At 36.7% G+C, this 144,179-nt stretch overlaps 3 protein-coding genes and 1 non-coding gene across 15 annotated transcripts in view; all 4 read left to right on the forward strand.

The window, feature by feature from the left end:
• The first annotated feature begins 23,400 nt into the window (after nucleotides 1-23,400).
• PLIN2 (perilipin 2) lies at nucleotides 23,401-94,164 on the forward strand. Of its 9 annotated transcripts, XM_056805321.1 has the most exons (14): nucleotides 23,418-23,526; nucleotides 28,030-28,063; nucleotides 29,645-29,839; nucleotides 36,337-36,437; nucleotides 40,082-40,237; nucleotides 49,406-49,544; nucleotides 63,609-63,660; nucleotides 64,079-64,274; nucleotides 66,332-66,414; nucleotides 72,403-72,688; nucleotides 73,363-73,544; nucleotides 79,199-79,333; nucleotides 79,919-80,209; nucleotides 93,171-94,164. In XM_056805321.1, exons 7-14 carry the CDS (start codon nucleotides 63,631-63,633, stop codon nucleotides 93,303-93,305), a joined length of 1,338 nt encoding a protein of 445 aa, XP_056661299.1. In that variant the 5' UTR covers nucleotides 23,418-23,526; nucleotides 28,030-28,063; nucleotides 29,645-29,839; nucleotides 36,337-36,437; nucleotides 40,082-40,237; nucleotides 49,406-49,544; nucleotides 63,609-63,630; the 3' UTR covers nucleotides 93,306-94,164. The 9 variants fall into 9 exon arrangements, with proteins under 9 accessions (XP_056661298.1, XP_056661299.1, XP_056661297.1 ...); XM_056805319.1 differs by lacking the exon at nucleotides 49,406-49,544; XM_056805320.1 differs by lacking the exons at nucleotides 28,030-28,063; nucleotides 49,406-49,544 and having other exon boundaries at nucleotides 23,401-23,526.
• Nucleotides 94,165-98,633: 4,469 nt separating this feature from the next.
• On the forward strand, nucleotides 98,634-135,707 carry HAUS6 (HAUS augmin like complex subunit 6). 3 transcript variants are annotated; one of them, XM_056805326.1, is made up of 18 exons: nucleotides 98,634-99,151; nucleotides 101,642-101,737; nucleotides 103,134-103,212; nucleotides 105,152-105,284; nucleotides 108,994-109,144; nucleotides 109,787-109,849; nucleotides 109,970-110,018; nucleotides 110,950-111,123; nucleotides 111,921-112,114; nucleotides 113,438-113,564; nucleotides 114,421-114,523; nucleotides 118,745-118,850; nucleotides 123,705-123,771; nucleotides 125,294-125,467; nucleotides 129,616-129,751; nucleotides 130,708-131,676; nucleotides 132,776-132,845; nucleotides 134,708-135,707. In XM_056805326.1, the coding sequence occupies exons 1-17, from the start codon at nucleotides 99,018-99,020 to the stop codon at nucleotides 132,805-132,807; spliced, it is 2,787 nt and encodes a 928-aa protein (XP_056661304.1). In that variant the 5' UTR covers nucleotides 98,634-99,017; the 3' UTR covers nucleotides 132,808-132,845; nucleotides 134,708-135,707. The 3 variants fall into 3 exon arrangements, with proteins under 3 accessions (XP_056661304.1, XP_056661303.1, XP_056661305.1); XM_056805327.1 differs by lacking the exon at nucleotides 132,776-132,845 and adding an exon at nucleotides 100,487-100,576 and having other exon boundaries at nucleotides 99,015-99,151; XM_056805325.1 differs by lacking the exon at nucleotides 132,776-132,845.
• Nucleotides 123,493-123,623, forward strand: LOC130455681 (small Cajal body-specific RNA 8). The gene has a single exon (XR_008913784.1). It is a non-coding gene; the product is annotated as a small Cajal body-specific RNA 8 (non-coding RNA).
• A 5,524-nt stretch (nucleotides 135,708-141,231) lies between the features above and the next one.
• The window catches only part of SAXO1 (stabilizer of axonemal microtubules 1), a 110,307-nt gene continuing 107,359 nt past the window's right edge, over nucleotides 141,232-144,179 (forward strand). Inside the window, exon 1 of one of the 2 annotated variants that reach the window (XM_007499614.3) lies at nucleotides 141,232-141,725. In XM_007499614.3, coding sequence (XP_007499676.1) covers nucleotides 141,679-141,725 — 47 coding nt within the window. In that variant the 5' untranslated portion in view covers nucleotides 141,232-141,678. The remainder of the gene's footprint in view (nucleotides 141,726-144,179) is intronic. The other variant, XM_007499615.3, reaches the window with a different exon arrangement.

The following is a 144,179-nucleotide window of genomic DNA, read 5'->3' on the forward strand; positions in this document are numbered from 1 at the left end:
AGAAGAAGAAGAAGAAGAAGAAGAAGGAGAAGAAGGAGAAGAAGGAGAAGAAGGAGAAGAAGAAGAAGAAGAAGAAGAAGAAGAAGAAGGAGAAGGAGAAGAAGAAGAAGAAGAAGAAGAAGAAGAAGAAGAAGAAGAAGAAGAAGAAGAAGAAGAAGAAGAAGAAGAAGAAGAAGAAGAAGAAGAAGAAGAAGAAGAAGAAGAAGAAGAAGAAGAAGAAGAAGAAGAAGAAGAAGAAGAAGAAGAAGAAGAAGAAGAAGAAGAAGAAAGAAAGAAAGAAAGAAATTAGAAATAGGTAGGAAAACAAATTGAACATGCAAATTTCAGCAACAACAGCAATAACAAACATCTCATTCAAACTGAATTCCACTCTCAATATGCACATGGGGATTTGGTTAAAATCTGCTAGAGTCCTTTCTGCCCTTCATACTCAGTGTTTAAGGAGTGCAATACATCATGCACAGTACACTACTTTCAAAAAGTACAGACTATTGTAGATAAAGAACCAACCATTACACAACCTGCCTTGAGGAGAGCCTATAGCACTTGGGATTTAACTATTATGTTGAGCTTACTACTGTTGCCTTTAGTTTTGGGAAGTGATCATTTGGAACTCCCTGATTATTTGTTATCCTAAGTGTGAGCATGACATCCTGGTTTATTTTGCAGGTCTTGAAGAATATTTACTGTTCTATTTGAACTCTAATCTAATATTTTTGGAAATTCTATGGACCTTAGAAATGCTTTACAAATACCTTGGAATGTGTACATGGTGACTCCTGAGATACTATGGGAATGGAAATCAACTGGCCCTGTACCTACTGATCCTGCACCTAAATCTACTCCTTTGTCAACCTTGAATATGGCTCCTTATGTTTCAACATCAATTACCTAATGGTTCTGTAGCTACAATAATCATATCTCTGAACAGATGTTGAATATGTAATGGGTTTAGGAAAAGGAAGAATGTACCATGGTGTGCAGTTTTTTATTTGTTCTATAGAAGAAGTATCATAGCTGTCAGGAAAGGGACTTTACTGACTAGAACTTGTACAGATGATGATGGACACCCTTTATTTCAATCTCTTCTTGATTGTCACTATTATTATTTCTTAAAATATGTTGCTGCTGGAATCCAGATTAATGCTGGCACCTTAGAATATCAAAGAGGATTTTTATTTTTGGTCTTCCCTGTATGCAATATTTTCCTTCTTTTTTTGGAACTTTAACAACACTTTTGTGCTTTTTGTCAATAAGGTAATATTGTTTGATGTGTGATGTTGTCTGTCACTTGCTGTCTCATGGCCCTTTGTCTCTCTGAAAATATAGATATATCATTTAATGTTTATTGTTACTTTTATGAATATTAACAAATTATCTTCCCAAAGGCATCTCCAGTACCTACTGATGTCCCTGCTCTTGTGACTGATTTTGTGAACTACAAACTTAAACAGAAAAGTTATGATAACCTATTGGGTCCAGAAGAGAACTTCTTTGCAGGTGTAATCTCACTAGATCCTCTACATTCAGCCATGCACTCTGTTGGAGATCAATATGAATTCTTCTGTAACAACGTGACTCAGAGAAGTATTTTAATCATACCACACATGAGATTTTTGAACAAGGGATCACCTGGGATCATATAGTGGGATTTTTTCTATTCCAATGCTGCATTTGGTCCTTGCTGTATTGGTTCTACAACAAGTTCACAGATCCAGCTAGTTAAGAACTGGATGATGACTTACATAGAGACTAAGTTGATGGACTGGATCTACCAAAATGGTGGATGGGGCAGATTTATCAATGTGGAAGAAGGAAGACATCTGAAAGAATTAAATGCTGCAAGATCATGTTGACTGTGGGACTATATACTGTTAATGAAACTTATTAATGTATTAACATAAGTGTGCCTGTTGACATTATCATGTTACATGTTGTGTCCTTTTTTAGACTGTAAGTGATCCAGCAGAAAACTGGTAGCAGTTTTCTCTGGATCAGAGGAGGGATAATGTAGGGGGAAAAGACCCCTAGTCCCTTATAGTTGATTGGATTTTAGTGACAATGATGGGTTTAAGATAATCAGTATTGTGATTCTAAAGTGATTAGTATAAATTCCATTATAATCTTAATACAATCAGTAAAATTCATAATTTTATAAGGATTTCTAACTAAAGCATAAAAACTGCTTCCAACAGGATATCTAACTCCTCCCTAAGATTGTACTTCCCTTTATCATAAGATGCTGACTCTCCAGATCTCATGTCCAAATATGGCATAAACATCATGCCCCCTTTCCTGTTTGGAAATAGTCATCTCTTCCCCCAGATCATATGAGAGAGAGGTAATGGTCACTTGACTAAGTCATTAGTCAAAGGACTCATATGGGCTTTCTGAAATGAACTAACCAATCAGCTTTGTAATTGGGTAACTATTTCTAAAATAAGGTCTATATGATGCTATGTCTTGTGATCTTGTATGGAAGTATTCATTTTGTTATAAAAAGCAGGTCTCAACCTCTGGTCATTGTCTCTTGCCAGGGTCCAACAATGTAATACATGCAAGAGAACACTTTTATTGGAGGACTTGGCCCTCTTCCAATAAAATCTAACTTTCTACCTTGACTTGGAGAAATTTGGCTTTTTGACTTTATTTACCTAAGTTGTCTATATGGAGTCTGTGGGTTTCTATTTCACAATAAGACCTGTGCTTTGGGAAAATCTCTTTGGGATCTGTATAGAGGATAGATTGCAGAAGGAAAAGACTTGAGGCAGGAAGACCAATTTTGAGGCTATTATAAAATATTAAGCTAGTATAATATTAGCAAGGTTAACATCACATAATATTAATAATATACTGATCTAGACAAGAGATGATAAGGGCTTAAACTAGGGTTGTAGCCATGTGAGTAGAGAAATTGACAAATTCATCTGAGAGATGCTATTAGTGTAGAATTAACAAACTTTGGCAATTGAATGAATGTGATCACAAGAAGGAGGATGAAGGAGAGTGAGTGGGTCAAGGAAGTTTATCCCCTCTCCCTCCTGGGGAGCTTTACCTGTCTGTCAAACATTCCTGAGATAACACAGTTGTGCCAGTTTTGCATACCTCTATGTACTGTGCATCAATAAAGGTCAAAGTTTGGGGCTTCTGAGTGGGAGAATCAAGAGAAAATCTGGGGAGAATGGAGAAGAGGACAGAGAAGGCAGGTGAGGGAAGTAAAGAGGAAAGACACTGGCGGACTAGGCACCAAGCATGGTCAGGTTACTTATAGGAACATTTGTCTACCCTTCCTATAAACTTTATAAAATATATATCTGGGTGGAAACATTATTTAATTCTTACAGTGAGGAGTCAAGAATGTTTCTGAGAATGCAAACCTAGATGATTAGAAGGATGGTAGTGCTGTGGGAAAGACAATGAAACTCAGAAATTCCCACTTAAGAGAGCTGCCCAGAGCATTTAGAGATTATATTTCCAAGGCCATATCTATATGTCAGAGGTGGGACTTGAACTTGGGTTTTCTTTACTTGAAGGCCAGTGTGGAAGAGGCATGAAGGAAGAGGGAATTTCAAGCATGCAAGACAGAAAGCTGTGGACATCATCTGTCAATCAAGGTGAAGATTCCAAATGGAATGTTCCCAGGAAAGGCAGTTGGAGCCTGGCCAGAGGAGATGAATTGAGAGACATATTCTCTGGGGTTTCAGACCAAGGGAGAGACTGTTTTTTTTTTTTTTTCTGATCTAGGCAGAGAGAGATCTCTGTGGCTTCAGACAGAGTCTGGACTTGGATTACTCAAGCAAAGATTATCTGACTGGTTTAAAGAAGAAGAAAAACACTTGACCTCCACATCCCTTTGACTGTCCCTGCGTCATAGTTGTGACAGGACTGACATTTCCCAAAATCCTTCTGACCCTCTTTATAGACTAGGGACAACCTTATCCCTCTCACCTCAATTTCCATCCTGTCCTATCTTTCCCAATAAACCTCCTTACCTGAGAAAGAAAACAAGAGTATCTTCTCTAAATCTCACAGTTCACCTTTGAGTTATATAGAAAGGTGACTGACTAAGACCGGGGAAGGGGAAAGGGAGGCAGGAGGGCTTGGGTGGAAAACTGGGAGGTGAAGGGTGGAGGATAGGAAATAATTTGATCTATTAGCCATCAGTAGTGATCAATAGGCAACCCCAGAGTACCCCTCTACTAGCATCTCTCAATCCCTCAAGAATACCTATCTCTATTACAACAAGGCACCCTCCGGTTTCCCTAGCAGCTCTCTAGTCACAAGCCAGAGTATATACTGCAACCAGAAGAAATAGTTCCACAGATTATCTATTTTAATACAATTGGCACCTCAAAGTTTGACTGAATCCCACAATCCTTTTGAAAGGCATAGTAAAGGAAGAAAGAAACAATGCTTAAGCAAACTGTTTTTGGAGTTCTGGTCATTGCTGTCATCGCATGTTTCTGGGTCTATTGCATATTGTACAGCAGAATGACCCATATGATAATGGAATCTATTGATTATATTGGCAATGTAACAAGTTCCGTTTTGCAGTTGCCATTCCAAACAGACCCTGTACTCTGGAAGGTCATGGCTCAAGTGTATGTGATCTTTATGGATGTCCTTCAAACCAACTTAAGATCTTTAGATTTGTGGTTCCCCTTAAGGCAGAAAAGATAATGGCTATAGATAACAACCTGGAAAGCATGATTAAGGCTGTGTTTGAGCAATTGATTAAGGGAAAAGGACTAGATCTGGCTGTGGGCAAGGACAATGGGCAAACAGAGAATGTACCTAAGGAAAATGAAGATGCAAATGAGAATAAGCCTGATGGTGAATCTGAGAAAATCTGTCCATTGAAAGAAGTCACCAAGTTATCATCAATGGCTGGTGTGCTACACTCCAAAGTCCATAGACAATTCTCCCCACAGGAACTTGAATCCATAAAGAGACGTTTCCCAAAATTTGTAGAAAATCCTTTCAAATCTCAAAAGGAGTTGAAACGTGCTTTCAGGATCTTTGATCCTGATTTTGAAGATATTGAGTTCCTACTATCAGAACTGTTCATCCCCCATGAACAGAGACAATTTTTGGAGAAGACTAGATCTGATAGCAATTTAACTAGCTGACCAACTGTGGAAGAAAGGGTAGATATGGACTTTGCTTACCCTACTTGCATGCCCTACCTGAGAAGATGCAGGAAGTACTTACTTCAGGCCACAAAACTATGCTGTTCAAAACCTAATGCATGGTCTTGCAGAATAAAGGGGAACATCCTGCCACATACATAGACCTTCTGTCAGAGATGGCAGATTCAATCTTGGGTCTAGAAGCTGACAGTGAAGAGTCTGCTAGCCATGTCCATAGACAATTTCTAAGGGGTTGCACACCTAATTTGAAAACTTTTTTCAAACACTATTTCCCCAAGTATGATTCAGTTACTCTGATTGAATTGCATGAGGCAGCATCTTATTTACAGGAGAATGAGTCAGAACAAAGTAAACTAGTTCAGAATCTGAAAGAAAAGTTGGAAATGACAGAGAATAACCTTAAACAAAAGGAGATTGATGAAATCAAAAGATTGAACACGGTGAAGACATACACAGCATCTAGTTACAAGAGACCTAGTTACAAGGAAAAACCAGTGCAGAGTGAAACTAGGAAATGTTTCTTTTGCCACAAAAAAAGGCCACTTGATTAAAAATTGTTTTTTAAAGAAGAAACATGAGATTAACAATAAGAATACACAAAATTCACAAACTAGGTACAAGAAGTCCACTTGTTGTTCACATTGCAAATTAAAGTTCTCACAGCAAGCTCTGAACTTGAATGAAATGCAACAGGCCATAAAAACTGGAGCAAAACCTAAATACTCAAATATGGTTAGGAAAGAATTATGAATCCAGGCCCATGAGATATATAGTGTGACTAATGGAGACAGAAGAAATAGTGAGAATAAGGCTGCAGTTAAAAGTAGTAGACAAAAGTTGGGAAATGGTGAAAATTCAGTACAAGAAAGTGAATCTGTGAATGATAGTACATGCAATAAAGCAAGAGAATGGCAGAGACAGATTAAAGAGAGAGAAATAGAAATAAAAGAAATTATTTCAGTAATTACAAATGAGATAAGAGACTCTGATAAGGGATGCACAGTAACTACAAAGGAAAAGAGTTTGAATGAAATAAAATCTTTCTTAGAGAACTTTTTCCAGTGTAGAGTGGATAATGGGATTAAATTATGCAAAAGAAAAAGAATGGAAAAGTCACATGAACTCAAGCAAAAGTTTGTGACAGATACAGAGACACATAATTTCAATTCCCTAAATGTTACTGTTGCTAAAGAAGAAAATATAAAGGCTTTGAAACCATTCCCAGATGACCTCCCACCAAACTCAGTTATTTCTGTAAATAGCTTTATGGCACAGGTACCCATAATAAATACATCTAATTTGAATCCAGAAGCTGAAACTTTCCATCCAGCAATGAGTGATATAGATGAGGAAAAATTAACTGTAAATGGAGCTGGCATTACTTTTGAAAACACTAGTCCTAATCAAAGTAGTGGAGGAGATATGACAGTTAAATTTGAATATGGGGATGTAATGGCAGGCTTAGTAACAACCAAGGATTCAGTTGGTGCCAACGTTCTAAGTGGCAGAGGGGTATCTAGCCAAAGAAACAGTTGTGATTTAGATTCATGTTCCACTGTAGTAGAGAATACAATCTCAAGTGTAGATTTCATAGGGAATGAATCAAATCAAAATTAATTAACTGGGTTACATATGCAACTGGCAGAGAGTAGCAAAGACATGGACACTGATTCAGTGGTTATGAACACCTTAGCTTCAAATCCAGAAACATATGTTTGTTCTGTGGGACAGACTGAAGGCACACATCCTACTAATGATACAGGGGGAAATGCAGAAGCACAAACCTTATTCCCAGAAGAAAATAATGAATTAGAGGGAAAGATTCCTATCTCTACATAGTCTAATGAGAATGAAGATAAACATAAACCTCAGACTAGTGGTAGAGTAGGATCTATGATTATTAACAGTATAGTAGATCTGCAAGAAGAAGCTAACCCCATACCAGCAAATTTACCAATTCAAAATGAAATTCTAAAGCTTAATAATGACAAACTACCTGAAACTGATTTTGAGAAACACAGAAGCTGGTGACATAGGCTTAGATCAAGTTGCAAAGCCAGATTTACCAACATCTGACAAAAGTTTACATAGCATTGAGCAAAATCCAAAGAACACAGTGATTGGATTTAGTGATTCTGATTCAGACTCAGAATCAGAAGGAAGGAGGCATGATAATAATGAATGAAGATGATTTAGAACAAATGCCTTGTCAATTTTATAAGCTTTATGAAGAGGTAGATGAAGAAGGGGATATGTGGGACACAAATGAGAAGATAGAATACCTGGAACCAGTGCAAACAAAATCTTACCAAGACTATGATGAGGAGTTATTCTTTGGGCACAGAAGTTGCATACCATTAAAAGAAATTTATGCAAGCTTAGGGGTTGATAATGAAGATGATTTTAGAGAGAAGTTGAATTACACAGCTTATACAGATACAGATTTTGAATGGGAAGGAGAATATCAAGGACATTTTAAGAGTGTTGCATTGGGAGGCAGACCACTCAGCTACATGCCTTTCCAGTGTATTCAAATTGATTTTATCAACTGTAATGATTAAAATTTAGGGGAGATGGGGAGACTGAGGCAGGTAGAAATTAGTTTCTCTCTGCAAGGAGTATTATATTTTTTAGAGGTTTATTAAAGGTTAAAGATTAAGAATATACAAGTAAGAAACATGTGCCTAGGCCAGAGGCCTAGACCTCACCTACATTATGGAAAGAGCCGTGTCTGCTCCAAAACGGCAGTCCAAAAGCCAAGAGCCCTCAAAAGCCTTTGAATCAACTTAAATATCTTCTCGATCTCGGCCCAGGTGAGATTACAAGGCATTCTGGGGAAGTGGAGCAAAGGCTCATGGGGATTGTAGTCCTGTATTCGAGTCTATTTTTTACATTCCCCCCCCCCTTTGATCGTTTGCAAAAAATTAATTTTTTTCCAAAGGATCATGAAAACATAATCAATTTAAAGATTACAATAATTGAGGATAAGAGAAAGAAAAGAATAAAACCAATAATTACTGGACGCATTGACAGAAAGCCAGTTAGGGGGCAGTCCCCTTTGGCATGAAAGTATGCATGCAAATAAATGTTCATTAACCACACCCAAAGTTCATTTTGTGCAGTTCGTGGTCTGGAGGCTTCTTCATGATGGCTTCTCCAACAGTTCAGTTTCTGAATTCAGGGAAGTAGCATCTTCTTTACCTAAAATTCTTCTCAAAAGGAATTTAAACTTTGCACAACATGCCTAAAGACAAGGGATACAAATATGCATTGGTGATTGTGGATAGACTGACTAGATGGGTTGAAGCATGTCCGTCCAAGAAAAGTGACCCTGCTACGGTAGTGAGATTTTTATTAAAGGAGATTATGCCAAGACATGGCATTCCAGATACCATAGATTCGGTCAAGGGGTCCCACTTCACTTCCCAGGTTCTACAAGAAATCTACAAGAACTTGGGGATTAAGTGTAATTATCATTTCAGTTTATTGGCCCCAAAGTTCTGGGCAGGTCGAGTGTATGAACAAAGAATTGAAAACACAATTAGGTAAACTCTGTTCAGAAATACACTTAAAATGGACAGATGTTTTGCCTCTTGCTTTGTTCAACATTAGAACCAGGCCTAGGACTGATCTGTATGTACCACCATTTGAAATGCTATATTGTCAGCCTCTTTGGCATGGTAGGACAGTAAAGCCACCTTACTTGTCCATATTAAGAGGGGAATGTGTTCTTCATGAATACTTGAAACAGATACAACGTAGGATTGCAGAACTAAGGAAACTGGGTTTGCTTGTGCAAAGAATACCATTAGACTTTTCATTGCATAAGATAAAACCAGGTGATAAAGTATATGTCAAGAACTTTAATAGAGAATCTCCTACAGAACCAAGATGGGTTGGGCCAACTACAGTCGTAATGACAACCCAAACATCTATAAAGGTAGATCATAGAGATCCATGGTTCCATGCTTCACATGTGAAATTGCATCACACCCATAATACTGAGTAGCCCTAGGAAAATAATTGATAAGCAATAACAGTCCCTACTGAAAACATAGGAAAGCACATGAGAGTACTTGCCACCAGAATACAGACAAGAGAGTTGAAATGATAAAAGGATAGCACCCCTCAAGTAAATAGTACAGTTCTAGTAAGATATGCAGCCAACAACACAGAAAAAAGAAATATGCCTTTAAAGAGTAGCAGCCACAATAAAAATATATTTTTATACATAGTCTCTGCCAGCCAGCCACACATTAACTGAACAGAAACAATGTTATTGTAAATGTATACATTATATTTAAATTCTATCTCTAAGAAATAAGCACAGTAACAATATAAGAAACAATTACAGTAACCATATAATGAATCTCCTTGTAAAAAAGTCACACAGAAAAAGATTAGAAACAATGTCAAATCATTATTCTTAACAAAATCTTGAGAACCTATGCATAATGCTCACACCCATTAAAAACACATGTACAGCTTACTTGCATTCACGAAGATGTACATATGCAAATCCTTTGCATGAAAAGAACATATGTAATCCTTACTTGCAAACATATATAGTAGTCTCTCGGTGATCGAGAATGACTATTGTCTTTGTGCAGTTTCATCTACGGTGTACCCTCATGTGGCTTTGGCGTCCAAAGGCTGAGGCGCGGAGTCTGTGGCACATGGGGCCTGGGACACCAGTTGTTACAGGAGGTGTGGCTGTGGCCTGGTGTCCGCATTCATGCGCAGCAGCAAGACGTCGACGTCACTCATCTTCAAAGGTGGTGGCGGCATGGTGAATGTGGGTTCGCCAGCTGCTTCTGTCAGAGGCAGAGAGTTCTAGTTGCTTTGGTGTAATGCCAGCCCACTTCCAGTTGGACTTTAGCTGATCCTTGAATCTTTTCTTTGGTCGGCCTTGTTTCCTGAGTCCAGCTGACAGTTCACCATAGAATACCTGTCTTGGTATTCGCTGTGGGTCCATGCGGATGACGTGTCCAGACCATCCTAACTGGGTTTTGAGGACCATGACTTCGATGCTGGTGGAGTTGGCTCTGTCGAGGACTTCCTGGTTGGTGATTCGGTCCTGCCATCGGATCCTCATGATTGACCAGAGGGAGTGTTGGTGGAATTGCTCCAGCTGCTTCATGTGCTTCCGGTACAGTGTCTGTCTCACAACCGTACAGGAGCTAGCTGAGGTCCACTGAGTTGTACACTTTGAGCTTCGTCACAGTGCTTACACCTCTGTGTTGGAGGACTTTGCAGCGCAGCCGCCCGAGTGCCTGGCTGGCCTTTTGGATCCTGGCATTAATCTTGTGGTCTAGGGACCCGTCATTGGCAATGGTGCTGCCCAGGTACTTGAAAGTGTTGACGTTAGAAAGCTGCGTGCTGTCGATTGTAATGCACGGCTGGTTAGTTGGCCTCCAACATAAAGATTGATAAATTTTGACAAACATTCATGAAGATTCAATTTACTTCCATGCACATGTAAATTTCACTCTCACATGCATGCACATATAAAAACCTGACTTGTATACATGTTCATGTGTTCCTGGTTCCTGATTATTCCAGTGGATCCTGATTTGAAGAACACGTCTTCAATCAAGACTGGAAAATGGAGAGTGGCATGCTGACCAGAGAGGAAGACAGAATTCTACAAGCAGCATGAAAGGACATGGAAGGACTTTGAACTTTGAAATTTTGGAACTTTTGATCATGAAGATATGTAAGAATGCATCATGCATGTTAACATCACATATATGCATGCACACTCTACATAGAATTACATTTTAGGAAGATATGTCATGGAATGGGTAAGTATACAACATGCATAGTTGCATGACAAAAAGACACTGATAAAAATTTCTGTGGAAAATTCAAACAGACTGAGAAATTTCTTTTCTGCATGAGTTTGCACAGAACTCTAGAAGGATGTATATATGTAAATTTGTATAGGTCCTATGTGTACACATGTACATACTAATTGACTAACAAGCTAACTTTTTTAGAGTACTTTATTAATATTCTAACTACTAATAATAGTGACTGCCTAGTGAATTTGTTCAAGTCTTAAGGAAGTAGAGAGAGACAGTTCTTAACTATAGAAGTTAGATTGCGTTATGATTGTAAGTTAGCATTTGTTAGTATTGGAAGATTTTACTTAGAGAAGTTATCGATTTTAGGAAATAGGACAATTGCTAGTGAAATTGTTGGAATGATTTGAAAAATTGTTACAGGATTTGTGATATAAAACTATGTTCATGTAAATCCCTCACCTAAACCATTTTCCTATAACCCATTCTTAGCTTAGCATCTAGATAGATAGAATAGCTAAGATAAGTTAGGATTTTGTTATTTGGGGGGAGGGGTAAGAGAATATTTAAGATAGCACAGAGTTAGGAATAGATAGATAGAGTTGTATTAAAGATAAGTATCATTAAAAATGCAAAGTGCATTTTTTTAAAGAAGAAAAGGGGGGAATGTGGAAGAGACATGAAGGAAGAGAGAATTTCAAGCATGCAAGACAGAAAGCTGTGGACATCATCTGTCAATCAAGGTGAAGATTCCAAATGGAATGTTCCCAGGAAAGGCAGTTGGAGCCTGGCCAGAGGAGATGAATTGAGAGACATATTCTCTGGGGTTTCAGACCAAGGGAGAGACTGTTTTTTTTTTTTTTCTGATCTAGGCAGAGAGAGATCTCTGTGGCTTCAGACAGAGTCTGGACTTGGATTACTCAAGCAAAGATTATCTGACTGGTTTAAAGAAGAAGAAAAACACTTGACCTCCACATCCCTTTGACTGTCCCTGCGTCATAGTTGTGACAGGACTGACATTTCCCAAAATCCTTCTGACCCTCTTTATAGACTAGGGACAACCTTATCCCTCTCACCTCAATTTCCATCCTGTCCTATCTTTCCCAATAAACCTCCTTACCTGAGAAAGAAAACAAGAGTATCTTCTCTAAATCTCACAGTTCACCTTTGAGTTATATAGAAAGGTGACTGACTAAGACCGGGGAAGGGGAAAGGGAGGCAGGAGGGCTTGAGTGGAAAACTGGGAGATGAAGGGTGGAGGATAGGAAATAATTTGATCTATTAGCCATCAGTAGTGATCAATAGGCAACCCCAGAGTACCCCTCTACTAGCATCTCTCAATCCCTCAAGAATACCTATCTCCATTACAACAAGGCACCCTCAGGGTTTCCCTAGTATATAGCTCTCTAGTAACAGTCAGGGTATACCATTTACTGCAACTAGAAATAACTCCAGCAAATTATCTCTCTAATACACCAGCTTTCTATTCAATATACCACACTGCCTCTCAGTGAAACAGGCATGATGAAATATGCATAATCACGACAACCCTGTAAATAAAAAGAGCAACAACCCAAAATAAATAAATACAACTGTGTATTGTTCATACAACTAAGGAATTTTGGTTTCAATCTAAAGTCAGTATTCAATACTAATTAGAAAGAAGTATAAACAGAAAAAACCAGAATGTTTTGGATTTAACATATGCTCTCTTAGTGGGAGGAAGTGAAAGAGGGCAGACAAATATCAGCATCATCTCTAAAAGAAGAAAACTTAGCATTAGCCCATCACAGACATTGCCTCGAGATGTTCTTTAGGGGTGTGAGGGCTTTGAGAAAGCCAGTGCTGAAGAGTCCTGGTTGCTGTTCATATACCAATTATTTTGGCTACTTTATCTCTTCTATGTGCCCATTATCTCCTCATATCCTGCAGAAGAACTTTGTCCAAACTTCATAGGTTCACACTCCTCACTCTAGATTTTCACCTTTTCCCTCTTTCAGGGTGAAGAAAGTATAGATTATCTTTTCCCCAGATAAAACATAGCCTTATCAATCTCAGAGACTCACATAGACATTATGGTGTTTTTTTTTTTTAATTTCTGCCAGTGGAAATTTATGTCTATTGCCTAACATAAATTGATAGATAATCTGTTGTTGTTCAGTCATTTCCAGTCATATCCAACCCCATTTGGGGTTTTTCTTGGTAAAGGAGTGAAAGTGTCTGCCTAAGGCAAACGTAAGAAAATCAGACCACTAGTTGGCCTGACCTACTTATAAGTGAAACAGATCATACACATGAGCGCCTTGCACAACATCCTCTGTCATGTGTTAAAATTTAACTAAAGTCGTATTGAAGTGGTTTGCCATTTCCTTCTTCAGCTCATTTTATGAATCCGGACCTGAGGCAAACAGAGTCAAGTGACTTACCAAGGATCATTCAGGTAGTAAGTATCCAAGGCTTGATTTGAACTCAGGAAAATGAGTCTTCCTGACTCCAGTGCTATATTCCCTGTGTCACCTAACTATCCAGATAGATATCTAGATAGATATTTTTTTAGCATTAGAAACAAATTCTCTTTAACTATTCTTAAGTCTGTGGCAGGGTTGTATTAAGTTGTTATAGATCTCAATTCCTAACTGTTAGACCTATCACTCAACACCACAGGAGCTAAAGGCACACTTTAGCTTCCATAAGGGGGATTTGTCTTTTCCCAAGTTCCACTTCCAACAACCTCTGTTTGGCCCTGAGACATACTCTGAAAGGTGAAGTCAGATGAGCATGCCACTTGGGTAAGATTTTTATTGCTATTATGAGAAGGGTAAATGCCCTTTGGTAACTTCAGGGGTCAAAGTGTCTGCCTAAGGCAAACAAAAAGAAAAATCAGCCCACTAGTTGACCTGACCTACTTATTGTAAAACCAGATTATACACATCAGTACCTTGGGCAATCTTCCTTGTCATGTGTTAAAAGTCAGCTTAGATCATTTTAATCTTACACAACTCTCCATTATATGTAGAAACAAGTTTATTAATGTGTTTGAATCATTTCCCACTTAAATTTGATATTCACTTCAAAAGTAGCCAAAGTCTGTGGGTCTTATGATATCCCACATGAATAACTTAGTAACTCATCTTTGGCAGTGAATCTTCCATTTTGATCAAGTTGAAGGCTGTGATTATACCCTCAGCTTACATGCCACAGTCCTTAGTCATCACAGAAATTAAATCCAATGTTATACTCATGATCTTTCAATAGTTTAGTATGTCAGTAGACTGGTAATCATTCAACTGTGAGCACCTTGAGAGCAAGGATTCTCTTTTGCCTTTTCTTGTATCTCCAGTGCTTAGTATAGTACGTGGCACAAGGTTGACACTTAACAAATATTTATCAAGTGATGACCTGATCTCATCAGTATTTGCACTCCCTCCACTGGTATAGATGGCAACCCCTTCATGCCTTCTCTTCCAGTACTAATTGTGCTGATATAGTTCCATAAACCCTCCGAAAAGAATCTGCCAAGTATGGTGGAAGGCTTCCTGGGTTATTATATTTCATGAATACTGGTGTGAAAATGTCTGTTCACTTGTTTGTCCCTTACTCTTGCTACATGACTGCTCCCATATCTTTTTTCAAAAAATCTTTACCTCTGTCTTAGAATCAATATTGATTCAAAGACAGAAAAATAGTAAACTAGGCAATTGGGGTTAAGTGACTTGCCCAGGATCACACAGCAAGGAAATATCTGAGATCATATTTGAAACCAGGTCCTCTTGACCCCAGCCCTAGCACTCTATCCAATGTGCTACCTAGTTGTCCTTACCTCTATATCTTTTTCTCATAATACAGTTAAAAGCTCATAAGCATTATTAGAATTTTAAGAGCTAAAAAATATACATTTCAGTCATATAAGAGCATTTCTCAATTTTTTTGAGCCTATGGTACAACTTCAAACTTGTAGTATACATAGCCATCTACTAGCCATCCTGTTTATCTCTCTATGTACTCTTATACTTAATGTCATGTGCATTCCTACCCACACATGTGCCATGCCCTCACACCACCATCACTACCTCCAAAATGGACCTCCCTTCTGTCTCTCCACACTCTTTTCATATACAGTGTCCAAAAGGTCTTAGTAAGTTTTAAGCTATTAAAATTTCAAAACTTTTAAGTTAAAGACTAAGACTTTTGGTATACCACCCTGTATTTAGATTCTATTCCCGTGGTCAAAAATTAAGCAATTGGAATGAGAAAATAAAAAATGCTATTATCTATTTAACAAAGAAGAAAAAAGGAAACAAAATAGATGGACTTGGTTATACAAAAAAAAAAAGAGGGGTATACAAGAAAAACATTGTATTCAAAATAAGGAAAAGAATTGAATTAGGAAAAAATCTTTGTAATGGTTATATCTGAAAATTATATTAAAGCAAAAAAAGAGCTATCCATATAAAAATATTTAAAGGTACTTTATTTGTAATAGTGAAAAACTGAAAACAATCTATTTACCCATTGATTATGGAATGGCTAAACAAATTTCAGTAGAAAAAAGAAAAAGAATATAATTGTGCCATGAAAAATAAAAAATATATAGAATTAAAAAGATTTAGATTTTTAAATTTTAGAAAAATGTAGAATTTATAAAGATTCAGAATAATGAAAACAGGATCAGAGAATTCACAATGACTATGATTACATGAAATGAATAGAACTGCCTGCTACAAAATCTACTAAATACAGAGAGGGGAAGAGATGAGTTAGAAATACAAAAAAAATAGGATGTTATTTTATTAAAACTAGTTTGTGTTCTTTTCCACTAATTAAATTTTTTTAAATTTCAAAATTTATGTATTTATATGAGATTTTATTCCTTTAGTCTATTTGATTGTACAAAATGGGCATGTCTTCAATGCCCATAATGGTTGACTTCTGGCAGAAGTCATTGGCCATAATATTTCATGTAAGGGAGCTACCTATCATTCATTGGAGAAAGCCCCAGTATTTCAGAATATCACAAAACTGTTTCTTGGATAAAGTGAATGTCTTATAAGGTGTATACTGGGGGATGTAGGTAGAATCCTTTAAAAGAACCAGAATAAGAAAGAAAAAGGGCTATAAATTAATCTGAAGTGAGGTCCTCAGTCTGAGAAGGCTGTTAGCATCTTACTAACCCTAGATCCAGCAAGGCAAATGATAAAACTTGAGCTCACATATCTCTGTCGTGGCAACTGAGAAAGCTGAGAAAAAATGGGGAAAGACTAACCCTTCCTTCATCCCAACTGCCCTGGAAGAAGAGGTAGTTTTCTAGCTTCCCAAGCAATTGTTGCTTCCCCACATGTTCCTGTAGGAGATTATATTCATTGTGATTATGATTTGTGTATGTGGGAAAATAACGCATTATTTGTTGTGCTATGTGAATTATCTCACTTCTTTGTCTTAATTAAATATCTTTATATTTGATTTGTGGCACCTACATTATTTGTGAATAAAAAGCATGAATTGGAAAGGGAATTTAAATTATACTCCCATATTTAGTAATATTTAAAATATCCTGGTAGATTCAACATAACTAATGTTTCCAGGTTTGAAGGAGAACCTTGGTTACATAAGGAAACTCAGAATTACAAGATGTAACATTAATTTACCTACACCAAAATGCCTAGGAAACAATGTTATGGAAATTAATTTAAGTAATAATTAGAAAGACTCTAGAGAACAGCCCCAGTACTGGTAAAGAGTTCTGGGTAATAGGATATCACTAATAATCAAAGGTCACTTAATACCTTGCAATAACCATGACATTATATTTCATTAAAGTTCTAGATATTCCCTGATATCCATCTGGACAATGAAACATAAAACCTGTGGCCTACGGTCAGAATAGCCTTAAAATCTGGAGAGACTTTTATAAGGACAGGGAAAGTCTATCCTCATCTTGGAAGTTTTAGATCCCTTCAGTGGCTGTCTAGGGAATCCACAGCAAAACTATTAAGACAAGAGAACATAGTGAAAAGAGTATTGTCTTTCTGTCAGGGAAGCTTTATTCAAATCAAGGTTCTGCTACTATGTGTATGAATTTGGTTAAAACATGTCACTTTTCTAGGTTTCAGTTTCCTTGTCTACAAAATGAAGAGGCTGGATTAGATAAATTCTAGGGTTTCTTCTAGTTTTACTTCTATGTTCTTCATCAAACCATAAGGAATAGCAAGGCCTTATAGGCTAGGTAGTATGCCAAATCCTTTCTCCACCGAAGAAGCCCTCTCTTCTAGACCCACAAATTTATTTTGGACTGGGTTCAGTCCTAGGAGAACCTGTCTTCCTATGAGAGGGTGGGGTCCCTTTACTCACAGTCATCAATCAGCTCCCTAAACCTTTAGGCTAGTGACCTGGGGACAAATTATTGAAAATTTAGTTTTACGTTCAAATCTAGAGTTTCCTCAAAGAAGTAAAAAGGTTGTACCCAATGTACAAGATGAATCAAGTATAGGACAATTATTTATTTTTTACACACAAAAGGAATGTTAAACAAAGAATACTCACAAGTATGCACTTGATAAAATACTCAAATCGTTTTGTGGTTTCATCAGTTCAAGAGTTCTCACCAAGGAAACAAATCCCCCATCCATGGCTGCCTATTTTGTGGAGCAATTCCTCTTAAAAGTTCACCATAGGGGGTCCACCCAACATGTCACAGTCCTTCCTTATCTTCTCCCAAAATTAGTAGGATACTCTAGCTGTCCACCTGTCATCCTTCATTCACCAGCCCATCTTTTCTTCTATCATACATTTCCCTGATGATCTTCTCTAAATAGGCTGAAAAACTTTCTCAATTTCTCTTGAAACTGTAAGAGTAACAGTGGAGGGACTCTGGATATCTGGCATTTCTCTTGCTAAGTGACCAGTCCATCTCCTCTTCCAATCATACAATTCTTTCCTGTCATAAAATGGCATTCTTTACTATAGTTCTTCTTTAAAGTTCTTTGTTAGCTTTATGTTGCAACTTACTCATTTTCCCCTACAAATATTTTCCCTCTTATATTGACACCAAAATTGACACCAAAATAACAGATTCAAGTAATAGAGGAAGAAGGAATTATCAGGTTTTGTGAAAGGTAACTATTCCTTCTTTTTCACATTCACTTAACTTCATGGTTTACCTTGCCTCCCTCCCACTTAGAAGATTCCACTTTAGTGGATGACTAGTTTTTTTTTTCCCTCTACTCTTAAAGAACCAAAGTAATTGGATTCTAAAGATGTCATTTGCAACTTATCATAAAAAAAAATTTTAAGTCTATTTGAATCAGTAGGTGAGAACCTCCAGTATATGCCTTTGGTCTTAAGTTGTCTTCTAAATTCAAGTTTGCAAATTTCTCAGATCTTAGAAGCTAAAGTTCCACAAAGGACCTTTCACATGTAAAGGTCATTAAGTAGATGTTTAAATAGCTTCCACCATTGGGCAAGGACCCTGACTGTCATAAGTTGGCCTTGAAGACTTGAGACCAAAAGAATCTGCTAGAGTTTCTCACCTCTCAGCTTAATGTGGACTCATTTTGAAAGAAAGAAAGAAAGAAAGAAAGAAAGAAAGAAAGAAAGAAAGAAAGAAAGAAAGAAAGAAAGAAAGAAAGAAAGAAAGAAAGAAAGAAAGAAAGAAAGAAAGAAAGAAAGAAAGAAAGAAAGAAAGAAAGAAAGAAAGAAAGAAAGAAAGAAAGAAAGAAAGAAAGAAAGAAAGAAAGAAAGATCTTGTTTAGTTATAAAGGACATAGAGTCTAGTTTACTTAGACTGATTCTCTGAGAGGAAAATTCTCTGAAGGAGAAAAATAAACTGAAGTCAGTTCTCAAATAGGAATCTTCTAGGTAATAATCAAGGTAACCCATGAAATTAAGTGAATATGAAAAAGAAGGAATAGTTACCTTCCATAAAGTCTGATGATTTCTTCTTTTTCCACCATCTCTATATGTGGATCTTCCTCGGGCCATGGGAAGAATCAGTAGAAATAGAAGGTCAGGGCCAAGGACCTGTCAGTGATATGAGAATAAGTTTTGTCCACTAGGCAACTAAGTAATCAGTGGACAAAATCCTGGGCTTTGAATCAGGAATCAAGAAGACTCATCATCACAAGTTCAAACCTGACCTTAGACACTCATTAGTTATATGACTCTTGGCAACCTTTAACCCTATTTACTTCAATTCTTCATTTGTAAAATGAACTGAAGTAGAAAATGACAAACCATTTCAGTATCCTTGCCAAGAAAATCCCAAATGAGGTCATTAAGAAAACTGAACAACAGGTGTAAGAGAATTCAATCACAAGACACAAGCCTAAGTCTGAGAAGGTTGAATTAGAATCTGCTTCTGGAATACCAGGTTAATAATTAAGGTATACACAGAGTACAAGATCAAAGACCAAAGATTATTGGGTTTTAGAATCTCTGGCAAAATACTTCTTTTATTTAAAAGGCCTATCCAGTGCTGCTGACCTATTAAACTGGTTGCCATCTGATCATTCCACCAACTGAGTCTCAACTATTATTTTCTGGTAACTGCAGACTGGGGGGTCAGAGCTATACTTGTAGTGGGGCGTTCAAAAATCCTGAAGATATTTTCCTTCTGAAACCAAGACATGATCATTGAAGACTGGAGATATTTGAATTCGAAATGATACAATGGAATGGAATTTTATAAATTACTTCTAAAAAATATTTTAAAAACTATAGGTAACCCAAAGTATAATCAAAAGATGCATGATGAGTGTAGACTATAGTATATTATCAACAATGAATTAGGTAGAGGAAATTACAAAACATCATGAAAACATATGTATGCAGAAAAGAAGATGGTCATATAGTAATAACAAGGGTTGGAGGCAGAATAATATGGGCATCAATCAAAGTCAATCAAATTCAATCAACATTTATTAAGTGTTTCCTATGTGCCAGGTACTGTGCTTAGAACTGGGATATATTCTGTAATGACAGCTTTTCATAATTTACCTAAGAGAAATTAGAAAATATTTACCAATTATAACACTTAGTACCTTTTGTATGCAGTATTGTTTTTTTCTTATGCCATAGTTATATAATGTACATTATTACTCCACTGGATTGTATGCTTCTCTAAGACAAGACAATATCTTATTTATCTCTGTATCTCTCCCACCAACTAGCATAACCTTACACATAGCAGGTGTTTAATGAATTGCTATTGAATTGAATTGTAAATCACCTGTTCATGAGTCTGTTATAGTGACAGATGATGTCACTGCATTATTTTATAACAGATAAACATAATTAAACTGGACAAAAGTTGAGTGAATCTAGAAGGATAATGTAATATGCAATCAATGGAAATGGAAAACATTAGCTGAAATTTTTTAAAGTGTCCTTCTTTTAAGTGTATGCTGGAAACAATGAAAATTCTCATTCTCCACAATTTTGTGATGAGACATCTCTGGAGAACTAAATTATCTGGTAAGTAACCTAGGTTTACAATCACTAGGGGGGAAAAAAGAACAATGTTTTAGTTATTCAGGATTCAGGATTAGAAGTTCAAGAAAACTCTTTAACTTTTCCTCTTGCCTTCTTTTCCTCTTTCTACCCTCCTATGTATGTCCTCTGTTGGTTTCCCACATCTTTTCTATATATATACTCTCTCCCTTAATGCTTTTAATCTATTCCCATAGCTATAGAAATGTTATTATATTTCTACATTGGTGACTCCCAAACTTATATGTACACTTCCAAATTTCTCCTAGACCTCCAATTATCATTGGCAGTTGCCTGTGGGATATCTCACTTTGAACATTCTATTAACATTTCTAACTCAACGTATCCCAAGGTAAACTTAAGATCTTTCTCCCTAAACTGCCCATGCTCCCAACTTCACTTCTTCACTATTTCTGTATATAGAACCCAAGGGAAAGGAAGGAAGGAAGAAGGAAGGAAGGAAGAAGGAAGGAAGGAAGGAAGGAAGGAAGGAAGGAAGGAAGGAAGGAAGGAAGGAAGGAAGGAAGGAAGGAAGGAAGGAAGGAAGGAAGGAAGGAAGGAAGGAAGGAAGGAAGGAAGGAAGGAAGGAAGGAAGGAAAGAAGGGAGGGAGGGAGGAAGGAAGGAAGGAAGGAAGGAAGGAAGGAAGGAAGGAAGGAAGGAAGGAAGGAAGGAAGGAAGGAAGGAAGGAAGGAAGGAAGGAAGGAAGGAAAGAAGGGAGGGAGGGAGGGAGGAAGGAAGGAAGGAAGGAAGGAAGGAAGGAAGGAAGGAAGGAAGGAAGGAAGGAAGGAAGGAAGGAAGGAAGGAAGAAAGGAAGGAAGAAAGGAAGGAAGGAAGGAAGGAAGGAAGGAAAGAAGGGAGGGAGGGAGGGAGGGAGGAAGGAAGGAAGGAAGGAAGGAAGGAAGGAAGGAAGGAAGGAAGGAAGGAAGGAAGGAAGGAAGGAAGGAAGGAAGGAAGGAAGGAAGGAAGGGAGGGAGGGAGGGAGGGAGGAAGGAAGGAAGGAAGGAAGGAAGGAAGGAAGGAAGGAAGGAAGGAAGGAAGGAAGGAAGGAAGGAAGGAAGGAAGGAAGGAAGGAAGGAAGGAAGGAAGGAAGGAAGGAAGGAAGGAAGGAAGGAAGGAAGGAAGGAAGGAAGGAAGAAGAGATTTATTAGCACCTGCTATATGAGAAACTATACTAAGTGCTTTATAAATGTATCAGGGGAATCACTCCTCTACCTACACACCTTTACTTATATATAAATATATAGATATATAGATATGCAATACACACATATGTGCTTATGTGTATTGTTATAAGGAAAAGATGAGTTAGGTTTGCAGAACACAGTGGCATGAGACTAGCTGAAGAAAGAATTCTGGAATCTTGGATTTGATCCTGGAGGGTGTGGCTGCCAAATCCTGGGAGTTTGACCCAGTTCTGTGTTATTTCTGTGTTGCTGGTTGTGTGTCCTGTGTCCTGAAGAAGATCTGAGGAAGCTGTCTCTGTCCTGTGTCACCTGAAGCTGGTTGTAAGCTGAGGTCCAAGTCCATCTGGACTCAGGATCTTCCCCTGGATCCTTACCTGATCTGGTATTTTCCAGTATCTCCCTTAACACCAAGAAGATTAGAGTAGAATAAGGTGTACAGGGACTGGGTTTACAGTTTAGCATATCAGGGAGATAGTGTAGGAACTTAATTCTAAGAAGATCCTTCCTGGGAAGGCATTAGATTTTGGGTTACTTTAGTTAGAATATCAGTGATGGGATTTTCCCTTACCTTTTCAACCTTTCCCTTATTTAATAAAATACATTCCCATTTACTGTGGTTTGTTGTCTGCATGTATTGGTCTCAGTTCAGGTTCCGCCTGGACAGGATTTCTGTTGGCCTTCCCAAACCGCAGTTATCAATCTGATATTGGCCCAAATCTATCCATCAGATCCCATTCCCAATACCACCCAATTACAGTGTGCATTACACGTATATACTTCGGTGTTGACAAATTAATCTTCTCAATACAATACTTTGATCACTATAAAACTCTGTTCATTGTTATTAATCAATACCTTATGATTCCAGTACTCAAAAACCTACAGTAGTTTCTCATTCTAAAGAGTACTAACTCCTGCCTGTACTGATCAAGAACCTCCACAATACAGTTTTCACTGACTTCTCTAGGTTCATTGCATCTACACCCTTTATGTGTTATATCCAAACTGTTTCACTTACACTCTAACCTTTACTTCCCTACTCTACCTCCATGTCTTTACGTATTCTGTTCCCTGAATGTGGACCAGATTCTTCCCTATCTCTATGATTCCTTCTTATTCCAAAAAATAAGGTTTGCCTGTTTTTTAACTCTTAACTTCTCTTTTAGATTTTGTATATTGATTCTAAGGCAGAAGAGTGGTAAGGGTTAGGCAATGGAGATTAAGTGATTTGTCTCAGGAAATATCTGAGGTCAGATTTGAACCCAGGGCCTACTGTCTCTAGACCTGTCTCTAAATACACTGAATTGCCTAGCTGTCCTGCAAAATGAGGATTTTGATATCCTTACCTTTCTTCAAGGTCCATCCTACCTACCCTTGACTCTTTCACTCTCAAGGATTAAGTTCAAAGTTTAGCTGAATTTCTTTGCAGCATTGGTCCTACCAAATTCACATTCAAAGGAGGCATTACTACCAGATGAGTCCTTTTATTGGATTAATGTCATAAAATTTATTCCTAAAGATCTATCCTTGCTCCTTAAGGCATTGATGTTAGACTAGCAGCAATATCTGATGAAGATTCCAATGCCCAGATTTGTGTACTTTGTGTTACTAACCTAGATTGAAGGCTCCACTCCATGTCCTTAGAACTGAATGGATTAAATAAGCAAAGGAGGCCCCATTTCTCTGGAACACATGACACTGGGAAAAGGCCACACCCTTTTCCCCTATTGCGTAATTCTCTCACCAGACACATTCATGACACCATAGTGCAACTGAAGACAATAAGGCAAAGTTGCCAAAGCTAAAAGGCCTTTTTAATCACCCTGAAGTTAGTCAAAAAGCCTGCCCTTTACAACAAGAGTTATCCAACTGGAAGCAGTTACCAATGCCCATACATGGGCAAGGTAAAGTACCTTACCAAGATATTTCTTTTATAAATCATCTTAATTCTCTCATAAATAGGCTCCCAGGCTCTTCATATGCAGAGGCATAATCTCAGGTGGTTTGGGAATGCACTAGATTCCTATTATACTCTATTATTTAATAAGCATCCTTGGTTTATAAGATTATCTAATTTGCATTTTCAGTGCTCAAAGGATGAGATATCCAGGACAAGTAAACATAAATGGATAATGGGGGAGGGGGGAAGAGAAGATTTAATAGGAATAAGCCCTGGATGGCATAGATGTTTTTAAAAAAACAGCCATAATAAATAAGGCTTTAAGCTTTGTAAGTTACAAACATCTAATTTGACTCTTTTCTGTAAGTTAACATGAGATTTGGGGGTCAGAGAAAGCAAGTATAATATTATGGAGCAATTCTTGGGGTAGAGAATGACATGGTAGAGATATCCAATGAGAAAGAAAGGGTTAAAAAGAATTAAGGGAAGTTCTAAGGATACAATGGAGCTACTTGATTAAAACTAGTTTAGAATGGTTTGGATGAATCATCTTAACCTTCTTTAACAAATACTATGGCTGATTGGATTAATATTTTGGCAACTCATGGCTTGTTAAGATAGATAGTATCAGCTTTACCATGGCAAACTCATATGGTTTAAAAAGAAGCAGAGCCAGGTTCAGAAGAGTTAAAATACATGCAGGAGACCAGAATGAAAAGGGGATACTTAAAGTCAAAGGAAGAGGAAAGTACACATAGAAAGAAAAAGTGAGGTTTTTCTCCCTGGCTTATCTATATAAGACCTTCAAACAGAAGATCTTTGGCTCAAACTTGGGTCAGAAAACTTACCTGTTTGAATATTGATTGCTTAAAACACTGAATAGAAGGTTAAATTAGACTTTGCCTTTAAGTCAATCACTGGAACCCCTAGCCAAACAAACAATCAAAAAAAACCACTGGAAATACTTGTCCCATAGCCAAGGAAATGATACACATGGACCACTTGTTAAGTGAAAATTTTCCATTCATAGCTGGGTCAACTAGATAGCAAAGGCTGAATAGAACAACACTAGATTTAGACTTTAAATACCAGCTCTTCTACTTATTTTGTGACCTCAGGTGAGTAACTTAATTTCTCTGGGTCTCACTTAGTTTCCACACCTATGAAATGAGGTTAGACTAGATGAGTTCTAAGGGTCCTTCTAGCTCTAAATCTTTACTCTGATAATTTGGTTACTCAATTACCTTTTTTGTTGTTTTTTCTTCCACCAGAGCATATTCTGACCCATCTCAAACTGTGCTATTCTTGTCTATGACTTTATAAAACTTTTGAAAAGAATCTATCCTACATACTAACTTTCCTCTGGTTCCTTGAGTATTTCCTAAATGTCAGTGCTGTATGTTAGCTATCCATCTATTATCCCTTGATCTCACTACAGGAGTGTCCTAACTCTTTCTGGTCATACATTTTCTTGATGATGCCTTTTTAAAATAATTAATTAATTTTAATAACACATTTCCACATAAGTTTTCAGAACTTATATTATCCACATTGTCTCCCTCCTTTCTTCTCTCCCTACCTCCAGAACTGACAAGCAATTCAATTTGTATTATACATTATTAAGTTATGTCTTTTATAATAATTTTAAGATTTGCCATTGGTGAGAAAGTATTTCAACTTCATCATTCATCTTTCTATTATCCTTTAGGTCACCTGTAATTTTAATTTGCTTTAGGATCTAAAAAAACAAAATCTATAATAAGAATTAAATATCTGGGGGAACTTCCAACCCAGTCCAGTCCTGGAAAGGACTCACCATAACAGTCAGAGTCACATGTCTAATGGCCTGACAGCTTGGTGTGATGGCACCATGGAGGTCAGATGGCATTATGTATGAAAGCCTTTGACCAGTGGAAGGATATGGGGGAAGGAGCTTAGGTTTGAAAAGCCAGCATGGGAGGCTCAGTTGCTCTTTTTGTCCCATCTTTCTGACTGGTCTGACTCTTTCTCTGTCCTGTAGGCTCTTATTTTATCTCTTATCTTTGGCAACCTGTGGCAGAGGGTACAACTCAGGGCTGGGATCCAGGGTGGATTTTACCGTAAGATAGAAATAATTGGAAACCTTATTTCTATCTTTCTTTCTTTTTACCAATAAATACTTATAAAGTTAGTATAAAGCTTCCAAGATTAATTTTTATTTATAACACTATGATTCTATTAGGATAGGGCCAAGGACTGGACCTGTGATTTCATTGGTTCAGGGAGTTTACAGATGTAGAATTTTCCTGTTTCCTATACAAGTTAGTAATATCTCTGCAACTTGCATGCATATTTTTAGACAACTGCTTAGAGGGGAAAAAGGTCAAATGTCTTATTCAAGTCAAACAGTCAGAATTTATCAGCAGCAAGACTTGAACCCAGGTCTTCCTGGTTCTAAGACCAGCTCTCCATCTACCATGCAATTCTGCTTCTTATGATTATTTATTGTAATCAACCTCATTGGCTTATTAAATTATTCTAAATTGTGTTCTAGTAGTTGGCAAGATATTTGAGATCAAGGACTATTTGATTTTCTTTATATTCTCAGTGATTAGCATAGTACTGAACACATAATGGGCACTTAATAAATGCTTATTAATTGACTGACATGGAACTCAGTTTCATAGTCACGTTCTTATTTTCTTTATAAACAGAACCTTTTACTCTGGAAGATTTTTTAAACTTTTTTTAGGTAACATACACAATTTGGGCTTTTTCCATTTCATAATACTATGATATTTTGTAACCATAATAATCAATTGCAGAGCCCTGATGACTGGAGAATTTCCACGTAGAAGACTGTACATACTTTCTGGACAGGGAAGGATGGTGGTTGTGAGCCAAGAGAAAGAAAGTGGCACTGTAGTAGAATAGGGACATTGTAAGACACAGGGAAGGAATACACAGCGCACTGTTTGGAGTAAAGCAGTAGGAACTAGTTCATATTCACACCTACTTTCTTCCTGGAATGTCTTGGCTGCACAGTGACTGATTGTTGGCATTTGGTTAAGCTCCATAAAGCCTTAGACTTCATCTACACTGTTTTGAATTCTTACTCAGCTTCCTTATGTGTGCAAGAATAGGAACAAAGGTAGGGCTGGTGTGGCTGCCTGCTGTTTCATTTGTCACTTGGAAAAAATAGCAATGACTGGCCCAGGACTAGGCAAAGAAGGTACTAGATATAGAAGGGACTGTAAAAATTAAATTTAGTCTCTAACATATAGAAATATTATATTTTATGAGGTTTATTAAGAATCATTAGAAATCAAGGAATAAAGAAAATACAAAATAAGAAAATCACGTGCCTAGGGCTGATTAGCCCATTCAAAGCTTACTTACTACATCTTGCAAATGGACAAGCAGAGAGAGCGAGAGAGTAGAAGAGGGCAAGGTAGGCATTACTGCCAGTTTAAATACTAATTGTGATCTCGCCTAGGTGGAGACTCAGTTGAGATTATAGGGAATTCTGGGAAATACCAAAGACTTCTGGGGATTGAAGTCTAGGGTTCAAATCTCCATTTTACATTCTCCCCCTGAGGCCCAAGGAAGACTAGTCTCTCCGCTGGGTCTTGTAAACATACCAACTTTGAAATTACAACAATTTGAGGATAAGAGGAAAAAAGAACAAAACCAATAATTGATAGGCACATTGACAAAAAAAAAACAGCTAGGGGGCAGTCCCCTTTGGCATGAAAGTATACATAGTTGTGGGAGGGGAGGAGAAGAGAAGTGAGTGGGTCTCGGCTCTGCTGCCTCTGGGTGGCTAGCGAGAGTCACCTCCAGCAACCTGACAGGTGCCTTGGGGATGTTGACCGCTGAGCAAGGGGCTCTTCTGCCTAGTTTATATGGCTCATTGTTGTTCGTTGTCATTTGGCGCCTGGTGGTTCAGGCAGGCTGAGGTGTGGCCCCCTCCCTCCAGAAGAAGAAGGAAGGAGGCGAGGGCATCATGAGCTGCTCTGGCCACTACAGCCAGGCCGGGGCAGCAGCCGCTGTGCAGCTGTGGGTGCCCTGAGCTGCCTGACCACCACTGCCGAGGCCCAGCTCACTGGAGTCCTAGATGATTTCTTGTGTGACATAGAAAATATTGATAGCTTCAACACCTACAAGATCTTTCCTAAAATACAGAAATTGCTAGAACAGGATCAAAAAAGGAGCACAGACTTAACCTGAATAGTGCCAAAAGAGCACACAGGTCAAAAAAGAAGAAACCAATCCAGGTAGGATTGATGCACTTCTAAGCCAATACTAAGGACTTGAACCTAATGTGAGACTCAAGGTTGCGACATTTGACATATGTTAAGACGTAGGCCTTCCTTGTATCTGCATTCTTCGTGAAAATACTTAGACAAGTACCAAAGGTTGGCTATCATCCTGGCTCCCTCTATCCCTGAGAATGAAGGTAAAAGCAGACTGGGGAATGGCACTTCCCTATCAAAATAAAAATCTGGTCCTTTTTTCTCTCCTATAGTATGGCAACTTCCTGTAGCCTTGGCTGCAAATGGGTAAGTGAAATATTACTGCACTCTGACCTACAGACTTGTGAGATTAGAAATTACTTTAATTGGACCCTAATATAAGGGCCTGTTAGAAATTTATTCTTGCTTACTCAAAATTTTGTATACGTAGATTTTCAATATTTTGATACTGATTTTGAATTCTTCTTTAAAATAAATATACATATATAATATAAAAAGGTTTAATTTTTCTTCCATTATTTTTTCTTTTGTTTTTTTTTAATTGACTCACACACTCCCATGACTAAACCTTGCATCCTGATCTGAACTGGATGTTTTTCAACACCTTCTTCAGGGGGGATTGTATTTTCATAAAATCCAAGATTTAAAATTTTTGTTTGAGAAAGATCTTCAGAGAAGAAGCTTGTTAACTCCTAAATCCAGAGAATGAACTGTTTGCAGAAAGATACCTAAACCCTTACACTACAGAAAGATCCAGAATGAACCTTGGGGTGCAGTTGATTGAACTGAAGGTTGATTCAATATTTATTTTGAATGTACACGCTTATGCCAAAAGGGAACTGGCTGTCTCTCTTCTATTTCCCCCTTATCTCTAACTATTGTAGTTTTCCTCTTAGAGTGTAAACTTTTGTATACACCTGCAGTTAGAAGTTTTTGGGGTACATGATATCTATGTTTAGTGGTCAATTGGGGAGACTAGTCTCCCAATCATCATCAGGGGGGGTTGTGATTTTTAGATTTTCTCCATCTTTCTTGGTCTAGCACCCAGGAATGTGCACACCCACACTAAATGGGTATGTGCTAGCAAATGACAAATCAGAAACAACTGACTGCCCCCCTGGGCTTTCCTAAGCCAAGCTTGAGCCATCATTGGCACATGTGAGATGCAGGAAGTGAGGGAGAGAACTGCCTTTGGAGTTCTTGTGACTTCCTGTGGAGAGGGCTAGATGCGAGTTCAATCCTGGAGCTCAAGCTTGGAGGAGCCCCGCAGACAGCTTTCCTTCAGATCAGTCACATGAGTGATAAGGACTGACTCCCTTCTTTCCCTTGACTCTCCAAGGCCTTAAATTCCCGCCTGGTTCAGCCTGAGCCAGAGCGGTTTTGAGTTAACGCCTTTCCCTCTCTCCCTCTCTCTCTCTCTCTCTCTCTCTCTCTCTCTCTCTCTCTCTCTCTCTCTCTCTCTCTCTCTCTCTCTCTCTCTCTCTCTCTCTCTCTTTAATTTCTTCCTCCTGTTGTAAGTAAATTACCATAAAACTCCATTCTGACTTGAGTGTTTTTCATTTAGGATTTTATAAATAAAATCCTTGGCTACCAAATAATTATTACATTCAGTCTCAACCCTAAATTTAACCTTTACAGGTGTAAACCTCAAAATTTCTTAGACTTATAAATGTTGGAAATTTCCCAACCTTAAAGATTCTCTAATCCAACCCCTTCGCTTTATAGGTGAGATAACTCAGACCCAGAGAAGTAAAATGACATTTACTAAATCACACATCTAGTAAGTAGTAGAGTGAAGACTTCATCCCAGATATTCTGGATCTATACTACCTCATAAGCATCTTGAATGCTGAGACTATGATTTATTAATTCTTTTGTCTTCCTCAGTGCTCAAAGAAGATAACAAGGATCCCACAGATGAAAAATATGAAAGCTTCATTTCTAATATAACTTCAAGCTAATTCATCGGGGTCCTGTAGGCACAAAAGAAAGAGTATGGAAATTGAGATTGGGCTATCCAAAGCAGGGAAGTATTGAGGATGCAGCATGAAATGCTGAAAATAAAGCTGAACTTGGTGTCAGGTGAGATGAAATCAAATCCTACTTCTTATAATTGATAGTTGTGTGATCCTCAACAGATCACTTACCCTCCCTAAGTTTCCTCATTTGTTAAATGGGAACAATAGTACCAATACAGTTTATCTTAAAGGGTTATTATGAAGATCAATTGAAATCATGGAAATTTGTCACTTAAAGGTGATATAAAATGTGAGTTACTATTATTTTGTGAAGGCTCTGACACTTGGGTTAGCCCTAGAAAGAAGCATAGAATTTGTAAGAAAATCCAAGACCCTTCTCAACCTGCTTTTCCAGTTTTATTGCTCACTGTCCCACTTCATATACACTCTTTTCTGGCCAGCAGATTGTTTCCTGGTCTTGTTCTTCTCCTTCCTTCCTCTATACAATCTCAAGAACCTTCTTTTATACCTCTAAAGCTATCCTTCCTCATGTCCAGATGTTAAAATCCTTTCTTCAAAGCCCAGGTCACCTATTCATCTGTGATATCTTCCCAAACCCTGCCTCTCCTCTATGCTTCCAGCAAATATATATCTATTTTAGGGTACTTTGCCCTGATCTCTCCTTGGCCTCCAAGGAATGTGAATCCATTACATTATACACTGAGTCATATTTATTTGTATCCATTTCTTCACCTCTCCATAGACAGTTAATAATCTTGAAGGGATTTTGTCAGTTTTCCTCTTTATCTTCTCAATGTCAAGTATAGTGCCTTGAACATAGTTGGTGGTTAGTAAATGTTTATTGAATAACTTATTTGTTGAATGATGGAGAGGAAAGATTTCCAAAAACACCTAGCTACTTTTTGTGGAACTGTACAAACAAACTTCTAACCTGTTTGTCCAGAGCCTTTATAATGGGAGCAGAGGATTCTGTTTGATAGGCCTTTAAAGAGGTTGTAACTAGCCCAAGGTCACAGCTATTGAATAATAAAGATTTAAACTTCAGTCCTTTAACTCCAGAAACAGTGATAACAGTGCTCTCTCCACTGCATGTGTATGTGTGCATGCATACATGTGTATGTTATGGCATCAGGTTTTTGAGCACATACACATATGCTCACACTATTTTATAAAATTAGGTTAACTAGACTGGAAGCTTCTTATGGCCAGTTACTCTAAATCTTTTTCTTTTCTATTCCCCACAGTACCTCTTATGATGCAAAATGATTAATAAGTCACAGAGATCTAGAAAACTCTGTATAGTCTTAAACCAAGCAATATCATTGCTAGACCTATATCCCAAGAAATCGGGGGGAAAAGAAAAGAACTTATATGTTTTAAAATATTTATATAGTAGCTCTCTTTGTGGTGGCAAAGAACTGGAAATTAATTGTCCCTCAATTAGAGAATGACTAAACAAATTGTAGTATGTGATTGTGATGGAATACTACTGCATCATGAGAAATAATGAGTAGGTTAATTTGTAAAAAATTTGGAAAGAACCACAATGAGATAAAGAAGTGAAATGAGTAAAACCAAGAGAACATTATATAAAACTATAGATTTAATATTTGAAGAATAACTTCTGAATGTTCACAACCAGAAAATGAATGAAGAAGTGGAAACATGAAAGTCAAAATCTATATATACACAACTGTTTGCTGGATGATGCCCTCTATGGTATGGCAAGAGAAGGGAAAGGCTGAGATGCCTCAAAACAAATATTATTAAAAAAATAAAAATAAAAAAGATGAATAGTATGTATGTTTTTGTTCCACTTCTATGTTTCTATTCTAGATGTTCAAATTTTTACCCAGAAGTTCGACAACTTTGTTTCATGAAACTCTCAAGCACTCCTTAATCACCCTAAACAGAAATTAGTAGGTTTGTCCTAGACTGAACAATAAATCTACAAGTACCCAATGATCTCAGCCTAGATAGGAGTAGTAGATATAATCTAATATTAAGTAACCTTTTCTCCCATTGTAACTAGTCCTCTCCCAGGTAGTTCTTTCCCTAGTTTCTATGTAAGCCAATCAGTTGTCCCTCTTTTCCTTTATTCCCCAAAGTGTATATAAGACCCCAAATTCTTCAGTTCCTTGGAAGTTCACATGATGGATATTCCCATTTGTGGTGCATTTTCCCTGAGATATTATTCCCAGAGTCTCACTCTGACTGGGTATGGTATTGTTGTTACACGTGCACACGACTATGTGATGGCCATAATAACTCTGTCTCCCTTGTCCTGATTAAAGACTTGCTCTTTTTAACTACTTTAGTGGTTCTGTGTTTTTCAAGGTTGATTAGTCCAAAGAAAGAAAACTAGTTCTCTAATTGAATTTGAAATTTTGGAATATTACTCTTTCCAAAGTTTCCAGCAGTCCCTAAATTGTCAAATCCAATGACCTTTTCTCGGTCCTCATTCTCCTTGACCTCTCTGCAGCTTTTGAAACTGTTGATAATTCTCTCCTCAATATTGGATTCTACTGTCTCCTGGTTTTCCTCCTACATATCTCATCACTTTTGTCTCCTTTGTTGAATCATCTTTCTGATGAAGCTCTCTAATTGTAGGTGTCCCTTATCCTTTTGTCCTGGGTCTGCTTCTCTTCTCCCTCTATACTATTCACTTGATCTCCTCAACTTCCATGAATTTAATTACCATCTCTATGCTGTATGCACATATCTATGTGCCCTAATTTCTCTGCTGACCTTCAATCTTGTATTTCCAATTTTATTTCAGACATAGCAAACTGGGTGCCCAGTAGATATGTTAAATTTAATGTATCCAAAAATAGAACTCATCTTTCCTTCTAAAGCCCCCTCCCCCTTTTTCTATTTCTTTAAAGAGAATGCCATCTTCCTAGGTCTTCAGGCTTGCAACCTGGAAGTCATCCTGTATTCCTTGCTCTCTCACACACCCTAAACCCTATCCCAGTAATGGTGAACCTTTTAGAGAAAGAGTACTGGATCCTGCCCCTATCCTACCCCTGCCCCCGATGGGGCATGCTAAAAAATATTGTCAGGTGAGGTGGAGAGGGGGAGAGGGGCAGCTCTGCCTGAGTCCCTCTGCCTTTCTAGTAACAAACTGGGAGGGGGGATGGAGGAAGGGTGGATAAGTGCCCACAAAGAGTGCTTTGTGTGCCATCTTTGGCACCCATGCCATAGGTTTGCCATCACTGCACTATCTAATCTGTTGCCAAAGCCTGGTGATGTCACATTTATAGCATCTCTCAAATATATCCAGTGTTGTCCTCTGATATTGCCACCATACTAATGCAAGTACTCATCACCTCATACCTGAATTATTTCACTAGGATTCCCAATTTCAAGTCTCTTCATTTTCTAATCCATCTTTCATTTAGACAGTAAAGTGATTTTCCTAAAACATGGGTCCTATCCATGTCACCCTGCTGCCCAATGCTTCGGCATTCAAAGCCTTTTGTAACCTATCTTTCCAAACTCCTTTTACTTTATTCTCCCACTCCCATCCCCACATTCTTTAATTCAATGACTCTGGTCCTACAGTTCCCCAAAAAAGACATTCCATTTCTCTGCTCCAGAACGTCCAGCCCATTGGCTTTAAAGAGAGAAGGTAAGTTATACAAAGTCCACAGTGGATGCATTTGCACACCAGTTTGGACTGAGACACAGGGCCTATCAGCATCAATAGGACTTTTATTATAGAAAAAAAGGAACAAAATTGGGGATTAACATCAAGAAAACTTTTAACAAAGGAAGACAGGGTAAAATAAATTGAGGAGCTGGTGTATAGGGGAGATTCTAGTGTAAGTGATTTTCAATATTTCACTCCTGACTCTAACGTAGGAGGATCCAGAGTTTGTCTAAAGTGAGATTTCTGATAATTCTAACCTTGGTTGGATTACAGCATGTTCATCATTAGGTTATCTTTTTTGGATAGTGGCCTTTCACAGGCCCCTTGAAAAGAGATTTTAATCTTGGTAAGGCAAGAAATCTCTCATCCTCTTGGTTCCAGGCATTTTCTCTGGCTATCCTCCATGCCTGGAATGCTCTTCCCCCTCTGCTTTGACTACTGACCTCCAAGACTTTCTTTAAATCCCAATTAAAATCCCTCTTTTTACTGGAAGTCTTCCACAACCTGTTGTGATTTGAGTACCTTACCTCTGTTCATTATTTCCTACTCATCCTGTACATAGCTTGCTTTGTATATATTTTTGTAAGCTCTTTGAAGTCAGAGACTATATCATCAGAATTTAGCATAGTGCTTAGCATATATTAGATGCTTAAGAAATATTGATTGATTGATCAAATAGGACTTTATTAGTCTAAATTAGCACTAAATTGAGCACTTGCCTAGTGGCCTCTGGGACACATTGGACCTTTCCTACATTTCAGAGATCAGGAGATAACAGTAACCTGCTGCAGCCTCAAGAGAGTCTGCCTAATGGTCTCCTAGGAATTTGTCCAGCCTGTTTTATAGAGATAGTCTGACCCTAAAGATAGGGAGGGGTCTTTAAAGAAAAATATTTCCATTTCCCTTTAAGTTTAAATCTGATAGAATGTCTCAGTCTGTGGACCAAATTGCCCCATAACTGCTTAATAGTATAGCTTATTAATAATAACAACAACAACTTATACTGAATGGAGTGGAAAAGTCCATTTAAAGATGTTGGCACAGATAAGACTTAAGTCTGATAAGGGCCTTACAGTTGTATTTTACATTTTTCAGATTTTTTTTTTTTAGGATATTTTCACAAAGAGTAGTAAAGACAATCTAGTCAACCATGCTGTTCAGGTTAGTTCTTGAAAGTGAGATAGTGACCAGCATTTTCCCTGGCTTTTCCTTATGCCTAGGACTCTCCTTATCTCCACCTTCTGGCCTTCCTAGCTCTCTTCAGGTCTCAGCTAAATTCCCATTTATGTAAGAAGCCTTGCCCAGTTCTGCCTTAATCTTAGTACTTTCCCTCTGAAATCATCTCCACCTTATTCTGTATATGTCTTATTTGTCCATAGCCTTCTCTATATTCTCTCCTCCATTAGACTGTGATGAACTCCTGGAGAAGAAGGACTCTTTTTTGCTTCTTTTTTAACCCCAGAGTTTACTATAGTTAACATAGTGCCTGGCACATAGCAGGCACTTAGTAACTGCTAGCTGTTGATTTGATAATTATATATATATATATATATATATATATATATATATATATATATATATATATAGTAACAAGTTGACAATGTGAAATAATGTAAAATATCATGTACGCTGGCTCTGTTGCTAATTATCTGTGAGACCCTGTACAAATTTCACCTCCCTGGATCTCTATTCCCTCACCTGTAAACTAAAGGGTTAAAGGTCAGCTAGGTGGCTTAGTGGTTAGAGAGCCAGGCCTACAGATGAAAGGTCCTGAGTTCAAATGTGACCTCAGATACTTTTTAGCTATGTGACTGAGCAAGTCACTTAACCCCAAATTGCCTAGCCCTTATTATTCTTCTGCCTTTAAATCAATATTGATTCTGAGATGGAAAGTAAGGTTTTAAAAAAGATAAAAGAATTGAATTGAAAGATCTCTAATGTCCTGTTAAGACTAAATTCTGTGATTATGGAGCAGAATTGTGTCAGTCTGCATCATCAAGTGAAGTCTGAATTCAGATTCCACTTGTGGAACTCAATAGTCAGGTGACCTTGGGCTGCTTATTTAACTTCTCTGAGTTTTAGGTTGCATTCTTAAATTAGGTTACTAGGAATCATCCTACATGTCATGAAGTTACCTTACCTATGAGTGCTTATCTGGCATGTTTCCATTCCTGATTTTTATCTTACACAGGAAACATAAAATGTTATGCAATTTGTATTCTAAGGAAGAGAAGCCTGGAACTCATTGAAATGGTAAGAAGGTCTGGTGATCGGCCAAATGGAATAACTAATGAGAAAGAAGTTGTTGAGAACATGGTCAGTGTATCCATGGAAATAGGAATGTTCTTCATATCCACACAGCCCAGAGCAGTGCCAGTGAAGGGAAAAGATAGGATCAGAGCTTTAGATGGTAACTTTCAAGGGTATTTGAGGTATTGTAAGACTGCCCTTGCAAAAAGAACCCAAAATTTAAATAAGCCCCTTCCTGGAACTGCAGCTAGGTCTGGTTCTTGGTAGCATATTGCCCTTCAAAGTATACCAGGAATAACTTCATGTTGGCCATGAAGTTGAAAGGTAGAACACACTTGTGAATATATGCCCTATACTTTTCAATGCTTTGTTTTTCAATCCTGTTTTTATATTATAAACCTAATTAAAACAACAACAAAAAATACAACCAAATAAACAACGAGGAGTGAAGCCCTAAGTCAAAGCAAAATATGATCTATTTATGTTTTGGTAAAATACAAAAAAATGAACTTTAGTCAAACAAATGATTTTTCTTGCTTTGTATACCATATCTGTTACATCTAGATACTAATAAGGGTTTGTTTCAATATAGTTTTACTCAATGTACATGTTCTAAGTCTTCTGAGTTGGCTTTGTGTCATATCTTAATGGAAGATTTTCCATATTTTATATTCTCTGTATTTCCCCCCTTTTTATAGCATATCTAAATCAGAGTATAGTGGAAAGGACATTTGATTAATTTTTAGAGGACCTGGACTCAAATACCATTTCTGCTGCATATTACCTGTAATTTCCTTGGGTAAGTTGCTTCATTCCTCTGTTTTAATTGTTATGGGGTTTGGATGCGTACCCCTGGTTTGGGAAAGATATCTTTTGCAAGAATGCAAGACTCCAAAACTTAGCTTAAAAACAAAAAGAGAAATTTATTAATTTAGAAAGTAATGTTGAAAATGGCCAGAAGGGTAGCAAGGTAGGACAGCAAGATGGGAAGCAATTCCTGGGAGGACAGCATGAATGGAAAGGCTGTTCCTCCATGGGGACAAGCATGGATGGAAAGGCTGTCTCCATAGACGACATCAATTCTGGGGTTTTTATACTCTTTAGATACTATGTCCTGGTGTAGACATGACCTAGAGTATTAGTCCCTCAGGCATTTGGTGGAGTGAGGTGGTCATCTGACTGGGGTCTGCCTGGAGGCATAAAGATTCATCTCTTTGTCCATCCTAAATCTAGAGGACAATCAAGGAGGATAAACATCTCAGGACCCTGGGGGGGGGGGGGTCATTGGGTATTTCTAGGTTTAGTCACAAGGATGCAAGGGAGCAAGGGAGTTTCCCTGATAATAGTTCACCTGGGTTTCTGGGAGTACAGTGCCCATGTCATCTCCCCCCTCTCCTAGTATGTAAGGGAAAAGGGACGATGGTCTCAGAGTCTTCTGTAACTTCTTCAGAGCTGAGAATGAGCATAGAGTTGTCCCTGCCTAATGTTAGGAGAGAGAGGTATTGACTGTAGGTCATGTCCAGAGTATCAGGCTGGGATGGTTGCATCAGGTTATGGTGGCATCTGGCATCTGGGTGATTCCCATGAGTTCTTTTACCCTAGAAGCAACTAGAGAGATGACAAGGTTACAAATACAAGGTCCACATATGCCACAGGGGAGTAGCCAAAATTGGAGTGGTTGCTAATCTCCTTAAAGCCTCAGGTCTTGAATATACCTCAGAGACACTGAGACCTTGGGCTAGGGGCCTGGGGTTCTCTCTGCTTTGGGGGTACTTCATACAGACCCAACAGTTAGAGGGACCCACTTTGGCTACTGCTTCCCCAAGCTGAATCAGAGAATTATATGTCCATCTGGCTGCGTATGCATGACTTAAATCATAGAAGAAGACCCAAAATTTAAGGAAAGAAATAGTTATGGTTAGGTAGTTAAGAGCTAAAGTAAAGGGGTTAAGATAGCAGAGAAGGAAAATCTGTGGGCACAGGGTCTTAGGGACATGTCCTCAGTGAATGCCTGGGTCCTAGGTAGCTGGGAATCTGCTTGGAGATGTGAAGGATGTCCAGTGACTGCTTCCCCTGATGGGCACACAGGTCACAAGGGGAGAGTCAGCCCCTAAGATAGAAGTGTAGAAACCAGGACTAGAGCAAACACTAGATCACCAGATAGAAACAGAGAATAATACAATACAGTACAATACCAATTGGCATTACACATTTGCATTTGGGTATCTTAGCCAACAGACTTCTTAAGAAATCATCTTCTAACAGGAATAGATCCCTTTAGGAAATCGAATTCCTGAGTTGTTTGCAGAGTTGGTATGTGATGTTTCTATTAAAGAATATCCTTTTGCAAAGTACACATTAACTATAACATCTATAAACACTTGAGAAACAATATTTTACAGATGAATTTCTTTACTCCAGATTCTGGGGAAAATTCAAGAGAGCTTTGAGCTATTCCAAGCTCAAGATCCAAACTTCGATTAAGGCTTCAAAAACAAGCCATCAATTAATAAACTTCACCCACTTCTCAAAGTATGTTCCCTAACAGTTTGAGAATGTTCAATTATTAACCTAATGGGTTGTTTGGGGAAATGGAAACTTTAATTTTCCAATTTGTATTATGTACTGATTATGGGAATTCATGTGTCACGAAGGAAGAAGGCCCAGAAAGGGAAAACATCTCCAAGTCACAAGGGACACAGTGAGTGGCTTTATATACCAAGCAAGGCTGTCACTGCCATTATTGTTTCACTCAATTATTAGCAGCCTAGATGGTCAGTTAAGTCCAGTCCAAGGTGAACCTTGGGCTGCCTTCTCTAATTATCCTAGGACTTTCTCTCTCCTTTGTGTACTTTGTCATCATTAGATCCCAGAAGCCTTATTTTTACTTACAGGACAAGTCTCACCCATTACAGCTCAGAGAAATTCTGCTTATCAGCAGACCAGAAACAAATTTCCATACCCTCAAACAAGCTTTTCTGACCATTTGCCCTTTCTAAGGATTCCATAAAGCCTATGAGTCTACATTATAGCAATTATTCTTACATATTTTGGCAATAATTAATTTATCACAATTTAGTCATAAAACCTGAACAGGAATGTTGAATTCATTAGCTCTATAGTAATATACAAATCTGGGCTAGATAGGTCATCTGAAGGAACTAAGACAAGATCAGTCAGGAATCTCTCTAAGGAATTTTCAAAGAAATTCCAGAATTATTTGTGATTTTCCACATACATCAATTCTAGAAATTATCCCCAAGTTAAAGATCCAATTATGAGAGCAGAACATTTATCTGGTCTCTTTCACCTTCTCTTACTCCCTCTCTCTCTCTCTCTCTCTCTCTCTCTCTCTCTCTCTCTCTCTCTCTCTCTCTCTCTCTCTCTTCCTTCAAAACCCTCTGCTTAAAAAGCAGAACACAACTTCCATTCTTCCTTCACAAATCTGCATACTCAGGCTTTATGGACTTTAGATCAAAGTCCCTCTTTCTTCTAAATTCAAACCCAACATACCTTCTCCACCTTCTCTGACTTGCTTTTATTATCATAAGTCAAACAACCATTCCCTTGGTATCACTTCAATTGCTAATTGGTAACCCAAAAGAATTCTGATTTAAAGGATCACTGTAATACTGTATCTTTAGCATAGTAGTCATCAGTTATAAATTTCAGTTCATAGTCCAAATTGGTAAACTGAGGTAACCACTGAGTATTGAACAAAATCTATGGTAGAGTCAGTTTTACAATGAGCCTTTGTTTACATCCAAGCAATATTTAAAATACATGTTTCAGCAGCAACTCACATAACATTTCAAAAAATTTTCATGAAGCATTTAGTATTATAGGACCTATTTTAAATTTAGAGATTTGAAACCTTTTAAGGCCCATAAACCTTAAAGCAAGCCTTTTGACAAGCAGGCTGATTATCTATTTTCAAGACAAAGAAATTAAATGTAATAATAAAGTTAGTCCAACTTTAATACACTGGGATGAAAACCATTGAGATGAAAACCATTTGATAATTTTAAACAAAAACCCATTTTTGGTAAGTTTAAACACTGCTAAAACCTATTTTACAAAACTGATCCATGGCTTTTCTATACAAACTGAAATTTCACTGTCTGACAAAATTAAAATTAGGATGTTTTTTTTAAACCCATATAAATACATGATCACAATTTTGAAATAAAATACCAATAAATACCTCTAATAGACTTAATAGATTTAAGCATTACTTCCTTCTGGCTAGTAGACAGGGAAAGGAGATTTATCAGGTCTTCTTATCTCTCCCTGTTTACCTCAAAACAGAAGATAATTAATAGGTTGTTCTACAAGTTGAAAAAAAACTTAATTTTAAAAGTGTATGACATATAAAAATCCCCAAAATAGGGGTGTCTCACAAGTTGTCTCTCTGTTCATAATCAACTCCCTTCCTCTCTGCAGAAGAGGAGGAAGACAGATCCAATCAGTGAAATGAAAGCTTCCCGGTTTCCTTTTCCCTATCTCAGCCTGGATTTCTCGGAGGGCCCTTGCCTTAAAATCCAAGTAAAGAGTAGAGTTTGGAGAACTGGGATCCTGGTGAGGGAATAAATCTAAAAGGTAAGGAGCTTCTGCTCATACAATATGTCCAATTGCCACCTGGTATTAGAATTTAGCATAACAAAAAGCCAATTTCCTTATCATTTTTTTTGGATGTTGCTCAGCTATTTAACATGAGAGAAAACAAACAAACAAACAAAAAATCCAACTGAATTTTCTCTCAGGCTGCTTAGGCTTGATCTCTTCCCAACAGGAGAGGACTGCAAGCATGCTTCTCCCTTTGTCTTAATTGGGTTGGCTAGTCCCTATCTGGCTTGACCTCAGGCTTAAAAAAAATGGTATTACAATTTTAGGGTGCCATGGATAGGCCATGCATAGGCCATGCCTCTTGCTTACCAAGGATGTAACATGGCCATTCAACATTACAAAAAGAAATTGGTTGCTTTTTCTTTAAGCTGCTTAGGGCTAATTTTTTCCAATTTTAAGTATACACCCCAAAGGAGCATCTCGGGGTTCTCTCTGTCTCTGTCCCATTTAGATGTGGGATGGCCAATTCTACACCGAAGGGTCAACAACTGTGCATCCACAGACGTTGCCCATCCACGAGCACACAGTGTAATACTGAGGCAAGACTTCCCACACACCAGAACGTCTTCCGGTATAGAAGGGGAAGCTGACAGATAGACCCCAAACTCCAGAGGCCAGACTGATCTGGGGCTGATGGGAGAGAGAGTACAAAAGAGTTCCCACAAAGATATCACCCAAAAGATGGGGGTTACAGGAGTCAAAGAAAAGTCTCCTTCCTACCTGAGAAGCTGTGTCCTCATGGATGATCTGGGGTACAGGAGTAGCTTTCAGGAGATCCCCACATTGGGCACCAAAATGTTATGGGGTTTGGATGCATACCCCTGGGTTTGGGAAGGGTACCTTTTGCAAGAATGCAAGACTCCAAAACTTAACTTAAAAACAAAAAGAGAAATTGATTAATTTAGAAAGTAATGTTGAGAATGGCCAGGAGGATAGCAAGGTGGGACAGCAAGATGGGAAGCAGTTCCTGGGAGGACAGCATGAATGGAAAGGCTGTTCCTCCATGGGGACAGCATGGATGGAAAGGCTGTCCCCATAGACGACATCAGTTCTGGGGTTTTTATACTCTTTAGATGCTATGTCCTGATGTGGACATGACCTAGAGTATTAGTCCCTCAGGCATTTGGTGGGGTGAGGTGGTCATCTGACTGGGGTCTGCCTGGAGGCATAAAGATTCATCTCTTTGTCCATCCTAAATCTAGAGGACAATCAAGGAGGATAAACATCTCAGGGCCCTTGGAGGGGGGGGTCAGGGGGTCATTGGGTGTTTCTAGGTTTAGTCACAAGGATGCAAGGGAGCAAGAGAATTTCCCTGACAATAGTTCACCTGGGTTTCTGGGGGTACAGTGCCCATGTCACTTTCATCTGTAAAGTGAAGAGGCTGGACTTAGATAATCTCTAAATTTTCTTCAGGAAAACCAAATCCTAAAACCCTATGAATATTCTGTGGCATTAGCATCCTATAATATGCTTATCCTTTCTGTAATTGTTGCTTGTCTATAGGTACTGGCACCTTGGCACAATATTACTGCTTATGACTGCCTAAAAACAATCAGTTATCACACTGTGGAGATTTCTAACAACACTAAATAATAGTTCCCATTAAAAAAAAATATTAATAGCTAGTGACTTAATTGTGTATTTTATTATTTATAGTTACACTAAATGTGATGGAAACCCTTGGTATCTATTCATTACTCAATTTACTGTTGAAATCTATATATAATACTTTTTGCATTTGATTATTGTATTAGTTAACTTTTCTTGAAGTTGATTGAAGTTTAATTCTGCCTACATAAAATTATATTAAATCTGTGGTGGTTGATAATGTTGAAATAGCATTTTGAAGGAATAGCTAGGTAGCCCAATGGACAGAATACTAAGCTTGGAGTTGGGTTCAAATTTGGCCTCAGACACTTCCAGCTATATAATCCTGGGCAAGCCAATTAGTCCCAATTGTGCCTAACCCTTATTGATCTTCTTAGAATCAATACTTAATTGTTGATTCTAAGATACAAGGTAATGGTTAAAAAATGGTATTGTAATTCCAATCAGGATGAAATTCCCATCAAATTAACATCTAACTAGCAACTGCTTTAAATTATTCAGGATTAGCATTTATAATAAGTACAGATTTATGAAGATAGAGGATATAATGAATTATTCTCATGTGAGGCTTGTATTCTTTAAAACAAGTAAACTTCTGATAATTTTGTTTTATTCTCTAATTTTTTCACATATGTAAACTGTGCTTACCTAATTAGATTAGAGTTCCTCTAAGACAAGAACTTCTTTGTAACATAGATTTGAGTTGAGAATGAAGAATCCAAAGAATACTTAAAATCATAGATAATTAGAGCTAAAAGGCAGCACATCTAGTTCAACCCTAAACTTTTACAGTTGAGGATATAAAATGACTTATCTGAGGTCAGGATACTTCCTGAATTGAATAGAGAATGTTTTTCAATTGATCATGGGCACTTACCCTTGGGGGTTGGCTATAATTTATACAAGAGATCTGTGGAGTAAGGAAATATTCAGGAAGTTGGTTATCTAGGACTAGTGATTACTAAATAGAAAGGGAAATTTGAAAGCAAAGGAATTCACATGGTATAATGGGGAAGGGGTGAGAAACCTAGAAAAATGAAGGTCTCAGAGGTAGATAGAGAAAAAGGTCACTACTCTGGTTGCTAGCACCTTAAGGTTTCCTTTCACCTACTTCCTGATGTGGTGCCACAAAAGGGCAAGGAACTCTCCCCCCCCCCCCACTCTGGTGACTAAGAGTAATGAAATCAATGGAAGGTTCACTAATGTAGAAAGAAGTGGGCATCAATGATGAGTATAAGAGTATATTATCCAAGTTTTATCATAACCTGTTAGGAATTTAATTGCTGTGGGGCTAAGAAGAAGGACAAATAGATGTACATCCAAGATGATAAACCAGAAGCTTGTCGCTAGTCTCTTTCACGATTATCCTCTACATAAGGTATATGCATGGAGCATGAACAGTCCATAAAATCAAATGCTCATATGAAAATTATGTTCATGAACTTAAATTCATTCATCACATGATAATCTATTGTCATTTCACCTCTCCCTCTACTTTGCATTCTCTAATCCTGTTCTTCATCCTCACAGTGACCTGAAATCCCTTCTCCTTTCATTATAATTTCCAATCAATTCTCCTCTCAGTTCTTTCCAAGGTCATTATCACCCCTGCATTGGCTACATTCTTTTCTCTTCCCATCTTGGCCCCTTAGTAAGCCAATTCAATTCTATTCTATCCTCTTCTCTGAAGTCCCTTGCGCCTTTATCCTGTCCATCTTGCCCTGAAAAACCTCAGCCTTGTTACTTTCATCATCCACTACCTTCATTCTCACTCATATGCTTCTAAATGAAGCTAGAGAAAAATCATAATACTATGTTGATTGGTACAAATAAAAAAAATTAATCTCAGAGAGACTTTCAAAGTGACAAGCTCTTTTTTTATATCCCCCTACTAAATTATTATCCTATTCTCATCACAATGGTTTTTCTTTTTAAAAATCTAATTAATTAATTAATTGATTTAGAATAATTTTTCATGATTACATGATTCATATTTTTTCCCTGCCCTTCTCCCAGCCCTTTCTCGGAGGCAACAAGCAATTCCATCATTGTTCAAAATCTATTTCCATCTTAGTAATATTTGCAGAAGAGTGATCATTTAAAGTCAAAATCCCCAATAATATCCCCATTGAACCATGTGATCTATCATATGGTTTTTCTTTTGCATTTCTACTGCCACAATTCTTTCTCTGGATGTGGATAGTGTTCTTTCTCCTAAATTCCTCTGGATTATCCTGGGTCATTGCATTACTGCTAGTAGAAAAGTCTATTACGTTATTGATTGTACCACAATGTATCAATCTCTGTGTACAGTGTTCTCCTGGTTCTGCTCCTTTCACTCTGCATCAGTACCTGGAGGTCATTCCAGTTCACATGGAATTCCTCCAGTTCATTATTTCTTTCAGCACAATAGTATTCCATCACCATCAGATACCACAATGTGTTCAGCCATTCCCCAATCAATGGACACCCCCTCATTTTCCTGTTTTTTGCCACCACAAAGAACACTGCTATAAATATTTTCATGCATATTTTTTCCCTATTATCTCTTTGGGGTACAAACCCAGCAGTAGTATGGCTGGATCAAAGGGCAGGCAGTCTTTTAAAGCCTTTGGGCACAGTTCCAAATTGCCTTCCAGAATGTTTGGATCAATTCACAACTCCACCAGCAATGCATTCATGTCTCAATTTTGCTATCTCTCCTACATTTATGACTTTCCTTTGCTGTCATATTGGCCAATCTGCTAGGTGTAAGGTGGTACCTCAGAGTTGTTTTGATTTGCATTTCTCTAATTATGAGAGATTTAGAACACTTTTTCATGTGCTTATTGATAGTTTTGATTTCTTTATCTGAAAACTGCCTATTCATGTCCCTTGCCCATTTATCAACTGGAGAATGGCTTGATTTTTTTGTCACAGTGTTTTTTCTAAATCTTTTCATTCCTCCCCACGTCTATCATGATCTGAGGCCCTCATCCTGTCAGCAGTGTACTTTCCCTCATATTTCACTAAAGAAGTTGAGGCCATTTGCCAAAAGTTACCTCTCTTTTTTTCCCTCTCATCTCACCGCTCAGAGATGAATTCCACTACTATCTCCTTCTTCATGCTTGTCTTAAATGAAAAGATGGCTCCTCTCCTTGCCATGGTAAACCTTTCTGCACAGGCAATCCCATTCCATTCCTTCTTTTCTAGAAGATTAGTTCCTCCATCATCTCTACTCTCTCATTTCAATCCTTTCCTGCTTATTTTTCTTTCCTCCTGCTTACATGCCCTCCTATGTTTCCCCCATCTTCAAAAAATGTTCACTTAAATCCAGACATTCTCAATATCCATTCCCTTCTTTATCTAGGTTTTCATGACGCTGCTCCCTTGATTCTTCCCACTTCTGTGACTAAATTGCTTTCTTTATAGAGATGATTCTTGGATTTGTAGCCTGAGCCTCTTTCCTTACTTCTGAGCTCACATATCCATTTGTCTTCTGGACATCTAGAATTGGATGTCTTATAGACATCTGGAACTTGATACCTGGTTCAGATCACTTTCTATACCAGTTCATCTTTAACTCATGTGTCAAAGTGATCTTTCTAAACCATAGATCTATATATAATACCTCCCTTTTCAATAAATTCTAGTGATTACCTAACACCTCCAGGATTAAATATAAAATCCTGTTTGGTTTTCAAAGATACTCATAACCTGACCCACTTTGACCTTTCCAATTTTCCTATATCTCATACCCTGCTCCCCCTGTCTTCCGCATGTTCTTCCATCGAATAACATCTGCTGTTCCTCAAACAAGACACTCCTTACTTCCAACTGTGGACATTTTCACTGGCCTAGAATTCTCTCCTTCTCTGCCTCCTGGCTTCTTTGGTTTTTTTTTTATGTCCCCCTTAATATCCCACCCTTTACCAGAAGCCTTTCCTGACCCCTCTTGATTCTAGTGCCTTCCCTCTTTTACTTCCAATTTATCCTGTTTGTACATAGCTGTTCACATGTTTTTTGCTCTACCAAATCATAAACATTTCTTTGTGTCCCTAGCTCTTAGCCCAGTGTTTGGTATATAAGTAGCAGGTTAATAAATGCCTTCTGATTCATTAATCTATCCTGTTAATAAATGCATGACCCAAATTATTTTTTTGGAAACCAGAAATAACATATCTAGAAATGAATAAAACTAGATCTGACTAGCTTTTCACTCTGCAAATCTGAATATGATGACAGTTCTACTATATGGGGAAAAGGACATTTTCCTTACCACATCCTTGTTTATTGATCCCTGTAAGGAGTGCTATTATTAGAATTTAATTAAGAATTCTCCTTATAGTTCTTCTGAATTTAATACTTTTCATAATGTAGCCCCCAAACCTGAAAACTAACTGAAGGAGGGTTATTTTTTTTTCCGTAACTACAATATGCAAATAGGCAGGGAAACTTGAGACGGCAGAATAAGAATAAGGAACAAAGAGTAGTTCTGTTAAACTGGAGGATGAGAGTAGAAATAGGTTGGGGGAGGAGGAATCCGAAAACCAGAATTAAAGGTTAATAAATTTTCTAGGAGAAACATAATGTGATCAGAGCAGTACAATAGAAAGTTTACTTATTTGGTCCACTGAGAAGAGTTGAGAAAACTTGTTTCTCCCCTCCTTTAAAAAGGTGGCAAGGGGGCAGCTGGGTAGCTCAGTGGATTGAGAACCAGGCCTAGAGACGGGAGGTCCTAGGTTCAAATCCGGCCTCAGCCACTTCCTAGCTGTGTGACCCTGGGCAAGTCACTTGACCCCCATTGCCTAGCCCTTACCACTCTTCTGCCTTGGAGCCAATACACAGTATTGACTCCAAAATGGAAGGTAAGGGTTTAAAAAAAAAAAGGTGGCAAACTAGGATAAGTGACATTAGACTAGACATACCCCTGAATCTAAATTATGATCTTATTGAAACACCAGAGGATGTGGCTATCAATTCAGAGGGTGCAGTGATCACTTAAAAACCCTGTAATCTCTATCCACTTTGATTTAATCAGCCAACCCTCTGCTGTAACAATTACCTGGTTCTTTAATCTAGGGCCTTTACAATCCTAGAAATCCATACCATGTCTTAATCTATCTCTCCCACACTTTGTCTCTTTAAGAACTGTGGTGCAAAACTCAGTCCTTTTCAGACTCAGAGAAGTCACTCCTCTGAGCTGAGAGAGTGAATGCTTGTCACTGTGAACTATAAATTTCAAGATGCCACGTCAGTTGTCAAAGTCCTATTATATTATACTGCAGTGAAAAAATACCTATGGTGGCAGGCATAGTGGTACTGATTATATGTAGTGGGTGGTTTGGCTGAAAATCTCTTTCCTCTCTTTTCTATTCTTTATTACAAAGGGTGGCTTATTGAATAGGGGAAGGAAAGGGGTATATTTGGAGTTGAAGGAACTATAAAAACAAAAGGTTATCAATAAAAATAGGTTTTAGGTTTTGTGTGTATGTGTACATGTATGCCTGCATATGTTCATATGTGCATGTGCTTTAAAGAATGAGTTAGCTATATAATGAATTGGAGAAGCAAAAGGAAAAAAGAAGAGATTAGGGTCTAAATTAGTTTTTACTTAAAATCATTAACCATCATCAAATACATATTCAGTAAACAAAGAACAAAAAAGATAGTTTATAAATATGTGAATTCCTGTTATATACAATTTTGAGTATATCTTGAATTTAATATGTTAGTAACAAAATTGCCATTTGTTTCATCTTCTGGTTTTCTTTTTGGTTTCGTCTTTGTTTCTTTGTTGCTCTTTTCTTTCTGTTTCTATTTTGCATCTCTAACACTACCCATTAACTCAACCACACACCCATAAAAACCCTCCTTTGTTACAAATGATATAGTCATGCAAAACCAATCCACACATTTCTATACCGTCTCACATACTAGACTTTCATGAAATTCTCTACCCTCTAGCTAAACTGGATTACTTACCAGTGTCTGCCAATTAACTTATCCTCTCTCACTTCTGTGTCTTTGTACATGAATTCTACCATGCCTGTAATAAACTATTCCTATAAGAATCCCATCTTTCCTTTTGAAATCTTCCCCCTATTTCAAGGCCGAGTTCCATCTGCTCCATGATTTTGTTCTTCAGTAATTTCAATTGTGTCTAATTCTTCATGATCCCATTTGGAGTTTTCTTGGCAAAGACAACAGAGTGGTTTGCCTTTTCCTTCTCTAGCTCATTTTATAGATGAGGAAACTGAGGCAAACAGGAATAAGTGACTGGCCCAGGGTCATACAGGTGATAAATATCTGAAGCCAGTTTCGAACCCAGGAAGAAGAGTCTTCCTGAATTCAGGCCTGGTACTTTTATCCTCACCACCTAGCTGCTCCTTCCATGGTACCTTCGCTGATCTTTCCAACACAAGTAATCCCTCCCTTCTTGAAATTCTTAGGAAAATGTTTGATAATTCATTGTTTCCTAACCACTAGATTACAATCTTCTTGAGGGCAGCAAATGTATTGTTTTGCCCTTGCATTTCAAGCACTAACACAGTGTCTCATACATGGAACATGAATGATCAGGAAAACCCAGGGTTTGCTGTCCTGAGAACCAGAGTTTACTTCAATCTCTATGGGAAGTTCCCCAATCTACTATGTGCTAGTGCAACAAATTAACCTTTTGAGGGGTGTGGGGAGAGGGGAGAGAAGTCCTCACTGGAAGTCCAAAGGAAGGAATGTACTACCAAAGGGAGAAAGATACAAAAAAAAAGTCATGTCTTTAGTTCTTATTGACCATAAAGGTTCTTCCAAGAAAAGCATATTAAACTAGGATGTCTCTACCCCACCCCCACCCCATAGTAGATAATCTATAATTATCTTTGAGGCAATTCCCTAGTCCTTGGGAACCAATAAATGTATGTGCCCCTCAACAATGGACCAGAGTACATGTCCAGTTTCACAGATGTCCCAGTCTAGCAAATTAGTGCTTCCTTCCATCATCCATGTTATATACATGGAGTTTTATGCTAAACTAACTTTTATTGAATCGAACTGAATTTATAAAATCATAAACTTTAGCGCTACAAGGTTCTTCTGGCTAAATCTAATGATGCTAATCCAACTTCCTCATTTCAAAGCTGAGGATTAATGTCTTGCTCAAGCAAATGGCAAAATTGAGATTCAAATCCAGGACTTCCAAGTCCCATATCCAATGACCTAATCACTATATCATGTGACTAATTTGGTTGATTATCTTTACCTCATAGGTTTTTCTAGGGTAGACTGTGACCCATGGCCTACTAGTCAGAGGCAGGCCCATATCACTCAGTGCAAAGGCTATTATGTAAAAGTAAACAAAAGGGTCTGCCTAAGGCTTGTCCTCTCCTACAAGTCCAACAGGTTGCCTTTTGACCTAGAATCTTTGCAGTGGGTACTTCTCTAGATTTTGGGCCCTGTCAGTAAGTCAACCTTACTAACGTTTCAACCACCATTATAAAAATGTTTTACATGACTTTATATGTGTAATGACTATCATACTGCTTGCTCTCTCAATAGGTGGGGGAAAGGACAGAGGAAGAGAGAGAATTGGAATGCAAAATTTAAAAATAAATGAAAAAAAATTATATATAAGCCATGAGTTCAAAGTTTATTAAGTATAAGCAAACTGAAACTAGGCTTGTTTGCTCACATCAAGGTAATATTTCTTCTTTTTTAAATAGTTCTTATTTTTTTTAAATCCATGGGAATCCACTATTTTAAGCTGTTGTTCAGTTATTTTCCATACTCACACTCTGGGAACACATGGTAGGTAACAAGAGCCTCAGAATCAAAGCTGTGAGTCTTGGCTATAGCATTAATTCTTTGTTAAGATAGGTGAGTTTTATCAAATCAGTCAGCTTTAGCATTCCCACCCAAGGACTGAGGTGGGGCTAGAATGATCTTTCAGCTCTGACCTTCCATGGTTCTGCTCTCTAGATACTTAATGCACTAAACTTCTAAACTTCTGGTTAATGATTCCTTCCAGAGAATAAAGGAAAATAAGTGTAAATGAGCTGTGGGTAATTTATGAGTTACTACAACTGTACCTCTTTAGTTCTATACAAATGTTTCCAATTTTTAGGTGATATTTGTTCTTCATCACTGATACTAATTTTCCCATATATTCCTCTGTAACAAGAATTGCAAACATGAGGCAAAATCATGCAAAAAATTATTATTTATTGGTTATTTGTATATTATAACTGGGATAAATTCATTTGGGGTTGAGTACAGCACAGCTGAGAAGAATCCTAGGTGGTTTAGAGAGAGTATAAGTATGTATAATGTTGCCAAAAAGGAGCAGCTTGTTCCCTCAGAGACTGAGGCTGGGGAAAGGAGAGTCTAGAAGGAAGAAAAACAAAGTTCACTGCCCCCATGTACATATCCATACTGTGGAGTAAAGCTCTATTTGTCCCATACTAGTTATGTCTCTGATTTGCCAATGATGCAGTAGGGGGAAAAAAAAAACAAAACAAAAACACTGGATGGAATCAGAGGACCTGGAGTAAAATCTTGGTTGTTACTCACTATCTGTAGGACCTAAGTTCCTTATCTCTCTGAGCCTCAGATTCTTTTTCTATAAAACAAGGAAGTTGGGCAAGATAACCTCCAATTCTAAATTCTAATTTTAAATCTGTGGTCCTAATTATCCTGGTTTAGTCTTAATCATTGTTATCTATGTATATTTGGCTTCTAGTACCTTATTTGTCCTATTTCTCCTTTATAGAATACTTTCTCCTCAACTCTTAATTCTTTTCTATTATTACCTTCAAGACCCTTTGCTCAAGATTCACTTTCTTTATCATGTTAACCTTAAAGTCTAGCCTTAAGCTACTAATGTCTGGCCTTACCTCATCATGGCATCAAATGATCATGGGATCTCAGAGGTCATGCTGGTGAAATGCATGTTCTGATAGGTCCTATCCCAACTGTAATGACTTCAAGTATGAGACTGGCAATTTTATATCTGTAGCTAAAATGAGAGAGAGAGGGGCTCAACACTGGAGGTTTGGCTACCAGGTGACGAATGTTATGGATCACAGCTACCCTAGGAGAGTGCTACTAAGGTGTGTTAATAAGGCCTGGAATCTATAGCTGTATATCCACACCCATGATATTATGTATCTTCACCATACTGATATGTTGTGTTTACTTATTCACTTTATTACTTCCTTACTTATAACTTGTACTAAATACAAGTGCTGTAATTAAGAACATGTCGTCTTTCTCTAACTTCCATAGGGACAAACTCCTGGGGACTTAGGACCATGTCTTCTATAGCTTTTGTTTCTTCTTATGATCTAATATATTTCTGTCTATGTAGTAGGCAATCAACAAATGCATGCTTGTTTGCTAAATGAATACTAGACACTTAATTAGTGAAGTGCTTCTGAACTGATAGCAACAGATAAAGGCAGAATTGTATAATAAAATAATAATATTGATAACTTTTATTAAGCACATGTTATGTGTCAGGCACTGTTAAACATTTTACAAATATTATCTCATTTCATCCTCATGATAATCCTAGAAAGTAGGTACTATTATTATCCCCATTTACAGTTAAGGAAACTGACGCAAACAGAGGTTAAGCGACTTGCCTTGGGTACTCTGTGGCCAAATTTGAATTTAGGTTTTGGGCTCAAGTCCTGATTTTGATGCATATCAGCTACATAACTTTTGACAAATGATTTCCCTTCTTTACATCTCAATATTCTTCTCTTTAAAATTAAGAAAATAATACTTGGACTTGATTCTGGAGGAATATAATATTTGTTTGGGGAAAGAACAGGTGACTACAGATAAAATAAGGTGATCTTTATGCTAATTTAAATTATGCCTTATCTGTTTCAGATAAAGAGGAAGGGAAGGCAATTTGCAAAGGTCATAGATTTAGAACCAGAAGGACCTTAGAGGACAATGATTCTATCTCTCTTATATAGATGAATAAAATGAGGCTCAGAAAAGTCAAATGATTTGCCTAGAATCACATAGCTACTAAGTGTCAGAAAGTAGGATTTGAACCCAGATCCTTTTTACTCTGAGCTGTGAACTCAGCTACTCTTCCATGTTGCCTTGAAGGAGAATGACCTTTCAAATGTAATGGAATTTGAAGAAGCAGAAAGAAGTTGCCTAGAAATGGTTCCCAGTACAGTAATAGCAAACAAATTTAAGAGAAAGTAGAGCAGAGCAGAGGTTAGCACTGGTGCTTGCCCTTGCTTGTTGGACTAGGCATTGGTGACTGTGTGTAGGAAAATCACTATGGAGAGGACACCACCACCCTTCATATGCAATCTCTAGGGATGTGATGGTGAACTTATGACACATGTGTCAGCACTGACACATGTAGCCATTTTCAATGACACCAGCCATATATGGGTTTCCGTGTGACTCAGGGCCCAGGAGTCACCTGGGGAGCCACCTGCCTAGCCTGGTCTGGGGGAGGGGAAAGGGTGAGGGTGAGTTGCTCCACAGGCTGGATGCAGGGGAGAGTGGAAGGTGTAGAGCCAGCTGTCTGGGGAGGAGAGGGGAAGGGCTCCAGCCCACGTGCACAGAGGAGTGTCTGTAACCCATTACTAGACACTTTTAGCACCCTGAAAAATATAGCAATGGCTTTACTTTCAATTTTTCCCTCTATGTACTTTTGTGAGACCTTATTCTCAGTGTTAAATATCAAAAACAACAAAAGAGACAGATTGACTGACAAAATTAGTAGCGCTTGCTTGGGCTTGAAGTGTACAAAATACCCAACCTTCAGTTGAAGATTTAGCCAATGAAATTCAGCAACAAAAAAGTCACTAATAGGCAGGTTAGTTAAAGGATTCCCCCTCCCCCTCACTTATCTTAGTTCACAGCACCCCACACAAGTTAAATGATATCAGGATTCACAAAAGAAATTGACTGACAGATGAATGAAGAAGTCACTAAGCAAGTAAGTTTAATAATTAGTTTTTGGTTTATTAAATACAGCAATATATTACAATTCTATATTTTTGTTATTTAAACTATAAATATCACAAAATTATGGAAGTTTTTTTTTTTCCTCAAAGTGACACACCACCCTAGTTATGCTTGGTTTTTTGGCGAATTTTGACACACCAAGCTCAAAAGATTGCCCATCACTGCTCTAGGGAAAAATAATTACCCAAACATTTTGGCTTATGTGTTGGTGAAAGGGAGGAATGAAGCTGTTCAAGTATGCCTGCTGGGTTCAGGTCAAAGTCCAGTGGTTGGAAATACTTTGCAGAACACCCAGTCTTTATTCTGTCCTAGCCTGAAACCCTGGTAGTATTTTCTTGGAGGACTCTGTATTTCAAAGAATTCCTTTTGTCCTTGGCTGATTGAGTCCTACCACATTAAGGTTGATAATGCCGACCTCCTTACTGTTCTATGCACAAGATACTCCATCTCCTGATTCCCTACTCCATCTCCTGATTCCCTCTGCCCCACATCTGGCATTCTCTCCTTCCTCATCTCTTCTCCTGGCTTCTCTGGCTTCCTTGAAGTTCCATATTCTACAGCAGGGGGTCCCTAAACTTTTTTACACAGGGGGCCAATTCACTGTCCCTCAGGCTGTTGGAGGGCTGGACTATAAAAAACTATGAACAAATCTGTATGCTGCTGTTGTCTGGGATAGTGGAGGCTGCAGCCCTGGCTGGGATAGGCCTGTCACACCTTGTACAGATCCATCACCGCCACCACCCACCACTATTCTGGGCAGCAGTATACACATTGCAGAATCCCCTCCCCCAGATCACTACTCACCATGCTGACATCTTTCATTGTGCAGCCACATAATCCTTTGCATGGTGCCTCATTCTCAGTTACTCTCAGAACAAGACACCATATGCAAAGGATTATGTCACCGAAGTAGTACTGTACATGAGTGATGCCATGCTTTGTAGTGCCACCACCTACAGTGCTCTTCTCACTGACCATCAATGAAAGAGGTGCCCCTTCTGGAAATGCGGTGGGGGCTGGATAAATGGCCTCAAGGAGGCTGCATGTGGCCTGTGGGCCATAGTTTGGGGACCCCTGTTCTATAGGAGGCCCTTCCCAATCCCTTTTAATTCAAATGTCTTTCTTCTATGGATTTTTCCTATGTATCTTGTATATAGCCTATTTGTACATAGTGGCTTACATTTTGTCTTCCCTCTTTGGTTGTAAGCTTCTTCAGAACAGAGACTTTTTTTTAATTTTTTTAAAACTTTCTTTGTGTATCCTACTACTTAGCATAGTTCCTGATTCATAGTAGACACTAAATAAATGCACTTAATAATGATTACTAAATGACTAATCAACACAAGGAAGCAAATATTATTAATGGTTTAAAGAACGTTTTCTAGGTCATTTGAAGTGAGAATCACTTTGTTTAATTATTTGGGGTGTGTGGCTCAATTAACTCATTTTAATAGTTAAATACAAAAATAAATTTAAGTCACCATCAAACTTTTTAGTCTTTATTCTTTGAGTAATTCTATTTCTGAAAATGTCCAATTGACCCCAAGGAAAGGTTTATTATTATTTATTATTATTAAAATATTTTCAGAGAGCATGTTGAAAACTCCTATAAAACCTTCAGATCCATAGAGCCCAGAAATGTTCAAATGAGAATAAACTTACTTTGCTATTGGCCTTCATAAAGTCATGCCTTCTCAGCAGAAGCAGAAGGTCAGGGGATAATTGTGACCTACTTGGATCATTTAGGTGTCAGTAAGTTATGGAACACATAAGTTTACATATAGTCTGGGAATAGGTAGAGACAATCATCTGGTCTTCTGACTCATGACTCATGATAAGAAATCATCTTGGACTAATAGTTCCAAAGAAATGGATAATCCATCTTCAAATTTGAACCCTCAAATCAATGTGAAAAAAATTGAATTATTTCTTTGACTGAATGAAATTTATATAGAATTATAATTGTGGAACTTGAAAGTTGTTTTACTTCTTTTCAAGTTAACAAGCATTTGTTGAGTGCCTTTGAATCTTAAAGGCCTTCTTAACCTCCCCCTCTTATTTTCCAGCCTCATTATACATTACTCCCATTTTTGCACTCTATGGTTCTACCGAACTGTTCTCTGTTACTCACACACAATAACCCATCTCTAGTCTCCATGTCTTATTTGCAATTCCCTCATGACTGCAATGCATATCTTTATCTGTTCCACCTCATAATTCTTTACTTCCTTCAAGATACTGCTCAAGATGCACCTTCTACAGCGAGGGTCCCCAAACTATGGCCAGTGGGGCACATGTGCCCCCCCAAGACCATTTATCCAGCCCCCACCCCACTTCCAGAAGCGGCACCTCTTTCATTGGTGATCAGTGAGAGGAGCACTGTATGTGGTGGTGCCCCAAAGCGTGGCATCACTCATGTACAGTACTACTTCCGGTGACATAATCCTTTTCATGTGGCGTCTTGTTCTGAGAGTAACTGAATGAGAATGAGGCACCATGCAAAGGATTATGTGGCTGCACAATGAAAGACGTCAGCATGGTGAGTGGTGGTCTGGGGGAGGGGATTCTTCAATGTGTATACTGCTGCCTGGTATGGTGGTGGGTGGCAGCTGTGATGGATCTGTGCAAGGTGTGACAGGCCCATTCCAGCCAGTGCTGCAGCCTCCACTATCCCAGACAACAGCAGTATACAGATTTGTTCATAGTTTTTTATAGTCCAGCCCTCCAATGGTTTGAGGGAGAGTGAACTGGCCCCCTGTGTAAAAAGTTTGGGGACCCCTGGTCTACAGGAAACTTTTCCTGATTCCTTCCAATTGCTAATGCCTCCTCTTTCAATTTATCTGAAATGCTTTCCCTTTGCCTTGCAAACTACTGACCTCCATGGCTTCCTTTAACTAAAATCCCAACTTTGATGGGAACCCTTCCCAAATTGCTTTTAATTCCAGTGCTTTCTCTTTTAATTATTTTCTATTTATTCCTTTCTTGCCTTATTTTGTATATATTTGTTTGGCTGTTAAGTCTCCCATTAGATTGTAAGCTCCTTGTGGGTAGAATTGTCCTTTGCCTCTTTTTTGTACCTCCAGGACCTGTTATGTTAGCACAGTGCCTGAAACATAGTAGGTACTTAATAAATGTTAATTGAACTGAAAATTATATCTAGTTTGTATTTATTCTATGTGTACTTGTTATTTCTTCTCAAATAAGGTAAGCTTCTTGGAAGTATGGACTGTTTCATTGTTTTGTACTTCTTCCTCAGCACTTTTGCAGTACCTAATGAGTGGTAGGAACTTAATAATTGCTCGATTGTTTATACTAATTTGGCATTCAATTAGATGCTTCCTTGTTTTATCAGTTACCTTTTTATATGAATGTATCACCCTCTTACCTAAGAAAGTACAATGAAGCTGGGATGGATGCTTGCTGCTTGAGACAGAAATCCTCAAGTGTTCTCATGCAATGAGGAGGAACTGAAAGATAAGAAGTGAGTAAACCCCTAAGAGGTGTTTTTCAAAGGTCTGGCAAACATATGCTGTTGCAAGCAATAAGAGAGATCACAACCAAAATGGTGTGAGGAAGCAAGAGGGCTTGCTAAGAATCCTTGCTTCCACCTTTGAATGCAGGCAGCCTCAGTAGGAGTAGGGAATAGTGGGATGGGAGGGGAGGTCATCTGAGGATGAGGCAGGAAAGTGGTTATCTGAGGCACAACCAAGAGAAGAGGAGGGAAGAATGGCTATCTCTGCTACTGAAGCTGCTGCTGTGACTATGAATTTAGGGAGGAAAGAATGGCAAGATAAAAAGGGAAAAGACTATAGCTGAACAGAAAACCATTGCAGAAAGTTGCCTGTTTACTAAAAAATGACTGGAGAAACTGCTACATTCTGTTCCTTATTTTAAAAAAAAAGTTAGTTTGTTTTCTGTATTGGCTCGGTGTTCTCAGAATCCAAGTATCCTTGGGAAGATTTAAAAAGGCCTCAGTAGGAGACTGATCACCCTGAGACAGAAATGAGGGAGATTCTTTTTCAGATCTTTGAGATTTATCACCAGCTGGGAGTTCTGGATGAACCAAAGAGAGTTTTATTGATACATGTTATTATTATAGTCCCTCAAAGTAGAGAAAAGATTAAATGAATTCAGATCAAATAGAAACTTTGGCACAGCCTGAGCCAACTATGTTCTTGGGGGGAGGACAATTAGAAAGTAGAAAACCTGACTCCTTTCCCTTAAGGGCAGCAACCTTGGGCAACTCTTCTCCCCATTGTTCTCTAGTTCAAGGAAAGAGTCCCATCCCCCAAAGGTTGGCTATGGGTACTTGATTAAATGACAGTCCTGCCAATTGGGATGCCAGAAGGGAAGTATTTTGAAAGTGTGGCTCTGCCCACACTCTGGAAGGGGCAAGAGTATGGGGGAAGATAGCCTTCTCTTTTGCCAAATGCCTCCAAGCCACCATCACCAAGGTGAGATTAGATTCAACAAAGGTTTATTAAGTGACTATCTTTTGGTAAAGCTTTGGTTTTGAAGACCTGGAGAGTATAGGTCTGGCCAATACTCACTTACTCTTAAATGTGCATAAATAATTATGCTATAAAATAGAATAAAAGTAAAAGAGAGATTCAGACAAAGTATTTTCACTTGGGAAAGGGAGAAGGGGATAAAGTCTTCATAAGAGGTTGGGAAAAATTGAAAAAAAAAGATTTCAACAGATGGGGATGAGGAAGGAGTGTGTTCTAGGCATAGAGGAAAACCTGAACATTCTGTGGAAGTGAGAAGGTAAAGGACAAGTTCAGGTAGTCCAGTTTGACTGGCATGGAGAATTTATGAAAGAGAATAGATTAAAATGAGGCTATAAATCTCACTGCAGTTGACATTTTTGAGTGTGTGATCATGAATTCACTGAAGTCTAAAAATGTTCTCGTTCTCACATGTATAACTTAACCAATTAATATGGAAGTCTAGGAAGTGGGAAAGGCTGTTTGTTTTGGAACAGTGTGGAAAACACAACTGTCATAATCCTGATTTAGGAGTCATATAGATGTTACAAGTAAATTATTTCAAGAGTCTGGTTTTGGGTAAGAATATCAATTTATTGATTAGGCTAGCATTATGACCATAAAGTGATACATCACTTGCCCCCTCAAATGACCAAAGATCCTAAAACTCTGTCAAACAAATCTATAAACAGTGTTTTAGGAGCTCATAATTCATCTTGAACATTCTAAAAAAATCTCTAAATGGCTAACTGGGAGGTAGTCCATCAGAATCTCACCCTTCTCTGTACCCATAGATCATGTAGTCAGCAAAAGAATCTTTATTTCACTTCTCTCACCAAATTTTTATAAAAGAAAGACATTTACTGGAATCCTTAGGAACAAAGAAAATATAAAAAAAGAGTCTTTGACCCAGAACCTGAAAATGCAAAAATTCTCCCTAATCCAAGATCCTTATGTTGGGATAAATGTAGTATATGGAAAATAAATTCTCACAATGTCATAGAACCAAGTGTTTGCTTGGGACAAATTATTTCAGTTATATAAGGGATAAACAAATGATAAAAGCAATCATTTTATAGATGTGAAAACTGAGTAACAGAATATTAAGCGACTTATTAAAATTTATTGATTTAGTGGTTACATAGAGGAAGAAGGACTCACCTAGGGGAGAGCAGAAACCAGTAGTAAAGCTAAAAAAGGTTATAGAAGCAATAAAGAATCAGCAAACAGGTATAAAATACAGAGAACAATTGTACTCTATTCTGTCCCTTATTTCCTCAAAGACCAAATTTCATTTCAAGGCTTTTTCTGTATATCACCATTATGCTGTGATAATAACTTATGCAAAGAAAATTGCATTGGTACTTATATTGCAGGAATATTGCTTTATGAACCATCACTGTTTCACCAAAGGGACTTTAGTTATCAAAGGAGAAGGGTAGAACAGGACTCTGGAATGTTGTGCTGCTTAGGAAAGGCTTGGTACACTAAAAAGAGTACTGAATTTGGAGGTGAAAAACTAATTTTCAATCCTACTTTCTCCTTTTGTCATAAAGTCATGTGCTTATCTCACAGAGCCATTATAAGGAAATTGCTTTGTGAAACTTTAAAGCACTATATGAATGAATTACCTTGTCCTTTCCTCTGAAGTAGAATTCCATTCAACTCAAATCCACCACTGTTAATTTGGTTGTCCTACTATTTGCCTTATGGCCCCTAGAAACAATATTAATACGTGACTGGAGGGAAAAAATCCTCCAAGACTAAAGTGTAAAGAAGCAAACACAAAAGGAAGAAGTTTGTTGAAATGGAAAGAGTGCTAGCTATAGCATGAGAGGATCTAGATTCATATCCTAGCTTTCCTTTTTTATGTGACTAAGGACATCACTTTACTTCTGTGGGTTTGAGTTTCTTCATCAGTTAAATGTACAGTACATATCCAGTAAACTGTACCAGATGAACTCTAATGTCTCTTTCAGCTCCAAACTTCAGAATCATATAATATAAATTTGTGGTACCTTTCCATCATGGGTTCCCTGGAAAATTCATTCTCACATACAAAATAACCAGAAGTATCCTATTAGCAGCAAGCTTATGGTTTATACCTCCAAACGGGTTAGCTTTCTTATCACAACACATAAAAGGAAAATAAAGTTGAGGTGTCCAATTTTCTATAAATATAAACATTGTGTTAATAAGGATCACCTTATTTAAATTCCTTTTGAAATCTCATGGTGAAATGAAAGGAACTCTTGGGTTCTTAAAGGCTATAAAGAAGCACAAACTCTAGAATATCTTCCTGGTCTATAACAGATGGTTTATCTGAAGTCTAGCTTCATGGGTAAGAGAAGTTCAACACCAGAAAGTTGGCTACCAAAGTCTATTTTGGTAAAGCACAGCAACTCATGTTGTGGAAAGGCCTTGATTTTGTAAGTTCAGGGAGTTATTCACACTTAGGAAGGAACAGATAATGAGATAAATTTTTAAAAATATAAAATCAGATTTATGGAAATAAACTGAATTAAAAGGGTTTCATCCTGAAGTCTAGCAACTAGATATTTTATTTTTCTAGTGTGTTTTGTAGTGTTTTTTAGAGAACATGACTCATACAGAGAGGAAATAATTCAGATCTTACAAATGAAAAGAGAGAAGTATTTTGTAGGTGAAAGGGCAAGCATTAATTGCTGAAAGGCAAAAAAAAAAAGGAGTTTAGAAACCAATAGTTATTCATTAATAATGAAGCATTTTCAAACGTACTTGTCAACTTTTCCTTGGATCTGAACTCAAATTCCCAATGAACTCAGTCTCCATTCTCACAATTTTGTCTTCCTCTATTACTCAATGTTAAAAAACAAAAGCAAACAAAAAATCTCTGACTCTAATATATCTCTCACACCCTTTCCACCATCTAATGCTCATTAAAACTACTTTTCTCTTCCAACTACAAGCTTCCTGAGAGGATAAACATTACCAAAAGAGGATAAAAACTTGCATTTAAAAAAAATACTCCAGTAATTCTCTCCAACCATTTTATATTCTAGCCAAACTGTTCTCTCACACATCATGCATTCTCCTTTCTCTATATTCACAGATCTTTCTCTGTGCTCAAAACAAATATCCACTTTGTGTCTATTGAAATCCTCTTCTTTCAAGGGTGAGCTTAGGTGTCAACTTCTGTTTTTAAAATTAATCCTTTTCCTGTTTTCCAGCTAAAGTAATTTTCCCCTCCTCAGATTTTCTTGGCACTTTGTTTCTCTCATCATCATGTTCTGTTATTTCATACTTATTACTGCACTGTGACATTAACAGTAAGTTTCTTGGTGGCAAGAACTTTATTGTTTTTCAGTTTTGGATGCCCAGGGTATGCTGTAGTGTCTTGACTAGCTAAATTTTAAAGCTTTCATTTTTTTTTTCAGATGAAACTTGAATTTTGTTAAATTGAATTAAGTATATCACTTTCATTCTGGGGGGTAATTTCAGTGTAGAGTTTGCCTGATTCAATTTAACAAACATTTGTCAGCCAGAGTTAAAGGATAAACCAGATGGTATCTAAATAGATATTTTGGGGTTGGAGTTCTTTATACACCTATATGCTTAATGTGATTCAGTATCAATAATGTCTTGGAAATCTATTAAATTTCAGAGCTGCCAAATCAGTACTTCATTTACCAACAGGAGGAAGGGAACATCTTTTGTTTTCATTTCTAAAAATCTAATCTAAATAAGGGGCTCTCTATTTTCACTATCATATTAATGCTGTTTGTAATTAACTCTTATCTACCTTTTGAAAAACAACAGGAATCCATCATTTGAATTATTGTTTCAAAAAACGATCACTGGTCTCCGTTTGAGGTCAACTTGTCCAACTCACTTGTTTTACAAATGAGAAAACTGAGACCCAGAGAGGTTTGATGTGACTTGTCTAACTCATGCTTCCATTCTTTACGGCGCTTCTTTTACTGCTTTAGTAATTAGGATTCCTTCAGTAGTAAGCACTAACTAATAAGGGTCTCCTCGCCAGACTGCAGTAACCGCCTCAAACTGGGACACAGGAAAGAATAACGAAGACTGGGAAGGAGTGTCCGAGACTTTGTCCAGTGACGTAAGCGTCCAGCCTTGGGCATCACGTACTGGGGAGGCGGCCCCGGGGAAGTCTCGCGAATGCAGCGGGGGAGGGGCGTGGAAGACGCCAGCGTGGGTGGGATTTCTGTACTTATATTTAGCCCGGACTGAGGGTCACAGTCTACTTTTAAGGAGCGCGTCACGTTGTCTGTGACACTAAGGTGCCCGTGACTCCCGCTTTGCCAGGTGCAACCCGTCCGCTGCCCCTTCCTAACTGTAGGTGAGTGCTGGGTAGAGCGTCCTGGTCTAGTGGCCGGCGTCAGGTTCAAGGACAGTTAGCCTGTCCGTCTCCGCGGCGCCTTTGGGAACTGGAGGTTCCAGTCGCTGCATTCAAAGTCACGCGGGGCTGCCCGGAGCCAGTTCGTGAAAGTGACGGATTGGGGAGCCGGGGTTAAGGGGCGGGAGGTTGGGGTAGGATTTCTCGGAAACAGTGAGAGTGGGTTAAGTTCTCGATACCCCGGGAAGGTTGCTGTATATCTCCCGTTTGGTGGTGGTGGTGGTGGTGGCGGTGGCGGTGGTGGCGGTGGCGGCGACTTCGGGGCTGGAAACGTGTGTCGGAGGTGTTGGATTCCGGAGTGATTGGGTTGATAGGTTTTGCCACTTTTGCAAATCTAGTTTAAGTGGCTATCATTCAACAAGTGTTCAGTACCTACTATGTGCCCAGCATTGTACTTGGAGCTGAGGATACCAGTATAAAGGAAGAAGCAATCTTTACTGGCAATGAGTTACATACTAAAGGGGGTAAGGATTACATATTAAATATGTGTCTGTAATACATGAAAGGTGTTTATTGATGATATCTATATTATATTTCAATATATAGGCACATTTAATATATACGCTACGTTGATCCGTCTTATATGTAGACATATCAATGATCCTGTATACATTTATAAACACATATACACCCTTTATTGAACCTTTGTATATATATGTGTGTGTGTGTGCATATATGTGTGAGCACATGTCATAAATACAAATATAAAGTAGCTAGATACAATTTATTTTGGGAAAGCACCCACATTTCTGTAATGGAGGAAAAAATGCAAAATCTAGGAAATTGAGACCCCTCCTTTTTTGTAGTTTGGGATCTTAAGTGGGGACAGGACAAGACAAACTGGTTTTTCCCGCTCTTGGCTGCCTTTAAAAGGATTTCAGTGACCAGTGTTGGGAAACTAGGGTTGCTCTTGGCTGTCCTTGCTACCTGAATTTCTGCTTTCTGTCTTAAGGGTATTTGGTTTTGCAAAGTGCTTTAGTAAAATTGCCTGTCTTTTTCATTTTTTCCTGAGGGCTTGGGAGTGGCCATCTCTAGCAATTGATATTCCTCCTTTTCTCAGTCTAAGTGAATGTTGGAACAAAAACTTTTCTGAATTCTCTCATAGATATAACTTAAATTACCCTAAATAGGTACTTTGACCACTCCTTATTACTCACAAGCTTTTTCCTAGAAAGTTAGTTTAACTAGATCTTAAGATTCTGTATCCTACGAATTGAACCCTTCATTAAACTCCAAGTAAGAGAGGTAGAGGTGTTCTGGGTACTGGGATACAAGCCATTCTGAGCATCCGTCCTTTACAGAAAGAAGACATATTTAGTTCAGTTTTTTACTATTAATTTTTTTCACTGTATAAGTAATTTATATGCTTAGATATTGGAGAAGGGAAGGCATGCTAATGAAATGGTATAATATTTTGTTATACATTTCTAGAGAATGTGAATAAACATGGGGAAAATAATACAGATTGAGGATAGTAAACTTAGTATCACTTGTTTTTAAAAATGGGTAGAGGGTGCAGCTGGGTGGCTCAGCTTGAGAGTCAGGCCCAGAGATGGGAGGTCTTGGGTTCAAATATAACCTCAGACACTTCTGGGCAAGTCACTTAACCCCCATTGCCTAGCCCTTAACCATTCTTCTGCCTTAAGAACCAATACTCAATATTGTTTCTAAGACGGAAGGTAAGGGTTTAAAAAAAATGGGTAGAGTATTTAAGTAGTGAAGGTTACATCTGAGCTTAATCTTGAGAAGAGACCTAGAGTTCTAAAATGAGTACTTCTTGTTTTTGCAAGTTCTAAAGATGACACTAAAATAATTTCTATTGCAGCTTGAGCAGAGACCTAAGTGTTCTAAAACTAGTGTTTCTTGTTTGCAGGTTCTGAAGATAAGAAACTAAAATGGCTTCTGTTGTAATTGATCAACAACAGGTATTTCTAAAAAATTCAATTCTATAATCAGATTTGCATTCCCTTCCCATTTCTTCCTCTTACCCCCAAATAGAGAAAGCAAGAAAATCAAAACCTCTGTTACAAATATGTATGTATTATACTCAAACAAAACATTCTCCCATTGGCCATGCCTCCAAAAAAAAAAAATCTTAATCTGCACTAAGTTCACCAGCTCTGAATGAGAAAGTGGATAACAATTATTTCATCACAAATCCTGTGAAATTATGGTTGGTCATTGTGTTGATCAGTGTGTTCCCAAAGCCTTTCATAGTTATTTGTTCTTATAGTACTGTGCAACAAGTATATTTTTCACTAGGGTTTCTACCCCCTTCTTCTTTTCCCCCTCTTAACATTTTTTTCCTCTAGGAAAACTTACCTTTTTTTTTTTATTGAACAGAATGTGGTAACTAGAGTAGCCAGCCTTCCCTTGGTGAGTTCTACTTATGACTTGGTGTCATCTGTTTACATCAGCACAAAAGATCATCATCCGTATCTCAAATCAGTGTGTGAGATAGCAGAGAAGGGAATGAAGACTATCACTGCTGTGGCAGTGACCAGTGCTTTGCCTATCATCCAGAAATTAGAACCTCAAAGTAAGTCTTTGTATACTTAAGACTATTGATGTCAGTGATCTAAGGAGGGAAGGGGGAAAGAATTATACTAAATTCAACTTGGACAATACCAATTAACCTGAAGGATCTGAATATATTATAGATAGCCAAAGTTGCTTTTATATTCCTAAATTATTCTTATTCTCAGCCCTCACATAAAATACTACATTGACTTGAAGAAACATGTTCTCCTGGAAAGAGCTTTGAACTTAAGTAGGAGATCCAGGTTAAATAAAGGCTTTGATATATACTAGCTGAATGGCAATTCTTTAGTTGTTTTAACTATTTTTTAGGGTTAATACTAATAACACCTACCTCTATGGGGTAGTTGAGAAGAAAATGCTTTAAAAACTTTCAAGCACTGAAAAATATGATATGTTTGGGGAGGGGAGAGATGGTAAAGATATGTGTATATATACCCTTGAAGGTTTTGTTTATTTTTTTGTTTTTATTACTAATTTTCTTCTTTTTGGCTATTCTAACCATTTAATTTGTGCCCCCCCCCCAACTACTTAAAGCTTACTTTTATACACCCTTCCATGAATTCACAATATACTCATACATTTTTTGTTGGCCTTTCTCCCCCTTCCCCCAACATACATACACATACCACTCTTGTCATGCCTTAACACTGGTTGTTTCCCATGCTTGGGAAGTTCTCTCTCCCAACCTCAACTCTTAGAATCCTTGGCTTTCTTTGAGAGTCAGCTCCAGTACCACCTTTCTTGTTCTGTCCCCTGAAAGGTCCCTTCTATCTATTCTGTATTTTCTGCATTATATGTTTTATAACACACATATATACAGTAGGGCCCTATATAAAAGGGGGATATCTAGGTTTTAAGACATATCATAGATGGCTAAAAGCTTAGATATAAGTGAACACTTGCTGCCTCCATATGTGCTCTTCTCTCTCCCAGCTCCAAACTGTCTCCTTGGTGCTCAGTGACCCTTCCACCCACCCCACTAGGGTTAAAAAAAACAAACCACCTTTAAAAAAAGTGAAAGGGAAGGCAGAAGAGACCCCTTTTAAAGGGGATAGACTGCTGTTGAGGCTGCTTCAGGAAGTCCTTCATGGCTTCCTGGTTGACAGAATAATTGAAACTATAGAAAGCAAAACTTCCAGTAAAGGCACTCTACATGAATAACTTAAGACAATATTATGTGTGCATCTGAACTGTGTATGTGTGTTTATATATACATACATGTATGTGTGTGATATACACGTGTGTGTTTGTGAGTTATGTTTCACATTTCCTCCATTAAAATAGAAGCTCTTGGAGGGCAGGGAACCTAGATTTGTTTTTGTTTCTGTGGGTGTTTATTTGTTTTTGTTTTTTGAATCTCAAGAACTTAATACGTTGCCTGACCAATAGTACTTAATAGACACATTTTTAAATTTGTTAAACTAATAATTGGTGTTAAGGCTGGTACAAATACAGTATAAAATGGGCTTATGAAAATGGATTTGAGACTAAGTATAAGATTCCTTGAACAAGACACTTTACCCAAACCCTGGTTTAACTTTATGATAAACATTTGTGGTATAGTTGATCTTGTAAGGCAAGATATTTAATGAAGCCTAATGTTAAACTTTAGTGGGGGCAGCCAAGTGGATTGAAAACCAGGTCTAGAATCCAGAAGTCCTGTGTTCAAATCTGGTCTCAGACACTTCCTAACTGTGTGACTCTGGGCAAGTCAGTTAACCTCTATTGCCTAGCCTTTACTATTCTTCTGTCTTGGAAGAATACACAGTATTGATTCTAAGACAGAAGGCAAGGCTCTAAAAATACCCCCAAACTTTAGTATAATCTACCTATCTACTTTTTCCTTTTCTCTTGGTAACTAAACCATCCTTATTTCCTGGCAGATAGATACAACCCTTTTGTAAACTTGGGTGTTTGTTGGGGGATGGTAAATGGGCAAAAAATTATAAAAATAAATTCTAGCAAGTTTTTGGATGAAAGTTCAAAGGTGACTTAATTGGTTTCCCCTTCTCATCTAAGTTTGCATCTTAACACTCTTTACTAACTTCAATCTAGTTGCTGTTGCGAACAACTATGCTTGTCTAGGATTGGATAGAATTGAAGAAAGACTGCCCATTTTGAATCAACCAACAGATAAGGTGAGCTCCTCTAGGACAAGGGGATGGTGTTTCTACATCCTATTTGTCAAGTCTTTTTTTTAGGATTGCTGGGATGGAGAGAGGCAGAAGAAGAGATTTGTTCTTCCTCAGACGGCCAGAACTCTTATATCTTGAGACTTATCTTCTCACTCACAATACAAAAGTAAAAGCTTCCCCTTTATAAGTATACATATTTACACAGTGTTCCAAGTCTGAAAGTGTATTGTCCTAATAACTTTGAGCATTAACAATAGAATGGGATAGGATTTCAGGGTAAAAAAAAAAAAGCTCAAACGCACATAGTTAGATTATAGGCCATTTCTCAGAAGTTTCCACAGCATGCCAGAACATAAGGCTTCCCTTCCTGAGTTAGTTGCCAAATGAAGTATAATGTTATCATCTTCACATGAAGGTCACTTCCTAGAATATAGAATTCAGCGGTAAATGAGAAGCCTGAGAATAGGAGGAGGAGAGGTCACAAAATTTGTGATGGGGACATTTGTGCTTTCTCTGCACAGATTGCTCAAGTTCTCACTAAATGCTCTTTTATTATTTTGGATCTACTGGCATAGCTCTTTGGCTTCCTACTTTTTCATAGTTTAAAAGTGATGTATTAGAAAGGACCAGTACAGTTCTGTGAAAAAGTAAACTCCCAGGAAAGATGATAGAAAATAAAAAAACACTCTCTGTAAGATGGAGGTGCCTGTACTTACTACCTCTGTTTTCTCAACATCACTTATCTTTTAGCCCTTGGAATATAGTTTCTAGAAGCCTACCATTGTATTAATCCAGCCTTTATAAAGTCTCTTACTAGCATTTAGTTCAATGATTTTGGAGTTAGATCTTTTTTCCTTTTTCATCTTCCTTGATCTCAATGGTAAGACATTTAGGACTGCCCTCTTAGTCTTTTCCCATGACATTCTTAAATGAATTCCTTCTGTCTACCTTGCTAGTGTCTCATCTCTTTTATTTTAAACCCTTACCTTCCATCTTAGAATCAATCCTGTATATTGGTTCCAAGGCAGAAGAGTGATAAGGGCTAAGCAATAGGGATTAAGTGACTTGCCCATGGTCACACAGCTGGGAAGTGTCTGAGGTCAGATTTGAACCCAGGACCTCCCATCTCTGAGTCTGACTCTCAATCCACTGAGCCACCCAGCTGTCCCTGTCTCATTTATTTCTAAATCCACAAATGTGGGTTCTATGGGTTGCCCCTTGACTTTTTCTTTACTCTGTATTCTCCCTCAAGTGGTCTCATCTATTCCATGACTTTAGTTATCACCTCTATACAGATGTCTCCAAATTCTATGTGTCTGTATGTTCATAGTGTTGACTGCCTGTTCAAAAAAAACTATCAGTCTTGAATTTCTAGGAAAGTGCAAAATGGAATTGGCTTTTCTTCCCCAGCTTTTTCTGTTGATAGCAACATCCTTTTCTCATTTGCTCAGATTTTTAATCTTCAGTTATTATCTCTGTATTACATGCCTTATCTCAGTTCTCCCTCATTTTGTATATTAGTTGCTGATCTCCTCAATTCTCTGCAATATTTTTGTATTCATTCTCAAAGTGGTCTCCTTGCAAAGACTGCCATCTCTAGACTTCTGTATAGCCTCCTAACCAAATATTCCTACCTATAATCTATTCCCCTTTTGAAATCCTCCTCAACATTTTTGTTCTAAAGTATTTTTTTCTAATTTATCAATATTATCTTATTCTTCATCTGTTCAACTTCTGGGCAAAATAACTAAAAAAACTTTTATTTTTGGCATTCAAGAGTTGCTACAATGTGACTCCAAATAACTGTCCAGCCATCTCATACTACTCTAAATAGGTCTTTAACATTTTTTTTAGCTTATTTATTTGTTATATTAAAGGTCCAAGGTGTCTCCCTTTACTTCTCTCCCAGAACTAGAAAAGGTATAACTTGAACAACAAAAATACATGTATATATAAAACTATCATGAATGTTTTTATTTATCAGTATTCTTTCTGGAGGTAGACATTCACAGTTAATCTTGAAACGTTATTTCTGTTACTGTATTATAATTTTATTTTGGTTCTGCTTGTTCCACTCTTCAAAATTTCATGTAGTTGGGGTTTTTTATGCTTTCCATGTTTTTTTTTTTAATTAACCTGCCTGTCATTTCTTACCTTGAAGTAGTAAATTGATGGGCATCCCCCCAATTTCCACTTATTAGGTGTTTGAGTGATCTTTGTCACCATCAGACCCTAGGACTATTTGAAACTTGAAATACATTATTCATGGAACACCCCCCCACCCCATCCTTGTAAATAAAGTGTTATGCAATGTCTAGATCAGGTTTGTTTTTTCCCCTGTGAACCTATATCGTACTTTTAATTTTAAATTATGCAGTTTAAGACTATTTAGTAGCAAAAGTTATTAATCATGAATCTAGTTTCTAGTGACTTTTCTTACTCTTATTTTCAGTTTGGCCCTTTAATTCACTTAACACGAATTAGGGTTTTTATTTTGAGACTAAACTGTTGAAATCTTTCTATTAGATTTCACCTGTTTCCAGATAAGTTTCTAATTTAAGAAGGACTCATTTTAGAGTTGTTGACCTTGATCCAACTACTAATAGATTTGTTTGGAGAGTCACTGCTTGGGCCCAGCTTAACCAGTCTGTTTTTCTCAACCTAATTATTGTAATTAACCCTGAAGTCAAAGATATCTAAGCTAGTTAAATTATTCTCCTCCCAGCTGGAAAAATCACTAGCTTTCTTCCATAGCCTTTAAGGTGATTAATGGATTTGAAGGTGTCTTAAATGAATTTTTTTTTAAAGCTCATCTGCTCTTGACCTTTTGAATGACTAAATGTCTTAAACAAAACTTTTTCTTTCCTTGAAGATCTCTTTGCTAATAGCATTTTTAAAATGATCATAATAGAATAGAACAAAATGAACTTTTGTCTAAATTTTTTTCTGTTATGAAAAAACAACTTTTAGCCTTTCCTCTGGGATAACAAGCACTCTGTAGATTTTTACATGAGTATTAGTTTTTTGAAACAACTCAAAGAAACAAGAAAAATGAAGAAATAAAGTGAAATATAAGTATATGTCTGTCTGCAATTCCAACTTCATCAGTTCTTTCTCAGGAGGCATATGACATTTCACATCATGAGTCCATGGTCCAGTGTCCTGGATTTTGTATACTTCTGCATCTTATACAGGCCTCCTCAAAGTATATTAAAGAAGGCAAGGTTCCATAGAAACTGATAAAATGGATCTAGGCCTATATTTATATTTTTGTCTCTGTCTCCTAACTTAGTGATTGATTTCTACACTTCAATTCTTCTGAATAGAGGTACTTTTACCCAACTTGTCATACAAGAATGTTGTATCATTGACCAAATTGTTTGGCAATATCTCTTATCTCCTTGGATGAGCTGGGACCTGACACTCTTAATAGATACAAAGGCAAATTCTCCATTATATGGTGATATGAAGACATGATATATAATAGTACCTCTAAGGTTTGTGAGTAAGGAAGGCTTGCACTCAAGTGTAGCCTCTGCAACATACTAGCTGTGTGACACTAAAAAGTTCATTGAGCCTTAGCCAGCTGCCTGAGGTAATGAAAGTGTAAGTTGGAGAATGCACTGGAAGAAAGGGTTCCTTCATAGGGTGTCTATAGAATTTGGTCTTGACCAGAAAATAATTCATAAACTTTAAAAGTATTATGGAAATGTTTGGCACTAGTCTCTTTTGTTTGTTTTTGAACTTCACTTGGCTGAGGAGTTTCCATAACCTAAATTATTAGAATATTTGTACCAATGCAGAACAAAACTCCTCTGTATTATAAATGGTTTGAACTTTTTGTGGCCAACCTCCTGGGGATGAGCCTTTCTCTACTTATTTAGAAGATCTAGTATTCTTGTTTGCCTCCTGGCATGGAAAGGACATGATCTCCAAAGTTCAAGCAGTGGCATAAGTTTGGACTCCCCCAAGCTCAATCAGCTTCATTCAAGTCCAGGCTTGATGAAAGCCTTCATGCCTACAACAATGAGACAAGTTAAATGGGAAAAGGCTCATCCCCAGGAGATAGACCATAAAAATCCTAAACCATATTTCTTCTCTTAAGTTCAAAAATCTTCCTTTGCATTGCAAGATCTGTTTTTAGTATCCTGTCAAGTAGTGCTACCAGTCAATACTTGTAACTGTTTCCTTTTTTGTTGAATTTTTAGCTACTAACATGGAGGGTAAAAGGATTTTCTTAAATTGAATTAAGAAATTAAATTTCTTAAATTAATCCTTCCTTAGGCAAGGGAGAATGAGAGTCCATCCTTTGGAACTATGATTATAAATAAAGTAGTGTGTGGGCTAGTACATGGGCTTAAGGGAAGTAGGAAGCTTCTTTTTGTGTGTGTATCATTCATGAGGAAGCAAAAGGGAAAATTTATTAAGTGCCTATTTATGTGTAAGACATTGTGCTAAGTGCTTTACAAATATCTCACTTGTTCTTCAAAAAAACTTTTGGTAGGGTAGGTGCTAATATTAACCTCATTCTCTAGTTGAGGAAGCTGAGACAGATATGTTAAATGACTTTGCCCAGGGTCATATAGCTATTATGAGTCTGTGGCTGGATTTGAAGTTGGATATTCCTGATTCAGGGCTCACATTATCCATTGTACCATTTAGCTGCCTCTTTTAGGCAATTCTCAAAGCTTACAGATACTTTCTCTGAATGGGTTTTGATATATAAAATAAAATACAAAGGATTACAAAAGAAGCCACATATTACCAAAATTTTTTTCTCAGATGTTTATTTTTAGTTCCAAATCTGGTATGGGTGAGGCTGCCCTCCACAGGGTCAGGGATCCTTGACTGGTGATGGGGCAGCATCAACATAACAATCTATGATTATCCTACATACTATGTTTCTATAGATTCTAATAACAAACGCGAAGCTTAGAAGATGCATGTGTTCTCGTCACAGGCAGCATGGCTAGGGGTCAGTTCCCCATTAACCTGTGAGGCTCAGGCATGTGGTTAAGCCAAGAGTGATTATTCGTTACACTAATCAAATACACAATTAATCAGAGTTCTGAGGATACGATAAACACAACACTGTTGCCAAGTCTACGTTAATAAACATAACCCAGATTTAAGTAATTTTCCAATATCAGGCTTTCATTTTTGAATGTTTCACTAAGGTTTCCAAGACAGATTGCCTAGGCTTCAGTTAGCAAAACAAATCAGTGAAGTATAATGTATACAGTCTTTGCCTGAAAGGCAATTAATATACCTGTTGTCTATGGCCTATACATGGGGGTGGGGGAATCCAAGCACAGTTTTGTACCTGAGAAAGTGAGTACATAGGAATTTCTTGGGTTTAATTTTGTAAGTAGGATCTCTTGGTAATATTCTGAGGGGATAAAGTGGGACATCTGTATTAACCCTGCAAGCATTGTGTTCTCATCTATTTTTCTGGGGCTAGGGAGAAAATAATAATCATAGCAATTTCAATAATAAGGGATGTTAGTGAGAGAAGTCACAGAGGGAATCTGAGTGGATGTTTCCATTCTTCCTGGGGGCCACTTTGCAATCCCTGGTTTCCACCTGTGACCAAGTCAAACATCGTGGGTTTGATGGCTCCCAGCACAAATTTGTTGACTCATTCCTCCCCTGCTTATTGAAAAGGCAAGAAATACAATACCATTATGCATATAAAGTCAGATAAGAATAAGACATCAGAAAATATTTTTTAAAAAACTGATGGACCCTCATGTAAGAATTGAGGCTAAAGAGCTAGTAAATTGTTTTGTAGTCTCGGTATATAGGTCTGTCACCCACAGGGATTGTCCTGTGTTAGATCTCACTTTGCAGTCTCCATGAATCTCCCTGAAATTTGTCTGGTGACAGTTCACTATCATGTCTCTCATCATGCTCTCCAGTCTACCAGCCCTTCTCATACTTGAAGAAGAATCATCTTCAACATGAAGTCAAATAACTCTCCTTTTTTCCTAGGTTGTTGCCAATGCTAAGGGTGCAGTATTTGGTGCAAAAGATGCTGTGACAACAACCATGACCAGTGCCAAGGATTCTGTGGCAAACACTATTAACGGGGTTGTGGACAAAACAAAAGGCGCAGTTAACGGCAGTGTGGAGATGACCAAGTCTGTAGTGAATGGAAGCATCAACACTGTCTTGGGAAGTCGGATGGTACAGATGGTGAGCAGCGGAGTTGAAAATGCACTTAGCAAGTCAGAGCTGCTCGTGGATCAGTATCTTCCACTCACTGAAGAAGAACTAGGTAAAAGCAACTCTCATATTTACTCTCATATGTAGAGAAACTTCTTTTAAAAGTTTCAGATGATTTAAAAACTCCTAATTGTACAAATAAAGATAGAGCTGATTTTTTTTTTTGAGGTGGGGAATGAGGGTAGAATAGGAATGGACTATGATTTCTATGAGTTAGAAAATAATCTAAATGGATTATTGGTGTAGCAAGACAACTTGATGGCACAGTAAATAGAGCACTGGAGTCAGGAAGACTTGACCCAGAGTCCAAATTTGACCTCAGACATTTCCCAATTATGTGACTTGGTCATATTGTGTGACCTTGGACAAAGTACTCTATTTTGCCTCAGTTTCCTCAACTGTAAAAGGGGATGATAACAACACCTCTCTTGAAAGACTGTTGTCAGAATCAAATGAGATAATATTTATAAAGCATTTAGCATACAGAGCATGGCACACAGTATAAATGCTAGCTATTATTATTGTATTATAGAGTCAGAAGACTTGGGTTCAATTTCAAGGCCTGAGTTTAATAAATGTGATGTCATTTCTGTTTGTTTTTTTTTTTGTTCCTAAAATGAAGGCATTTGACTACATCTCAGTCCTGTGATGTTAAGAGTATACACAGTTCCTGCAAAGTGACAGTGAAACTAATTCAACCTCCTTACCCCCATGTCTTAATTTCAGAAAAAGAAGCAAAGAAAGTTGAAGGGTTTGATGTGGTTCAGAAACCAAGTTACTATGTTCGTTTGGGATCTTTGTCTACCAAACTCCGCTCACGAGCCTACCAGCAGGCCCTAAGCAGGGTTAATGAAGCCAGACAGAAAGGCCAAGAGACCATTTCTCAGCTGCATTCAACTATGAATCTGGTAAAAACCTCCTTTAATAAGTTTCTTAGCAGTGATGAATACAATGAGTTGGTTGGGTGAGGTAGGATGGAAGTACAAGGATAACTTCATTTTTATCCTGTTGCCTCTAGGATCAAATACAAAATTTTTCTGGTATTTAAAGCACTTGCTTCAACTTACCATAGCTTTTATTACCTAGTTCACTCCCATTTATGCACTGTGGTCAGCTGAGTTTAGCAAATTGATTGTTCCTCATTCACTTCCCTCTGCATGGGTGGTCTACCTCCCCCAACTCCTCTGTCCATTGTATATCCATAGGACTTTATCCATTGTGCCACCTAGCTAGCTGCCTTTCTTTATTACCTTAGAATCTCTACCTCTCAAAAAACCCAGCTTGAATACTGGTACCTGTAATAGAATGTTAATCTGTGTGACTATTTCTTGTTGCTGTACTGAATACTGAATTCCTTCAGATCTTGAACTTGTTTAGTTTGATCTGAATTATTTTCAAATAGGTAAACTCTGTGTCTCTAATTCAATCAGGGAAACTGAGTCATGCTTAGGGAAATAATGTTTGCAAAATGTTTTCAAATTGAGTGTGCATCCCCTTAGAAATTGCCTACGTACATGGCTAGCCATTTCTTTATTACTCTTAGAATCTCTACCTCTCAAAAAACCCAGCTTGAATACTGGTACCTACCTGATGCTTTTTCTAATATTTAATTCCTTTCCCTTTTCCTTCATATTAACTTTATTATGTAAACTTCTTAAAGGCAGGAATTGTGCTTTTTTTGTGTTTCTTACTGAAAGGCTTTTTGGGCTAACTCAACATAGGTTCTACGGAAAAACTTGTTGATTATTGGGAAGGCCTGGTTGCACTTAAATCAGACTGTCTGGAAAAATTGGAGATGGATATATACCACTACCTAGTTATTTTATGTTCTATTAGACAAGAAAACTCCAGGTTAAATTTCAAAATTAATATAAGTGAGCTTTGGGCAATTGAGTTCATTTTTTTTTATGATAAATTAGCTTGAACATTTTTTTTTTTAATTTTTGAGTCCCTAATTTTTTTTCCTTTCTCCTCTCTAAGATGGTAAGCTATTTGATACAAGTCATTTTCATTTATTTCTTAGTAAGCTATAAACTCTGCTTCTATTCCCAGAATAAGTCACAATAGCCTATTATTTAATCCATAATTCAGTTAAACCATTAACAGGCCTAATTTCCCTTGAATCTCTGACAATTAGGGACCATGTAGTCTGGATGACAGAAAAGATTTCCTTTTCTAACCCCTTACTTAAAAGTCCTTCAAGATGGACTCCTGGCAAAATTTATCCAAAGTGTTTTTTTTGTTTTTGTTTTAAATGTGCCGAAAGGGAGGTGGGAAGTTGCCATTCTTCCAAAGTACTCAATTTATTTGCATTTTTAAAAGAATGATAATTAAAGTAATTTTGTCTAGGGAAAATGCTTGGGGCTATACATGCAGGGGAAAAAAACTTCTAAAACTGTTGCTTTTTTTTTTTACCCTTACCTTCTATTGGCTCCAAGGCTTAAGTGGTAAGGGCTAGGCAATGGAGGTCAAGTGACTTGCCCAAGGTCACACAGCTAGGAAGTGTCTTGAGGCCAGATTTGAGCCTTGAACCACCCATCTCTAGGCTTGGCTCTCAATCCACTAAGCTACCCAGCTGCCCCTGTTGCTTTTTTTTTTTTTTTTCAAAACTTTATTGGTACCTTTTCCTACTTTACTGCTATCTTCTCCCCATCAAATGCTATCTACAAAGTAAACCTCTTGAGCAAAAATATGCACAGTAATGATCACATCTGATGATGAGGCAGACATTTTGTCCTTTGAGCATCCTACTTCTCTGATGGAATTGAGAAAGCATTTATGTTTCATTATCTCTTCTGGGACCTTAATTCATTTTTTTCCCTAGTTACTCAAGAGTTTAACTTCATTTAAGTGAACATTTAATTTATATTGTTACAGGGCATTACATAGTTGTTCTTGGTCCTATTTATATCACTAACAATTTATACAAACTTACATATCTTTGAATTCCTCATTGGTGGTAATATCTTATTACACAATAGTTCGTTAAATTCAGTCACTTCCCCATTAATGGGCATCTACTTTGTTTTTGATTCTTTGCTACCACTGGGTGATAAGATTTTGTTATATATTGGATCTTTGTTTTGGTTTTCAGTTTTTTGGGGTTATGCCAAGTAACAAGATCACTGGATCAAAAAGGAATAATCTATTTTCTTATATAATTAATTCCAGAATAATTGGGTCATTTCATAGATTTATTCACACTACCTCAGTGTTTTTGTCCTCCCGTAGCTCCTCCAGTATTGTATTTTCCCAGTTTTCTCTTCTTTGTGAATTTATATGGTATAAAGCAAAAATCTAGTCATCTAAATTTGCATTTGTTCTTACTGTTACTAATGTGTGGCATCTGCAAATGGTTAATATTTTAACTATCCTTTAAAAATTTCCAATATCTTTTGACCACTTTAGCTATCAGGGAATGTCTCTTGGTATTATTTTAACTAATCAGATTTTTTGGTGTAATTGATATTTTTTATACCTCTTGAGGTGACAACTTGCCCTTGATCCACACCAAATGGAACAGATAGCTATAATCCACTTTATGAAAAGTTCTTTGATATGGACTAGATAAACATACATTTTTTGTTTGAGTTAATGTTAAACAAATATATTGGTAAGGAATGGCTTAGATGGTATTCTCCCTAAAATATATAAATTGTTACCACAACAAGCTTAAATTAACTGGAATAGAGAACATTATGAATTCAGAAGAATCTATTTTTTTGGTAAAGATTTTATTTTACCAATTATATATAATGACAAATTTCCACATAAGTTGTCTGAAGTTATATGATCCAAGTTATCTCCCTTCCCTCCCCATTCCCCAGAGCTGGTAAGCAATTTTATCTGGATTATATGTGTGTTAAATAGTGTAAAACATTTTCATATTGTTTATTTTTGTAAGAGAATATTCATAAAACCAAATCTCCCAAATAAATTAAAGTGAAAAGCATTCTTTGTCATAAGTCCCTCAGAATTGTCCTGGATCACTGTATTGCTGAGAGTAGCCAACTCTTTCACAGTTGATCATTCCATAATATTGCTATTAATGTGTACAATGTTCTCCTTGTTTTGCTTATTTCACTCTGTATCAATTCATGTAGATCTTTCCAGCTCATTCTGAAATCCTACTGTTTATCATTTCTTATAGCATAATAGTAATCCATCATAGTCATATCCTACAATTTGTGTAACCATTCTGAATTGATGGACAGCCTCCCAATTTCCAATTCTTTGCCACCACCAAAACAAACAAACAAACAAAAAACCACCAACTACTATGAATATTTTTATAATGGTAGGTTCTTTGGTTCTTTTCCCTTTTTTTGGTTCTCTTTGGGATACAGAACTAGTAGTGGTATTATTAGGTCAAAGAGTATGCACAGTTTTATAGCCCTTGGAGCATAATTCCAAATTGTCCTCCAGAATGATTTGGATCAGTTCACAGCTCCACCAACAATGCATTAATGTCCCAATTTTGCCACATCCCCTCAAACATTTATCACTTTACTCTCATATTGGCCAATTTGATAAGTGTGAGGTGGTAGGTCAGAGTTGTTTTCATTTGAATTTCTCTAAGAGTGATTTAGAACATTTTTTCATATGATTATTGATAGCTTTGATTTCATCTGAAAGCTGCTTGTTCATATCTTTTGACCATTTGTCAATTGGGGAATATAGTCTGAAGAATATTAACCATGTTCATATGAAAACTATTTTAGATAAATGTGTAACCCTTTAAAGCTTACTTCAATGTCCAGCTTTTTAATTTCTATGTTTTCATCCCTTTTTTGTGCCTCTTATTTATTTGTATAAATAGTTGTAGTAAAATTAATATGATTATTAACCCCACCACTGAATTATATATTGGTAAACTATTTTTGAATACAGCAAAAGACACAGATAGGAGGAAGCTATCTATATACTATATAAGTCTTGGGTATAAATTTTATTTTTAAAGTTCATAGACGTGTTCATTAAACCCAAAGATCCCAGCTTTTGGTACAAGAACTCACTATTTGACAAAAACTACTGGGTAGATTGGAAAACAGTATGGGAAAAATTAAATTTAGATCACCATCTTATATTCTATACCAAGATAAATTCAAAATGAGTATATGACTTAAGTATAAAAGAGTGAAGTCATAAATTAGGTGCACATAGAATAGTATACCTGCCAGATCTGTGGGAAAGGAAGGAATTTAAGACCAAGCAAGAGATAGAGAACATTACAAAATGTATGACTTTGATTATATCAAATTAAAAAGTTTTTGTACAGACAAAACCAATGCAACCAAAATGAGAAGGAAAGCAGCAAACTGGGAGAACATTTTTTATAATAAAACTCTGACAAAGATTTAGTTTCCTAAATATATAAGGAACAAAGTCAAATTTGCCAAAAAAAAATCAAGCCATTCCCCAATTGACAAATGGTCAAAGGACATGAATATAGGCAGTTTTCACATGATGAAATCAAAACTATCGATAAGCACGTGAAAACGTGTTCTAAATCCCTCCTGATTATAGAAATGCAAATTAAAACAATGCGGGTACCACCTCACACCTAGCAGATTGGCTACTATGGCAGTAAAGGAAAGTGATAAATGTTGGAGGAAATGTGGCAAAATTGGGACACTTAACACTGCTGACAGAGTTATGAATTGGTCCAACCATTCTGGAGGGCAATTTGGAGTTATGTGCAAAGGGCTTTAAAAGACTGTCTACCCTTTGATCCAGCCATAGCACTGCTGGGTTTATAAGAGATAATAAGAAAAAGGTCTTGTGCAAGAATATTCATAGCTGCGCTCTTTGTGGTGGCAAAAAATTGAAAAATGAGGGGATGCCCTTCAATTGCTGAATGGCTGAACAAATTGTGGTATCTGTTGGTGATGGAATACTATTGTGCTAAAAGGAATAATCAAGTGGAGGAATTCCATGGAGACTGGAACAACCTCCAGGAAGTGATGCAGAGCGAGAGGAGCAGAGCCAGGAGAACATTGTACACAGAGACCGATACACTGTGGTACAATTGAATGTAACAGATGTCTCTATTAGTAGCAACGCAATGACCCAGGACAATCCAGAGGAACTTGGGAGAAAGAAGGCTATCCACATCCAGAGAAAGAACAGTGGGAGCAGATGAAAAATATATGATTGATCACATAGTTTCATAGGGATACGATTGGGGTTTTGGTGTTGAAGGATCACTAACTCTACCGCACAACCTGGAAATAGGTTTTGAACAATGATACATGTATAACCCAGTGGAATTACTTGTCAGCCTTGGCAGGTGGGGGAGGTAAAGGTTGAGGGAATCATGTAACCATGGAAAAATATTCTAAAGAAAAAAAGCTTCAGGGTCTCTGGTCATGGGGGGCGGGGGGCATTGACCTTTGTCACTTTAAGAGTTCTGATGCTGTCCTAATCTTAAAATGATATTTCTTACCCACAAATGAATGAAGTTCATGGGCATAATGCATGACCTCTTGGTTTTTGGATTCCTGATTTCACATTAGGCCTGTTTCTGTTCTAATATGTCTGTTTACATTCTTATACAATATAGATCGAGTTTGCCAGGAAGAATGTTAATAGTGCCAACCAAAAACTGCAGGATGCCCAGGATAAGCTGTATGTCTCATGGCTAGAATGGAAAAGGAGTATAGGCCATGATGACAGTGATGAATCTCACTGTACTGAGGTAAATGGCAATTTAACTTCTAAAGCCGCCTCTGGAGTTTTGTGTACTTTTTTTTTTTTAATTTAACCCTTACCTTCCGTCTTAGCATCAATACTGTTTATTGGTTCCAGGGCAGAAGAGCTGTAAGGGCCAGGCAATGGGGGTTAAGTGACTTGCCCAAGATTACATAGTGTTTGAGACCAAATTTGAACCGAGGACCTCACATCTCCGGGCTTGCCTCTCAACCCACTGAGCCACCTAGCTGCCCCCTTGTGTACTCTAATACTAAAAGGTTCATGCAATGTTGTTGAGTAATACCAACTGATACTTTGGAATTTTTCTCTCACTTTTGATCTTTTGTACTTTTAAGAAAATAATTCCATAGACCCAACAGCTAATTTCCTACATATTTCCATTCCAGTCCATGGATTTTTCCTCCCATTGTTAAAAAGGAACTCCAGGTTTTTTTCTTATAATATGTATTCATATGTTTTCCTTATAATATATATTCTGTCATTCCCATTACTCCAAAAAACAAGGGAGTTCATAGCAGATTAATTTTACTTATATTTCTTTTTCTCTCTCTTCTTCTCCCTGTACCCAAAGGATATTGAATCCCGGACTCTCGCTATAGCTCGAAACCTGACACAACAACTCCAGACTACCTGCCTTACTCTTATGTCCAGTGTCCAGGGGCTACCCCAGAATATTCAAGACCAAACTCACCATGTTGGGTCAATGGCTGGTGAAGTCTACTCAGTATTTCGAAATGCTGCTTCCTTTAAGGAAGTGTCAGATGGTCTCCTCAGTTCCAGCAAGGGGCAGCTGCAAAAAATGAAGGAGTCTTTAGATGATGTGATGGATTATCTTATTAACAACACTCCTCTCAACTGGCTGGTAGGTCCTTTTTATCCTCAGCTGGCTGAATCTCGGATTGCTGGGCACCAAAATGAAAGGCGAGAGATATCCAGCTATGAGGACAAACAGCTTGAACGTAGCACAGCTTAACCTTTTACGTGGCATTATAGTCTTCAGCCAGCTAGACACCAAGACTCTTCTAAGTTAAAAGTATCATGCTGCAAATAATTCAAAATTGGGAAGGTGTAGAGTTAATGAACACTATCCTTTCTCAATTCCAAAGGAATCTCAGCCTTAAACTTGCTGAAGGATGAGAGAATGGATTTTAATTTTAAAGGGTTTAGGCAGCTCACAGTAGGGAATTTCCATTGCTCATCTGGCTGGCTGTCAAGTTCTGTCTTTGATATGTAAAAATGGGAGGCTTGGATATCAGAACTTGGCTACAACTTACTAAACTTGAGAGTTTGCTGGGGCCAAAAAGAAGTAGTCCTGCTGTCTGCTCTGGCTAAGCAACCGAATTAAATAAACCTTCAAAAAAGCTATTGCCATTACTAGTATATTTGCTGGGGCCCTTTTTAGGGTGGGGTTTCTTACTATTTCTTCCTTCCCTTTTTCCAGTTATGTGACATCCTTGACAATTTTATTTTGATCTTAACATTTTTTTGTTCTATATATTATTGAAAATTAATAATAAAAAAAGTTTCTAGTATATATATCCTCAGATTCATGCTGTTTGTTCTAGGTGCTTCTGGTTCTGGCCCTCTAATAAAGCTTATCAAATTTTGTTTTTGTGCATAAACCTGTTAAAACATCAAGTGGGCTGGCTAAACTATGGGAAAGCTGCATATTAAAAAACTACTTAAATGCTTTTAAAGGTTGGAAACATTTCAGATGTAGCTTATGATTTCAAATGTAGCTAGAGATTGCTATTTCTACTTTGACTTCTACATAGAGAACTGCTCAGTATTAGGATGGACTCTTTGTGGTTGATGAATTATTCTTACTGAGACTTTGGGCAGAGAATGGCAAAACTGACATCTCATTGGACTGTGCAAGAGTTTTGATCCTAAAAAGAAAGGGAAGGGCACTTAGTACTCAGAGGAATTCAGGAAATTAATAATTAGTTCTCTAGTGCTTAATCTCATTCAAGGTGGGAGTTAGTCACTTAAGCCTTCATTACCAAAATGAAAGTCCCCTAAAGCATTTCTACTTCATCATTCTCTATTTTCAATTTCCTATTCATATTTGATAATTATTCATTATTACCAATTCGTTATCCTCATAGAGACAAAAACAACAGCATTAATAGTGAACACTAGTACAAAGCAGGGTTTCCTTTGTCTCCTATTCCCAGTAATCATCCAATATTTGTTTTTTCTTGGTTCAGCTGCCAAATGTGTCAAAACTGGGAAAGCTCTGATGGTTATTTTATGGCTGATGAACAGGGCAAATGTTTTGACATTCAGAACCTCAAAGTGTAAATAATAGTCCCCCTCCTCCCTTTTCTTGGTAAAAATCTCAGACAAAGCACAGGAAGAGATTTCTGAGTTGGAAAGTTGGATTTTACACAAAACCTAAATTTGTCATTTGTCAAACTTAATACCTTTATATGATTTCTTCTCTAGGGCCCTAGAATCACAGAACTAGAACAAATATAATTCTTCATGTAATAACTACCACCAATTTGAGCCCTTGGCAGCACTTTGAACAGGGATAATTTAACACATTAATTTGATGTTAACTAGTCACTAAATGGAAGACTATATCACCTATTTGTTTTGCTTATTTTATAAAGTTGATTTAATCCATAGCTACATACAAGGCAGAGCCCTCTCATGGATAGTCATGCAATCATAAACAATCATGGACTTAGAGCTAACCAGAACAGGAACCTTAAAGGTCATCATTCTCCCCCATTCCTAACCCTTTTATTTCCTAAGAAAATAAAGGAAACTGAGACTCAAAAGACAAGTCAGTTCCCCAGGGGCTCACAGCTGGTAAATGAAAAGTAGGATTTTAACCCAGGTATCACTGGCTCTTAAGGCTAACATTGCATCCACCCCATTAGATGTATTGAATGTGAGACCCAGATTGCAACCAGAGATTAAAGAAGAAAATAAAAATACATTTGAACATAGATAATGTTAATATGTGGTTTTCTAAGTCAATATATGACTCAGGGATCCCTTAAGTATGGTTCTGTGAACTTTAGTCTTGACACCATGATGATATATTCATGTTGCCTCTCAGAGTAGTGCTGAGCTTGGTTGAAGTTGGGGACATCTGGGTACAAATCTTATCTCCAGATAGCTGGGCTCTGATCCTGACAGCAAGTGACTTCTGCTGAGCCTCTTTGCCCCTATAATAAACAGGGACTAAAAGGTTATTCTTCATAGGTTTGTTATATCCAAGGTCATTTTAGCTAGCATAAGAGTTAAAGCAAAATTCTAAGACAGACCTTTGGGAGCAAAATAGAACATGAATTGCTGTGCCTGCCTATTGGGGAAGGATTGTCCCCTACCTTTAAACACCTTACATTCTACAGAGAGAGACAGATGTCAACCTGAAGAAATACAGAATTACCTACGTGGTCTTTAATGGCGGTAGAAAGATTGATCTGGGAACCTGTATAGAACCTCAGTCCTGGGACTTCTGCTGAACCACACAATGCAGTGTGCTTATAGATTTTGGAGAAGGGGAGGGTCTATCCCTGTCACTAAATGGGTCCTGCACTAGCCACCATCAAAGCTGACTGGAAGAGACCTAGATGCAAAAGCCAAATGCTTAGGTTTCTGGGAGTAGCCTATATTCAAAAGGAGAAGCAAAGAAAGCAAAAATGGTACTTAAAGACTTGATTATATCTGTTAATCCTATCTAAAGGAGAGGGGCTTGAGGGTTTATAGTTCTGTCTAGAACAAGGGCCAACAAAGAGGTTTCTTGAAAACAAGTTGACAAGGGTCAATCTGGAGTCTCATAAAACCAGGTTTTCAACGTAAAGAGCAAAGTAACATACCTATGATGGTGATTAGTGGCACTAACTGGTGGAATTGGGAAAGGCCTTTTGTAGGCAGTGTCCCTGGAGCCAAACCTTGAAGGAAAAGGAGTGTCTTTCCCATCCTTCACACAGCAGAAGTAAGAACACATTCCAAGCTCAGAGGGATAATCCCAGGGGAAAAAAAGGAGGCTGGAGGTGGAGCAGTATAGCTAATGAAAGCAAATGAAGTGGATGTTCTATGCCTCTATAGATAGACTTTCTACAAGCTCAGAATTTGGCTTTGATGATTATGGTACTTGAGACAAAGGAAAACATTTAATTCCTCCTCTTTTAAAGAAAACATGCAGGTCTAATTTTTTTCCCTTACTAGCTAGCCCATTAGAGATGAAGACACATTGGAGAAGGGGTTCTTAACCTTTTTGTTTCATATACCTTTGGTAGTCAGAAACCCTGTCCCTTGTCAGACGTTTTAGTAATGTATACAAAAGAAACCATTTATATAATTTTTGATTGAAAAAAAATTTTAAATTAATTTAGAATATTTTTCCATGGTTATATGATTCATGTTCTTTCCCCTTGACCACCCCAACCCCCAATAGCTGACACACAATTCCACTGGGTTTTTCATGTGTCATTGATCAAGACCTATTTCCATATTATTGATACTGCACCAAGGTGATCGTTTAGCATCTACATCCCCAATCATATTCCCATCGACCCATTGCGATCAAGCAGTTGTTTTTCTTCTGTGTTTCTGCTCCCACAGTTCTTCCTCTAAATGTGAATAGCAGGAAACTATATTGAAAAAGATGTAATTTTTTTTTCCTCTTTCAAGTTCTTAAACCTCAGGTTAACCTCTGAACTGGAGCATACTCAAGATGGTAGAGCACTTAAAACTATGTCATGAGTAGTGGCTGAATGAACTTTGGGATAGCTGCCTTGGGCTATTACTCAGTTACTTAAAGGATTTGTCTTGTGGAAGCAGGATTGGTTTTGTATCTATAGAGGCTTGGTCATCTAGGTTGGTGAAGTTGATAGAACAAGGAGCCTGAACTCATCTTGAGTTCAAATATGGCCTCAGACACTTGGCAAGTCACTTAACCATGTTTCTTCATCTGTAAAATGAGTTGGAGAAGGAAATGGCAAACCATTCCAATATCTTTGCCAAGAAAACCCCAAAAGGATTCAGGAAGAATTGGACACTACTGAACCACAATTATACAGAGGCTAGAATTGAGAGCCTGTGGGCAGAAAACAGGAAAAGACATTTTTAACTTTTTTTTCCAGGAACTTATTGTGACAGCTGTCTCATGAGTTGTTGAGTTCCTTGTCACTGAAGGTGCTCGTAGCCAGAGGCAACCTACTTCTAGGATTTTATGGATTTTTTTACTTTAGGTTCAACACTTCTAGATGACTTCATTGTAACTTTTCTAAAGAAAATTGCCTAATGGCACAATTTATCTCAAAGATAATGCCTACTATACAATACATCTTCATGGTTGTTACTCATCACTTTATTGTTTGAAACATCTTAGCTAATTTTTGTTTTTGTTTTCTTATAACTGCAGAACATGCTTTATATAAGCAGCAGACAAGGCTTTGAACAGGGCAAGAAGAATCAGAAATTAAGTTTGGTTGTGTACTTGTCCCCAAAGTATATTAGAACTAGAATCCAGGCTTTCTTGACTACTTGGGATTCTTTTCATAAATTAGTACAAGTTTTTTTGGTTTTTCTTTTTAAATACAGAGGTTAATATAGCAAACTCTGCTCTAATTTAAAGAACTTGGAACATGTAGGTGAATGCATAATGATTAAATTCAAATATCTGCTTTCTTAGGGAAGATTTTTTCCAAGGTCAGGACCTCATTAAGTTGTTCAAATCCCCCAATAAAGATAAGTACCGAATGCAAATACTTCATATTGTTAAAATGAATCGAATGCTTTAGCTACTAGGGAATCAAAGAGTCACCATTTTAAAATAAAACTTGAAAGAGCTAGGTTTTATTTCACATATTTTAGAAGCCAACTATTTCTTCATGCCTTTGGTGAGCCAGGATAAAAGCTTACTTCTCTTAAAATGAAAAAAAAAGCATTTGAGGTATGATGAAGATTTCCAAATTCTGTGCCCTAGACCATGGGAGGTACTTCTGCCTAAAACCTACTGGGTATATCAGAAGTCTCAATACAGTCTTAAAAAGTTAAGGCTTTTGGATATCTGGTATTTAGGACATATGTCACTAGCTAAATCTTAATTCACAAAGACAACTCAATAAGGCTGCTGTGGATTTCCTTATCCTAAGAACTGCTTTCTTATGGCCTGTTAGAATGTTAACTTCAGAACATTTCTAAATTGCTGAATGAATGGAACTTCTGGATGGTATTAAAGTTGATGTTTTTAAAGATGTTTGGTGAGTGTCTACCAAATAAAGTGATTTTAATTGTACCATAATTTATGTAAACTGCCCAGATTTTCTCAATCTGACGATAAGGCCCAGTCACAGCATAAGAGAAGAGACCTCTCTTTTTCCTGTCATTATATTCCTATCAATAATTGTGCCAAACTATTTGAATAAAGTTTTAAAAAGAAGAGGGGCTTGGGACTGATGTTCTCATTTTTAAATTGTGAGCAGATGACCATGATACATGAACACTAAACACAGATGTAGGAAGTCATGATGGCTTTCACAAACAAAATAATTATTACTTAATGGCATGAATCTATATCAATATGCTTTTTTACAGATGAGGAAATGGGGATAAACAATTGAATAACTTGACCAGGGTCACACAGCTAGTAAATATCTGAGATTAGTTTTAAACCAAGGTCTCTGACTTGAGGCATGGCATTCTATCCATTGTGCCACCCAGCAGCCTTGAAAATCTAATAGTTTTAAAGTCTTTTGAGTGGCAGCTAAATGGTGCAATGGATAGAAAATTAATTTAAAGTCAGGAAATACTGGATTCAAATCCAGTCTCAGACACTTCCTAGCTGTGTGACATTGACTCTTAACGTCTCTCAGCCTCATTCTAAAAAATATAAAAATATATTTATTTCTAGGATTATAGGGAGAAAAAAATTTGTAAAGCACTTTTCAAACCTTAACTCTATTTGAATGCTAGCTATTATCATTATAGAATACTAAAATCTTAAGTGTCTTGCCCAGGATCACTTTGGAAGAAGAATAGTGTCAGAGACAACATTTGAATCCAGGTTTTCCTAGTTTTGAGGCCATCTCCCTACCCCAGGCAGGTAGGTGGCAAAGTGGATAGAGTGCTGGACCTTCTATGGTCAAGGAAGATGAGTCCAAATGGAGCCTCAGACACTTCTATGTGACACTATATAATTCACTTAACTTCTCTGCCTCTATTTCCTCATATATAAAATGAGGATAATAGCACCTATCTCCCAGAGTTGGGAGGGTCAAATGAGATAATTTTTAAAGCACTTGGCAAGCACTCAAGCACCATATAAATATGATTGTATGTCATGACTTGGCAAACACTCAAGCACCATATGACTTAAGGTGTTGGTACTTTGGATATCATTCTCAGAAAACAGCTATTAAGTATCAGAAGTGAGATTCAAACTCACATCTACCTAACTCCAATCCAATTAAGGATTAAAAGTGAAGTAAAGGAGATCTGGAGATGCTAAGAGTTCACTCTATTCACTTCACAATCTTAGTTAAACTAATCTTGTGCATGCTATCTTATTGCACAGGGATGAAATTAGGTTTTAGATTAGCTTTGAATCATTTACCCTTCCAGGAGCTAATTCTTCCTCAGGCCTTTGCTAACTGGCTAAGAAAAAGACTGCTTGTTTACATGTAGCTACAGACTAAGGAGGCTTTGATAAACATTAAGTGCCTGTACAAAGCATTGTGCTAGACACTGGAATATACAAAGACAATGTGAAAAACTGTCCTTGCCCTCAAAGAGATTCTATTCTATTCAGTGGGACATAACCTGCACATTTAAGTAAATACAGTAAAATCTGACTAAGGAAAGAGTAGGTCAGGAAGTCTTTCCCATGGGAAATGGTGAGAAGTTGAGCAAATTTGCTCTAGTTTGAATTCAGGCTTTTGATTGGTGGATCATACTCCTTTTCAATGAGGGGAGATCTATCTCCTGTTATAGTGGTGGGTTTAGAGAGAGTAATTAATCAAATCAAGTGGATATTTCCTTTCTCCCCTTATTCTGGATATTTAAGGGAAAACCACTTTGTTTTGATGTATGTTTTGTTTTGTTTTTGGTGGTCTGAAGTAAAGGGGAGAGGGAAGGAAAAACAAGCATTTACCAAGCAGTAATACATGCCAAATACTGTGCTAAGTACTTTATAAACATCTTCTCAATGATCCACAGATACTATTATTATTCCATCTTACAGTTAAGGAAACTAAAGCAGAGATGAAGTGACCAGGTTCATAAAGTTAAAAAGTCTAAGCTTGAATTTGAAATTAGGTCTTCCTGACTTCAAGCCCTATCCACTTCACTCCCTCACTGCCTCAAATGATAAGCACCTCTACTTTTTGTTTTATACACATAACTAATCCTTGCCCCTCTAGGATGTAGTTTCTAAAAGGCCTTGATGTATCTATAGGAAGACCTGTTTCTGAGACGCAGACATCTTAGAAGATGCTCTTGGAGATAACTTTCTGAAGTCCAAGTTAACAGCTTAAAAAACTGGGAAGGGAAGTAGGACCACCAGATTAAGATTTTTTTTTAAAGGAAATTCAGTGGATTCTAACCCAGAAGCAACAAAATAGGGCAAATTTCCCAAAGTTATTTTGGATCATTTTAGTGTTGTTGTATTCATAGGAAGGATGAACAAAGATTTCAGAATAATTTTTCAAAATATCAGCTAGTGACTGGATAAAATAATCTTAGTTTTGAGATTCCCCATTTCATCCCAATGGGCTCCTTTTTTGTTCTTGCTCTCTACAGTGTAGCTATGATCATCCTCTGTCTTTCATTTGAACTGTTCACCCTTTAGGTAAAGATCAAATAGGCAATCTTTCCAAAGGTAACTTTCTATCCTGGAAACAAACCTTGGAATGTTGTCAGTTTTCTATTGCCCCTTACATTACAAAATCGAATCCTACTTCCTCTAGGAGATCAGTTCAGGGTCTGTTGCTAAAAGTGGGTGTTGTAAGGATAGGGTATAGAGGGGCTGGTTGCTATATGCCCACCTTATTGTTTGGAAGCAATGTAGCTTTGAGGCATACCAAGAGTTTCAAATCTATTAATGAAATAATACACTGGGGCAGCTAGGTGGCTTAGTGGATTGAGATGGGTGGTCCTAAATTCAAATCTGACCTCTGACATTTCCTAGTTGTGTTCCTGGGCAAGTCAATTAACTCAAATTGCCTAGCCCTTATCACTCACTCTTTTGCCTTAGAACCAATATACAGAATTGATTCCAAGATGGAAGTAAGGGTTAAAAAAAAAAAGAAAAGAAATAATACACTACTGCCTGGGCTGTCCAGGCTTTTAAGGATGGAGGTGTATACTGAAAGGGATAAAAGCTGTACTCTGGCAAAGGTAGTGGGTCTCAGACTGGGAGGAAAGTCTGGGATCCTATTTCTTGGAGGGGGCCAGATCCCTCTAATGAATAATTTATTGGCTTAGAGCTCTGCTTTGGTATTTTATTGAAGATCGGACAGATTCTAGCTTTACAAGAGACTCTCTTTACTAGTGTCACTTGGAATCTTCTTTGTAATTTATAGTCTTAGAGAGTTGCCTAGAACCCTGAGAGGTGACTTGCCTAGGTTAACACATTTATATGTATTGAGGTGGGACTGGAACCAAAGTCTTACTGGCTTAGAGTCTGATTCCTGGTCACTATATTATGCTCACAGTGTAGGGTGCCCTTTTTATAATCTAAATGCTAGTATATCTTATAGGACAGGTCTTGAAACAGTTCAGGGTGGCAAGGAGAAATCAGGAGGGCTGGGCTCTGGTAGAGAGAGAGAGAGAGTCCTAGCCAGCACCTCCCTCAGGGTCGGTGATATATGTGGTGGAGGAAACAGTAGAAGGGTTTCTGGAGAGAAAACAGCTACAGGAGTAAAGTCAGGGAAGCAGGGTCTTCACTTGTGGCTTTAGGGGTCCCTTCAGTCACTCAGTCACTCAGAAACTGGACCTTTCAGCTTTCAGTCCTGAGACAGAACAACCTCAGGGGCTGTTCAGAATGCTCTTAGCCCACTGTTTTTGTCCCATAAGCCCTTGCTCTTCCAACTACTATTCCAGTCCTGTCCGTCAATTGTGGAATTCCAAAAACCTCCTTTGCTTCATCCTAACAGTGCACTAGTGAGACTCAAAGTGTTTTTGAAGTACTTCACAGACCTTAAAGCTCTCTAAAAAGCTTACCTATTATTACTATTATTGTATTTAAAAAGGTTTATCAGCTTAACAGTGCTAAATAAATGTGAGTTATTTACCTGATTAGAACCAGGATTGGAGTTTGGTTTTGGGGCGTCAGCATGAGGGTTAAGTAAACTTAGCCAATTTGATTAGAGTGAGTATGGGACAGAGATGTCAAACATCTGGCTAATGGCCAAATAGAGATGGCAACACTCTTGAGGGTAGCCAAAACTATGTTAAAGTGTTAAAACTATGTTAAATTGGGAAATATTTAACAAGATAAGTGAAAATACAGCAGAACACATATAATGTGTTTTTTCTAAGTCAATATGTGACTTGTAGGACTTAGTAGCTCCTTTTCTACTTGAATTACATGCCACTGGTATGAGAGATCCCAAACAACTTCTTTGAATCCAAGACCTCTTTGTTAGGATATGGGTAGCATAAATTATTACTCATCTGGAATCATGGTTGATTATTGTATTGATGAAAGTTATAAAGTAAAATTAATATAATTAGCTGAAATTTTCTGAGTGCTTTAAGATTTATAAAGTACTTTGTGAGCATGACATCATTTGATCCTAATAACAAACCTATGAGATAAGCTCTATTACTCTAATCTATTACTGTTCCCATTCTATAAATGGACAAACTGAATTTATAAAGGTTAATTAACTTGCCTATGGCCACCCAAGGGATGTTAAAGACAGGATATGAATCCAGGTTTCTTTTGAATCAGAGTCTTTATATTACAATTCAAATTCTTATACTACATAATTCTAATAATTTAAAATAAAAATCACTTTTGGCATTTTCCCCTTGGGATTCTTATGGAGAGATTGGGGAATACTTAATCTTAGTCTTAATATTTTAAAACTATTTTACATTACTATTTTACATTACTATTTTACATTTTGAAATGTAATTTTAATTTGTTTTTTGTTTTTATGTTAGTTTTAAATCTCTCCCTCTCCCCTTCTCTAACACATTGAACCATCCCTTATGAGAAAGAATAAGTAGAGGGAAAAAAAGCAGTTGAGCAAAACTTGCTAGGACATCAGTTAAGTCTGACAGTATATCCAGTGTCCAACACAAGTAGATCCCACATTTCCAAAGGAGGGATACCTTAAAGGTAGTTAGACTTGCCAAGGGATTGTATTATGGATTCTTTCCAGGTATGATTTCCCATCTACTTTTTTCTTCCTTACCTAATTAAGCCTTGTTGGAAATTGTGTGTGTGTATGTGTGGGGTGGAATGGCACTGGTGTTCAGTGTCTGTAAATTCAATGCCATCATTTGATTATTATCTAGAAGGCCTGAATATCAGGAAACTAAGCTGTTTAAGTAGTGCTCCTGAGCAATCTTCATCTTTCTTTTTTTAATATTTGTGGTAAATTTTGTTTCAATATATTATAATCCTGTGAATTCTAAAACTATTCAACCCTAATCAGACCATACTTTAGAAGATCCATTTGAAGGCCATTTTTCTCAGATACTTAATCCTTGAGTTTGGTGTAGACCTTCCTAATCTTGTTAAACTAAGGAGGGTGAAGAAATGTAGAGTTCCCGACCTGATTCTGTTAGTCCAAGTATCTCTATTGTTATTGATCAGGAAATAGTTAAATCAGATCTTCTAAAGTAAGGTCTGATTAGGGTGGAATAGTTTTAGAATTCACAGTCCTCATCTTGCTCCCAGTTGAATCCTCCACAATGTAAAGTCCTTGAAAACAGTTAAGTCATACAACATCTGAGTGATTTTGATGAGTACATATAGCCTTGACCTTGAATAGTGTTTATTTGTTAAAAGAAAGATGGTGCTTTTAAGTTAGCAACAATGTTTCATTGTTTTTTATCTGAGATTTGTCACTATTGAAAATTGTATTATTTTTAGAGTTGTTGCGGAGCACATTGTACTTTTAGTTCTTCTTTGTTTACTTTGTATCCCTTCATGAATTCTTCCTATATATCTTTAAATTATTCATATATTTATTTTATGTAGTAATAATATCCTTTATACTCATATAATTATAGTTTGGCTATTATTTAATCACTAACCATAGAATTTATTTACTTTTTTTGCTGTAACAAATAGTACCCTTATTAATATTTTAAAATATTATAAAAATCTTTTAAAAAGAAATGAGGTTTCACAAAGTGCTTTGAGCCTTTCAGAGCATCCCATGCTTGAGGGTAAAGAGCCAATAGGCTTTTGCTTGAGTGGCTAACAGGCATCTATAAGTGCCTAGAGCAAAGAGAGAAAAATAGAATTGAAAATCAAATAGCCCCTGGTTAATAACATAAATTTCTTCTAGACTGCTCTCAACTAATGAATCCAGTAGCCATTTATTACATTTCCACTGTACTAGGTAATATATATATATGGTTTGTTTAATGTCCCTATTACTTATTTTTTTTAAACCTTACCTTCTGTCTTAGACTCAATACTAACTAAATATTGGTTCCAACACAAGAGCAGTAAGGATAGACAATTGAGGCTAAGTGATTTATCCAGAGTCATACAGCTAGGAAGTATCTGAGGTCACATTTGAACCCAGGACTTCCCATTTTTATATACTGATATACCTACGTGCCTCCTATTACTTCTTAATTCTGTTAGTATGTTATTACGTATGCTTAATATTATTCCTATTTCTCATAATTTGCTCTTTCTATTTGGATATTGTTGTTCATTTGTTTCAGTTGAGTCTAACTCTTTGTGACCTCATTTGGAGTTTTCTTGGCAAAGATACTGGAGTCATTTGCCATTTCCATCACCATTTTAGAGATAAGGAACTGAGGCCAAAAGGGTTACTTGACTTGCCTAGAGCCTAGTGGGCTAGGCTCTATTTACCCAAGGGCCTTTCTTATAGAGCAAAATGCAGAGGCTTTATGATAGGTTTAAAAAAAAAACATATTAACGGCATTTTCCATCTTGAATCTGTTTAGAATTGTTAGTTCTGACCTTGGATTAAGTGCATTATTAGAATATATTTCTTTTTTTTTCCCTTTTAAACATTATTTTATTTGGTCATTTTCAAACATTATTTTAGAATATATTTCTTAAGGTGTAAACAAATGAATTTTCAGTGGAAAGAATCATGGGTCCTGAGTTCAGATTCCAGATCTGATTTTATTAGCTGTATAACCTTTGGCAAATCACTTAACCTCTGTTTGCCCCCAATTTCTTTACCTTGTAAAATGGGAATAATAATTTAACCTACAACTCAGAGTTGCTGGGAGGATCAAATAGGATAATAATTATAAAGCTCTTGGGCATAGCAACTGTCACAGAGTAAGTGCTATATGTTAACTACTATTATTACTTTAGGCAAGTTGGTTAACTTTAATGGGCCTCGTTTTCACCATTTGTAGAATGAAGGTTGGATGAGGTAACCTCTCAGATCCTTTTCAGCTTTGCAGCCATGATTCTTTTACATTATGACTATATTTATAAATAGGAATGCTTTATTTTTTAAGAAAATCTGGTAAATAAAAATTCATATTTGTGAAACATCAAAAAAAATTTTTTGAAAGTTTTCTTCATTTTATCACAGATTTCCTTTGAAGATAGATTCTCATTCTCTACCTAGATCTTTTTGCTCAAGTAACTATTACTTTTAATATTTGAGTCTCTTCTCTTTCAGGTGCCAGATTTCACCATTACTGACTTGTCTTCTGAAGCTTATGAAATTCCAGACATTTTAGGTTTGGATGATGAAGATGAAGCTGATTATTCTCAATTTAATGGATCTGTTAACCCAAGTCAAAATAATGAATAAAGAAAAAAAATGATTTTCTTCATGTTTTCTCCAAGTATTCATTTAGTTTTAGGGAATTGTAGTTTTAATTTTATTGATTCCGTATTTCATTACCCATAGCAACTATTAACCAACTTTTTCGTCTTTATTCAAATCTTCCAATTCACTCTTGTTCTTCATGCTTACAGCAAATAATACACTGAGGAAATTGAGACCATTTGATACATATTCCTCTAGCTCTTCACTCTTCAAAACTGTATGCCTCTCTTACTATGGGCCAGTTACTTCTAGGTGCCATGAGTACAAATAAACCTCATAGTTTTTCAACATTTGTTATTTCTTCCTCTCACCTGAAACTCCATACTGGAGAAAACAAACAGACAGAAAACAAAACTCTTGTAACAAATAAACATAGTAATGCAAAAACAAATTCTTGCATTTGCTATGTTCAAAAATGTTTCTCATTTGGTGTCATTACTGCTCTGTCAAGGAGGTTGTTAGCATTCTTTACCATCAGTTATTTAGAATCATGGTTGATCATTGTGTTATGCAGAGTTCTTAAGTCTTCAGTGTACTTTTTGAGTCTTGGCATGAGGTATTTGCCACTATTGACCACCTTTTCCCTTTTGAAACCTATCTTTTCCTTTGGCTTCTGAGACTCAGTCTTGGTCTATTTATCTCCTTAACCTCTCCCTTTCTGTAACCGGCATTGGCTCTTCATCCCTGAATTGAATTGTTTAATTTGTTCTCAAAAAAACACTGGAAGTATGGATTTTTCCCTCTTCTCTATATTTTGTGTAAGAAATTCTAGTTGCGTAACTATCTATTAATCTAGCTTTTTCATCATTAAAAGGCTTAAAATAAAGTTTGAGCATTGCTATTTGGTATGAATTTTCTTTGATCATGAATATTGCTACCTGAGTAGTTATTATTTTGTAAGTCAAAGAAGGAGTAAAAAAAAAAGGTAAATTCAGAAGGACAAATTGGATAACCATGATTGACTTATTCTACATTGACAATGTAAATAAAAAGAACAATATTGACAATGTAAATAAAAAGAACATTATTTGAAAAATCAAAAGTGAATATAATAATTATAAAGATCAACAGGACTTAAATGAAGAGATCTGAGAAGACAGCCCCAACCCATTCCTTCATGGAGGTGGAAGGTCCATAGATATACTAGTTTGTTGCTAGAATGCTCATGGTATAATTTTCTGGGACCTTATCCATAAATCTAGATGTATGCTTTCCACTAATCCCAATACATTTCCTATGTGGCATCATATGTTTTAATCCAATGATCAAACTACTTCACTCTTCCCAAATTGATTAAGGAGTTCTTCCATCTAGTTTATATCTTTGATTGAATCAATCAATCAAACTTCTTACTTTTGGCCTTGGGAGTGAAGATGGTGGAGTGGGAAGCGCAGTGTGGGGAGCTTTACTCCACTTAGAGCTAAAACTACTCCAAATAGATCTGAAAAATTCTGACAAGAAAATCCAGAAAAGATCATGGTGAGTCCTTTGACTAGGACAGCTTATTTTTTAAGAGATAGAGACATCTTCAGATCCTGGGAATCCTAGAAATTCTATTTAAAGAAATCTTACCAGAAAAACTGTCCAGATCTCTTAGAACCAGAGGGCAAAGTAAAAATAGAAAGAATTCTCTGGTTGCTATCTGAAAGAAACTCCAAAATGAAACATGTAGAAACAGGATAGCTAAAATCTAGAGCTTCTAGGTCAAATGAATAAATACTTCAAGCAATTGGGAAGAATTGAAGTATTGACAGGATTCCATAGTCACTACTATAAAAGAGCTAGAGAACGTGAAATGTAATACTCCAGAAAGCAAAGGATGTGGACTTGCAGTTAAAAATAACATATCCAGCAAAACTGAATATGGTGGGGCAGGAGGGGAACCAGATATTTAATGAAAAAGAAAAGATTTCCTAACATTCCTGACCAAAAAAATCCAAAAAAACTGAAGTTAGGGGAAAACAGAAGTTCAAATATAGGAATGAAGAGAAATGTAAAAAAGTAAATGTAAAAGAACAATGATAAAAGTCTAAATAGGGATCAACTCCTGACTAAAATATAGAGTAATGATATACATATTCCCTTTGAACCTATCAGCACCAGGGTCCAAAGAGGGAGTCCAATTAGACTAGGCCTGGGGGGATTTTTTTTTGTCTTGATCTTAATTGTGATCTTGTTATGATATTAAAAATTAAAAGAGAGAAGAAAAGAAATATACTCCAGCTCAGGGTGAGGGGAAAGGATTTAATAAATTATCTCCCATAATCAGGGTACAGAAGGGGACGTCCATACAAAAAGAGGCCTGTCTTGGAGGAAGAAGCTGACTCTTGAGCCTTAATCTCATCTGAATTGGTCAAGAGAAGATAGAATATACCCATACACAAATACATTTCACTTGGGGGTAGTTAGGTGGCTCAGTAGATAGAGAGCCAGGCCCAGAGATGGGAGGTCCTGAGTTCAAATTTGACTTCAGATACTTCTTAGTTGTGTGACTCTGGGCAAGTCACTTAACTGCCATTACCTAGCCCTTAACACATTTCTGCCTTGGAACCAAAACACAGTATTGATTCTAAGACAAAAGGTAAGGGTTTTAAATATATATATATATATATATATTTCACTCAGTACTGAAGTAGGAGGAAAAAGGGAGAAGAGAAAGGGGGGAATAAAAAGGTGGGATTAGTTCTAGGCAAATAAAACCTAAGGATGTACAAAAATAATTATAACTCTTTAAAAAGAAAGATATATATTTATTATTTAGTTATTTTTACCATTCTTTTCTTTTTAAATTTTGAATTACAGATTTTCTTTCTCCTTTCTACTCCTCCCCCACCCTCTAAGAAGGCAAACAGTTTATCAATTATATATGTAAAATCATGCAAAACATTTTATCCAAATTAGACATATCACCAAAAAAGCAAAAAAAGTAAGAAAATTATACTTTTTCAATTTGCACTAAGGACTCTAGTTTTCTTTCTGGAGGATTCTTTCATCATGAGTCTTTTTCACAGTTGATCATCATTATAACATTACTTTTACTGTGTTGTGTGTGGGGTGTTCAGAGAGGACTAGTACTGCAGGTGGGAGAGCTTGTCAATCCTTTTTCAGGGATTTCTATACAGCTTTGGTGTCTACCTGGCATTCAGCTCTCATCTGTGGCTCCAAGAAGCTATAAACATGAGCAGTGGCCACACCCAGTAAAACTCTCTTGGCAAATGGGCTGCACCATGTTGAGGTAACCAACTAGTCTCAAACCCTGTGGGTCAATGAGGGGAATGTCTATACCAAGCATGTGAAAATATCCCCCAGGGGAATGGGAAGATAAGAGGACAATTTGTTCCAAGCATCAAGAAACAGGCTGAAGCAGTAGCTTTAGAATGCTTAGATCTTGGTGAGACAATGAAGATGCCTAGGTCATCATGAGTCATCTTGACTTTTGTCCTGCCACTGGACTTTGATGACTCTGGAAGAGATAATGAGACTGATGACACCATACAACTCTATATCACTTAAATATAACTTACCTGCAAATCAAGATACAACCCTATCATGGCACTGGTCTTTGAAAACAAAGGAATATAATAGTTAAAAGTCACCAAATTGTAATAATTAAAATTCAATTATGAGTCCCTTAGTAGCTTTAACAAATTAGTTAATCAAAGTAGAGATAGTAAAGAGAAGGAAATGTAGGAAAGAGTTATGGAGCAGTTTAGCTAAATACCCTAATTGCTTTCTAATGGAATGAAGTTCACCTCTGACAAAGGCTTTTCCAGTTAGAAGTCTAACTAGAAGTCTCTCTCTCTCTCTCTCTCTCTCTCTCTCTCTCTCTCTCTCTCTCTCTCTCTCTCTCTCTCTCTCTCTCTCTCTCTCACTCTCACACACACACACACACACACACACACACATTCCCTCATTACACATAAAAACAATTTTAAAATATTTTTTAAAGTTTTGAGTTCCAAATTCTCTCCCTTTTGACTCTTTCTTCCTTCCTTCTTTCTCCCTTCTCTGAGATGGTAAGCAATCAGATATATATTTTACATGTGCAATGATACAAAATATTTTTCTATATTAGTCATTTTATAGGAAAGATCTCAAATTTTAAAAAAAGGAGAAGAAAGAAAATAAAATATAGTATGTTTCAGTCTGCAAATAGACTTCATCAGTTTTTTTTTTCATGGGGCAGATCATAGTTTTCATCACAAGTCTCTTGGGATTGTCCTGGATCACTGCATTGCTGAGAATAACTAGGTCATTCACAGTTGTCCATCAAGAAATATTGTTTTCACAGTGTGCAATGTTTTTCTGATTCTGCTCACTTTACTCTGCATCAGTTTCATGTAAGTCTTTCCAGATTTTTTTGTCATTTCCTATAGCTCAATAGTATCCCATAACAATCATATGCTACAACTTGCTCAATTGATGAACAACCCCATAATTTCCAATTATTTGCTATCACAAAAAGAGCTGCACTAAATATTTTTGTACAAATAGGTCTTTTCCCTCTAACCGCCCCCCCCCTCCTTTAAAAAAATCTCTTTGGGATATAGCCCTAGTAATGTTATTGATGGATCAAAGGGTGTGCACAGTTTGAACACAGTTACAAACTTTCCCTCAATTTTCAATTCAAATACAGCTTTGCCTTTTATTAGCTATGTGATCTTGGGCAAGTCATATACATTATCACTTTGGGTCTCCCCTCTATTCATCTGAAAACTAGGGAAAAAATATTTACCTTACTGATTTTATTCTTTACGAGATGTAACACTGGGCCATATAATATTTCCTGGGAACCTCACTTTCGTTATCTATAAAAGGAGTGGGAGACTAGAGAATCTCTTTAAAAACATTTGTTATTTATTTTGAACATTAATTAAAAATTTTTTGCGATTCAACTTCTCCCCCTCCCCAACACGTTGAAAAGGCAAAGCAATATATCAATTATACACGTGATGTCATACAAAACACATTTCCAAATTAGACATATAGCAAAAAAAAAAAAGAAAAAATATAGTTCAGTTTGCACTGAGTTGACTAGTTCTCTCCATGGAGTTGGATGCATTTTTCTAGAGAATCTTAAGAGATCCCGACCTTTAATTGGCTATGGCATAAGAGCATTTGGTAATTTTACTCGGTTCCTTTTTCGTACAAAGGCAGGAGTCTCTAACGTAGCTATAGTAAGTGACCACTGTTCTAAAATCCTACCCCAACCCGCGCGCAAAGCACTGTGGGGCTCATAGTTTCCTGGAGAGGAGCGTCAGTTAAAGGCTTGGGTTAAAGCGCGCCTTACAGCGGCGGGCAGTTTAGGCCAATCACACCGGTTCGAGCTACCGGAAGTGACGCTATCCGCAGGGTCAGGGGAGGTGTTGCCGTTGGCGGTTCCGTTGAACCCGACAACTTTTGGGCGGTTTTTTTCTGGGGGTAATAGAAATGGCTGCTTTCTTGAGTACCTGGATTGGTGGCGGCGGCTGAACCGTAGTCTCCGCTGCCGCCGGGGGAGAACGGGAGGCATGTAGAGGAGCGGCGGAGGAAGACGCTTCTCGGGGTCTGGTCTTTTGTCATTCATTGTCTTTTCGCTCCCGCCCTCCGGGCCTCCCCTCAGAGCCCTGGAGCGGGCCGCTCCTGGCCTTGGGTCTCCCGCGTGCGCTGGGCTGCGGTCTGAGGAGAAGGAGGAGGAAGAAGGTGCTGTGTACCATGAACTCCCCTGCCGTAGCATCTCCGACCTGGAAGAAGGACCATTTGTGGCAGATCTTGTTGGCGCTTGACTTCGAGCCCGACAAGGCCGCGGCCGAAGCGGGGAAGCTCACTACGCACACGAAGTTGGGCGCGTAAGCGGCCGGGGTGGTGATGGTGGCGGCGGTGTGGGAGAAGAGCTGTTGGATGCGAGTTGGGACGTGAGGAAACAGTCTCGAGAGGGAGGAGAGGGAAACAAGTAGTATATATTTAAGCTCTTACCTTTCATCTTAGAGTCAATACTTTGTGTTGGTTTGAAAAGCATTAAGGGCGAGGCAGTGGGGGTTAATTGACTTGTCCAGGGAGACACAGGACGTTCCTGAGAGTAGATTTGAACCCAGGTCTTCCCATCCCTAGGCCTGATTCTATCCACTAAGCTACTTAATTTGCCATAAGTAGTTTATTTCAAAGTGCCTACTTTGCAAACATGAACTGTAATAAAAATGACACTTAAACACCGAGGCTCAGAAGCTCTTTGCACCATAGTGAAGTCTCCACTTAGTTTAACCTGGATTTGGCTTAAACCCCCCCACCCCCACCCCCCATCATCCCCATTCCATGACATTTTTGTTGGCGTTTGGGAAGAGTTCTGGCTTTGGAGTCATCGGGTGCCAGATCTGACCGTGTGTCATGGGCAAGTCTCAACCCCTGCCTCAGTTTTCTCAACTGTAAAATGTGAAGATCAAAATGTAGCATTTTTTTAAAGTGCTGAGCAAAATGCCTGGCAAATAGTAGGTCTTTAGAAATGCTTGTTTTTTTCTTTTCCCAACTGTAAAATAACTGCCCTTTGTGAGGATCAAATGAGTTATTTTGAAAAGGGCTTAGTAGAGTGGCACATTGTAGGTGCTATAGAATTGCTTATTTCTTGTCTTCCTCAACTGTAAAAGGAGGATAATGATAGCACTTCCCTTCCAAAGTTGTTTGAGGATCAAATGAGGTAATGTTTGTAAAATGCTTAGTACAGTCTCTGGCATATAGTAGACTTTGTAGGAATTCAAGCTATATTGTTGTGAAGACCCAACTGAAATAATGTTTGCAAAATGCTTAACATATAATTATACATTATATAATTATAATAATATAAAGGCCAGTTGTCATTATGTAATGATTGAAGTGGTCCTAAGTTGAACATAGAACAAAACAGAAGATTTGGGAATTCTTCTGAAGGTTCCACATGGAATTTCAGAGTCTCAGTATCTTAGAATTGGAAAGAACCTCAGAGTCCATGGAATCCAACTTTTTTTTCCTCTTTATTTTATGTTAATAACAAATTTCCACATAAGGAATCCAATTCTTAATAAAGAATTCCATAAATACTTTTCTGGAAGATGTATCCCATTATAATAAACCTACATTACATTGTTACAAGTAAAATGTTAGAGTCAAAAGGGACCCTTGAGATAATCTACTTCATCTTTCTTATTTTGCAGATGAAAATTTGAGGCCCATAGAAAATAGACTAGGATAACTCATGTTTTAAAAGTACTTTACAATTTACAAAGCCTTTCACTATCAGTGAGGTAGGTTATACAAAGATTATTCTCATTTTACAGATAAGGAAGGTGAAATTTAGAGTGGTGAAGTGAATTGTTCAAGATAGTAAACATCAAAGTATTTATCTCAATCCAAACCCTTCCACTTATTAACATATTGCTTTTTCCATTATGGGGCTCAGCTTCCTAGAGAGGGTTGGAAGAAAGTTGGAAGTAGAGAGATGTAGATGGTCGGAAACATAAAGTATCCTCAAGTTTTCCTTTTATCTCACTTAGAAGATATATCATTTTAGTTGGTAATTGTCTTATATTTAGTGAGTCACAAACTTTCATTAAGTTAGATTGTAGCCTTAGCTTAATCATTTTTCTTTTCCGAATCTCAGTTCCTTTACCAATAAATGAGGATTTAGTCTCAATATCTCTAAAGGTCCCTTGAATGCTAAGATTTTGATATTTATTCTTTTTCAGTAGGTCAGCTGGTAGAAGTGAGAAATAATATTACTCTACAGTCCCAACCTGTTAGAGCTGAATAGGATCCTTAGATACACTAAAATCTGTAGAGGGGAAATCATTTGTCCAAATTCACATGTATTAGATAGCAGAGTGGGATTAGAATCTGATTCTCTTAATTTCAAACAATCTTCCTGTACACTGACTCAATATCTTTAAACCCCTGTACACTGATTGACTCACCTCTAACAGTAATGTCTTTCTTGTACCATGTAACTAAAGCTCTTAATATTTTTTTGTATGTTTAATTTTTCCTCAAGAACAGACTTTCCTTATATTTTCCTGGTTGGAGAAACTGAAGCAATAAAGAGGCTAACAAACTGGTTATATTAACTCTGATAAAGCTGGGATCAAAGCATAGATCTCATTCTTAATTAGGGCTCCATGCTCTGCTGGATTAGGCCCTTTTGATGAGAATTTCTAATAACAGAACAAATGTTATACATTATTTGTTCCTTTTGATTAGTATTTTCTAGAAATACACTTAATTTTTATAAATTGTACACTGTAAATGAGAAGTAAAATTGTTTTCATCTTTGATATTCACTAACTACTCTCTCTTATCTTTTAAAAACCAATTAGGAACATGTTTGACAAACCTAACAATGATGCCTTTCACATAGTTGCCTACTTTTTGTTCACTGCTCTGAATCCTTCCCATGCCAAAGAAGTCTTCAGGTGAGCAAAATTTTCTTACTTTATCCATCTTTGTATATCAGATTGTAATATCTGTAAATTTAAATAAATTGTTATAATTTAGGATTTAAAATTTGGTCTGAAAATTTTCTGAGTAATTTCAAAGCTTATGATATTTTCATAGGATATTTAAATTTGTAGTCAGATCCTTGTGTAGTTTAAGTTCTAGAAATGCATCACTATTTTACTATTCTTATAAATGTTAAGTATGCATTAGAGTCAGAGTCAATTAAAAGCAACTCAACATTTTGCTTTCTTTTCTGCTGTGACAAAAGGACTTTTTTCTTTGGCCCTAGTTTGCCTAAGCATTCAACTCTTATATGACTTTATTTGGGGCTTATCACCTCATTGTGATTGCCTTACTTTGGTCGAATGCAATATTAAAATTATGTATTTTTTGCTCAAGTTCAGATTTTGGTTATTTTAATTTTACCTGCAACTTTGTGTCAGAATTAAGCTCTGAGCTGCAAGGAGCAGAAAGCTATTTCCTTTAAACTTAATCTTTATGTAAATCACTTACTATACAACCCTGTTACTGTCACCCACAGTTTATTAAATGCCTTACAATGATAATTTTTACAAGGATATTTGAATTATGTGACTGAGACCCAGACTTCAGTAACCCTGTTATTATGACTATCCTTTGAAAGAGAAAATACAGATGGAGGGAAATTATGATTTATAGCTTTCTGGAAAAAAAAAAGGCAAAACTAATTTCTAGTTAGATAAAGATGTTAGAAGATAATGTTCATTTATCCAAGTCAATATATGGCCTGTAGGGATCCTTAAATATAGTTAGTGGCCCTCTGTTTCTATTTGAGTTTGAACCTGCTGCATTAGACTAGTGGTTTCTTTGATTTTATTTTCTATTTTAAAGGTGATTCCTCTTAGGAGCTTAGTTATATTTTGCTTTTCATTCAACAAGTACTTATTGAATACTTGGATTGAATTGTTTTTTTTTTTTAAGCCCTTACTTTCTGTCTTACTGTGTATTGGTTCTAAGGCAGAAGAGTGGTGAGTGAGGGTTAGGCAATTGGGGTTAAGTGACTTGCCTAGGGTAACACAGCTAGGAAGTGTCTGAGACCATATTTCAACCAAAGCCTTTCTCTCTTCAGGCCTGGCTCTTTATCTTATTAAGTCACCTAACTTGCATTGATTTGTAATAAATGCTACATAAAAAGTAAATAACATAATCCTTTCTCATAAATTTCTTTAGTGTCTGTGTAGATAGACATTATAAATACATTAACCGTGATTGTGTTACTATTCCTTCTTATTTGACTCAATCAGGATATGTGGTCTTCACCCCATTTCAGTGTGCGAGGTCTTGATTTTTCTTCTTTAATTTCTTTTTTTTTTCCTTCTAAAAAATAAAAAGGTTCTGTTGGCCTCCACTAGACCGAAAAGCTGATGCTGAATTTCGGAAACAGTGCTGTGAGTGGTTGAAAAAAATTTCTGTGAGTATTCTTATTCTTAAGGTAGAAAATTCAGCTTTAATATTTTTCAGAACTGTGTTTTAATGTTGTTAGATGTATTAAGAACTTATCTGGGAAAATATTAATTGACATAATCTTGGGTTTGGATTTTTTCTAAATGTTCTTTTTATGTAAGGAAACTTTTAGAAAGTATTTTTATATTCAGAATTGTACATTTTTAAGAAAGCAAAACTAAAGGCTAGGTGAGAAAAATTAGATTATATACAAATAAATATTTTGAGGTATTTGTTTAAAAAGAAACTCTGCTAACTGTAGATAACTTTTTTCATTAATGAGGTCAAGACTTGTGGCTTTATTACTTGTTATTATCTAGATTCCTCTAATTTTGAGGAATCTCAATGATCTCTTGGAGACCTTGGCTCTAATACTTATATGCTGGGACTAAAAAATTTGTCTTAAGATAATAAGTGCTGTGTTCTGTAACCTGACTTCTGTTTGTAAGTAACCATTCTTTATTTATCCTCTCTTCTTTCCCTTTCCCTCATCCCTTTATTTTTTTTGTAAAGATATTTTACCAATTACATGTAGTACTAATTTTACACATAAGTTTGTTTTTTTTTTTTGAACCCTTACCTTCCATCTTGGAATCAATATTGTGTATTGGTTCCAAGGCAGAAGAGTGTAAGGGTTAGGCAATGGGGGTTAAATGACTTGCTCAGGGTCACACAGCTGGGAAGTGTCTGAGGCCAGATTTGAACCTAGGACCTCCTGTCTCTAGGCCTGGTTCTCAATCCACTGAGCTACCTAGCTGCCCCCAAGTTTTATTCTAAAGTTATATGATCCAGATTATCTTCCTCCCTTCCCTCCCCTTTACTGGAGCTGGCAAGCAATTTGATCTGGGTTATACATGTATTATGCAAAACATTTCCATCATGTTCATTTTTATAAGAGAATACTCATAAAATTTAAAACTCAAAAACCCAGATAAATTAAAATAAAAATTATATATGTTTTGATCTCCATTATAACTCCAACAGTTCTTTCTCTGGAGGTGGATAGCATTCTTTGTCATAAGGCCCCTTCAGAATTTTCCTGGATTGTTTGTATTGTTGAGAGTAACTAAGTCTTTCACAGTTGACCATTCTGCAATATTGACTCTTACTGTGTACAGTGTTCTCCTGGTTCTGTTTATTTTACTCTGCATCAGTTTATGTAAATCTTTCCAGCTCTTTCTGATATCTTGCTGTTCATCATTTCTTATACCACAATAGTATTCCAGCACCATCTCATCCTTCCATTTTTAATAAGACTTTTATTTCATACTTAACTATATTCTTTGTTGCTGAGATGACTAAGTGGGGGAGTTTAGGATTCAGATCAGTGTTTTTCTTTTTGTCACCTGTTGCTTTCTCTAATCAAGGAATTGGGGAAGGGTATGTACTAGTATGTATATGCTAAATGCTTTTTACAAATAGTATATTATTTGATTTTTACAACATCTTTTTGGGGTAGCTGCTATTATATTCATTTTTCAGTTGGGAAAACTGAGGCAAAAAAAATTAAGTGACTTACTCAGGGTCATAAATACTTGGGGCCAGATTTGAATCTTTGAGATTTCTGGCCTAGTTTTCAAATCCACTGTACCACCATTTGTCTCTGCCTAAGTAGTTATAATGAAAGCAAGGATAAAACAGGTCAGACAAGTGAAGAGCCTTGCCTCACAAGACACCTAGGGAGTTTTTGATATGACCAGAATTCTTGACTCTCACTTTAAAAAATTCGTCTAGTAATTTTATTTTAATACTTTAAAAATATTTTTAAAAGAACTAATTTTGTGCTCTACTTTAAGCAAGGAAACCATAAGGCAGGTAGATGCTAGCATAACATGTGTGAGTAATTTACAGCAAGAACAGATCTCCTAAGAAGATAACCAAATTTAAATTCATTTTTCCCCCCTCAGGATGAATGTGGAAGCAGCTTTCCTCAAGTCGTTGGTTCATTGTTTCTTTTTCCTGGTGGCCCTAAGTTTGTTGAGCTCATGTACTGTTTTGCAAGATTTGTTGCAGTACAATATATTAAAACCAACTCTGAATGTAAGTTAAACAAAATGGTACTAATTTTATATTTTGAGAAATAAAACAGGATCTTTTGTAGACCATCAAGAGATGGCTTAAACCTAAAATAAAGTAAGTTTTAATTGTGATGGTCAAATGCAAAAAATAATTAAGTGTCTTTTAGAATGGTTTGGTCCAGTTGCATCACTAATACACTTCTGCCTCACATTTTAAATTATTATATTAAAACTTTGTTGTTTTGAATTCTGGATGAAGGTGAGTCTTCAAATTTTTTGGTAAGGAAATTTTGTTGTAATAGTGATTTTAGTGAGATTTGACATATGGCCTGAGTCTAAAGAGAATTTTTTTCTAATTACATGTAAAATAATTAAAATAATTTAAAAACACTTTTTACAATTTTTAATTCCAAATTCCTGAAAAGGCAAGCAGTTTAATTTGATAAAGCTTATACATGTGTAGCTGTGCACAACAAATTTCTATAGTAATCATGTTGTGAAAGAAAAAACATTAAAAAACCCCAATAAAAAGAAAAATATTAAAAAAAAACCCCAGCCCAATGTGCTTCCATCTGCATTCATATCCCCTCAGTTCTTTCTTTAGAGGTAGATAGCATTTCTTATCGTAGGTACTTTAGAATTATCTTAGATCTTTGTGTTGCTGATAATAGTAAAGTTATTCATAGTAGATCATCATCCAATACTGCTGTTACTGTGTATGGTGTTTTCCTGGTTCTTCTCACTTCACTCTATATCAGCTCATGTAAGTCTTTTCTTTTTTTTTTTTATGAAAGTCTCCTGCTCATCATTTCTTATTGCACGATGGTGTTCCATCACAATGATACCCCATAACTTGCTCAACCATTCCTCTATTGATGGGCATCTCCTCAATTTCCAATTCTTATCCACCAGAAAAAGAGTTACCATAAGTATTTTTGAACACAGTGGTCCTTTTTCTTTTTTTCTAGGTCTCTTTGGAATGCAGACCTAGTTGGTATTTCTGGGTCAGAGAATTCTAACAGTTTTATAGTCCTTTGGGCATAGTTCCAGATTGTTCTCTAGAATGTTTGGATCAGTTCACAGCTCCACCAACAGTGCCCCAGTTTTCCCACATTCTGTTTAACATTTATTTGGTTTTCTGTTACATTAGCCAATATGCTCAGTGTGAGGTGATATTTTAGAGTTGTTTAATTTGCATTTCTTTAATCCATTGTGATTTAGGGCATTTTTACATATGATAGCTTTGATTTCTTCTGAAAATTGCCTGTTTGTATCCTTTGACCATTTATCAATTGAGGAATAACTTGTATTATAAATTTGTATGTGCTTTGAATCTTACAGGAAAGCTTATTAAAACTGAATTATTCATTTCAGCAACAGAATCTGAATAAATATTGTGTTAGGCAGTAGAAACAACTACCATTAGATAAGACATCCATGGAGTTTTTATTTTATTTTATATATTTTTTTGCAGTTGGTTTCTTTTTATTTTCTTTTAATTTTAATTTTTAAATATTTTTCCATGTTTACTTGATTCATTTTCTTTCCCTCCCTTATTTCCTCCCCAGAGCCAATAAGCAGTTCCACTGGGTTGTACAAATGTTATCACTTAATAACCTATTTCCATATTATTCATTTTTGCTATTGAGCAATTTTTTAAAGCCTAAACTCCTAATCACATACCCATATATACATGCGGTAAGTGATGTCATATGTTTTGCTTTTGCATTTCTACTCCCATAGTTCTTTCAATGTGGATAGCATTCTTTCACAAGAGTCCTTCAGGAGTGTCCTGGCTTGTTGCATTGCTAATAGTAGCAAAGTCATGGAGCTTATATTTTAATAGGAGGTTGACATCTGCATGCATGTAACCAATGCACAATAAATATATTTGGGACAAAATAGTGCTTTGTAAGGTATGAGGGGCCAAACTTACTAAGGGTTACTTTAAGAGAAAAATGGGAATCAATGAAAAAGGCAGGTGTTGTTAGCATTGTTGGAGGAGTACAAGGAGAATGTGTTGCACCAGAAAGTGGGGAGAAGGTAATATGATATGATATTTTCACATGTAAAGGTTTGTTAAGGGTTCTTTTCCCACTGGTGTCCCCATTTTACAGTTGAGGAAACTAGAAGCCTTAGAGGTTAAGTGACTTACCCATGGAATCTAACAGCTACTAAGTGTTTGAGGCTTCCTAATTCAAGTTAAGGACTTTTTTCCCTATTTTTTCCTTTTAGAAAGGTTAGGCCATCAGTGTCAATATTGAGAGTTTCAAGGAGAGGATGAGGACTTTTTCAAAATAAGATGAACAAAAAAATTATATTAATAAAATAATAGATCTTATTTAATGCAAAATATATATGCTTTTCAGTTCTTTGTGTATTTTGGGCTAACAAATTTGGTTTGTCCCTCTTAAATATTTAACTTTCTTGGTTTACTATACTGTTATCTTTGGGATTTGGGACTTATCATTCAAAAAGAATGGTACAATGTTTTTTCTTGTCTCCTTCCCTAGTTTTGATGGATATTTTCAGTAGGATGCTTAAGGGTTTTTAAGAAATCTATAGCTTGAATGAAGAGGTAGAATGTTGGTCTTATCTTAGATAACATGAGATTGGAAGGGATAGTTTTTGCAGCAGGTGACATGATTGAGCATCCTGAGAGATGAGAATGATGAGAAGCTACAAAGACAAAACTCAATATGAATAAATTAAATTCTGCACCTGGGTTCAGAAAAAACATTCTGCAAGTACAGGGTGGGGACAGATGTGATTTGAAAACAGTTCATGTAAAAGAGACTCAAGAATTTGGGAAACTCTAAAGCCATTTGTTATTGATGCATCAAAAAATTATGATCCTCAGGTGCATTAATAGAAGTGTGAATTAAAGGGGAGAGTAGTTCTCGTTTTCTCTGCTATATTCTACAACTGGAATGCTTTGTCCAGATATTATGTACCACATTTTAGGAAGTTCTTTTTAATGTGTTAGAAAACCTTCATAGCATCATGACTAGGCTAATCAGGAAGTTTGAAATAATATCATTTTCTTTTTTTTTTTTTAAACCCATGCCTTCCATCTTGGAATCAATACTGTGTATTGGTTCCAAGGCAAAAGAGTGGTAAGGGCTAGGCAATGGGGGTTAAGTGACTTGCCCAGGGTCACATAGCTGGGAAGTGTCTGAGGCTAGATTTGAACCTAGGACCTCCTGTCTCTAGGCCAGCTGCCCCCTAATATCATATTCTTAATGATTAGAACTGTCTAAAACTAATTGGCTGCCTTGGTATAGTGAGTTCTCTATTATTGCAAGAGTTTGGATTGACAGGGAGGTTGTTGAAGGAATTTATGCTTTGGGTAGGGAATTATACCAGATAATTTGAGATCACTGATATTGATTCCTTTTTGTGCCAACAATTACTTGTTAGTCTGTATTTGTTTTGTAAATGAAAGAAGGAAAAACAACCCAGTGTAAATTCTTTAGATTCTTATAGTCTTAGTTAACTAAATAATTAAAATGATTTGACATTATGTAGCTTTTACTTTTTTAATCCTATCTTAGTATATAAATAATTGAAAGTTGACTCAGCTTTTCTTGAAATACTATTTAACCATTTGGATAGGAATATTTTACAGTTACATCTGCTGTTAGCAATCTCTTAGTTAAATGCTATGTTGCTAAAAGTAAATTAGTTTGAATAGTAAGCTATTTGTAACTTTTTTGTATTGTAACATTTAGGTTCTAATAATAAGTACTTCATAGAGACATTTAATAAGAAGTCTCAAGAGCCCTGTAAGTCCTTTACAAGATGTTACATAGGACGTACCAGGTTTTTACAAATTTTACAAAAAGAAGATTCTCTGATTCGACAATACCAGGAAAATTCTCAGTAAGTAATGGGTTTGTTTTGCTAAAAAGGAAATTTTTCAGTTATTCAATTATATCTTAAGCTATACCTGCTTCAAAATTGTTCTTAAAAATAGAATATGATGTAATAGCTTAAAGGAACATTTTGCTGAGAGGTTCCCTCACTAGGTGTAGGTTGGAAATGGAGGCCTATATAAAAATTCCTTGAAACTTGTTCTGAAATGCCTGCTTGCTAATACTGCTATGCTTGTGTGGAATGAGAGATAGTATGGTATAGTGGATAGCAAGATAGACTTGTAGTCAGGAAGACTTCAGGTGGAATCTCTTCTTAGATACTTATTAGCTATGTGATCATTGGGGAAGTCATTTAACCTGTCTGAACCTCAGATAAGGGGGTTGGATTTGATAACCGATCTCTAAAGTCTCTTCTAGTCCTAAATTTATGATCCTATTATATAAATCTATTCCTTTTTAGCCAGCTGTTAAATAAAGTTTGAAGAGTATATATTCAGAGGACCTTAAAAATCATCTTTCGTTTTGCTTGGGTAAAAATGGAGAAAGTGTAAGGATAACATACAAGTAATTTCCCCCCCTATGTTCCTTAGTATGAAAGAGGGAATTAAGTTATTTGAACATAACCATAAATTATTTTATTTACTTGCAGATCATTAATTAAAGAAATAAGAGATTTGAATACACAATATAGTGAATTGCAAAAATTACAAAAGTAAGTATTTCAGATATACTTTTATTCGGCCTGGGTTTGTTAACTAATTCAGAAGTTGACTTAATTACAAAACAGTATGGTTTTTGTTGTAGTTAACTAAATTATTTAATTTTTAACCAGAAAGAACCAGAATGAAGACCCAAGGGACATATTAGAAAAAGTTCAAAAGGTGAGACTTTTCTGTGTCATGAAAGTTTGTCCTTGTTGCTATATTGTAGTTTTCTACAGGCACCATTACCTTAAAACTGCTAAGCATTGCTTTTTCTATTCTTTTTGTTACTTACTAGTAAAAACCTCCTCCATAAATTCTGGCCTGGAGAATACTCAGATATTCATGAACCTGTGGTTTCTGTCACTTCCTTGATGCAAAAAAAACCCCAACCCATCAAGGGCAGCTCAGTGGATTGAGAGTCAGGCCCAGAGATAGGACGTCCTGGGTTAAAATCTGTCCTCAAACACTGCCTAGCTGTGTGACCCTGGGCAAGTTATTTAACCCCCATTGCCTAGCCCTTACCACTCTTCTGTCTTGGAACCAGTATTGGCTTCGTTCCAAAACAGAAGATAAGAATTTAAAAAAACAAAAACAAAAAAAACCCATCATCCTTATTCATGTCTGGATACTCCCTTAAGTTTGGTATATTTTATAACTTGCTTGAGAGTTCAAGGATGATGAGAATTGTTTCAAAATAAAATAAATATTTAAAAAACTCCATTAAGAATAAAATAACAAACTTTATGTTGGTTAATGCAAAATTACCTTTTTAAGTCCTTATGCAATGTTTTGCTATCTACTTGATTTCTCTTGACATGTTATGTATTGTTTATTCTCTGTCAGTAGTATGATTTTTTTTTGTTTAATAATAAGCCATATTCTCCCAGTGACTGAAAAATCTCTTGACTGAGAAGTACTTCTAAAAGTTGTAGCAGAGCTTTCAGACTATTATGGTGCCATTTTGTAAATTATCCTTAAACACTTTTAAGAAGTTAATATTTTTACTCTTAGTAAATTAATTTTCTCTACCCATAATTTCTTAGTTCATTCAATAATCAGTCTATTTAGTCTCTTTCTATCTTTTAAAAAAAAATCTCTACTTTCAAAGGTTCGATTGATGTGGGATTCTGTGATGGAAACTCTTACATTTTTGGAAAAAGAAAGAGAAGTTGTTAATTCGGTCATTACAGGTCATGTTGATCAGTATACTTTGGATGGAGCTGGTGTTGCTATTAAGGTTCCAAGGCTCTTACTGGACAGAATTGAAAAACAAATGTGCCACGTAAGTTCTTGATTTCATACAATTAAAAAAAGTGACTTTCACTTAACTTGTCTTATTTTACTGCTCTAATAAAATATGTGAACCAACAATTTTCAAAAAAGTTTTCTGGGGGTAGCTGGGTAGCTCAGTGGATTGAGAGCTAGGCCTAGAGACGGGAGGTCCTAGGTTCAAATCTGGCCTCAGACACTTCCTAGTTGTGTGACCCTGGGCAAGTCACTTGACCCCCATTGCCTAGCCCTTACCACTTATGCCTTGGAGCCAATACACAGTATATTGCCTCCAAGATGGAAGGTAAGGTTTTTAAAAAAAAAAAGTTTTCTGTGATTTACTTAAGTGTTTCATTTTGAACACATATAGTAGGTTAAATTTGCCTAATTCAAGTTAATTCTTTTTAGTTGCAACATGATGAACACAGAGATTAGCCACTTTTTCATGATGTGATCCTGCATGAAATTTAAACCTATGATATCTCAGTTGTTCTTCATTTTCTTACATCAATTTCATGCAAAGTAGTTCCCCTTATTTATGCAGATCTTCTCATGTAGCTTTGAGGTTTTATTTTTTTACATAAAATTAATTAGGTAGAACAGTATAACTCAACAATATTTTGAATGCTATAATCAGTCTATCCATCAATAGATCTCTTCATTAAGATTATATTTGATTATTATTTGTTATGAGACTTAGATTTTTGAAAGACTTTGCACAATATATTTTTATTTTGTAATCTACATTCAGATAATGAAACTAGTGCTATCAGTCTCATTGATCTCTTCTTTCTCCCTTTTTAAAAACAGTTATTTATAGGAAACCTTTATGAAGCTGGAAAATTGAATCTTTTAACTGTTATTCAGTTATTAAATGAAGCCCTGAAGATTTTAAAAAATGAACGTAGTCGTACTGACCAAACAGGATTGACAGCAGATCTTAATTTTGTTGAGAGAGAGGCCAGAGTTCAGAAAATCACTTTATCACATGTGAAGCAGTTGAGGTATGGAGTGGAAAAAACATTTTCCTGGAAGAAAATACACTGGATTTATAAGTCTTGACTGACATTGACTAGCCCTATGTCTTTGAGAAAATTGCTTTGTCTCTTTGGGATTCAGTTTCCTCATCTGTAATGAATTTGGATGATTGGGATTTGTGTGCTTATTTTAAAAATATTTTAATAGCTGTTGCAATGTAATTGGTTTCCTTTGTAATTTTTTAAAAATTTTATTCATTTAAAAATATTATTCTGAGGTTTTACTAGACTGCTGAAGGAATGATACAAAAAGGGTTAAGAACTCCCAGACTAGATATTTTATTGTCATTTCCACTTCTAATCCATTTGAAACTGAGAAAGCTTCCTAGGAAGGCTGGTTGTAGATAATGTCTATCAGTAGAATGTTTGCTCTTAATATAGTTACATCTTCTTTCAGCCTTGCCAAATAAATATACAGAATTTAGTAGCCCACACTCTTTCCTTTTACCAATCTCTAACAAATTTATGAAGTATCCAGTAAAATCAGTATACTTTTTTCCTTGTTTGGCTTAAATTGCCCACCCCTTTCCTTTACTTAAAATGAGTATCCTATTTGATATTTTTCCATTGTTTTGTAAAGATAAAAAAATTAATATTCAGTACTTCAAGTATTATTTTAATACTATTTTATTATTACTATTAACAATACTATTATTAATACTATTAATTAATTAATTGATAATACCATTAATAATACTATTAATACCACTTAGAGAGAAATTAAAAAAAATGCTGATACCATCCAGAGAGACAGGACTCCCGGCAGAGAGCAACAACATGGATAGTCCAAACTGAATACCAAATTAACCAATGACACAGGACAGAAAAAGAAAAAGGGGTTTGTGGGATATGTAATCTCTAGGGTTCAAGAATCTAAATCAATACAGTTTAGAACCATTTTTAGAGTCAGGTCTGCTTAGGTACATAATGGGAACTTTTTCTTAAAGTCAACTATAGCCCCCTTATTCTTACAAGAAAGTGTACCTGTTGTAGATAGTGAGTTAGAGAGAATAATATAATTTGAATTAATATTGAAAAATATTATGTTGTGAAGATAAGATTGGAATCCCTTAAAAAGAAGGTACTATTTACAGTCCATGTTATTTATAGATTATTCCTTTAGTTCTAAGAATTAATGTTACATTTAAAATAAATATTTACTTTGGGCTTCTGTTACTCTTGGCTTCTATTACTCTTACCAGTTTATTTTCCATATTAAAGTTTTTCAACATTTTCATTAAAATGCTTCTCTACTTTTTGTGATTTTGAGCATGTTTTATCTGTTAATAGGTATAAAATAAAACAAGAGGCTGCTCTTATAAGGCAATCAAATGCTGAAAAACAAAGAAAATGGAGTAAGAAGTGGGAAGAGTTCCTTAATCAGGCTCCTTTTAGTCTAATTAAAGATGAGACACCAGTAAGTAAAGCTGAGGTTAATGTTTTTGCTTTGTTGTTGTTATTCAGGCATTTAGTTATGCCTGACTCAAGATCATGAACTATATACTGACTTGGGTTTTTTTTAGCAAAGATTCTGGGTTCCAGTTCCTTCTCTAGGATTTTGTTTTTGGAGGACTCTTATGGGAAGAATTTGACTTTTTGCCTACCTAAAATTGGTATATGTAAAATTGGTATATTTGTAGTGTTTGGATCAGTATTTTTAAGGTCCAGAATTCAAATATGATTTTGCTTCTATATTCTAAATAAATGTATCATGAAACTGTATAATGTAGTCATTGTGTTTGGCAATTTCAATCTGAGATACAGATTTTTTTAATGAAGATATATATTGACTGTAACCTCTTAAGTTCTTTTTTTTTTTTTAAACCCTTACCTTCCATCTTGGAGTCAATACTGTGTATTGGCTCCAAGGCAGAAGAGTGGTAAGAGCTAGGCAATGGGGGTCAAGTGACTTGCCCAGGATCACACAGCTGGGAAGTGTCTGAGGCCAGATTTGAACCTAGGACCTCCCTTTTGTAGGCCTGGCTCTCAATCCACTGAGCCACCCAGCTGCCCCCTAACCTCTTAAGTTCTAAATCACTTTAGCAGTTCAAGATAGAGGAACTTGGTGGGGACAGATGGAGGAGGAAGGAGTTAACTAAAGTTTCATAATTCTCTACTGTTTGTATCTTCATCAAGTATAAAAAAAGAAAACTGATTTTATAAAAAAAATTGGTAAATTTGGCTGTCACAAAGAATAACAATTTACTTAAAATATTGCAGTAACAATAACTAAGATACATTTATTTAAAGATGCTAATCTTATTTGTTTTAAGGCCCTGGATCTTTTACCAGCAATGTCTCCTCTTTCATTTGATCCTGCTTCAGAAGAAGTTTATGAAAATAGTGTCTTCTTTCGATATCCCATATCACTTCCAGGTTTGTTGTTCATGTGACTTCTTCCAAGAATTATTTAGTTTTTGAATTTTTGTGGTGAACATTTTAAGTTTTTTAAGCTTTTCCTGGATAATGTTCCTGAACTATAAGGAGCTGGGTTAGTTTTCCAGGATCTAGCTGGGATATTGATGGAATATTGTTATCAGATTTTAGTATTAGAAGGGATTGGAAAGAATACTTGTTGAAACCTTTAATTTTATAAACATAGAAACTTAGCCCAAGAAATGTTAAGTGACTCACAGGATTTTTAGGAATAGCCAGGCTTGAATTGATGTTTCTTGACTCTACCATGTTACTGCTACTAAATCTTGGATATGAATTGGGTAAGGGAGCTGATTTTAGAAGTTCATTATGATCAGGTGGGACACAAGATGGGAAAATTAGGTGATCTTAGATAGTTGAATCCTGGTTGTCAGTTTTTAAGGCATGCAGGACTGATACAGAGATGCTACTTTGATCCTTTGGCACAGAGAGAGAGCTTCAGGCAGAGGTAATACTTGTCCTGAAAGGATCTTTATGGAAGTGTATTCTAGTCTGCAAATTTTTCTTTCTTCCATATTTCAATCTTATTGGTTTGATTTATCTTTTTGGGGATACAGTGTTTCATATGATTATTGATTTAGAGCTACAAGGTACCTTAAGGGATCATTGAATTCAGCCCCATCATTTTATAAATGAGGAAACCAAGGCCTCAAGTGGTCAAGTGACTTTCTTGCTGCCACAGGTCTATTAAATATATGGGATGAGATGACTTTTGACTCTTTTAAGTCCTGAACTCTGTCCACAACATTAGACCTCTCCTATCTTTTTGATGCCCATTTTAGTCCTGGTAGGTATATTTTGAAAAAGGTGACCTCTTAGGTTTCTCCTACCTCTGAAATTCTTTGATTATGTCTCCCTGGTATCAGAGAATTGTGTTTAGAGCCCACTACTGTCATCATAAAAGCTTTTGGACCTTATAAGAAGGAAGATCACAGCTTAGGAGACTTCACCAGAAAGTCCATGGTTTTTGAGGAACAAATAGACTAGCAGGAGATCTTTTCTCTCAGGGATCTCATCAGCAACTGTGGCTTCAGTTATCAGCTCAATGCAGATGATTTTCAAATGGCTACCAGTTTAGTTCAGGCCTTTATCAGTTCTCTGGATCCTTGCAATAACCTCTTAATTAATCTTCCTGCTTTAAGTTTTACCACTTCAGTATATCCTTTTATCACTTCCCTTCTCAAAATGCTCAAGATAATTCCTCCTTTCCTCCAGGAGATAAAAACAAATTTCTGTTTCACATTTAAAGCTCTTCCTAGTTTGGCTCTCATCTGTCCTGAACTTAGTGTACTTAATTCAACTCTGCATTTCATGTTCTAAACTGGGTATGCCATTTCCTGGAACTGTCTCCTGGGCTTTTATTTCATTCCCTCCTCACTTGGCCTGTTGGAATGAAATGCCTGACTCCTTTCAGAGCTCTGCTCAGTTGCCACCTTCTATTTGAGGTCTTTCCTGATTTTTTTTGCCCTCTATCTCAAATTTTTATTTGCTTGAATATGCACATATTACTTTCTTCTGTATACTTCTCTGTCCTATCACTTGTTTTCTACCTTCTTCCTCCCCAATCTCAGGTTCCTACTCCTATGACCCTGGGCTCTAAATAAGCATTCAGTTTATCAAGGCCATTCTTCTGTCTAATACCCAATACCCCTTAGGTTTAACGGATATCACTCCTTCCCTCCCAAATCCTTTCCCTGTTCTCTTCAACTCTTGTCTGAGATCATGAATCAGGTTCTTGGTCCAAAACACTACTCACTTGGCAGCCACTGCCTTTTATATGAATGTCTTTCCTAAATTAGAATGTAATCTCCATGAGCTCAGAGATTGACTTGCTTTTTTCTGTTTGTATTCCTAGCACTTCTCATTGTAAGCTCTTAATAAAAGTTTTTTCATTAATATACACAAATGTAAACTCCTTGAGGGCAAAGACTTAATTCTCTTGTGGGCATACTTGGAACAGTGTCTGGAATACAGGTACTTAATAAATATTCATTCTTTTCCTTAAATGTGTTTAATTCTGGGAATTAAAAAAACAAAAAGCCATGACAGAATCTATCTTTAAGGAGTTTACATTCCAATAGGGAGATTTAAACATAAATATAAAGGGGGTAGAGAATGAAGCCATTGTGGGAGTGGATTGAGACCCTTCATATAGCTCCACCAATTTCCCCCTCCCCTTTTTCTGCCTCTCTTAAGGAGTATTTGTGACCTAGCCTTCCATTTAGTTTTAGCTTCCTTTAAAAAAAACAAACCTTACCTTCCATCTTCGAATCAATACTATGTATTGGTTTCAAGGCAGAAGAATGGTAAGGATTAGGCAATGGGGGTTAAGTGACTTGCCCAGGATCACACAGCTGGGAAGTGTCTGAGGCCAGATTTGAACCTAGGACCTCCTGTTTCTAGGCCTGACTCAATCCACTGAGCTACCAGGCTGCCCCCTCTACTGGTATTACTAATTGGCAAGGGGACATGGAATAAATCGATTTTTTAAGAATTAAAAATTTATATACCAGAAGACAGTGAAGAAGTGCATGGTGGGTATGAGCAGGCTACAACATGTAACCAATGAGGAACTTCAAAAAGAATAATGGTAAAAGATACTAAAAAAATGTTGGGTAGGAAGAGAAGATGGGCTGGTCACGTGACAAGGCTAGGTGGATGATACCCTTACAAAATTTGGAGATAGTGAAAGCCTCCAGCAGAATTAGAGTGAATCCTCTGATGAAGTTATGGGGGAATGGACAATAGTTAAACAGGATAAACAGACCTAAAATAGATTATAATCAATTTCATTCAAAAGAATTCTCCAGGTGATGAGATCTCAGATGTATTTGAGACTATAGGTACTTCCATTGAGAGTAATTTTCTGCCTTGGAAGCCTTAGCTATCAACATAAACTAAACATAGATGGCTGCCCTTGGATTCCAAGCTTTTAGATGAAATTATTTCCATTGTATAGGATTCTTCATATTTCTTGCCCTTTCATTGCTTTAGCTAGAGCTGACCAATGCTTTTTCTCTTTACTTTTTCACTAAAATGCTTTATAGTATTTAATTTCTAAATTAATCTTAAACCAGTCAACATAATCCATATTGATGTTTGTTTTCTTCATCAGAGTGTTTTGCAGAGCATTTTATAAATATCTTTGAAACATGGTTAAGTAAAAATATACCTCCTCTGTATAATAATTTGTTATTGCACATTTAAGTAATTCTGTATTTATCCCATAATAGTATATAGCATTTGAGATGACTTTTTATGCTTTTATACTATAAAGTTAATGTTAAAGTGTGTTTTGAGATAGCTAGATTTTTTTGAGTTTTTTTTTTCCTTTAACTTGCCTTGCTGTAACATGTTCAAAAGTGATTACATTAAGGCAGCTAGCTGATGCAGTGGTTAGTGTTGGATTTTTCCCATGGCACTTATTAGATGATCAACTAGGCAAATTACCTAAGCTCTTTGAGACTCTTACCTCATGAGAAGAATAATAGAATCTACCTTATAAAGTTGTGAAGATCAAAGGAAATAACATTCAGAAAGTGCTTTGCAAATCTTAAAAGCAATGTGTTGCCACTACTACTATTAACTGCATTCATACAAACTTTTAATATTTGTATGATCTGAAGAATAGAATAGCAATTTTTTTTTGCCATCTTGATTTAGCATAGGGACAGGACCTACAGTTTCATTGGTATTGGGAGCTCCTCCTACCTAATGCTGTTGTCACTTGCCCTACAATTTATAATCCAAGAGTTACTTAGACTACTGAGTTACATGTCACCAGCAAGATTTGAATGTAGGTCTTTCTGATGTTGAGTCAGCAAGGTCAATTTTTATCATTCTGCCTTTAAAAAATGAGATAAATGTTTAATCAAATGCAGTTAGGAGGTTTGAACCCATGATCCAATATTATATTTTTCTCTTTTAACTATTAGTCAGGAAACCATGATTATTTTCATAATTTGTTATGTAGCCCTTTATTAGACAGCTTCTGTTTCTCTGCTTCCTGTTTTATCAATAGTTATATACACTATTTCCTTTTTTTGTATTGTTTTTGTTCCTTTTGATTATTATTTTTTTTAGTAAAAATTTAAGAGATGGCTTGAATATTTTAGAGTGGTCCACTGGATAACTAAAATTGTAATTCATCTGTTTTCTTAGATGCATCTAAGAAACATACCCAAGAAAATTTCCATGGGATGGATGATAATGCAGTAAGAACTAAGGATGACAGTGCAATAAGAACTACAGATGAACTAGTGAACAGGTAAACCCAATTTGCCTTTTTATTTTATGCCTTCTTTTAGGATATTTTCTAAAGCAATTTTTTAAGACAGTTTCATCTTCTAATTGAACTAAATAATTCTTTAGTGTCATCACACATGGAGAAAATAGACTTAATGTTTCATATATAAAGAGGTATTTTTATTTATAAGGATATAATTTTACTTTTTGAAGTCTTGAATACAAATTCTCATTGGTAGTTTGTTTATATGTGGGTTTTTAAAACTACCCTATCTCAGCAACATTTAGAAATTTCTGAATAATTTGCTAGTTATGTTTATAATTAGTGTACATAATTTCCTGATGTTTTAATTAGAAGTTTTGTTGGAGTAGGAAAGTAGTTGGGTTTCAATTCTATGCAAGTAGATTATTGTCAGTCTGCTTTCAGTTTTGAGATTAGGAAGAGGTTAAGATCATTGATCAGGATACAATATATCGCAGGATAAAAGACCAATCTGATAACAAAGTAATGTAGCATCCTACCTAATTTAGGAGAAGTAATGAAGTGATCTTTCTTTTTGACATATCTGATTATGATGAAGCAAATAATTATTTTGTTTTAAAAGCTCTTTTGCTAGTGTGAATGTGAATGTTTCACGGGGATAGTGAACTAGGTATAAGTCCATGTTCATTATAATGAACTCTCTTGGGATCTTGGCATTCTATATAATAGGATTTTGCTTTGACCAGTTGCTTGCAATCTTTTTCTCATTCTGAGGAGCCAGGGATGAAATAATTAATATCTAATATCTATAAATTAATAATTTATAGTTAGCATTTATGTTCTTGAAGGTTTGCAAAGAATTTTACAAATATTTAACTTTTATTTTCATAACCTAGGAAGTAGGTATTATTATTATCCTCATTTTGGAGATGAGAAAACTGAAGAGGTGAGGTACTTGCCCAGCACTTCAGAGGTAGCAAGTGTCTGAGGCTCTATTTGAACTCCTGACTCCAGGGTCAGGGTGCTGCCAGCCACAGATAAGATGTACTTTGATTATAATGGGGGAAGTGATCTAGAAGATGTTTTGTACATCTTCAGATTGCCATCACTTTCCTGTATCAATCTAATAGATCTTTTTCTGTTTGTGAGTAGTTTGAAAAGGGCTTTTAATTTTTTTATTTTTTAGGGGTTTGGGTCCTTGGTAGGAGTTGAAGGATAATTGTTTCTTCATGGCAGAATAGAAAAACTATGGAGTGCTATTACAGCCACAATCAACACCTGGCTCAGTGTCTCTTACATAGCAGGTACTGAATAAATGTTAGTGGAAATGAGTTCTCACAGCCTAGATTGCCTTGTGTATCTTTCCACTATGTCTTTCTTAAAAACAGACAAGAGAAAATTTTGTTTTTATTCAACAAGTATTTGTAAAGTGCCCATTAAATTTAAGACATAAATTCCAGGAGGCCTTCATTTTTTATTGTGGTGGAATTTTACATTGTCAAATTGAATTTTTGATATAACAAATATAATGGGATCTTTTCTATACATATTTCATTTAGCTGTTGACTGTAAACATGTAACCTATACCTTCTTCAAGGATTTGAAAGAGAGAGAGTATGTATGTGTGTGTGTGAGGGACTTGTAAAACTTTACTTGTAGAGATAGGCACATGTATCGATACCTTCGTTACAGTATTTTTATAAGCTTAGCTATACTATGAAGTCCATCATTTTTTGTAAGCATTTAGAGTCCACTCTTTTCAGATGTCTTAAATCATTTTCAACTATAAAAAATCATTTGAAAATATTGACACAATGTGACAGACTATCTTCCAATTAAATGCCTACCACACATTTACTGGAGTCTTAGAAGATTCCTCAAAAGATTTAGCAATAGAGGTCATCTAACAAGGTATAAAACAGACAAGGAGATATATGTTGACAAATAGGTTGCCAGCATAGTTTGCCATTATTATGGAGGTTATCCTATGCACACTTTAAATTTAAGACATCCTAGATGATGAGATCTTTTAATATGATGAGATACTTATAATTATGCTGATTGGATCAGACTTATACTGTAGAGACTTCAGTAAGATCCTTATGCCCCCAGGAGCTTCACTGAACCCTCCTCACAGGGAAGAAACAAGTGGATGAAGAGTACCCACCAATTATATAGATAAACCATGGAGCTATTAGTACTTTTATCAGGGAGAGACAATTCAGATTGAATTAGTCTCAGAATTGGATAGGGTGAAGTCAGAAAATTGGATTGCTTTTGTGGAAATTGTACAGTGCTTTTAGCAGTCCCAAATGTCTTAAATTCGAATTCCACCTTTTTTTCCTCCCTAAGCAAAAAAAGAGATGATTGTACAAGTGCTACACTCAGTCATAACAGATTAATAAATTCATCAGGGATGTCTATGGGATATAACCAAGTGAATTGGTATTGGGCAAATAGATCTTGCATTATGAAATGATGGAATGTATTGCATTAAGGAGGATTCAAAAGGTGATGACAATCATATATCAGATGCTAAGGTTTTGGATCAATACTAGAGGAGCTGGTACAATCCATAATAAGATATTGGAAGGCTTCAGTCAGATGAAACCAAGGGTCTGGTATTCCACATCTCCGCCCCTGGGACCTCTGTTAGGTGAACCATCCAGGTTGTGTCATGGTTTAGAATACTGGACAGGAAGAATTGAGTTCAAATACTACCTCACCTACTTTTTTTTTTAACTTTACATGTTATCCTGGGAATGTCATTCTTCTCTTTAGCCATAGTTTTCTCATATATGTGGAAAATTATGGTATCTTTCTTGTAAGGATTAAATGAAGTAACATTTAGCCTACTCTGGAAACTTTAAAGCACTGGGCAAATCACTCTTTGTCCTTTTGTGCTTCACCCTGTACTTTTGCTTCTTCCTTTACCTTGCTCTTTGGGTAAAGTGGCATTTGGTGATATGGTATGGTTGAATCACATTCTCTGACAAATTAAAGATGACTCAAAGGGCAATGGAGAGAGATACAGTTGGCAAGGATGAGTATGATGAATTACTAATGAAAAATTATGCAAGAGCAGTAGCATAAAGGATTTCAGCAGAGTAATTGGTTAACAGAATAATGGTGGGCCACTCAGTTATCAAGAATGAGGAATAACCATTAGACTTACTTGGTATCTAAGAAATATAAAAAATTTCTAAGAGGTGGCTCCCAACAACATGTTGGACATATCTCTAGGAAAAGATTATGAAACACAATGAATAAAAATTGCACTGGATGAGAAGATGTTATGTGGCTTGTAATCTTTACCATCAGAGGGAGTACATGCTTTGAGCTCACAGGTTAGTGATGTAAATGAAATTTTGCACTGGGGATACAAAGTTGAAATAAAATAACTACCTTTAAGGGATTTACACTCTGATATACAAAGACCCATGCCATATGCAGAATGTGCTATCTGTAGAAGTCTGGCAAAAAGCTATGAGGAATTTGAAGAGAGATATTAAATAGGAAGCTCAAGAAGGGCTTTGTAGAAAACTTAAATTATGAATTGGAACTTCAAGAAGGCAGGGATTTTTAAACTGGAACTTGGGGCCAAAGGAGCCTGAATTATTCAGGTCTATAACAACATGAACAAATAAGTAGTAGGGAAGGACAGAATGAGAACAGAGAACAGTGAGTAGCCTAATTTGGCAGAAGATGAGGACCAAATTGTGACTGTCTGAATGCTAAGATGAATTTATTTAAACTTTATTTGGTAAGTGACCACTGAAGGTTTTTGAATAGAGGAATGCCATCATGAATGATTATAGTATATTATTCTTAAGACTTTGTGGGTAGCATTTTGAAGGTTGAACTAGAGAGTAACTGGAGGCAGAGAATTAGATTATTAAAATAAAATACGCAAGAGTTGATAAAGGGCTTGAAATAGTATAATTTTAATGGGTGTTGAAAGGTGAGCCATTGTTCCCTTTTACATTGTAATATATATGAGTTTGTAAAGATAGTATTATCAGGAATTGATGGCTGGTTGGATGTAATGGATGAGAATGAGGGAAGAGACAAAGAAAATGGGTTTATACTGTGAAAAATCATTGATAGGCCATTGTTAGAGTAGAATACTATGTTCAAATCCTGACTATTACCTATTTGCCTTTGGAAAAATACGTTATTATTGTTTTTTCTCTTCTGAAAATGAGTAGATGACCTCTGTTATCTTCCTCCAACTGTAAATCTGTGATTCTTTGATATGATGACAACAGAAAGAACATGGATAGGAGATTGGGTAGATTTTTGGGTGAAAATAGTGGGGGGGGGGAGGGAGAGGTTCAGTTTTGGATATAATGCATTTGAGGTACTGATGAATTATCTAGGTAGAAAATACGTTTGCAATCATAAGACTGCCAATCTTGAGAGAGATTAGTGATAGATTATTTTAGAGGGCATCTGCTTAAGATAACTGAAGCCTTAAATGTGGATGACATCTTTAAGGAAGAAAAGGGTCCATTGGCAGATGTCCAAGTTCAAAGCTTTAAGGGAAAACAAGGCACCAGCCAGAGATAGGAGAGCATTAGAGAGCTTTGTTGCAAATGAATATTTTTAATAAATCTTTGTTTCAAATGATCTTTATCCAAATGACAAATTTAAATGGAGTACAATAAACCAGTGTTCATTATGGGAGGCTGATACACAGGTAGAGCAGAATTATTGCTCTAATTGTCACAAGCTCTCCCAAGATAAAACTGCCTTTTGATGACCGGGACGAATTGAGTGAAATCGTAACGGACAGATACGGGGCAGATATATTCTTTGTAATACTCAACTTAATAAAGTGTAAGTAAAACTTTTTAACTTTTTTAATGGACATTTGTCTTTTTTTCCCTTTAGGGTTGCTGTCCTTCCAATGCAGTCAGATACAGTGTCTGATAGTAGCAGTGTAATATTGCTTGAAAAGGTATATTTTAACACAATTTTGACTTAAACTCAATATTTTGATAAAATCTTTAGTTTTGCATGGGACTTCAGTAGTCATCCAGTTCAACCTCTACTTAAATATGAATCTTTTCTACAATATGCCTGATAAGCTGGTTACCCAGTCTCTGCTTGAATGCTTTTGGTAATGGAGATTCACATTATTTCTCAAAGCAACCTATTAAGTTGTTGTTTTTTTTAAACCCTTACCTTCCCTCTTGGAGTCAATGCTGTGTATTGGCTTCAAGGCAGAAGAGTGGTAAGGGCTAGGCAATGGGGGTTAAGTGACTTGCCCAGGGTCACATAGCTAGGAAGTGTCTGAGGCCAGATTTGAACCTAGGACCTCCCCTCTAGGCCTGGCTCTCAATCCATTGAGCTACCCAGGTAACCCCCTCCCCCCCCCCCCCTTTTTAAGTTTTATAACCAGATTTTATTGCTGGAAAGTATTTCCTTATGTTCTGAAGACAAATTAATTCCTCTTTCTATGTTTTGAAGATTATCATGTCTCACCAAAGCACTCTTTCTTAAGCTCTACATTTTCAGGTCCTTCAATTCTTGTATAGGATATTCTAGTTATTTTCTTGAGCATATTTTAGCAGTAGCCCCTTTAAAATGCAGTGCCCAGAACTAGGTGTAATATTCTACTTATCAGATCAGCTAGTCAATCAATAAGCATTTATTAAATGTTATATTAATATTGCATATTAATATAATATATAATACTATATATTTAACATTGCTTAGTACTAGTGCACCGTGCACCTTCCTTCTGGACATTAAACCTATATTATGCAGTTTGATTAATCAGTATACATTTATTGAATGTCTACTATGTGCATTAGCTCTTGGCTAGAAGAAGATTATATTACTGATTATTTTTGAATATATAATTCATCAAGCTGGCTGTTTTCTATACATCACTTTGCTATATTGGACTTTTCTATGGTAGTGTTGTTCTTTTCTTTTTTTTTAAATCTAGGGTTCAGAACGCCAAACCATTATAGTCTATTTGATCAGTTTGCCATCTATACTTTCATCCAAGTCATTGATAAGGCATGGAATTGATCTTTGGACAAAGTTCTGGTTATATTAGATACCTTCCACTGATTAAAACTCCTTATATACATTGATTATAGTTAATGAGTTTCAAATCCATCCAGCAGTGCTAACATCCTACCTTATATCTCCAGAAAGCAGTCTTTCATAATGTTATTCATCTTTTGCAATTCTTTTTTAAAATTTAATTCCCCCTCCCCTGAATTACATGTAAAAACAGTTTCCAAAGAGTCTTGAAATTCCTTTGGCATATTTCTCACCCCCCCACCCCCCCATTTTAAAGTACACAGAATTGCTATACCAGTTAATTTTACTCTTAAACTGACATGACTTTGTTATTTATGTTTCTCTAATGAAAAAAATGTATGAGTAGTAAGCTGTTTGTACAGTTAAGGACTGGGAAAAGAATGAGTAAAACTTTAAAAATGTAATGTTTTTGTCTCTCTTAGGATACGAAGACAAAGATTATCAGAGATAAAGAACAATCACTTTCAAAAAACAAAAAAAAAGTCAAAATGGACACATCTCAATCATTGTCAGCTCAGAAGAACAGAGAGAGTTGTATGCTTTCAACACCAAAGCTAGATCCCTTCAAAAAAGAAGTAGATCATCTGGCAGAGGAGGTAATCTTTGTTAAGTGTTTATTTAATGGATAGTCGTGGTATCCTGCGTTAGGGGTATGATACCACCTTCAGTCTGGAAAATCCTCATAATATGTTTTGACTCTCTTTGTACCAGAAGAGAAGTCTGAGCTTTTTCTTTTATGGGGTGTTTACAGTAAAATAAATTGTATATATTTATGGTATTAAAAGAGAAAAGATATTGCTATTATATAATACTATACATATATTATGCATTTCTGAATTTCTGAACTTTTCTGTGTTGTCTGCTGACCTTTGCATATTTTTTTCCGCTTCTGTAAAACTTCCCCCAAATTCCCATATAATTTCTTATGTCAACTTATGATATATCAGAACCATGATGGAAAAAGCCATGATGTGAAAAGGATATCTATATTCTCAATGTTTTTTCTTATATTAATCAATCTTATATTAATAGATCAGTGTTCTAAACCTGAATTGAATTAAAATCTTATTTCATGTACTGGAAAATTCGCCAGATAAACTTTTATTTTTATGCAAATTACTTCTGCTGATGATCTTTTAGTAAGCAAAATTATTGCCTATGAGAATAAAAGTACATGCAGCCTGAGACCTCCTTGATGAGCCTTTCATTTATATCCAAATGCACAATATTGATGGAATACTTATTAAAATTCCCATTTCTTCCGCCTCACCAGTATATTTCTTTATACCAGCCCAGGCTTCTTATGAATTTGAGGCAGAAGGCACATGATGAAATAGAATAGCAAAGTAATGACATGAAACTGAATTAGATATTAACCACTCTCAGCATCTATTCTGAAATGTGTACCAGCCTTATCCTGGGAGGATGGGGAGTGAACACATTTCAGATGTTTCAGCAGAGGACATTACTTTGTAATTGAAAATTTGGGGACTAGTTGTCACCAGCTCCTCCTTCTCACTAGTATGTGTAAAATCACCCCTACATCATCTTCTCCTCTCCTCCTTTGTTGCAATCATGGAAGAGGTGGTTCTTGCAAGCTATTCTTTTTGGGTTTTGGATCTCATTCCCATGTCTTCTCTATGTGTTGCCCCTTCCCTGTCCCTGATTTTCAATCTTTTATTCACTAGTCCTTTTCTAGTGGATAGGAATGTCTCCATCCTTAAAAAGCCTTCACTTCATCTGGTTCTGCTTGCTTTATTTTGTATTTTATATAAGTGCAGATTTCTCTGAATCTTATCTTTATTTCCTATAGTACAATAATATTCTTTTATATTCATATACCAGTTTATTTAGTCATTCGTTACCTGATGTATACCCACATTGTATCTAGTTCTTTGCTACAACAAAGAGTGCTACTACAAATATATTTGTGTATATCTGTTCTTTCCTTCTGTATTTCTCTTTTAGCTTATTCTCTTCATATAACCACCAACCTGGTTCAGACCATTGTTACTTCTTGCCCAGACTATTGCAGTAGCCTTCTAATAGGTCTCCTTGTAGCAAGTCTTTACCCTCCAATCTATCTCTTCCAAATGAATATTCTCAAAGCATAGATCTAACCATATTTTTCTTCTCTTTCAAGAAACTCTGGCTACCAGTGTAAAGTATTTAGTCTTTTTGTTGTTTAAAAGATCTTTTGGTTCTTGCCTACCTTTCCAAATTTATTATGTATTACTCTCTTTCACACACACTCTTCAGTCAAATCAGTCTACTCTGTATATAGGACATTTCATTTGCCATCTTTTCCTTTGCTCTAACTGTACCCCATTTGTCATTTTGCTGGTCAGAATACACTCCATTCTCACCTCTACCTCATGAAATTCTTGGCAGCCTTCAAGACTTAGGCTGGGGGGGATAGCAGGTGATCCCATGGATGGATGGATCTCAGGCCTGGAGTCAGGAGGACCTGGCCTTAGATTCTTCTAGCTGTGTGACCTGGCTAAGTCATTTAACTCCAGTTACCTAGCTTGTACTGTTTTTGGAACTGATTCTAGTATCAATTCTAAGACAGAAGGGTTAAAAAATTTTTTTGGGGAAAGTCCCTCTTTCATGGGAAGCTTATCTTGATTCCTTCCTTTGAGTTGCCAGTTCTTTGCTTTGTCTTACATCTATGGCCCTCCAAAATTAATTTGTGTCTGTTTCTTAAATATGTTATTTCTCTCCCCACTCCTACATTAGAATGTTCCTTGATGACAAGAACTTTATTTTATTTTATTTTATTTTGTCTTTATATTCCTTGGCATCTCAGAGTGCCTGGTGCATAATAATTAATAAATTCTTGTTATTTTGTGTTATCATAGATTTAGAGCTGGAAAAAGACTTCTGGGTTATAATGTGCAAAAGGCATAGAGGATTAGGACATAAATACGGTGAAATACTGTAGCTTCATAGAAGCCCATAGAAATCAAGAAGGAAGGAGTTTTGGAGATGGTCAGTAGTATCACGTGCTATCAAGAGGTCTGGAAAAATAGAGAAAACTTCCTTGAATTTTAAAATCTGGTCATTTGGTAATCCTGGTGAGAATAGTGTCATCAGAATGCAGGGATATAAGCTGTATTTAGATGGGTAAGAAGAGAATGGATATTTAATAAATTCAGACAGCAAGTTGAGTTTATTCACTTAAGAATTGTGGTAATAAGAAAAGGTTAGAAATAGGAAGACAAAGCAGGAAAGTGTTTTTTTTTTTTAAGTTAGGAAAGACTTATGCATATTTGAAGTAGTTGATACTAATTCATTTGACAAGAAGACTGAACATGCAGAAGTGAGGGATACTCTTGGGAACTGAGGTCTTTAGATTTCGAGGAGAGGATGGGAAGCTAGGACTTTGGAGGTAACTTGATGTAAAGGAAGGGGGGGGGGACACCTCTTTCTTTTCCTCTGGTAAGGAAGGGTAAAAATGGACAGGAAAAGAGAATGGCAAGTGAAGAGAGTGTTTATTTTAAGAAAAGGAATTCTGAAAATAAGGGAAAGAATAAACTAACCTAATAGAACTTCTGCCACAAAGGAAAGTTTATCTACACCTGCTAGACCCTTTTTTTTGGGCTGCTATTTTTGTGACTTAGAACTACTTTTCCCTAGCATAATTCTACTAATCTTATCTCAGGTTTTATATTCCTTTAGTTTCCTAACTTTAACCCTTCTTCTTTTGACCCAAAGACTGGTGAATGTCTGTTTCTTATTTTCTAGCACATTTGACATTTTAATTAATATGAAAAACACTAATTATTCCAATTTTTTTTGTGCATTCATAAATATATCCCTGTGCCTCATGTTTTTTTCTGCCTTTAGTAATTAACTTTCTTGCAAGTTATTTATTGTGTTAACTATTCTGTTTGTTAATATTGAATATATGCTGATATCTAATCGATTACAACTTTTTCAAACAACTATTTCTGTGTAAAAAGATTTTTAGAACTAAAAGAAATCTCACCAACTTTTCTTCTCTTAGAGCTAAACCTAAATGGTATCTTTCCTGGGACTATTTTTTGTTTTGAATCTCCTATTTGTATTAGTAGTTTTATCATGTGTTAGGTCCCTTTACCAGTGAAATCATAGTTCCAGGCATTTTTATCCTTTATCCCTACATTGTTTGAGACATTTTGTTGTTGTTCAGTTGTTTCAGTTGTGTCCAACTCTTCATGACACCATTTTGAGGCTTTCTTTGCAGAAATATAGGAGTGGCTTGCCATTTCCTTCTCCAGTTCATTTTATAGATGATGAAACTGAGGCAAAAAGGATTAAATGACTTGGCTTGGTCACATAATTAGTAAATGTCTTGAGGTTAGATTTAAATTCAGGTCTTCTTGACCCTAGCCTTAGTGCCTAGATGGGAGACTTCCTATCTCTAGGCCTGGATCTTAATCCACTATGCCACCCTAGCTGGCCTCATTATGTCTGAGTCATAATTAGTGATTAATAAGTGCTTTTTGATTGATTCCTAGTTCTCTGAATATTGAATTCTATTCCAGTAAAGTGGAAGAGATTTTTGTCCCTCACTTGCATTCTATAGATTAGGGACTCTTTAACGGTGATTATGTATTATATAAGTTGCAATGTTCCATGATTACCATTTATTACAAGAATTGTCTGATGTATAATATTAGACATTCTTGACTTCTTGTTTATCTCTTGCATGACAAGACAATTAGAATTGATGCTTTTTACTTTATTTTTTACCTTCTAGGTTGCCAAGGCAGTTATAGCAGACTCACCACAGCTTTATGAAGGAAGAGATGTAGAATTAGGGACCTTAATCAACCATTTATTTTCTAATCCATTTTTGACAAGGAAGCAGATTCCACGAACTCCAGAAAATTTGAGTAAGTTAAATTTATGCTTCTGATCTATAACTTTATTAAATAGATATTAGTTTTTAGGACTTTGGAACTTAGCTTAGTATGACAAACAGAAATCATATAACCATTTTTTTGTTAAAGTAAAATTTCAAATGACTATCTAATTTTAGCATATACATACATACATACATATATATGTATATGTATGTATATACTTAGTTTGTTGAAATAAGTATTCTGATGTTTTTATTAGCTTGATATATCACTGTGCCTCCAGAGATCCTTGTTCTTTCTGGCAATAATAAATTCTAAGCCAAATAATAGTTCTTTTCAGTCAATCTAGAAAGAGCCATAGAATAAGGGTCAGGAAGGACATTAGAAATTATTTTAAACTAGTTTTCCTCCCAGTTCAAGAATTACCTCACAAAATCACTGACACTATGGCACATGCTTCAGTATTTAGACATTTATTAGAAGTATCTTAAGATCCAAGTTCATCTTTGCCCACTCTCTTCTGTTCTGATAAATCAAAGTGTAGTTTTTTGGGGCAGAGGGCAAGATCAGTAGTTTTATGATTTGTTTTAGCTTTGCATTTTAATACTATACAAATACAAACACACACACACACACACACACACACACACACACACACACACTCTCTCTCCCTTACCTTTACCATCTATCTGTTTTAGAATTAAGGACTAGGTAATTGGAGTTAAATGACTTGCCCAGGGTCACACAGCTAGAAAGTGTCTGAAGTCAAATTTGAACCCAGCACTTCCCATCTCTAGTTCTGGATCTCAATCCATTGAGCCACTTAGCTGTCCCTTAATATTGTATTCTAAATAGTACCATCTATCCTGTGTTGAATCAGAGAGTTGATTGCATTGCTAAAAGCAAATCAGTATAACACCCACACACCCCACTACACCCCCACACACACCCACACACAAAAATCCATTTTGTCTTTGTTTTTATAGCTCCTGAAATTAGAAACTCACAAAGAGAAGTTTTTCAAGATGAAGTTGATCCAGATATAGAGGTGGTTCAAACAGATGCTGTATTAAGTGATCAAACATGTTTAAACACGAACAGTTTTCTCTCAGGGTCAGCTTTTAGTAAATCTTTCCTGCCTGAAGAAAAAGGATCTCCAAAACTTGGGCCTCAAGAAAATATAGGAACTAGTCACCTTGACCCACTAACAAGCAAATGTGCAGAAATTTTAAACAAAGGAATCCAGGAGCAGCAGAACTCAGAATGTTCAGCTTTGCAAGAAGATCTTGAAGAAAGTGACCATACAGGATCAATTTTATCTGCTGCAGAAAATAAGATGGATGGAGTTGATGGCAAAGAAGAGCATGTTAAAAAACTGAATTTCTCATCTGCATCTTGTAAAGAACAGTCTTGGGTGTGGAATTCTATGATTCTGAATGAAATTAGTTCTAATGGTAATAAGGCTGCCCATTTTGATATATTACATGAAACCCTTCCAGAGGTAACTGACAACTTGAGTCTTAATAGCTCCTTTAGCACAGAGTCCATTGATGAAGTAGGGCAATATAATTCAGTGGCTAATGATGTCTTAAAGGAAGATTCAGAGAGAAAAATATCAAATACTGAAGAAAGAACCTTGAATTTTGATGCTATCCGCAGTAGATTGGAGTCTCTTAAAAAGTCTGTATATGAGAAAAAGAAAGAGTTTTCTCCTGAAACATATACAAAACGGGACTCAGAATTGGGCTATACTTCAAATAATATGGAAACAGATGACATAGCTAATTTTCTAGGAGATACTCCTGCTCTCTACACAGACAACATAAGACCATCTCTACAAAAGTCCCTTGGTGAAAGAAAATCTCTTTCACCACTTATTAAGTTTTCTCCAGAAGAACGCAGACTAAGGCCCACAAAGCCAAACAGTATTGGAGAATTTTTACCTTATTTAAAGGGTAAGATCTTTTTATTACTTTGCTTCCTGTTTTCATGAAAATAAGTGGTAAATCATTATCTAAACCCAACTGTTCCTTTCTCTGATCATCGTGTTCAGTTTGACAAATACCTCAACAGCATATTTCCCTGGAGTATACTAGTAAGTTTAAATAAATGAAATTAAAAGCCACTTCTATTCAGATTTCAAAGCGATTCTTTGATGGGAATGATGGGAATTTTTAACCCTTTATAAGTCAAATTTATTTGGCAAATAATATTCAGAAATCATTTTTCTATATTAAATTGTATTTTAACATTAGATGTTGATGACATAAACCTGCTGCTGTTTCCTGTAATGTTAGGCCAAGAGAGGATAAGTATTTTTTTTTAAATGATAAAAACCCATACTTTCTGTCTTAGAATCAATACTAAGTATTGGTTCCAAGGCAGAACAGTGGTAAGGGCTAGGCAGTGGGGGTTAAGTGACTTGTCCATACAGCTAGGAAATGCCTGAGGTCAGATTTGAACCCAGGACCTCTCTTAAGCAGGCCTGGCCCTCAATCCACTGAGCCATTTAGCTGTCCCAATTATTTTATTTTTAAAAAATAGTTTCCTCTCAGTAGTATTAAGGATGTAAGGGAAACATTTTTATTTAAATTTTTATTTTTCTAATTTAAATTTTATTAGGTTGCTTGATTTTCATTAGGCCTCAGATGTGTCAGGTGCTTATTTTCATGGCTATTTTAGAGCCACTGGAGTTTTTGCTCAGAAGAATTAGTTCTTCTTTAGTATATGGAAGTAATTATTTCATATCAAGGACAATTTGGGATTTTGGTTTTGTTAGAAGGTAGAGAAAGAGAGGAAAGATACCTGATTGGAGTAGAAAAAAGTACAGGTTTTTGGAGTCACAAGGCCCTTCACATCCCAGATCTCGTTGATGATAATATTGCGACTTTTGGCAAGTCATTGTACCTCCAAATCATAGTAGAATCACTTAAAAATGGGCAAAATTCTTTATAAACTTTAAGAACACTATGTAAATGTGAATTACTAATATTTAAAAGAATAAATTCCTAGTGAAGTGCAGTCAAAGTGACACTGACTTGGTTGTTGTTATAGATGGGAAGAGTGAGAATGAACAAATTGGATAGCATTTGAGTCCTAGGATATTGCCTCAATCAATTAAAAGGTATTTATTAAAAATGTTTATATATCATGTTGTAAGCTAGGTGCTATAGATACAAAAAAAAATAATGGGTGTGGTGGTATATGCTTATGATGCTAGTTGCTAGGGAAGTGGACACTAGTGAATCTCTTGAGCTCAGAGTTCTCCATAAGTCTGACATTTGTAGGATGAATCCTGGTGTTTAGGAGAAAATGGCACCAGGTGCCTAGGGAGAAGAGGCAAGCAAGTCAGGATGCCTGTGCCTATCAGAGTGAGATTAGGCCTGTGATTGGTCTGAGACACCTAGACTTATATTTGAATATATGTATATGTAATTTAAAAACAATGAAATAATATTTAAGGTGAAGTAGAAGACATAATGGAAAAAATATAGTATAAGGTTAAAGAAGGGGGGGCATTAGTTGAGATCAGGAAACACTATATAGATGATGGTACTTGAGCTTGAAGGAAGAGCTAGATTTTAGGATGTGGAAGCGATTTTCAGGCTCATGCAAAGGCACAGAGTTCTAGAGATAGAATATGGTGTGTGAGGAACAGATTACTGAAGGAGGTGGAATACAATGAGGCTAGAAAGATAAGTGGGGACCAGGCTATGTAGTGTTTAAAAAGATGTAGAATAAACTCACTTATCTAAATGATGACGTTTTTGCACAATTATGACCGAAGAAAGCAAAAATTGGAAATATGGTAATAAAACTTTTAAAGTTATTAAGATGAAGGTTTAATCACCATACAGATCTTGTTATAGTGAATTTCTATATAGGTATGTATGATTTGACTAATAATATAATCAGTAGATATTTTTTAAGCACTTTCTTTGTGTTAGGTATAATGCTAAGTTTTGGGGATTCAAAAAGAAGCAAAAGATAGACCTTGCTCTCAAAGAGCTTACAGTCTAATGGAGATAACATGCAAACAAATACCAATTAATCTATATATAGGATAAGTAGGAAATTGTTAAAATCGAGAAGGCCCTAGAATTAAGAGGGCTTGGGGAGAACTTCTTATATAAGGTAGGATTTTAATTGTGTCTTAAAGAAAGTCAGGGAAGTCAGTATCACAGACCAGGAGGGAAAACTTTTCAGGTGTGGGCCATAGGATGCTCAGAGCTGAGGGATAAAGTCTTTTATTGTTGCAAAAGCCCAGAAGCCAGTTTTAATGAAAAACTATGTGTCAAAGAGTGAGAAATAAGACCAGAAATGTAGGCAGGGGCTAGATAATGAAGATGAAGGTCTTTGAATATCAAACAGAACGTTTTGTATTTAATACTGGAAGTGAGAGGGAGCCATTAGTTTGTTGAATAGGGGGCTGATATGATCAGGAGATCTCTTTAGTGACCAAATGGAGGCTGGATTGGAGAGGGGGGATGGGAGGGAGGTAGACTGACCTGTCAGCAAGCTATTGCCCTGGTGTGAGGTGATGAGCAACTAGAGTGTTGGCAGTGTCAGAAAAGAGGGGGGCATAATTCCAGAGAGATTGCAAAGGTGAAATCTACAAACCTTTGCAGATTGTATATGGGCAGGTGAGAGAGAGGAATTCCAGATAACTCCTAGGCTGTGGGTCTGAGGATAGTGTCACTTTGTACAGTAATAGGAATAGTAGTAGTAATAGAAGGAAGTGGAAGGGAAAAGAAGAGTTTATATAATAAAACAGTTTATTGAGAGGCTTTATGACAATTTTACTAACCTACCCTTGGGAAAAGTGTTGCAGTTAGGAAATAATTAACATAAATTTATTGGTAGACAAGTGGTTTTAGAAAACATGATTTTATTGTAGGGATTCTTAATCAAGTTGCTGTTTCTTGGAATGTGATTTTTGTCTTGTTTTGATTTTGTAATGTTTGCTTTTCCTCTTCATTCCTACAGAAGATGACAACTTGGATAGAAGGCTTGAATTGAATCCTCATCTGATTTAAAGGCTAAAGAAAGATGGAGCAGTTGCACAATTTAATTGAATTATGATGGATTTAAATCGAAGACACAATATAGAATAAAAATTAATTTGTAATCTTAAGTATTTTTTGGGAAGCCTTACTCCTTCAGATAAAGGGAAAAAAAAATTCTGGGTAATATTAAGACCTCAATCTTGTAGGGCAAAAGATATCTATAATACCCAGTTAGTGACTTCTTTTGTCTTTTTTGAGTGAAAAAATAGAGGATTTTTTTAGCCATTTGTAAGAAAAGGAAGTTGAAAAAATATAGAATGTGCAGAATGTTAGAGTGTGAAAGGACTTTAGAGATCATTGAATTTAATTCAGTCTTCTCATTTTATAGATAAGGAAACTGAGGCCCAGAGGGGTGAAGTAATTGTTATAAGTCATTTTGATACTTTTTAGTGATCAGCTTGCAAAGAATGAGCTTTTCAAAATTGGCATAAATAGTAGCTTGACTAACTTTAAAGGATAAATGGCATAAGAAAGCCATTTAGAAATACTATACTTTCCTCATAAGGCAATAGCAGTTGTGTAAGTCTTCAATGTTACTTAGAATATATAATCCAAAGATAGTAAATGAAGTAGGGTAAGCAGTATAGGAAGTCTACTTTCCGTTGATTATTTTATAATTGGAGAAGAACCAGAAGATGAGCCTTAAACTTGCTTTCCCAAAGTGGTAATAGCAACTCGTATAGATGAAGTTATGTGGAGTGAAGAGTGAATATACAATAGGGAAGAAGATCTCCAAATGAAAAAATGGCAAAATGACAAGAAAAATGATAAGAAGAGATAATAGGCATGACTACCAAGAACAAGAAATCTACTCATTAAGTTTGAGTAATGGACTATTTGGTCTAATTTAGACTGGGACTATTTATTTTTCTAGTTTTTGTATTTCTGAAGGAAAATGTAAATAAATAATATTCACTGTTCCTCTTGTCAGTTGCATTTATGGTGTAAAGTAGGAAGTTTGTATTTACCAAAAATTGAAAAGTTATAAACATATAAATGTTTTGTTACAACTGAAAACACATAGTATTTAGAGTTAGTATTTTAGTTACCTCAAGCCCTTTTCAATTTAAAAATAAATGTACATATTTAGCCAAAATAGTCATTTTGTATTGAGTACATGGTGACAGTATGTTAACTCAGCTTGAATTTATAGTATTCCATTATTTTAATGGATGCCATGGGATTCTTAGCTTTTCAGTGTTTGTACAACTGGGTGGCTCAGTGGATTCCTAGCCAGGCCTAGAGATGGGAGATCCTGGGTTCAAATGTGGCCTCAGACACTTCCTAGCTGTATGACCCTGGGCAAGTCACGTAAACCCCATTGCCTAGCCCCTATTGCTCTTCTTCCTTAGAACCAATATACAGTATTGATTCTAAGATAGAGGGTAAGGTTTTAAAAAAGGGTTAAAAAAAGAAGCTGAAGTGATAAAAGAGTATATAAATCAAGTTGTAGGGTGTTTATAATTCTTGAAAAGCTTGGGAATCATAGTTCTATATATAAAAGTAAACTATCCTAAGGAAACAAAGTGCAACATTATCTTTCTACTGATTATACTGCAATTGTGATTTAATTAACATTTAGATGTAAGTCCTATGGCCATGTTGCCAATGGAAACAACTTGTCAGCTTTCTTACTGGGTGCAGATACAGTAAAACAGGAAAATGGGGTCTAGTGTTTACTTAGATGGAGGAAAAAAATTGTTATGTATTTAATATCTGGCTTAAACTCAGCAGACTTTTCAAGCATCTACTTTGCTCAGAAATATTATGACATGGTATATAGAATTAGTCTTCGAGTCAAGGAAAGCCTGAGTTCAAGTCCTACCTCTGGCAAACACTGTTACCTTATGCAGGTCACTAAATCTTGTTTGTAGTGTCCCTGGAAAATCTCCCAAGACTAGAAGCTGCAGTGGAGTTTGTGGAATGATTTGTATCAGTAGAGGAAGTTTCCATACCAGAAATTGCTATTAAGTTAGACTAAAGGGAAAAAAAACCCCTAAAAGTATTAGGGAAGATTCGTGGTTTAGATGTGATAATTTCTACCTCATGAAGCTAACAAATGTAATAGTGGAGAGAAGATGGATAATGGCAATACACAATGTTACTTGAAAACACCAGAGATAAAGGGATCACAGTTCAAATAAAGCTTTTGCTGACCTCATGGAAGGCTTTCGGCAAGAGGGATATGTGAGACTGCTGGAGCTGCATCCTAGACATTGTGCTGTGCAGTTCACATTTGAGGCAGTCCCAAGTGTGCGGGAACTTTGCTGCTAGTAGAAGAGATAAGACAGGATGGGCTAAACAGGTAGTAATGAATCCTAAAAAGTAGACTAGGATATGTGCAATGGATGGAATAGTTATAAAAAAGGGAAGAATTACAGAAGAATCAGTGTTGGACATGAAAACTGAATTAAGTTACAAATACACATTATGGTCAGGGAAGAAGAATGAAAAACTCATGCTGTCAGGGTCCAAATCTTGCCTTTATGGGGACTCTTCATGAAAAGCGTGACAAGGTCTCTGGAGAGAAGACTCACCTCCAGTTTATATATGTGGAATTCAGAGTACATCTATCTGGCCTGGCAGAAGGCAGAACCTAGAATTGTCTACTAAATTATAAAGTCTTCCAGGGCGAGAGAGTATATTTACCATATTGGTTCAATTTGAGTAAAACCCGAGTGTCCAACAAATGCTGTTTTTTAATGTGTAAAAAATGAAAAAATTAAATTACCAATGCTTCCTATATATACACCCCCATCATCCCCTTCTTCCCCTCCCCAGCAAGCCATTCCTTATAATCAAAGGGGAAAAGAATAATTCATACAAATTAATTGCATATATCTGAAGAAGTCTGACATCGTATGTAATGTCCCCATCCTATAGTCCTCTGATTCTGCAAAGAAAAGGGGAAAATGGCTTCTGATTCTGCATTCTTTTTTGCTAACTGATTCTGGTGTTTAATGAAGTGCTTGCTCCTGCTTAAATTTAATTGTTTTTGATTCCTTAGTCAAGACAGGTGATTATTATATATAAGCCACTGCCATAGAGGCTGGGGATAGAAAAATGAAAATGTCCCTCACCTCAAAAAGATTGTAATATATTGATATGGAGGTAGATGTGATAAAAGGTTGAGTGTAGGAATTTTTTTTTTTAATGTCAATTCTAAATGTACCGCTTCCCCTACCTACCCCCCAACCAGTGAGTGAGAGTGATCTTTTAACAAAAAAATCATCATAGTGACTACATGTACTAGATTGTGCTGTGTTTTGCACCGTCTCCCTCTTTCAAGCAAACGGGAGGTACATGCATCATAATTGTTTTAAGCTGGTCATTACAGTTACAAAGTATTCAGCTTTGTTTTAGTGTTGTTTAAATTATATTTTTTTCTAGTTCTAATTTCATTCTGCATCAATGCATAGAATATTCCATCTTTTCCATTCCTTATACTCGTGACATATCAGTTCTGTCATTAATTTACCACAATTTGTATGTTCTGCAAATGATGGGCAGCCACTTTATTTCTAGGTCTTTTCCAACTTTTTATGATTTAACCCTTTAACCCTTCCAATTCAGTAACACCAGTTTTGTTTAACCTGTCTATTAATTTGTCTAAATATGAAAGTGTGGAGTCCTGAGCTGGACACTTAGGAAGTTTTTATTGATCTTGAAAATGGATTGTTTATATATTCTGCAGAAATAAAAAATCCAAAAGGGATCAGGACTAGATCTATGATTTTCATATTCCCAGATAAGGAAACTATTAAAACAGGTTAGCACCTTCACAACTTGCAGTTTTAGAGTTGCCTAGAGAAGTGGTATCAAACTTAGTTTTTGAGAATTTTTTTGTGTTATGGGTGTTGATTAATTTTTTTTTCTTAAAAGTTTTATAGAGGGGTCAGCTGGGTGTCTTAGTGGATTGAGAGCCAGGCCTTGAGAGCCAGGCCTAGAGACGGAAGGTCCTAGGTTCAAATCTGACCTCAGTCACGTTCTAGCTGTGTGACCCTGGGCAAGTCACTTGACCCCAATTGCCTAGGCCTTACCACTCTTCTGCCTTGGATCACAATATTGATTCCAAGATGGAAGGTAAGGGTTTAAAAAAAAAAAAGAAACTAGGATGTATCTTTGAGTAACATCCCCAATTCATTACAACTAATTTTGTTTTTTAAAGCCAGTTCTCTTTGGGAGACAAGTCATTCAAATTTGCAACCTTATTCACATTTGTGCGGGTGAAAGAAATTTTTTTTCTTTCTGTTAATATAGCAGCAGGGGTTGAATACTGTCCAAATGTGATTCATGAATAAGACCTTTGTTTTGCCAGTCGAAGTGTCTGAGTTACCTTGCCTTCGTGATTTTCAAGGAATTTCCAGCTAAAGGAAACTGTCCAAACCAATGCATGTTGGCACTAAGGTTGTGACTTGCTAAGTCACACAACAGCTCATGTGTGTCAGAGGCAAGAATTTGAATCCAGACACTTTATGGTTATAAAGATTGGTCCTTCTACTACTATACCCTACTGCCTATTATCACATATGTAAGGATAATAATCTCCCTCTGAACTGTAGGTCTTCCCTAATGAGGGAAAAATTATCCTAATTGCCCTAAGTACTATTTACCTTAAAAATAATAAAACCAGAACAAAAAAAAGTAATCAGAATCTATTAGTTATATGCTACAAAAATGAGAAAAACATGCACGAGAAATACCTTCAAAAATGTAAAAACCTGGGGCAACTGGGTAGCCCAGTGAATAGAAAGCTGCCCTCTACATTCTAGTTTCAAGGAGAGTGAGGGTGATATTTTGAAGAGGAAAGGAAAATTATTTTTTTAAGTGCTTTGCATTTTTAAGTTTGTGAGAATGGCCATGTAATACACATTGACAAAATATACTCATATTCTCTTTGACTTTGACAACTCATTGAAGTAGGCAAAGCAGATAGATAGATATCACTCTTCCATTTGTGTTAATAGGCAAAGCATGCAGAGCTAATCCATGCCAGAGCCAGAAGCCAAACAATTCTCATTCTAGGTGCTTTGTACCACACCATGCTCCCTCTCTAGAGGAGGATGTTAGAATGGAAGAGTCCCATCTAGAAAGGCAGCACTGATGGTGGAATGGAAGAAGCATGGATGTTTGTCAACGTGAAATCTAGAAACCCCAAACTTGTAGCCTAGAAAGATTTTATGAACCCCAAGTTACAGGACTAGCTTGTAAGTTGGAGACCCCAAAGCGTGTCCTTATTCCTCTGAGAATCCATCCTGAGGGGAATCTCATGCTAGCAGTTTCAGACTAAATAATGGACCCTAAGGTGGGGGGCAAGCCCAAGCCAAGTGACTCTTGTCTCCAGAAGCTTCTCCCACTGTATCACACGCTCCTTTGGAGGATCGAACTCAGGACCTTCAGCTTACAAGACTGAGACACTGTACTGAGCTAGTCACTTGGCTTGGGCAAGGCCCCACCTGACTGGGATTATCTTCTAGCTCAGTGATCCAAGGCCATAATTCACCTTTATGTGTCTGTTTCCTTATCTGTATTATGAAATAGACATATCGCCTGTTTCATAGATTTTAGAGGAAAATAGTAAGCATTTAAAGCACTATAATTATTCACTTTAAACATCTGCTTAAGCACATATATAAAGGCATGGGAATGATCATGGCAAGGAAGGTACTATAAATTAGGAAAAAATAATACTGATGGCAAAATTAACCCTTTAAAAATATTTTTGGCCACTAATTTCCCCAAGGGAACTCTAGAAGCTATCCCCCGCCTTTATTTATTTATATTTGGGGGGGAGGGAATCTCAGAGAAGTTCTTTAGAAAATTAGCAGGGGATCTCAGAGGTCATAAGAATTTAGAGTTGGAAGGGATGTTAAAGATCATCTCCTAGTCTGTAGTAATGTAGTCCTATTAGAATGGAAAACTTAAGAAAACATCAGAAATGAGGCATTTCAGGCCATTGTGCATTGAAACACACACTACGCTGGTTTTACAATTAAAAAATTATTTTTGTTAAATATTTCCTGAATGTAATTTTTTAAAACAATCATTAAAATCAGTTTTTTTTTTTTGAGTTCCAAATTCTCTTTCCCTTCCATCCCTCCCCTCTTAGAGAAAGCAAGCAGTTTGATATCAATTAATTAATTGTAGTATGTAAAATCATGGAAAACATTTCCATATGAAGTGCTTGGCTTTCCCCCATCCTTGACTCACAGCTAATTCCACTCCCCTTTCCTTCCCATTCCAAAGATCTACAATTTTCGGCTTTTCAAGACCTCCAAAACCCAAGTGTAGAGAGGTGCCTTAGGACTGCGCGTCCTTGAACTTAGGAGTCCGCCGGTTGGTAACGTGGATACCGAGTGAGGGGCGGGTCCCCGGCGTCACAAGAGCCAGGGCCGGGATCACAAAAGCTTACATGACTCCACCATGGGGACGTCATAGTAGGTCCTGCGAGGGACGTCACGGGAAAGCCCCGCGAGTGGGCTTTGGGGGAACTGGCACGTGTTGGAGCGCCGGATGCATCGCGGCGGCTCCGGGCCGTGCTGAAAGGCAGTCGTGGGCGCGTGTGGGTGGGCACAAGCGCCCTACCAACAAAAGCGCAGCGGCAATTGGGAGCAAGAACACTGGGTTCATGGAGTCGGCCTCTGTGTAGGGGGAAAAATCCACCCGATCGACGAAAACCTGACAAAAGAACTGTGCAAATAAACAAAAAGTTGCTTTTTTTTTCTTTTTTGAAAAAAGGGAGAAGCCCCTCAAAATTTCTGAGGTTGGTTGTGAGGGAAACAAGCCCGCCCGGGGCTCCCAAAGAGGTTGGAAGCAAAGAAGTGCGGGGGATGCACTGGCCGGCCCGCCAGCCAGCAGCAGCATCCGTAGCATCAGCATCAGCAGCCCGAGATGCCTCCACCCGTGAAAAAATGCATTTGCGAACTATGCTCCTGCGGGTAAGGTTCCGCGCAGCCGCACCCGCCCAGGGGCGGGTTTGGGCGGGAGTGGTGGGTTCTTGGAACTAGCCGCCTGGGGAGCAAAGAATTGGATGGAGCAGGCCACCAACCATTGCCAACCTTGAGATTCAGCTTGCCGGGAGTTTTAGCTTGAGAAATGTTCGCAGTAGCAAAGCCGAGGCAAAAGAGCCTCCAAAGCCGGCTAATCAATTCCGCACTGATGTCTGTGGAGGTTTATATTTATTAAGAATCCCACTGTTCAACCCAGTTATTGTAAAGGTGAGGAAACTGAGGCTCAAAAGTGATCAATGACTCCCTTAAAGCCAGGCTTCTAAAGGGAGCCTAAAAGGAGCAGGGATCGGAACCCAAGGCCCTGACTTCTGAAATCCAGGCCTTTTTCCCCCTTCTTTTTATCATACCAGTCTCCTAGTTTGGAAATGGACCAACAACCAGTAGGAGAGGGGGCGATGGGGAACGTCCTTTAGGATGATAGTCCTCTTCAGAAGTGATTTTGTGGGAATTTTATACTCCATGTTATTTAAAATCTGCTCTTAAATGTCTCAGAAGGACAAGTTCATTTATGATTCTTAACCTGCAAAGTGCCATCATTCCCACTCTTAACATTTAGTGAGAACGAAAGTTCTGATTCATTAGACTAAGGAAGGCTAATGCTGTCATTTTAAGGCTTTTTTTCTAAATTCTCTTGAAATATCTCCCCAGCTTCCATGCACTTCTCTGATTCATAATCACACAAGAAAATACCATGACAAAGACAGCTGTTGGAAAAATGAGTGTGTTCTGTTGTCTTACAGTCTTGCCAGAAGGACGCCTAGCTTCTTGACAGACGGGGCAGGCAGAGTCTTGGTTTATTTACGTGTGTATCAGTAAAATAGAATATTAATATATTAGCAACTAGAAAAGCTCTTGTTGCTAGACTGGTCACAATCATAGGGGATACTTTTAATATCTATGTTTTTAAACCAATAGAAAGTAGAAACAATTGCATTAAGTAGGGGCAATAAGTTTAAAAAAATTTTTTCCTCAACTACATGAAAAAACAATTTATTAACATTTGTTTTGTTTTTTATATTTGAGCCAATTTCTCACCTTCCTGTCCTTCCTTTCTCTCTGAAATGGCAAGCAACCTGATATATAGATTTTACTTACATATGTAATTGTGTAAAACATCTTTACACATTAATCATCTCATGGAAGAGAACTTGAACAAACAAAAGAAAAAGGAAGAAATAAAGTGAAATATAATATGTATTGATCTGCATTGAGATTCCATCGATTCTTTCCCTGGAGGTGGATATTTTTCATCATGGATTCCTTGAAGTTTTTCTTGGACAACTATTGCTGTTACTATGTACAATGTTCTCCTAGTTCTGCTCACTTTACTTTGCATAGTTCATATAGATCTTTCCAGGTTTTTCTTAAATCATCCTTCTCATCCTTTTTTATAGCACAATAGTATTCCATTACAATCATATACCACAACTTGTTCAGCCATTTCCCAGTTGATGGGTGTCCCCTCAGTTTCCAGTTCTTTGCCACCACAAAAAAAGCTGCTATAAATATTTTTGTACAAATAAGTCCTTTTCCCTTTTGGGGCATAAGTTTAATATGCCCCAAATATATAATATATAATTATATTAATTATAATAATAATTAATTACATATATTATATATATATATAAAACAATAATAATAAGCTAGTTTTGAAAGCAGAAATCACAAATTTAGCCTTTAACACTTTCCCTCTGGAAGGATTCTTGCCTCAGATCCCACTTCTTACCTATTAAAAGCCAAGACTATGATAAAATAATAATATACCTGTGATGTTTTGAATTCAAAACATGAATGAAGTTACTTTCCTAAGGTCAATCATGTATACAGCTTGAAAGTAGCAACATTAGAGCTTGAGCTTAGGACTTCTGACATGGTGATGTGCCATACCATATTGCCTTCTTGTTATCAGGGAATATCCATACCTATTAATCCAGCTGTCATTTTCTTATTCAGACCTTCAACCCTTCTTGGCTGCATACTATTATAGCCTCTTCACTGTTCTTCTTGCCTTCATTTCCCCCTCCAAGACATTGATCTATTGTTGCCTGAGAAATATTCCTAACAGCATTGTATTGTGATACTCTTATTCATAAACCCTCATAAATCTGTGGCTCCCCATGACTGGTTGAAAGAAAAATAAAGTCATATGTTCAGGGATCTAACATTCTCAGCATCCCGTTTCCAAGCAATCAACTCATATGACACTCCTTCATGCCTTCTACCAGATTCTTAATAAATATTTATTGATGAATAAGTGAAAGAAATGTATCTCCTTCATTCATGCTATAATTTGACATCAACCTGGTAGCAAAAGGGACATCTGTGACCCAGGACAATAATGGGCCATCATGCTAATTACATTTATATACTACTTCAAGGAAA

This window comes from Monodelphis domestica, chromosome 7 (assembly GCF_027887165.1).
Source record: "Monodelphis domestica isolate mMonDom1 chromosome 7, mMonDom1.pri, whole genome shotgun sequence".
Lineage (NCBI taxonomy): Eukaryota > Metazoa > Chordata > Mammalia > Didelphimorphia > Didelphidae > Monodelphis > Monodelphis domestica.

What these genes read in the sequence shown, in the direction of transcription:
- PLIN2 (XM_056805320.1), top strand. Translation starts at nt 63,631, where the DNA reads ATGGCTTCTGTTGTAATTGATCAACAACAG. An exon ending in ACTCACTGAAGAAGAACTAG is followed by an intron (nt 72,689 to 73,362) that starts GTAAAAGCAACT and finishes TCTTAATTTCAG; the next exon opens with AAAAAGAAGCAAAGAAAGTT. An exon ending in ACACTCCTCTCAACTGGCTG is followed by an intron (nt 80,210 to 93,170) that starts GTAGGTCCTTTT and finishes CTTCTCTTTCAG; the next exon opens with GTGCCAGATTTCACCATTAC.
- HAUS6 (XM_056805325.1), top strand. Translation starts at nt 99,018, where the DNA reads ATGAACTCCCCTGCCGTAGCATCTCCGACCTGGAAGAAGGACCATTTG. An exon ending in TCACATGTGAAGCAGTTGAG is followed by an intron (nt 112,115 to 113,437) that starts GTATGGAGTGGA and finishes ATCTGTTAATAG; the next exon opens with GTATAAAATAAAACAAGAGG. An exon ending in GTGTAATATTGCTTGAAAAG is followed by an intron (nt 123,772 to 125,293) that starts GTATATTTTAAC and finishes TGTCTCTCTTAG; the next exon opens with GATACGAAGACAAAGATTAT.